This window comes from Struthio camelus, chromosome 17 (assembly GCF_040807025.1).
Source record: "Struthio camelus isolate bStrCam1 chromosome 17, bStrCam1.hap1, whole genome shotgun sequence".
Lineage (NCBI taxonomy): Eukaryota > Metazoa > Chordata > Aves > Struthioniformes > Struthionidae > Struthio > Struthio camelus.
This window is the reverse complement of record NC_090958.1, coordinates 7,061,528-7,167,276: the sequence shown is the minus strand read 5'-3', so window position 1 is coordinate 7,167,276 and position 105,749 is coordinate 7,061,528. Positions and strand designations below refer to the sequence as shown.

Below are 105,749 nucleotides of genomic sequence, written 5' to 3'. Positions count from 1 at the left end.
CAGGGCAAGAGCACGGCCCACGCGGAAGGGGCAGATCTGATGCTCCTGCAGGCACGGGCAGGACCTCAGCGGTCTCTCCCTCGGTGGGAGGCTGCGTGGCCTGTTGTGGCTTCTGCGTTCCTCTGCCCAGATAATCTTAGCAGAGGGGAGGTGGCGATGGGCAGGCCAGAGACCTCGGGACAGAGCCGAGCTCGCAGGCAGGCCCAAGGCCGCACCTGCGGCCCCGCACCTTGGAGGGCGTTGCCCGGCAGGAACACACCCCAGGGCTTGTTCCCTGCTCTGTTCACTTTCTAAATAATAAACATAATATAAAGTGCATATGGGGTAAGCATGACATAGGGCTGCAATTCTTGAGTACACAAACTGTGCAAGGCCTGGCTGTTAAAATGGGCTGTGGCTGAGATGTGGCAACATCACCAGAGAGGGAGAAGCCGGGCATTGGCAGAGCGCTCGCAGACTCCTTAAAGAGGCACTGCTGTTCTCGCTGTGGCGTTGGCCCTGCAATGAAGTAGCTTGTGCCTGACGGCAGTGAGCTACTCCAGGGAAGAATACACGTCCTGGGGATGAGAGGCACATCCTTTCTCCTCCTCCCAGGAGAGCCAATCTTCCCTGTTCTGTTTTGCCATGTTCTCATTTTGAAAAGGGGAACAGATTGAGCCAAGCAGTTATCTCTGCAACCAGAGGAGGTTATTCTGAAATGGGTAGAAAGCACAAGCTGCCTCTGAGCCTCAGACCATTTCCTCACAGCCTGGCCTGCAGAAAGAGCGTTGATTGTCAAAGGAGACCAAATGGAGCAAAGCTGGGGGGACCTGGACTGCCCGGAGCCCGCCCAGTGCGGATCCTGGCTCAGTCCAATGCTTCAGCTCTAAGTAACTTCTTCTGAGGCTGGCGGGAGGTGATGGAAAGTAATACTACATCCCGGCTGCGCTGTTCTTGGTGATGTCACGAAGGGAGGCTCTGGGTCCACTGAGCAAAAGGGAAGGGTCTGTGCATTCGTTTGGGTTTGAAAACCACAATTCAGTCCCCACTGAGTCCCACTGCTTGCACACACACCATGATAGTGTGTTCCAGGCCAAAAGATGGCTGCGGTGGGAGACCGGAGGGTCTGTCAGCAGCTTGTGCCTTGGGAGACTGGCCTGGATTCATTTTGGGGCAACGTGAGGGAAGTTGGGGCCGGGGGTACAGACAGTGCAAACGCTGAAGCATTGCTACTCCCATCTCCACTGTGACCATGGGCTGCTCTGGAACACTTCCAGGGCTTGGCTTTCGCTTCCACTGACTGCTGAGGTCTTTGTGCTGGGACAGAAAGCTTTGTCCCCCACTGGAGGGCCAGGGGAGCTTCCTTCTTTGCACGCAGGGCCCAAGTGCACGTTTCCATCTGGAAGCATGTGCACCTCTTGCCAGCCTCTTGTTTGGTTTGGCAGCACAGAGCCCCTGCGTTCAAGGTCCATGGCCTCCGTGCTGCAAATCCTTTCTACCCCCACAGCCAGGGGTCCTCTAACGTGGCACCAGCTCCTCTGCAGGTAAGCAGCAGCGGGGTCAGTTTGCTACCTGTGCGTAGCTAGCCAATCTCTTACGTGACCACATGCACCACCTGCCTTTGGCCTGCTGGGCATAACCAAGCTATTATCTGAGCCTCTTTCTTCTCCCCTCATTTGCTTTGTTAATTAAGTGACCTACTAAGAATCTCCATACCCATTTGTCTCTGCAGGGATGAGAAGGAGGAGGTCGTTGCTAAGGACGTTCTCAGTGTGCCCCAGATACCTAGCTTTTGGGTTGGGAGGTGCCCTGTTCTGCAGGACAGCAGAGGAGGAACTGCCCCCGCTGCCTCCCTGGGGAGTGAGGCCGCTGAGCTGAGGCGGTGCAGCCTTGAGGGCTCACCATAAATACCTGTGCTGTGGGAAGGGCAAATGTGGATCTCTGCTGCTGACAAATTCTCCCAAGCAGCTCTCAGTTCCTGCAGTGGAGTTTTAGCCCTTCTGCCCTTAAGATCTGGAGCCACAGAAGCTGAGAAACAGACTGATGCTTCCTCCTTCAGTAAGGAGGATGTTAGAGGCAGGGTCCTCATGCTGCAGTGAGATTGCAGCCCATGTAATTTAGTAACTACTGGTCTGGAGGCCAGAGCACATGCATTGCTTGCCCATCCATGGCCCTGGGTATGTACCAGGCGGCAGATCACGGAGCGGCTGCCTTCTCTATATTCACTTCAACATGCAAAGAGCATAACCCAGCTGCTGCGGAAAGTGATGGGAGCAGGGCTGAGCCCTGTTCCTCACATAACGGCACAGAGCAGGGCTGAGACCTCAGCCAGCCACAGTCTTCTCCCTCAGTTTGCATTTTTTGCCCCCGTGATTCCCCGAGGGAGGAATGGGCTCTGCTCCATGCATTCCTCAGCCCCCTGTGTTATGGCAGTTGGAGACCTGGTCGTGCTGTGCCTTCCCCAAAGAAGAACCTTCTTTCTGGAAGAACCCAAGGATATCTATATGCTTTACAACCCTAGTTGTGGGATTACTCAAAGAATTAATCTACACATCACTACATACAACAAAACAGCCTGGAAATTTCTTTCTGTGATGGTGGAAAATGAAGAACCATTAAGTGCATGTGGTATTAGTCGGCAAAAAGATGGGACAGTTTCTAATATGTCTGCTACTGAAATTTAACAGCAACACGAGCTGTGCTTTGTTACCGACTCACCACAAAATCCAGAGGACAACTTTAAAGAAGCTGAAACCATTCATACCTGCCTCTGTCCTTATTCCCAGGGGGGTTTGTTCTCTATCAGCTCTCTCCAGTTGGACAGTTCTCTTACCCTTTCCATCTGCTGCCTCTTTCCCGTCCCTGTTGGTCTGTGCTGCTGTCTGCTGTGTTATTTATTTTTTTGCCACACCCACGAATCATGATTTTGGTATACTTAAAAGTTGTTTGTTGCTGTTCTTCCAGCCCCGCTCCTTTTGGGATGTTTCTTTGGCAGCTGGATTTCAGAAGGTGCTAAAGGATCCAGGCCCTGGGTGAGGGGTTTCACTCTCTAGCCTCGCTTAGGGGCTCTGTTTTGCCCGCTGGAGGCACCAGCCTCTCTACACTGACGATTCCCAGTATTGGTCCTTGGACTGCACCTAAGATTGGTGCGTGACCCCCCTACGGGTGAAATATTGGCTCCAAAGTCACTGGCCCAACTCACTTTGACTTTGCGTGGGCTGTTTCTGCCTGTGATCATGATGGCGGGCTTTCAACTCCAGTGGAAAGCAACAGTTCTGTCCAGAGAGCAACCACTGTAAACACGAGACGATCTTCAGCCCTCGGATAAATTGGTGCAATGCAAGTAGAAGCCACTGCAGATGCACCTGCTTTCACCAAATATGAATTTGGCACTGTTAGCGTTACGCCGAGCTGTGCGTTGGTGTAATTTCCACAGCTTCTTTCCTCTTGTTTCACAGGTACCTTGACAAGCGGTGCAGCGAGTCGAGTCCTGCTGTAGCGGCACGTTCCTTCCGTCTCCTCCTCTTCCACCAGCGAGTCCTGCTGTCAGCCCTGGCCAGGACACCTCCTGTCAGCGCTAAGTGCAGAGCCCTCTGTTTAAAAACCCCAAGGGCCACGACAAAGCAGACTTTTTTTCACTGCAGCTGTTTACTGCTGCTGTTTGCTCCTGCTCAGGGCCCTCCACGAAGCCGAATCCGCTGGGGATGGGTCTGTTGCGCTGACGCTCTGGAGAAGCGGCACTCTTAGAACAACGCACCACATCGGCCGAGATGTAACGGAGAGAAAAGTCCGTGGCAGGGCAGGGGGTTCTCGCGGCACGGAGCAGCCAGGGATGGCCGCAAGCTCTTGGGAGCAATCGCCCCCGTCCCAGGAGGCTGGGGCCGTGTCAGCGACAAGGCTGGGAGCCCACCGGGGCTCCCCGAGAGGGGGAAAGCAGGGGGTGGCTGTGAGGCGGGGGGGGGGGGTCCATCGGGGCCGTGCCGGCGAGCTGCGTGGCGGAGCACCCTGCTGAGGGGGCCGCCAACATGGCGGGAGGGGGCCGGTGGGCGGCCAAAATGGCAGGAGGGGGCCGGTGGGCAGCCAACATGGCGGGAGGGGGCCGGTGGGCGGCCAAAATGGCAGGAGGGGGCCGGTGGGCAGCCAACATGGCGGGAGGGGGCCGGTGGGCGGCCAAAATGGCAGGAGGGGGCCGGTGGGCAGCCAACATGGCGGGAGGGGGCAGGTGGGCGGCCAAAATGGCAGGAGGGGGCCGGTGGGCGGCCAACATGGCGGGAGGGGGCCGGTGGGCGGCCAAAATGGCGGCAGGGGGCAGGTGGGCGGCCAACATGGCGGGAGGGGGCAGGTGGGGCAGCCAACATGGCGGGCGGCGAGGGCCGAGGCACGACCCCTTCAGGGCCTCCGCGCCGCCAGCAGGGCGGGCGGACTCGCTGTCAAGGGGCCGGGGCCGGGGCCGGGGCCGGGGCCGGGGCGGAGGGCGGGCAGGCGGCACCGCCTCCCGGGCGGGCCGGAGCGCGGCAGCCGCGGGAGGCGTCGGCCGCGCAGCGCGGCGATGCGGCTGCCCGGCGGGACGCCGCCGGCCCGGCTCTTCCTCGCCCTCTGCGTCTGGAGGCTGGTGCCGCGCCGGGACGCCGCAGGTACCGGGCGGCGGGAGGTGCGGGGGGAAGCGGACCGTTGGGGCGGCCGTTGGGGCGCCCCCCCCCCCAGCCCGCGCTCTGTCCCCGCGGCGGGATGGGGCGTTTGGCGTCGTGCCCGGAGCTCCTCCTGCTCGAGCCGGGGAGTAACAGCCCGTTTCTTAACAAGAAGCGACTTTAAAAGAATCCCCTTTTAGCTAAAAGCAGCCGGCGCCCCAGGATGCCGGGGCTGAGGCGCGGCGAGGGTCCGAGGAGCGGGCGTCGCCGCCGGTCTGAGGCGGGTTCGGGGCGCCCGAGCGCCTTGCGGGGCCGAGGACTGCTCGTCCCCAACCCGGTTGGCGCAGGTGTGGAAACGTCCCCGTCCCGGTGGCGTTTGCCCGCCGAGGAGCTGACTGCAGCGTTCTGGTGTGGCCTGGGCACCCTGTCCAGAGTCCCTGCGCTGGTGCGCTGGGCGCTGTACAAATAGGCACGACAGTCGCCCTCTGAAAAATAGGGGTTGCAAACGAGCAGGACGAAGACTGAGGGGTCTGGAGGGTGCCGGCCGAAGGGGGAGCCTCCCAGCGCGCTGGCGTGGGCTTGACCCGCTTTGGGAGCCAGCCAGCCGCCACTGGTGTCCGGCCCCGGGCGGGCAGCGGCGGCGATGCCGGGAGTCGTATCCCGTTCGCCTGGCGCCCTGCTCTCCGGGCTGAGCCTGCCGGATCGCCAGAGGAGGAACGGAGTCATGATTCATGGCTCTCGGGCCGCCCCTCCCCGCTTGCCGCGTCCCGGCAGAAGGAGCTCCGGCCGGCGCTGCCGGGCGTCAGCCGTGGCGAGACAGCCGCGGGAGCGGGGGTCCTGCGAGCGGAGCAAGCGCGGGAGCGGTTCTGCTGGCCCACCCTTCTCAGCCCCTCCGCTGCGCTGGCGCTTGCGTGGTGAGATACGTGATCAGGCCTTCTGATATAGCAGAAATGGAGGAGCTTTTTGTTGTTTTTTGTGGGTTTTTTTTGGCCAAATTGGCTGTTGCTCCCTTTCCCTCCAAACCCCCATCCGCCTTTTTATTTCTCTAAACAGGGAGCAGTGTGCTACAGTGATTGACACCTGAGTGGGTTTAGACAGCAGGTCTGATTTCTGCCCTTTGACTTGGCTGAGACTGTTTTTGCTCTAGGGTTCAAGTACAACTTGGCAGGGGAAGCAGGTACTAGGGGTCGGTGCCTAGAAAGGGCGGAAGGGGGATTTCAAGAGTTCTGTCACTGTCCTATGGCTACCGGTATTAGAGTCGTGGGAGGGGGTCTTTTCTTTTTGGATACTGTTTGCTTCCCTGAGCAGGGGAGGAATGAGGCTGCTTGGGAGAGAGGAGCTCATGTTCAGCTCCCTCACGTGAGTTGTGTCTTGCCTATCTCTCTCTCTTAGGCAGGAACAGCCTGGCATTGCTTTCCTGTTTCGCCTTTTAAGCCATGTGCCTCTTTCTGATCGTGTGTCTGCACTCAATATTTAGTTGCCAGATGCGTCCCAGAGCCCTTTGTGCTGATACTTGACAAGAGGCCCCATAACAGCAACTTTAAAGGATTCTGGAGTCAATGCCAAAGGCATCCGTCCCGAGGCCACCTGAGCAGAAATGGGTAGGGAAATCAGGAAGGGAAACTGGAGGAATAGAAGGCTCGCAGGCAAAGGCAAGGCTTAGGCATGGTAATGAGGCACCTCAGCAGGTCCCCCCAAACAGCTTTGCTCTTACACCACATCATGGAGGAGATGGATCCTCCTCTGATAGAGGCTGTTAGCCTGATATTGTTGAAAATTTCCTGTTCAAATGTCTGAGTCTCTTACTGTAAAGTTTGTTGACAGAAGGAGGCTTTGGAAGTTCCCTAGATCTCTAACAATGTTTCTCTCCTGTTTTGCAGGAACAGAGGAAGTGGTCTATGGGGAGGTTGGAGGAAGCATCCTTCTTTTGTGCCGAAATGTCTCCAAAGAAGCAACTGAAGTGGTTTGGTTCCAAGGGGATCCCCAGTCTGTCCCCCCGCTCTTCTCCTCAAAGGTCGAGTTCCCCCAGGACGTCCGTTTCTCCCTGGTTGACAACAGCTCCCTGCACATCACAGAACTGCGTCTGCAGGATGAAGGGAACTACACTTGCAAGGAAGTGCTGAACAAGACAGACCATGAACATAGAATCCAGCTCCTGGTCGCCAGTAAGTCTGTCCTGGGTCTGATTTTTTTCTCCCCCTGATTCTCACAGGTCCCCAGGTTCAGAGGGCATCTGGTGTTGGTAGAAAAAGAGTCTGTGGAAGGGGAAGGTGGTACAAAACCTGTGAGCAAACTGATTTTACTCAGCTGTACTCCCACGCTCACAAGCACTAAGACATATGTGTCCGAGTAACCTGGCAAGAATCACTTGTGTGCGACGCAGAGGACAGAGAAAGCCAGCCACTAAGTCCTCACTACATCTCTTCAGTTCCTTCTTGACTGGTGACAATACATTAGTTTTTGGACAGATCTTTTGTATCCTGTAGCTGTCCCAGGGTGGCCTTTTGCCTCAGAATTCAGCTGATATCAGCCTTCATAAATGTTAGACAGTGGGCAGCAGCTTGGCCTGTTTTCCCTCATTTGGAATATATGGCTGAAGTAGGTGTCTAGAGTCTTTTCTCCTGTTTGACTAATAGGAAAAGGAATGGAATACGTGCTATGCTGCAATCTTGTCACCGTCCTCCTCGTGTGAGGATGGAAGGTCTTTTGCTGACCAGCTGCCTGTGCTGTGTCTTACAGAGTGCAGCCTTCTATCTTGACAGAAACGCCATATTCCTCAGATTTACTGCTAGGAGTGCTATCTTGGGAGCAGTATTCTGGCAATGTGTCTGTTACTATCAGCACAGGCCGTTTTTTAACCTTGTATTCTGTTGTTTCTTCTGGTGCTTACACACTTTTCCATTTCTATTTAATTCATTCTCTTACAAATCTTTACAGTGTGGGTGGATGATCAGGTTTGAGAGCACTACTGTGCAACGCTTGGCACATCGCTGGCACAGTCCTTCCCGCTCCTGCCAAGGAATCATTATCTTGCCAAGATGCCTCATCTCTTCTTTGGGAACAGCTCCCTCCAGATTATTAGGGAACGTAGGTTCTAGGTTGATATTCTTCTTGGCCCCTTCAGCAAGTCTAGTCAGATGGGATTAGACTCTGGCCCCTCAGACCTGGACTGTGACCTGCTGTCCTTTATGCTAGCCCAGTCCATATTCTGGGAATCAGAAGAGGGAAAGGCTACTGCTGGTTTCCCTGTATCAGTGATACTCTGTGCTCCACTGGCTCTTTCCTTTCTTGCTGGTCTTTCTGTCAACACCTTCAGTGTGCCAGATCCTAGCTTCATTTTCTGTTTGCGTTCAGGGTGTTCCTTCTAAGGGTGTGTGTTGTAAAACAGTTGCACCTGTTCAGTACAGGTTAAATCTCTGAAAATTCAAAGAGGTAAAAATTCCCCTCCTGGGGCAAGGAATCCGCAGATGGGGTTGGAAAGGGTCACAGAAGACTGGAATGGAGGAGTCAAACCCTGGGCTGCTTCAGAGAATGTGTAAGCGTGGGGCATAGGAGCAGGAAGCCCTAAATCTTGAGGAATGATATAAAATAATCATGAGCAAGACATATGAGCAGCAATGTCACTGCTACTCACTGCTTGTGGGTGTCATTCAAAATCTTTGAGCTTTTTCCTCACTGAATGGAGTACAGATAATGGTGTATAGGTGCCTTCGGTGAGATGACATTTTTTGAAAAGCTGTGGACCTGCCAAGTGTTGGTACTGCAGTCTGAACTTCATTTGTTCATGAAGAACTTCTCAATTGATTTCTGAAGGTTACAAAGGTGATATGGGCCGCTGGGGTATCTTTAACATGGGGGAAAGAGAGATTTTTTTGGTAGTGCTTTAGGTCAGCAGAAGTGTCAGCAAAGGCCAGAAGTTGAAGCCAAGCAGTTCAGGCTAGAAGCATGTGCCTGTTTTTCCTCCTTTCTCCCCTTCTCCTGCCCCCCCTCGCCCCCCCATCATTAGCCATTGGAGCGACTTATTTTGCGCTGGAGTGACTCTTTCAGAGATAGTATGAAAAAGCCATCCAGGATCTGTAGGTTTCATGTGGGAGTTACCAGTTGACAGCCTTCATTCCATCTCATGCTGGATGTTCCCGAAAGTTTTATTTTTGCCTTAAACTGTATTTATATATTAAAAAAAGTAGCAGCAGAAACCTTCTAGCAACATGACAGAGACACAGCTGAGGCTCTGAGCCATCATCCTGTGTTTGCATTGGATAGGAAGCACATGGCATGAAGGAAACATGTAATTGCACACCTCTAAGTGATTTCCTGGTCCGGCTGCATGCAAAGTGAAGGAAACATGTAATTGCATACCCCTAAGTGATTTCCTCGTCCGGCTGCACGCAGAGGGCCCTTGTTCCTGGGTGTTTTTTTGGTATTTTTCATTTGTTTGTTTGTTTTTACATTTGGGAACAGATCTCTTGTTAGCTCTTAGACAAAAAGTCTATCATATAAGATCATATAAGATGCATGTGTAGTTCCCGGAAAGTCAAGCCCTAGGAAAGAACGGGGACTTCTGCAACCAGATCCTTTTCTCCGGACATTTGTTGAGGGTGACTGAGTCATAGGAAGTTAATTTTGCATTTAAGCATATACAGGCAAGGTTTAGTTGAGCCCATTCAGTTGTATGTAATCAGTTGCGTACTGGAGACTGCATTCTTCTCTTGTTTCCACTGCTGCTCTCGTGTCTGACTGAGAGCTAGCTGGTTGGTTTCTGTGCATCAATTTTTTCTTGTGCCCCAGGAAACCTAGTCATCCCTCTTGCAGGACTTTCTCCAGTGGTCATTACTGGGGAAGGGGAATCATCTTCCTTCCATACATAATTGTTGTTTATGAGCAAGAGAAGTCTTTTCTCAAATACTGCCCGTTGCTTGGGCTATGCTGGTTGGAAACCGGTGGAGCACAGAGGTAGGAGTAGGTGGGCCAGGAGTGGGAGTGGGGAGGATGCTGCTTTGTGCCTTATATCCTCTCTTCTCCTAATACCCCAGGTGTAAAGCAGTCACTGTTCCCTTCTTCTCCCTCTCTGGGTGGTACCTGGGACTTTGCTACCTGAACTGCACACACTGAGGAGGTGAGGTCTCTGTCCAGCTCCAGGCTGGGCAGCTGTGAATGAGAGTGGCCAGAGGGGAGAAGAGCTGGTTTTATTGCAAGTACAGGGCTGTGCTAACAGCCTTTTAACCCCATCTGGCTTGGAGCAGGCAGCCATTTGGGGTTGCTCTTCTCTCTGACCAGCCTCTGGGTAAGAACTCCAGGTTCTCTGCCCAGAAGGAACAGACACGCCTTAGTTAGAAGCTGCTTTTTGCTTTTATTATTCCTGGGACATTGGGTTTTTGCTGTGATTTTTGTTTTCCTACTCTAAATTCTGTCACCTCTCAGGTCTCTTGAATAAACACCCTGCAAAATCAACATCAGACATCCCTCTGACAGCTCTTGTTTGGGACTGTTTGGCAGCGTCTGATCTCTCAATGGGGTCTTGTTCAGCATAGGATCAGGCAAGCCAGTCGCAGGGGCGCAATGTATTAATTTCTGCCTGGGTCAGAGTCCAGAATCCCTATGGCTGTTAAATGAACACGTGCGTGCGTGTGTGTGCATGCGTATATGTGTTACAGTTTCAGCACCAAAACTATACTCTTGGGCAGAGTCCGGAATGTAAAGAAACCAGCTGATGGGAGAGAGGCAGGAACTCAAATGCTGCATGAAATGTGAGCCAGTGTCCTGCCCTAGCTCCACCCAAAGGGATCACTTTTGGGTTTCTGTTGATTTCTGACCTCCTGCCATCATTCAGTTGTTTCCATATGTTATTTAAATAACAAACACAGTCTTGGTTATGACGCAGTGATTGGTCCTGGCATGAAGCCAGCAATGACTTTGCCTACCTGCTGTCTTTGTTGGAGTTTGTCCCCGTTGCTGTAGCGCAGTGTGGACACAGATTGCAGTAAGTGGCTGAGTTAGCCAGTCTGGCCTCATGCGGCACCAACAGTGGTGCAGGAAAGGGGCAGGGCAGGTTTGTGTTGGCTTCAGTGGCACATGTCTGAAGGCCTGACTCTGTGAGCTGGAGTCACCGGGGCTCCCTGCAGGCACACTTCTTGCACACTAGGAGCAACCTCCTTCATCGGTGTTGTGCTGGGCTTGCTGGGGAAGCGGTTCAGCTATGAACTGGTGTCTGTTAGCAGCTGGTTACTTGCCCCGTCACACTGGAAACTACTGGTGGAAGGTGCCAAGTGAAGGTGGTATCTCATAGAGATGGTTGATGTGGGGATCCTACCAGTCTTGCCAACCTACTCACCTGTAGGGAATGCTGAGACTACTTTGACAGGCCTCTCTGGGGCTCAGGGATTAACCCTAATTCTAGCTTTATCTATTAAGGATGCATGTCTGCCTGCCTCTTCTTCCAGGAGGTCCCAATGGAGTGACTGTCAGCATCTCCCCTTTTGCAGCTGCCTCCTGGCACCGTCATTGTGGAGGGGTGAGGAGGTGTCAGCCTGGGCAAGAGTCCTGAGGCTTTCCATGTTCCCTCGGAGAAACTGGAGTGCCTCTTTCAGTGATTTGGGATGAGGGGGGAGGCAGAACCTTGTTCTCATGTGGTGTGAATCTGTGTCGTTCTGTTGTAGCTGGGCGTGAGGATCTGTGCTGTGATGGATTGCCAAGGGCAGCACAGCAATTTTGTTCTCCGGCTGCGCTTGTAGATGCTTATTATGTCTCTGTCAGACAAAACTGTGGCAATAGTTTGTTTCCCTCCTCTCCATTCTAGTCCCTCAAGGCTTGGCTGTGGTTGCTGTGGTGCCTTTCACAGGACAGCTTTCTGGTTGGTCTCTGTGGGCTGTTGTTCAGAGTTGTGTTGCCCTGGAGGTGTGGGACACAGGTCAGGAAGCAAGATAAGTGGAGATACCAGAGAGTCTTTCAAGGGGAGTGAAGGCAAAAACAAGCACATCCTGAGATGCCAAGAGCTGTGACTTGGAAGTGTTTCTAACCACATGCTGTTCTTGCTGACAGATCCACCACGGTCGTCCCCAAAGTGCTGGGCTGGAACCTCCTCCTTGGGACAGATGCTACAGCTGTTTTGCAGCTGGCCTGGGGGGTATCCCCACCCCACTCTGCACTGGAGAGAAGAGGGGGGCGATCTGGAAAACACGAGCTGGATCATCAGCTCTACGAGCTCCGCTGACACCCACGTAGAAACGCTGAACAGCTCCCGGCTTTCCCACCGCAAAGTGTTCAAGTGTGTCGGGAGCCATGTAGTTAAGCAGGAGGAACCCGTGTGCACTGTGGAGATAAGTGAGTTGGTTTGCCTGCTTTATCAGCTATTAATGAGCCTGTTAATGACAGGGCAGGCAGGTGCTCAGTCATTCTCTGCCCTCCAAAGCACTAAAGTGGTTGTCAGGCAAGCCAGGCTTGTGGGCACTCACTGCAGGGGGAGATCCTGACAGGGCAGCGTGGTGGGGTTTGGCTTGGGCAGAGGCGAGCGCACAAGGCACGGAAGTCCTGCAGCCCAGATCCAGCATGGCACAGTTGCAGGTGAGTCATGTTTTGGGTACATTTTCAGGGGCTGACAAGTCTGCTCCTTGCACCAAGCTTCTTGCCTATGCAAGCGCTTGTGCCTGTGGCTGAATGGAGAAAGTGACAGGTGGTTTTAGTGACTTGCACAGCTTCAGATGAAGTTCAGCAGGGCTGCCTTTATAGCAGGAGAGTTGTCCATACTCTCTCAGACCCCTTCAGGTGTCTAAGGAGGGGTGACTAAAGTGGCTTCTGAAAACCTGAGCTATGTTTGTCCTCCAAGGGTTGCCAGGGATAAACAAGAGTCTGCTGATCGAACGGAAAATCCCTGGGCTGCCTTTTCTCTTCTCTGCCACCTTCCCATCCAGGGCCGCTGACCGTCCTCCGAACATCGATCTTTGGGGATATAAAGTCAGGTGTCAAAGCAAGTACTAAGCAGTGCAAAAGGAGCTCAGAGCTCAGACTGCTCGTTGGGAGGCTACTGAAGAGTCCTGTGGGTCAGCTGAATGCTAAACTTGCAGCGCTCAAGTTCCAGCCTCCTGCTTGACTTCTTCCTGTTAATGATTATTAATCAGTCAGATGGCTGATAACTTGCTGCATTAAGCTCCCCCATCCCCTCCTTAACTCTCTTTCCCCCGTGCTATTCAGAGGTCCCTTCACTGGAGTCAGAGCCCCTGAAGACCTGCTTTGTGGGTGACGATGTGACCCTGACATGCCGCGTGACTGAGAGCACCCCCCCAGCAAGGCTCACCTGGCTGCAGGGCATCACCCAGCCGGAGGTGGAAATCAGACCTGGAGGGAGGTACCTCATCACCCAGGAGGGCAACGTGTCCCAGCTCACCATCCGGAACTGTTCCCAGGGCGCTGATGGGGGCTGTTACGTCTGCAAGGCGCAGAACCCTGTGGGGCTGAGGGAGGTGTTCGTCTGCCTGACCGTGAAGCGTGAGTGGGGGCGCCCGGGGTCACTGTGGCAGGGAGTGAGGAGGAGGCAAGGACACAGCTAACAGCAGCCACTGGAGAGCCCCCAAGGGGCTCTGTTTGCCACTAGGAGCCCTCTTTGCCCATTGGCATTTCCCATGCTTGTAGGATGCAGCAGCACACATAGGTGTGGGACTGGGTCCCCTCACCCCACAGGGCAAGAAGTCCTGATTCCCCTTGCTTCAGTGTAAGGAGCCTGGGAAAGGAGTGCAGCTGCATCCTGGGTTCCTCCTGGAGGTTGTGGGGACAGAGATGCATCTCTGCAGGCCAAGCTGTTCAAGGCCCGACAGGCAGGGATTGGTTTGCTTTCACTTAACGCATGTAACACACAAGTGAAGGGTCTTGCCATGGTGTGTTTGACCTCAGTGAAGCATGAGCGCCCAATTGTCACACCCGTTGTGCTGGTGGGACAGTTGCAATGATGAGAAATCCGAGTGGAGACCGCATTGGGACTATATTGCTTGTACTGAGCGCATCCATGTTCCGGTGACAAGCTGACCTCCCGTGTCTCCTCTGTCTGCAGAGCCAGTGAATATAGTTGGGGTCGTGGGTGCAGTGGTGGTCCTGTCCCTGCTGGCTATTCTCGTTGTCTCTGGCGTCATCTTGTACTACCATCCCCTCCTGTGCCTAAGAGGTAGGAGCGCTCCTCGATGCAAGCCAGGGAAGGGACTTATTCCTTGCTGGGGTGTCCTGGTTTTATCCCTTACCTGCAATTTTAGGGAGCTGCTTGTGTCTTCTGGCCTGTTGGAGTCAGCCACTGACTCGTGCTGCATGCCACTCCTGGCTAAAAATCCTGTCAGCCCTGGGGGCAGATGGGTTGGAAACACAAGACCCTTCTCCAGCTGGGTGCTTCAGATTCTTTCCCTTTCCTTCTCCCCCAGAGACCTGTACTGTGCTGGGGCAACCTTGTCTTCCCCTTTCCTGGTGACATCTCTAATGCATCTGACGTGGGCAGGCTGACTGCTTTCCCCTTCCAGCAGGGTAGAGGACCCTTTCCATCCATACTGCCGCATGTGACCGCCAGAAGCCATCCTACTGCGGGCAGAATAGGAAGAGGTTGTACAGTAAAACCAGGGGTGCTTTGCCTGAGGAACTGCTCGTGGCTTCTAACATTGTCTTTTCTGTTTTCTTGTCTCCTGTTCAGGCACTGCGTTCAGGTGAGTGTTGGCTTTCCCCAGCCCAGCGCTGGTCGAACGCACTCTTCCGCGTCATGGCAGGCGTGCCCTACCTGTAGGGTAGGGAATCCACAGCCTGAGGCAAGAGCTATCCCCAGAGCAAAGCTGCGCTTACGTGGGAGCTGTGCAGAGACTGTGCGTCCCACAGAAGGGGGTCAATGCGCCTGGGTGAGACTTGGCGCACTTGGGGGAGCAGAAGGATGATGGTGGAGGAAAGCAGTTGGCATTAGAGGAGAGATGGCATTGCCAGTAGGTGCACAGGGATCATGCTGGCAAGGCACCTGTCAGTGTAGGAGAAGGCTATGCGGAAGAGGTCCTTGATACAGGTGAGGTAGGATGGCTCTGTTCTGAGTGTCTCCAGCTCCCCATCTATGCAAGAGGGGAAAGTAACTCTGCTCCATGTGCAGTTTAGCACATGACTATTTGTGACATGGTTGGAGGTCTTTGGAAGAGAAATGGGAAGCAGTACAGGTTGCTGGTGGTGGTGTGGCTGCCAGCAGGGTCCAAGACCAGCTATTCCTCAAATACAGTGCGGGATCGCAATAATCCACCAAAATCGGTCATGTTGGTATACAGAATTAGCAAAGCCTGGAGGGATGGAGTAAGGACAAGCTGTTCTCAGCTGTCAAACCCACCTCTGCTCGCTCTGCGGTTCACAGAAATCAAGACTCAAGTGATGTCTTAGTGCTGGTGGACTCGGAAGAGGATGATGAGGGGAAGGGGGAAGAGGACACAATCGGCATCTCCAGCAAGCACGAGGTGATGGCGCTGGTCAATGGGAGCAGCATCCAGGCTGCTTACCTCAGCCACCTCACAGAAGGTGAGCCCTAGCACCTGCTTGCTGGCTGAGTTTTGGGGCTGGGGTTTGCCTGCTCTCTTGCTAAGCTGCAGGTCTTCTGCTGCTAAGCAGCATCTGCCAGGGGAGAGAGGAATTCCTGTTCTCTGACTTGTTGGCTCTTGTGATGCTGCTGCTCTGTGCCCTGTGTAGGTGATGATGGTGAACAGCACGGCAGGGTCTCGTCACGGGAAACAAGGAGTGAAGACACGCCAGTCACGTAGTTTCCATCCCTTCTTGTGAAAATGCAGAGAGCTCCAGCTGGAAGCCCAACTTCAAACGCATCCTCGTTACCATGTGGCTGAACCCAGGCTGTTAGGGTCATGCAGCAGGGTGGTTTGGTCAGAACATCCCCGCTTCCTTCTCCACTCGCCCCTTCCCCAGTTTTTACTCTGTCCTCCCCCCAGCTTTGTTTCTCCTTTTCTTCTCTCTTTTCATGTTCCTCTTTGTCTCAGATATCCTTTTTAACTAGGTGGCATCCCAAGGCAGGCAGAGCTCAGGAAATGGGTCCCAGTAGCCCACTCACCTTGATGCCTGTCACAGACTTGAATACCAGTATGGGATTCTGGTCAGCCACCATGAGTAATGCCAGGGTTGCAGAGAGTGCGATGGAGAAAGTCACCTCAAGGTCCCAGGACAGCAGAAGGAACTACTTGTGTGTGGGCAGGACTTGAGTGATGCAGACTCTCCAGGGAGGCTTGATGGCTTTTATTATAAATATTTTTTGTTCTCCAATTCCATCTGAAATGTTGCTCTGTACCTAAGTCAGAGGAATTCATCTGTACTATGCAGCATGGCTTTGATGAGGATGCCGGGCCACAATGGAAAGCACAGAGCGGGGTGGAACTGCTCCACGCTCTCATGGAGGGGAGCAGAGGGATCTGAGCATGCACCGGGGGAAACGGCAGGGCTCAGAGCACGTAAGGGGCACACTGGGTGAGGAATTGGGATGCACAGGGAGGAACGGAGGCAAACGGCATACACTGAGGGGGAGTGGGGAGAGTTGCAGCATGCACGTGGGTCAGGAGGGATCCAAGTATGTACATGGTGGGATGGAGGGGATTAGGGTGCGAAAGGAGGGAAAGGGAGCTGGTCTGAACGTGTGTGGTGGGTAATATAGAGGGGGTCAGAGGGGACGGACCAAATCTGAGCGCTCTGCAGGGGTAACGGAATGAAAACACACCAGGGGAAACGGAAAGGACAGTGTGTTTGCAGGTAGGACTGGGGAGGGGATCTGAGTGCACACAGAAAGGGAGAGGATCAGCATGCATGGACGGGAGTGGTGCACAGGCAGGACTGGGGTGGAGAGGAGGTTGCAGAGGGGTCTGAGGATGCCCGGAGGGAACTAGGATCAGGGCACATGGGAACTGACTGCATAAAGTGGGGAGTCGTGTGGAAAAGAGCACCTAGAGGGCGATGGAGATGTGAGCCCGTTCAGAGGGAACTGGGGAGGATCTGAGCGCGTGGAGGGTGAAGGAAGGGGTTTAAGGACAGGGGGAACGGAGGGGAGCTGGAGGCACGTGGAGGGAAACGGAGGCATTCAGAAGGCACCCAGGGGGGTGGAAGGAAGCTACGTACCCACCGTGGGTGAAGCAGAGGGGTCTGAGCCCGCACGAGGAGAGCGGAGAGGAACGAGTGCAACGGAGGCGAGCTGAGCAGGTACGGAGGGGACGGGAGCGCTTACGCGGCAGCTCGGAAGGGGCCCGGAGCGCAGTCCGGGGGCTGCGGACGGGACGGGCGCGAACGCAGCTCCCCAAGAGCGAGCTGGAGGACGAAAGGGAGGACTGGGGAGGGGAAGAGGCAGTTGGAGGCCTACGAACGGGGCCGTCGTGCAGACTCCGTGCTGAGGAGCATCCCAGGGCGCGAAGGGTGAGCCGTGCGGCGGCACGGAGCAGGAGGGCAGGGGACCGGTGGGGACCAAAGAGTGACCCCGGGGCTTTGGAGGCAACCGGAGCAGGAGAAGGGTGGCGTGGGGCAGGGGGACCAGCGTGAAGGGAGGGGGCTGGGGGCAGCACAGGCGGAGCGCCCCACGCCACCCTCGCGTCCCCGAGCGGGGCTGCGCCGGGACAGCGGGGGGCACGTCCTGGGGGGGCAGCCCCACTGCTTCCCGGGGGGCCGGGCCTCCGGCTCTGAAGAGCCCCATGGCGGACAGGGTGCTCCGGCCGGGAGGTGACGGCGGATGCTCGGAGCCGGAGCGCCGAAACCTCCCCGGGGCCGGGGCGCCCATGGCAACGGTGTTGTGCTGCCCGTCGCCTTGGCTGCCTGCTTCCCACGCTGCTCCGCGCCCGGCCGGCGGCTCGGAGGCACCGGAAAACCCTTCCCAGCATGGCCCTCCACCTGGAGGAACGTTTGCGGACAGCTTTCCGGGACAAGCTGCGGCTCCAGTAAGATCCTCCCGCCCCCCCCGGGCTGCCCGGCGGGACGGGGAGCCGCTGGCACCGTGCGGGTGCTGGGCAGGAGGGGGACCCTGGGGTGTCCGGGCTGGGAGGCCGCGTCGGGAGCGAAGCAGCCCCCAGCCCGCGCCCTGCGAGGGGGGCGGCCAGGGGGCTCTCGATGCAGGGGGGGGCTGGTTTGGGGGGGGGGTGCCTCCACCCCGATGGCGTTTGCAAAACGTCCGCCGTCCCCGCAGGAAGGTGCCGGCGTGGGACGCGGCGCCGCTGCTGCCCTCCACGCGCCTGCTGCTGAAGCGGCGCCAGCTGGCCGAGGTGGAGCGGGCGCTGCGGGCGCAGCGGGAGGTGAGGGCCGCGGCGCCCCTTCCCCGCGCGCCGCCCTCGGCCCTTTACGCATCAGCGACCCTCCGCGTCGGCCCCGAAATCGCGGCGGGCCGGGTCGCCGGCGGGCTGACGGCCGCGCGTCCCCGCAGGCGTTCGGGCGCGGGATGCGGCGCCTGGAGCAGCGCTGGCGGGAGCTGGGCCGGAAGGAGCAGCGGCTCCGGGAGGAGGTCTGCAAGTTCGACGCCTTCCTCGAGGTGAGGGGCGCCGGGCAGGGCGGGGGGCTGCGGCGGGGGGGGGCCGTGGTGACACCCCCCCCCCCCCAAAACCGCGTGCCGCCCGGCAGGTCTCGGCGGCCAGGCGGGAGCGGGCGCTGCGCCGGGCGAGCCTGGAGCGCGAGCGGGCGGCGCGGCAGGGCGCCGAGGCCGCCGGCCTGCGCCGGGAGCTGGCGGGGCTGCTGCGGCGCAGGCAGCGCCTGGCCCGGCGCCTGCGGAGCCACCGCCTCTTCGGCGACTACCTGCGGAGCGTGCTGGCGCGCACGGCGCAGGTGAGCGGGGCCGGCCGGGCCCAGCACCGGGATCCACCCCGAGCCCCTTGCTGGGACCCCTGCGCGGGAGCAGGGCACCCACGGCACCACCCGGGGGCGTTCGGGAGAAGCTGGGATGGGGATGCGGGATGGATGCGGGTACCCCCTCCGGGATGCGGGTGCCCTCTGCGGATGTGACAGATGCGGGCACCCCTCAGGGATGCGAGTGCCCCCCGGGGATGCGGGATGGATGCGGGTGCCCCCCCTGGGATGTGGGTGCCCCCCGGGGATGCAAGACGGATGTGGGTGCCCCCCGGGGATGCAAGATGGATCTAGGTGTCTCCCAGGGATGCAGGTGTTCCCCGGGAATGTAGGTGCCCCCGGGGATGCGAGACGGCTGCAGGTGCCCCCCTGGGATGCCAGTGCCCCCCAGGGATGTGAGATGCATGAGGTGCCCTCCTGGGATGTGGGTGCCCCCCGGGGATGTCAGATGAATGTAGGTGCCCCCCGGGGATGCGAGACGGATGCAGGTGCCCCCAGGGATGCCGGTGCCCCCCCGGGGATGTGAGATGGATGCAGGTGCCCCCCTGGGATGCTGCTGCCCCGCAGGGATGTGAGACGGATGTGGGTGCCCCCTGGGATATGAGGCAGATGCAGGTGCCCCCCGGGGATGTGGGCACCCCCCGGGGATGTGAGATGGATGTGGGCACCCCTTGGGGATGCAGGTGCCCCCTGGGGATGCGAGATGGATGTTGGCACCCCCCCCCCCGGGATGCAGGCACCCCCCTGGGATGCAGGTGCCCCCCAGGGATGCGAGACAGATGTGGGCACACCTCCCCGGGATGCAGGTGCCCCTGGGGATGCGGGTGGTCCAGCACGCATCCCTGAGCCGCAGGTGCCCCAGCGGGACAGGGGTCCGCGGGGACCCTGGCTCCTGCGGCGCCTCCCTCCCCGCCACCCAGTTCCAGGACGTGCCGGCCATGCTGGCCCATTTCCGGGCGCTGGCGGGGGCCCGGGCGGCCCTGGTGCGCCAGGCAGAGGCCGGGCAGGAGCAGCTGGCGGCGGAGCGGGCCCGGCTCCAGCGCTGCCGCGAGGAGGCTGACAGCGAGCTGCTGCGCAGGAGCAACGGGCTGGCCCAGCTGCGGGCCCGCCTGGAGGCCGCCCGCCGCGAGGTGCACCAGGAGGTAAGGAGGGGGCAGCACCCACGTTGTGGCCCCAAGGGTGGCCCCTCTGTGGTGGGGAGCCGGGAGCTCGGCAGCAGCCGAGCGGGGGTGCTGCTGCCCCGTGTGCCTGGGGGACAGAGGAGGGCACAGGGTCCCCAACCTAGCCTGGAGCTGGGGGACAGGCCAAGGTCCCCCCAGGGCAGTGGCCACGGTGGTCCCCGGAGCTCCCTCCTGCTCTGCACCAGGAGTCCCGCTGGACCCACATCCAGACCACGGCCGCCCAGAAGACCCTGCTGCTTGCGCAGATCCGGATGGCAGTGCTCAACCTCTTCCAGCTGGCCACCAAGCAGCTCAAGGTCCCGGCAGATGTGGCCCTGGAGGACACGGAGGCCCAACTGGACACGGTCAGCACAGCCTCTTCCCCCAGGTGGCTGGGGTGGGATCAGGGACACGTGTCCCTGGCCAGCGTGGCGCTAAGGCCCCCCCCCTCTCTGCCAGGTGCTGCTCTGCATGCAGGACCTGGCTGCCATCCGTGCTGAGCTGTGCCCCAGGGAGCCTGCTGCCGCCAGCGAGCACCCACCACTGCCTCCGAGCCAGGAACAACCCCCTGCTCGGAGAGCAGCCGCCCGCACCGGGGCAGGGGAGAAGCTGCCTTGGCTCATCCGGGCCAGGACTCCTAGGGAACGAACAGCCAGGGACGGAGGTGGCTCCCCGTCTCCAACGCATCTGGGAACCCCTCGATGCTGACAGGTGATGCAGATGGCAGTGGGACAGGCAGCTATGGAGCACCGCGATGGCACCCATTGGAGTCAGGGCCTGGGAGGAAGAGAGCGCCCCAGGGCCAATCCTGGGATGGCTGCACGGAGGCAGCAGGACCTGGGGCCGAGAGGAGGAAGGGGGAAGCTGTCACTCACGTTCATGCTGTTGGTATCGGCTAAAGCTGTCTCCTGTCAAAATATAGCCCAGCTGCTGGGCCTAGAGTGCCCGGTTGTTTTAGGATTGCGCCGGGGGATAGCCCAAAGCGGGAGGAATTCCCCAAGCACCAAGAGCAGCAGGGCAGGATTTGCCGCGGCCACGGCGGAAGAGCGGCTTTGGTGCCAGCGTGTCCCTGCACCAAGAAGTGTGTGTGCAGGGGGAACGGGTGCCAGCCCATGCCAGCAGGACAGAGCTGGGAGGAAGAGGAGGCAGGAGGTGCAGGAACTGGTGCAGACAGAGGGCAGGTGGTGGAAAGGGGCCTGGCAGTGCTTGAAGGGTTGGGGGAGTGAGAGGGAAGGTACCAAAAGCCGTGGCAGGACTGGTGCTAGAGTCTGGCACGTGATTTCCCCCTCCAGCATGGCCCCCAGGAGCCAGCACGCAAGTCTCTTATTCCTCAGCAAGATGCCTGTGACAAGGCCAAAGCGGAGGCAGGATCCAAAACCAGCCAGATATTTAATGTCTCCTTCCCTGATGCCAAGTCCAGGCTTGGGGGAAGCCCAGCCCTTCCCTTTGGTGCAAGGCATGGCCCCATCTCCTACATCCTCTTCCGGAGCTTGCCCTTCTTGGTGGTGCCTGCCCGGCGCCCAAAAGCCATCTGCCGCAGCTCCTGCACCCGCTGCCGGTTCCTGGCCTTCAGGCGCTTGAGGCCACCGCGTTGCAGGAAGCGCTGCTTGGCCGCAGCTTTGCGCTGCTTCAAGATTTGCTGCTTGTTCTTCAGCTCTGAGCGCACCTTGCCCTGGGCTGGGGGAGGCCGGTTCCCTGCAGGACGGATGAAGAGCCGAGTTCAGAGATAAATCAATGCTCGGGAGGCCAGGGTGAGGTATCCAGGTGACAGAGGGGATTATGCGGGGCTCCATCACTTGTTCAGGTACTCACTGTGCCCTCGTTTGTGCTTCCCTCTGATCTGCTCGCCCCCTCTTTCTTCTTCCTCTTCCTCGTCCCGCTCATCAACCTTATATTTCTGCTTCCACTTTTCATAGCTGGGCCGGGGAGTTAAGGGAACATGTGGCGACTCCCCCTCACTTGACCCCCAATGGTGTTTAAAACCAGCCTCCCTCCCAGGGCCACGGCAGGAGGGAGCACGTGGGGCAGGGGGGCGCTCTGCCCCCAGCCTGGCAGCAGACACGGCCCTGGGTGCAGGACACGAGGCTGAGCGGCTGCCGGCAGGTTCAGCCCGGGTGCAGCCCTGTGCCCCCCTGGCCCGCTGGTGCTCACCCTCAGCCCCAGGCCTCCCGCTGCAGCGCAGGCAGGCACCCGCAGGCAGGATACAGGTTGTTCTTGTAGGAGCTGCTGATGTAGCGCCCGCTCTCTGTCCGCACTTTCTTCTTGTCCTCCTGGCCCGTTTGCCCCACGAACCGCTTCTTCTTGCGGTCCCTGCGAAGGAGGGGAGGGGGGTGGGACTGGGGAGAGACTGGGAGCCTCTTGAATATAGGGCTACTGAGCACCCCCTGCCCCATCCTCCTCCCTGGGCATCTCAGCTCTAGCTGCTCCGAGGAGATACCCAGAAAGAGAAGCTCTCTTGAGGGTGAGGGCAATACCCACCCACCCGCAGTTCATCCTCCAGCCCCCCGACGCCTAGATCGCCCCCTTCCCCGGACAGACCCCGCTCACCACTTCAGCAGTTGCTTGCTCTTGTTGAGGTTGTGGTTTTCATCACCCATGAGATCCAGGACGGCTCCGGCTGCCTGCTGCTCGAAGGCGCTGCCCTCGCCGCCCACGCTCAGCCTGCACGGGGAGGGGGAGAGGCATGAGAGCAGCTCCATGTGCCTCCCACCAGCTGGGGCAGGAGAGCTGTGGGAGCCCTTCCTTGACTCACCCCCTCTCGCTCTCAAAGTCCTTGGGCCGATAGGGGATGTAGAAATCCTCGTCCCGCTGTGCCGGCTGCTGCAGCTTTTTCCTAGCACCATCTTCTCCCTTCTCGCCCCGTTTCCGCTTCCCGCCCACCACGGTGGGGAACACGTCCTGAAATGGGATGACAGAGGGGTTGAGAGAGCATGTGACAGGGGCCACATCCCCCTGCTAGCCAGACCCTGGTGCCTGGCTCTCCTGGAAGTCACCTTGCCAGCCCTAAATCCACAGCCCAACCCCGTGGCCAGTCAGCACCCAGCTGATGCTGGCCAGGCAGAAGCTTCCACAGCACGTCCCCTTTCCCTGCCCCATTACCTGGAGGTCTTCCTCCTCTCCTGCCTTCTCCTCGGATGCAGCAAGGGCTGAGCACAGCCCCTGCCCTTTGAGAGTTGCTGCCCGCTTCTCCTGCTGCCCACGCTGGTACTTCTCGATAAGGGCATGGTCACGGCGCCGCTTCGACCGCATCACGGTGCTGGCCAATGTCCGGGCCGTTGCGTTGATCTCGAAGATGGTCTGCTCCCAGGGTGGGGAGAGAAAGCAAGAGAGTGAACCCCTGGGAGCTGCAGGGGACAGGGAGAGCAGCTGGATGGATGGACCTTCCCACCCGGTTCCTTCTCCCTCTGGTTCCCATCCTAACCCTGGGAGCTGGGGCAGCAGGGCCTGGGACCATGGCAATGACCCCCCATGTATGGGTTGTGCCCACAGTGGTGCCAGTGACCTGCACCCCACCACAAGGCCCGGCTTAGTGCCCCTTCCTCCTGCTGCCCATGAGGGCAGTGGCTAGGCTGGCGCTGGGCAGAGAACGGCATCAACTCACCGCCTTCGACTTGTAGGTTTTAATGCTATCCACGAACTTCAGCCTCTCCAGTTCGGTGTCTTCGAAGCGAGCACCTGGGTGCCGTGGGCGCAGAGAGGGGCACAGGTTAGCTCCTTCGCAAAGATGGCGGGACGCCCCCTCCCTTGGCAACCCCAAGGCACTCACTGAAGAGTGGGTAGATGCCCAGCTGGGACACGTCCAGGTCCTTTGCCCTCTTGATGGACTCGGGTGAGGGACCAGGCCGGGACCGCACGTACTGTTTGTGGGCGTTGTCGGCGACACGGCGCAGGCTCCGCAGGTCCAGGGAGCCCTCGTGGTCCGTGAGCAGCAGGCACTCCTCGTCGTCCACCAGGCTCTGGGGGACGCGGCCCAAGACCCCACCGGCTTCTGCAGCCCGAGAATGCTGTGTCGTCTCTCTCCCACCCACCCTAGGATTGCTGTAGCGTGTGTGGCAGCAACCCAGGATCAAACGGAGCAGAGGTAACAGGCGCAGTCCCCATCCCACAGAGCGTATCAGAGCCCCAGGCACCCTGTATTCCCCAGCTACACCCCGTATCAAGAGGAGATCTGCCTTGTAAGAGACAGCACAGAGCAGAAGCAATACCAACCACAAGACCATGAGCTCCAATGCCGGCCAAGGTTAAACCCCAGCGACCACAGGGTCGCTGAGTACAGAGTACGCTGGTCACAGAGTACAGCATCCCTGTACTCTGGCGTGGCTGCGACAAGCTGCGCCCCCTAAGCCACCGATGCCTACGATGGACACGGCAGTGCCTGGTTTGCCTTACCAGCGGGCAGCTCCTGAGCACCAGCGAGGACGAGTGGGCGTCCCAGGAAGAGGTGCAGGTCAAAGACGTACGGCATCTCATCGGGAGCCACCAGTGAGTAGGCAGTGCCGCTCCGGCCAGCTCGGGCCACGCGACCTGGCAGGGGGAGGAGGAGAGTGGGAAACCAGACCTGGTGCCAGCTCAACCTGCCAGGGACCCGCTGGTGTCCTGGGGTGCCAGAGCCATAGGCTGGCCTGTGGTGTTTACTGGGTGGGCACAGCTGGCAAAGGGCAGTAGGTTACTGGGAAAGGGGGCAAAGAAGAGCCCATCGCGGTGCCATCGCCCTGCAGCTGCCCCAAGCCAGTCCCTGTGGGTAGGGGAGCCCATGGTGCATGTGCCATGAAGGGAAGGCTCCTGCCCTGCCCCGAGGAGTCCCCATAGTTAGAGCCCAGGTAACAAGGACATTACTGCCCCCCCATTTGTCCCCAGTCTGTCCCCTAACATCCCAAAATGGCATCCTCTTTCCCCAAAGATACCGCCACCAAGCCAGGGGGACCAACAGCTGCTCCAGGACGTTCCCAGGGGGACGTTCCCAGGGGAAGATGCCTTAAAAATATGAGACAAGGAACAGCCCCTCTGCACCCCTCCGTGTCCCCATCCTCCTGAGGGGATGCCTAGGCTGCAAGGGGCGCTGACACCCACCAACGCGATGCAGGAACAGTTTAGCCTTGGCAGGGAAGCTGTAGTTGATGACATTGTCCAGCATGGGGATGTCAAGCCCACGGGCGGCCACGTCTGTAACCAGCAGCACCAGGCACTTGCCCTGGGAGAACTTGGCGATGTTGATCTTGCGGGCGGTTTGGTCCAGTGAGCTGTAGATGTGTGTGCAGTGGATGCCCTGGGCCGTCAGCAACTGGAGAGAGAGGAAGAGAGATCAGATCCCACCCTGGCAAGCACCCTCAGGCATGGGATAGGGTCTCCCAGGACTCTGAGACCCTGACCTTCCAAACCCACCGGGTACCTCCAAACGCTACTTGCCTCCTTGAGATACTCTGTGTGGTGCTTGGTGGCCACAAAGACAACCGTCTGGTCCTGGGGCTTCACCACGCTCCTGAGCAGGTGGAGCAGCACGGCCGGTTTGTTGTCCCCACGTACGTGGAAGAAAGCCAGCTGCAAACAAGAGGGCAAGGCAGCCAGCTCCTGACCTGCTGGGACCCCATGCTCTTGAGGACCTCCCCAGCTACCTCATCCTCTCACCAGGTCCTTCACCCACTCACTGCTTTAACTACATTCACGCAACACCAAGTACAAGGAGTCATGCCACTAGGGGTGGGGTCTTCTCAGCCCCGTGGGTTTACAGCTATGACATCCTAGCCCCAGTGTGTTAAATTTTCTGACCCATCTTTTATGTTTAACCTCCGTAGGTCTATACCCTACATGAGGAGTCGGGGAGTCCTCACATGCCACCCTAGCCGCTTGCCAGCCCACAGCACTTTGGGGTGGGAAGGACACACAGCCATGCCCAGCTGCCAGCAGGGTGGACTCCACACCAGACATCATCATCCCGTCCCAGCAAGCCTACTTGTCACCATATTGCCTTCGCTAGCCCTGGCTTGCAGGGAGCGTAGGGTATCCTAATGCCAGAGAGAGAGATGTACGAGGCGAGCCCCTGTATCTCGAGCTCCCCAGGCCCTCTCACCTTGAGCTGCTCGCTGAGCTTGGACTCCACATCCAGGCGGATCAGCATCGGCTCCGTGAGCCCTGTAGGACATGGGTCACACATGGCACGTGGTCACACACTGCGATGTGCTGCTGGGACCAGCCCTATCCCTTGGCTTGGGGATACCCACCTGGCCCAGCTTCGACCCAACTCGGGTTCCCCAGTCCTCAATCTGTGGATGGACTCATGTGCGTCACGTCCCTGTCCCCAACCTCCCAGTGGGGAACTGCCAGCTGGGTAGGGCCACTGATTCTAACAGCTAATTTTAACCTGGCTGCCCCCAGCCCCTCCAGTCACTGTCCTCCCCATGGTCCTCACCAGCTCGAGCAAACTCCACGAGCAGCTTAGGCAGTGTGGCCGAGAAGAGGACCGTCTGATGGCTCTCAGGGAGCCGAGCGATGATCTCCTGGAGCTGCTCTGCAAAGCCCATCTCGAACAGCCTGCAGGACAGGGAACGCGGGACATCAGAGCGCTGGCATCTCCTGCCATGCCCAGCCCTGCCTCCTGGCACCTGCCAGCACCACCCAGCCAAGGCACCTCATTCCTTCCGCACACCTCCTGCCCTCCGCGTCTCCCACCCCCTGCAAGGGCTCGTTGCTCACTCCAAACATGGGGCACACAGCTCCCCCGAGTCCACAGTCCAGCCACTTTCATCCCAGCGAGCACGTTACTGGAAAGGCAGTGCCCAGCAGGCCCCGCTCTGCCCCGGCACTGGCCCTCGCTGACCTGTCGGCCTCGTCGAACACCACGTACTCCACACTCTGCAGCTTCAGATTCATTTCCACCGCCACGTGCATCAGGCGCCCCGGGGTGGCGATGATTCTGCAAGGAACAGAGACCGCAATGCTCGGCCGGTCCGTACCTCAGCCATGAGACGAGCGTGGGGAAGCAGGATGGGACACCTCCCTCCCAGGTGCCAGAGCACAAGTCTGGCTCAAAGACAACCAGACAGAAACTCCCTGGTTCCATGCAAGGAACACAGGAAGACACTCTGAAGAAAGCCTAGGACATGGCCATGGGATGTGATTGTAAACGCCAGAGACATCTCTAGTGACCTCCTTCATGATGCCAATCCCCGGGTGGCACAGCCAGAAGGGCAGAATTCAGCCTGTGTTTGGATGGCACCAGGAGCAGGGCCAGCTAGCTCGCAGGGCTCGAGTCAGGACCGCTGGGGCCACACCAGGCCATCAGCAGCAGGGTAGTGGGTAACCCAAGGGACATCATGGGGGTCCCAGGGAGGCAGCACCCTTTCCAGGTCCAGCAGCTGGTCCCAGGATCACCCCAACACGGTGCGCGTCCAGCGTTTGTCAGCACACGTTTCCTCGCCACATCAGCAGGGAAGCGCAGACCCTTCCAGATACCCCAGAGACTCACATGTCGGGGTTCTCGTGCAGCGCAGCAAACTGGTCCTCCATCCTGCGAGAGGGGAGAGAGCCTGAGACGGGGCCAGGCGGCAGAGGGGCAGCTCAGCCCGCCTGCCTTCGCAAGGCCTCCCCGGGCAAGCCACTGGGGACTGCAGAGCTGGGGGCCAGCCCAGGGCATGGGGCGAAGGCCAGATCCTTCCAGGCCACACTTTGCATGCTCGAGGCTGCGGAGAGGGACCCACTGCACAGGAGAGCTCCTCAGCCCTGAGATCTCACGCGTGAGCAAGTGAGTAGCTCTTTTGATGGCCAGCTGAAACTTCAGACCATCTAGCCCAGGAACCCTGCTCCAGATGCCACTGTGATGCCCAGTCCCAACATCTGGCAGATTTTTGCAGCCCTCAGCACATTTTAGGGAAGCTGGGACAGGCCAAGTGCCTGCAGAAAGCCTCGGGAGGGCTGCCTGGGCTTTAGGGGAAGGGCAGAAACACTGGTAGGGGCACTGGGGATGACTTACTTGTCTCCTCCCAGGACAAGGGCTGTCTTCAAGCCTGTGAACTTGCCCAACTGCAGGGTAAGGGAGAAACACGGGAGAATTACAAGCAGATTCGGCCTCAAAACAAATCCCTAGGCTGTTCCCTTCCAATGCCAGCAAACAGCCCTGCTGCCAAGGCTGGGGACGCAGCAGAGCAGGCAGGTGATGAGGGCACCAACGCAACGTGTTTTCCTTCTGCCTGCTCTTCCCTCCTCCCTTCGTGGATTAGCTTGAACCTCTAAGAAAGGGGTTGGCCATGCACGGCAGCCACAAGTCATATCCCGGCACTGCACAGATCCCCCCGGCAAAGGACAGCGCTTGATCATCATCAGCAGCACTAAGAGATAAAGATGTCCTTCACCCTTTGGTGATAATTCAACATCATCTGCTGCAGCATGGAGCCCCACAGGTTAATGGTACCGCTCGAGCTCTTGCCTCCCCTGCCCTCCATCCCTCCATCCCAGCTCAGCCAGCACCACCTCCGTCCCGGTACCTCCTTGGTGAACTTCATGGTCTGCAGGGCCAGCTCGCGGGTGGGCGAGAGGACAAGGGCTCGGGCCCCCGTCTGGGCACTGTGGGCCTTCAGCTTCTCAAACATGGGGATGAGGAAACAGGCCGTCTTCCCGCTGCCCGTCCGTGCCATCGCCACCACGTCCTTGCCGTTGAGGATCACCGGGATGGTCTGCAAGACACAGCCCAGCGGCGCTGCCCTCACCACCCAGCACCGCCGCCTGGAGCGGGCACCCCACGTGGGCAGCACCCATCGCCCCGGAGGCCCTCGGTCCAGTGCCCCGTGCCCCGAGGGGGCTCACCTTCCTCTGGATGGGTGTGGGCACCTTGTAGCCCTTCTTCATGATCCCCTTGAAGACAGGGTAGCTCAGGCCTGGAGAAGACAGGGGTTAGCAGGTGACGGAGCAACACAAGCAGGACAGGGCCCCGTGGAGCAGACTCGGCACGGCCCCGTTTCCAAGGGTCCCCCACCCCCAGCCCCCAACACGTACCCATGGACTGGAAGCCTCCGGATTTCTTCTTCTTCTTGTTCTGGGCCCGTACCATGGCCTGGGTGTCCAGCTCAGCAGTGGCCTCCTCGGCAGCGGGGAAGGCCGGCAGCGCGCACCCGGGGGCCTGCGGAGGGAACGGCACCGTGGGGAGGGGCGCGGGCGGCCAGGCGCCCCAACAGCATGGGGGGACAGCAGCTCTGGGGACGCTGGCGCTGGGGATGCTGGCACTGGGGACAGCAGGTATACTGGGCACCAGGGACCCCGGGGACACGGGGTCACCGAGGACATAGGGGACTGGGGATATGGGCAACTGGGGTCACTGGGCACATGGGGGACTGGTGACATGGGGGAGTGGGGTCACTGGGCACACAGGGGATTGGGGACACTGGGCACACGGGAGACTAGGGACATGGGGGATTGGGGTCACCGGGGACATGGGGCACACAGGGGACTGGGCACACAGGGCATATGAGGGATTGGGGACACGGTGGACTGGGGACATGGGGGATTGGGGTCACCGGGGACACGGGGGGCTGGGGACATGGGGGACTGGGGACATGGGGGACTGGGGACACCGAGGACATGGGGGAGTGGGGACATGGGGGAGTGGGGTCACCGGGGACACGGGGGACTGGGGACATGGGGGACTGGGGTCACTGAGGACATGGGGGACTGGGGACACGGGGGACTGGGGACACGGGGGGCTGGGGACATGGGGGGCTGGGGTCACTGGGCACAGAGGGAACTGGGGATATGGGGGACTGGGGTCACCGAGGACACGGGGGACTGGGGACATGGGGGATTGGGGACATGGGGCACGGGGCACATGGGGGATTGGGGACATGGGGCACTGGGCACACGTGGCACATGGGGGATTGGGGACATGGGGGATTGGGGACATGGGGCACATGGGGGATTGGGGACATGGGGGAGTGGGGACATGGGGCACGGGGCACATGGGGGAGTGGGGACATGGGGCACTGGGCACACGGGGCACATGGGGGATTGGGGACATGGGGGAGTGGGGACATGGGGCACGGGGCACACGTGGCACATGGGGGATTGGGGACATGGGGGATTGGGGACATGGGGCACATGGGGGATTGGGGACATGGGGGAGTGGGGACATGGGGCACGGGGCACATGGGGGAGTGGGGACATGGGGCACTGGGCACACGGGGCACATGGGGGATTGGGGACATGGGGGAGTGGGGACATGGGGCACTGGGCACACGTGGCACATGGGGGATTGGGGACATGGGGGAGTGGGGACATGGGGCACTGAGGTCACTGGACACACGGGAGACTGGAGAGATGGGGGACTGGGGTCACCGAGGACACGGGGGACTGGGCACATGGGGGAGTGGGGACATGGGGCACTGGGGTCACTGGACACAGGGGGGACTGGGGAGATGGGGGACCCTGGGGACCCTGGGGACATGGGGGACTGGGGTCACTGAGCACACGGGACCCCGGGCAGACGGGGCACCGGGGACCGCAGGCCCCCTGGGACCAGGCGCACCGACCCCCCCCGTCCCCCTACCGGCGGCGCCCGGCGCTGCTCCCCGGGGCCGGGCCGCTCCCGCTGGCGGCGGGCGCGCGGCGGCGCCATGTCGACGGCGGCGGCGGCGGCGGAAGCACGCGGCGAGGCCCCGCCCCGGCGGCAGCACGTGGGCGGCGGGGGCGGGGCGGAAGGGGCGGGGCTCGCGCGGCCCCGCGCCCGGGCCAGGTGGGGGCGGGGGGGTCCGGGGAGGGGCAGAGGGATTGAGGGGGATGTGGGGGGGGAGTGTGGGGGGCCAGGGGGTGGGGGGATGCGGGGGGCAGTTTGGGGGGGCAGGGGGATTTGGGGGATGTGGGGTGGGCAGAGGGTTGGAGGGGGCTATGGGGGCAGTTTAGGGGGCAAGGGAGATTTGGGGGGATGTGGGGGGACAGTTTGGGGTGGGCAGGGGGATTTGGGGCATGTAGGGTGGCAGTTTGGGATGGGCAGGGGGTTTGGGGGGATGTGATGTGGCACTTTGAGATGGTGGGGGGATGTGGGGATGTGGGGTGGCAGTTTGGGGGGCAGGGGAGATTTGGGGGGATGTGGGGCGACAATATGAGGTGATCAGGGGGATTTGGGGGATGTGGGGTGACAGTTTTGGGGGGGCAGGGGAGATTTGGGGGGATGTAGGGTGACAATATGAGGTGATCGGGGGATTTGGGGGATGTGGGGTGGCAGTTTGGGGGGAATAGGGGATTTGGGGGATGTGGGGCGACAATATGAGGTGATCAGGGGGATTTGGGGGATGTGGGCTGGCAGTTTGGGGGGAATAGGGGATTTGGGAGATGTGGGGTGACAATATGAGGTGATCAGGGGGATTTGGGGGATGTGGGGTGGCAGTTTTGGGGGGGATAGGGGATTTGGGAGATGTGGGGTGACAATATGAGGTGATCAGGGGGATTTGGGGGATGTGGGGTGGCAGTTTGGGGGGCAGGGGAGATTTGGGGGGATGTGGGGTGGCAGTTTGGGGGGCAGGGGGGATTTGGGGGATGTGAGGTGGCATTTTGGGGAGCGGGGGGCAGTGACGGGGGCGAGTGGGGGCAGGGCTGATGCGGGGCAGGGCTGCAGCGAGCTGGTGGCAGGGGCAGCCGGGGCCGAGGGCCGGGCCGGCGCGGGCAGGGCCCCGATGCCCCCCCGCCAGCGAGGCCCTTCTCGGCAGCCCCCGGGGATCTCCTTTCCCTCATCCCTCTAATCCGCTGTCTTGCCCCGATGGCCTGCAGTCGCGTGACCGCTCGCCGATGCCCTCAGCCGGACGCCGCCCCGCCGGCCATGAACGCGGCCGTCGCCAGCAGCCCGGCTCCTCGGCTGCAGCCCCGGAGCCGCTGCAGGGGGAAGGCCCGGCCGTCCTTCGTGGACGAGACGCTGTTCGGCAGCCCCGGCAGGGCTCGGCCGGCGCCGCCGGACTTCGCGCCTCCCTGGGCGGACGAGGCCGGCCCCGCCAGGCCCTTGGTGTGGAGCCCGCCCGCGGCCGGGGCCAGGTGGAAAGCGGAGGCCGCCGCACCCGCCGCCTGCACGCCGCAGGGCACCCCCAGGAAAAGGAACAAGTACAGGTGAGTGGCCTCTTTCCTCTCCCGCTGGAAACCCTGCGGCACCTACGGCTGGGACTGGCGGGGGTGAGGGAGCCCGTCCGCGTCCCTGCGCCGGCCTTCAGAGCGGCTCCCGGGAACGCGGGGCAGGAGATGGTCCGGCTGTGTACCCTGACTCGCTATCTCCGTGTATGTCGAGTACTGCTGCAGTTTTCCCCTCTGCAAGCTGTCCGGAGAGCCTCTGATGCCCAGGCATCCCAGATTTTCCCTTTTTCCCTGATGTTTCCTCCTATATAGAGGAGTTTTCCCCAGAGGAGGGGATTTTCTGAAGTGTTTTAGGCATCAGTAGACTCGTGTTGCTGAGATGCAGTCCCAGAGAGCCCGCTGGGCTAGTAAACCTGGTGCCCCTTTCTGTAACCAGCAGCTCAGGAAAAGCAATACAGCAAACCCTATCTGTCCGCTTTTCTCCAGTCCAAATGATCAGGAGCCTGTTTACAGCCCAGCTGGCCCTAAGCGGCCCTTGGGAGGGGCTGGAGTGGGGTTTAGCCTCAGCAGCTGATCCAGAGCAAGGAGCAAAGATTTGCCCCCTTTGGATTCCACGTGGCAGTTAGGCCTCTGCTGCTGTCTTTTCCCACCTTAATATGAACATGCTTTTCTCTGCTTTTTTCCCTGCAAAGGTTGAAAAGTCACACTCCATCCTATTGCGATGAGTCCCTGTTTGGCACCAAGCCTGAGGATCCGTCCTGGGCAGCTTCTTGGATGAAGAGAGAAGATGTAGCCAAACTTCGTCCACTGCTCTGGAGCCCGTCATCCGCCCCCCGAAACCAGTCAAGCCTTTCCTCCCGCTCCAAGGAGACGCCCTTGAGGGCTGTCCACCCACGAGCCTCAGCATCGCCAGCGCTAGCAAACCTTGGCACAGATCATAAGGGCGAGTCTTACATCTGGAAACGGCCTGAGAGCAATTCGGACTCTGAAGGCCGGAGTGCTCCCAACAGAGGACGTTCTCAGTCTCTCACTCGGCTGAACGCCTCTCCGGATAGCCTCCGACTGGCTTCAGGCAACCCCAAGACAGAAAAGCATAAAAATCAGTGCCCCTCAACAGCCCCTGCAACACCCCGAGGTCCTCTGATGAGGGTTCGGTCTAAGAGCGTGTCTGCACCTTGTTTTGCCAGGAACTCCAAGGCAGTGGGTATCTGCAAACCCAGGCCTCCCTGGAAGTAAAATGAACGTCCCTTTGTATGTAAATGCACCCCTAACCTACCCACGACAGGGGTCTGACACCCATTGAGCAAACAAGGGAAGGAGCTGTCAGGGAGCAGCGAGAAGGGGACTGCTCCACGAGGGAGGACGAGCCAGGAGCTGAGAGTGACCACAGCATCAACGCGGCAGTGAGTGACCTCCCTGAGCGGGGTACAGTCCCATGGCACCCAAGCAGGACAGCCGTGGCAGTAATAACAGCTTTCATTGCCTGTCCAGGGATCATCAGATGAGGTGAGGTAATGAGTCAGGTTGCTTCCGTCCAGGACGTCCAGTCAGGACAGCCAGGAGACAGGACTACCGACAGCATAGGTGCAGGGCCCAGCCAGGAGACAGGACCGGACACAGGTACACCTACAGTGTAGCCCAGAGTAAGATGGGGGGCTGGGACCGAGCGCAAATGGGGCTCCTGGACCGTGGAGCAGAGGGTGCCTGGGTAGAGGTCCCAGGTGAGGCTGGCCAGGGCAGGTAAGGTCTGTTGGTGCGCTCAGAGCCCTGACAGGAACCTCCACTGTCCACTTCTGGGGAGAGAGGAGTTTGGCTTCATCCTGCCTGTCACATGCAGTCACAGCCTCATTCGGGTTGGACGGCACCGCAGGAGGTCTCTAATCTGAACTGCTCGGGGCAGGGTCAGCTCTGGGGTCGGACCAGGTTGCTCAGGGCTTTATCCAGTTGGGTCTTGGAGACCGCCAAGGACTGAGACTGCATGATGTTTCCGGCACCCTGTTCCAATGCTTCAGTGTCCTTGCAATGAAAAAATTTTCCCTTGTAACCAGCCAGAGCCTTTCTTGCCTCAATTTTGGTCTATTCTCTCACTCTCCTGCCAAACACCTTAGCAAAGAACCTGGCACTATCTTCTTGGTAACCTCTTTGTGGGTGCTGCTGTGAGATCCCCCGCGAAACTTTCATTCTCCAGGTTGAACAAGATGGTTTTACTTGCAGCCTCTGATCATGGGGCACGTGCTCCAGTCCCTGACCATCTTGGTGGCTCTCTGCTGGACTCGCTCCAGTTTATCAACGTTTTAGTGATACCCTTTGGCCAAGGAAGGAGACGGGAGAGCGAGCAGAGAGGTGAGGAATGGCATCGCCCTATGTCCTTCTCGCAGTGGGATGCTCTTAGAGTGGATGGGTTTGCGTGGCAGAGCAAGGATCTGCCTCGGTGATTTCAGCAGTTGCTTGGGATTGGGCCTTGCTGACTGGACACAAAAATCCTGTGATTGATACTGAACGCTGTGAGGTGCTGTCACAGCGATGCTACGCTTGCATACAAATAAATGATCAAAGGCAAATCTGCTGGGGCCTTGTGTGTGGTGCGTGGAGCCCTGCTATGTGATCTTGGCCTCATGGTGAGTTCAGGCCTTGGGCACAGCTAATATCCTCAAAGACTGTCTTAGCAAAACGGATCCTCGATTTCCATTTCTTAGGTGAGAAAGAACAACTCAGTCCTGTTTCTTTAGGTGCCCCTTTATGAACAGAGGTAGGGAGACAGATGAACGACTCAGGCCGGGTGACTTGGGATATGCAGCTGGGGTTGCTGCTCTCTTATGGGAAAGGAGGCTGCAGTGCTGAGCCACTGAAGCCGGAAAATGTAGAGGAATCACTGGGAATCAGGCCTAAAAAAGGCTGCTTGCCTCTGGCCTTGCTTAACGCAAAGAATATGTGAGAGGAGGTGCCTGGGCCATGTTGGCCCTTGTGGTAACACATAACACAGCCTGGTTTCCCAAGAAAATGAAACATGTATGACACCGTACTCTGTATGTGTGAATCGATGTCTGATTTCAGCCCTATCTGGGAGAGGAATAAAGGGCTCCATGATATCAAAGTGTTACAAGGTTAAGAAAACAAAATACTTTAGTTGCTCCCTGGCTTAGGGAGTGATTTGTAGGACTGGGAGCAGAGTCCAAGCTGGGCTGTGCCACATCCCACCCTTCCCACTGCCCTGACTGCAAACTGTCAGGATGGCGCCCAGTCAGGGTTTGGCTGGGGACTGGGGAGAGGAAGGGGTCCCGGTCAGGGTCCTTGCGGAGCGGGTGCTGTGGTGCTCTGTTTGCTTGGAACCACGTCAGGGGAACAGGATATCCCAGCCTCTTCCTCACTGAAAAGCAATGAAGTCCTGCAGCTTCCTCCCGTGCCAAGGAAGAAGTTCTCTCAAATACACCCAAGGAGAAACCGAGTCAGATTAAGGGTATCATCCTGTCCCAGGAATTATTTTATTGCAACCTTTAGTAACAGCAGGACTGGGCCTTGACTCACACAAGCACATTAAGGACACGGGGACTGAAGCGAGGGAGACCTGCCAGGAATCTGCACTCCTGGTCCTTTGGCAAGAGATGCCCTCTTCTGAGTGGCAATGGGCTCGACCTGAAACAGTGAGACATATTGCACCGCTGCTCTGACATACCCTCTACCTGAGAGCCAGCCCTGGCTCCAGGAGCCTTGAGCCTTAGTGCAAAAGCTCTCTCAGCTAATAATGCTTGTAATCTGGGGGAGCTGAGCCCCAGGGGAGCCAGTGGACTTGCTGGGAGGAGAGAAGAGAGGAGAGAGAATGGGTTTCATGCTTATTTCTTGTCCTTGCCCTCTGCCGTCTTTGCCTTCAACTTGAGGAGTGTCTGGACCGAGCAGCGTTTCTGGATGCAGATGGCAATACTGATCATCATGGCCATCTCCCTCACGTCCCACTTGTTCTTCTCCTGCTGTATCCTGTGCTACTCCTCAGTCTGGGAATACTAGGTAAGTGCAGCATATTTCTTCTTCAGGGCCAGCTGGGCCTTCTCCTTTGTGTAGATGGCAGGAAGTGTCTCTCACTCAGCCTGGCAAGACAGCAGACACCAGTTACTGCAAGCCTGAGGGCCTTCCACAGGTCCTCCCTGTAAATCCTTGGGGAGGGATCTTTTTCACCTATCCCAGATCCAAGTAGAACTACCACTGGCTACTAATCTGAGCCTTTCTAAAGGGACCAAAAAAGGAAACCTGCCTGGATAGGAATTTCAAGACATGCCAGATCCTAATATTTTCATGCTCCTTTGAAAAATCCCTCCTTAGCTTTTCCTGCTTTGCAAACAGCATCCATCCTCAGATGAGGACCCTGAGCAGGTAACACACATGCAGGTCAGAGCCTGCTTTGCCAGCGCTTGGAATAGAAAGCTGCATCTCTGCAGTTAGGAGGGGGGTGAGCATGAGCTAGCAGCTTTGCTAAGAAGCAGGTTATATCAGAGCAGCACTGAAGGCCAGCTAACACATAAACGGTGGGGAGTGTGGGAAGAGCCAGGCCATGGCAGCCTGCAGAAGGCCAAAGATAGGTAGTTTTGGTGGCACTCATCAGTAGTTTATTCCTTTCCTAATACACTGAAGTGAGCCATGTGGAGGGGAACCAGCAGTGTGGATATGTGCCTGCTTTAACAAGTTCTGCCCTGACCCCGCTGGTGCTCGGTGCTCCAGCCGTCCTGGCAGATAGGAAGCCAAAAACCTCTGATGTTATTAAAAACCTGACAAGGTGAGGATCTTTACTTACAATTAGCTGCAAACTTTCAGGACCCTCCTACATTTTGCTTTGCTGGTAATCCAGCAGCTTTTCTTCATCTGGTTAAAAACTGTAGGGACATGAAAGCAATTAGAGCCTTCTCAGAGGAGGCGTTAGGGGTGATGACGTGAGTCTAAGCCCTTTAAGCTTAATTTGGATGTCAGGACAGTGACATGCAAGCTGTTAAATCTGCAGGTCTCTCAAGTGAGCAGGGAGAGAAACAGAAGCGTTGTTTGGACACTAGATGGAGACAGCAGGGTTGAGGATTGACACAAAGTGAGAGCCCTGTTCCCTAACAGCAGGTGGATGCGTCTGACCAAACGAGGTAGCTCATCAGCTCCCAGTGACTGGGATTTAGCAACTGATGTAACCTTCCATAAAGCAAAAACAGCAGAGAACCACCTGACGCACAGGCAGGACAAAGAGACAAAGATACCTTCCCTTGCAAAACCTGTACTTCTGGGTGGGGGTTGCCCCTCACTGCCATGTCCTCCTGTATGTGAGCTGCAGGTCTGTTTGGACAGGGATCTATTTGGGTTCACCATCTTGTAGGAGCTGGCTCTAAGCCCAAGCAGCCCAGTCCCTGAAATGGGGGATTTTGTTTGAGGCCCTGAATCTGGTTTTAAAAAGCATTTCTGCAACTTCCTCTTTAGGATCTGCAAAAAAGTGTATTTTTTAGTTTACCAGAATTTTTCTCCAGTGACTCTTTCTTCGACTGGCAAACATATTCCCACAGTATCCTGTGCCTTCACCTTGAGCCTGGGTTGTGGCTGCCTGTAAAGTTGTGATCGTTTTGGTGTTTTCTCAGTCCCTCTGAGGGAGATTTCTTCCACCAGCTAAATCTTTTCTTACCCCTGAACTCCCCAAAGGCTTTCATAACACTTCAGCTGATGAACCTCTGGCCCAGGCTTCACCTTCCCCCCGACAAAGTGCAAGGTTGGCCCGCAAGAGTCTCAGGAGATCCCTGGCAGAACTTTTCAGGCCTTGCTCCAGCAAGCGAGGGTGCTCCCTTTGCTCCCTCGCTGGCAGGGCGCCCTCTTTTTCTTTTTTTTTTGCATTACGAGATTTTTTTTTTCCTGTTCTTGAAGCACAGCAAGGAGGCGTTTGGCAGCTCCTGGTGCTCGCTCGGGGCGCTTGTGACCCCGGGTGCCTGCGTATCCGCAAACCTGCCCAGCGCCCCTCCGACCGGAGAAACCCTGCCCTGCCCCGGGAGGGCTGCAGCTGCCCTGGCCTCAAGAGTTACCACGTTTTGACCGGGGCGGGGGGAACTAAAGGCGCCTCTTCCGGGGCTGGCTGCCCTTCGCCAGCGGCTTCCTGCTTTGCTTCGGGCCGGAAGGGGCAGGAAATGCCCATCCGGGGACCAGAGGGAGCGTCCCCGCGGCCGGGCCCGGCGCTGTGCGGCCCTCCCCGGCTCCGGGCCCGGCGTCCCGCCGTTGCTAGGTGACCGCCCCGCTCACCTCTGACCCCGGCCGCCAAGGGGCGGGGCCGCTCCCCGCAGCCAATGGCGCCCCGAGCTCCTCTTCCCCGCCTCCCCCGAAGAGCCCGCCGCTTCCTCATTGAGGCGGGGCCGGCTCCGCCATGTCACTCCCCCCCCCCGGCCGCCTCGAACCAATCAGCGCCCGCACCCTCTCAGACAGGCGGCGCCGCTACCCAACAGCGAGGCCAACGGCGGAGGAGGCGGGGATAATCCGGATGCTTTTCCCGGGGGCGGTGGGCCGTCGGTGGGCGGGGACTAGGGGGGAGCCGGGCGCGGATTGGCGGGCCGCCGGGAGGCTCGGCCTCTGCGGGAGAGGCCGCGCCGGCGGCAGCCAATGGGGCGCGGCGGGAGGGGCGGGGCCTGGCTGCGCCGGGCGCTGGGGCGAGCGGCGGCGGCGGGGGCCGGTTCGGTGGCGGCGGCGCCCGGCAAGGGGCGGGGGGCGGCGCGCAGGCCGGGGAGAGGGGGGCGCCGCCGCGGGCAGCCCTCCCTGCCCGCCTCCCTGCCGGGCCCGGCGGCGGGGTCGTGCCGGGGGATGCGCCCCGGCCTGGGCGCGGGCCGGCGCTCGGCGGCGGCGGTTCGCTGCTGCGGGGGGGGGGCCCGGTGCCCGCGGCGCCTCGCTCCGGGCGCGCAGCAGCAGGAGGGGAGCGAAACCCGCCTGGCGGCCCCGGCTGCGAGCGGTCCTGTAGCCCCGCCTAGGACTGCTTTTAAAAAAATATATATATCATTATTTATTCCCCCTCCCCCGCCCACTTTTTGAAGAAATTTGTGACTCTGTGACGTTAACCAGTAGCAAAGTCCCCGGGAGCTTCATGTACGCGAGCTGCGCCCGGCCTCTCCCCGTGCCTCCGCCCCCGCCGGGGCCCGGAGCCACGCGTGACCGGGACGCCTCGCGCCGCGCCAGCCCCCGGGCGCCAGGTGGGTCCCGCCGCCGCCCCCGGGAACCGGGGGGTCGGGTCCGGCCCGGCCCGGCCCGGCCGACGCCGCCGCCGTTGGGCCCGGCGCCCCGCCGCGCTCGCCGAAAGCGGGTGAGCGGCCCCTTCTCCGAGCCGTGGCCTCCGGCGATGGGTACACGTGTCTTTGTCCGCTTCTGTCTAGAAGACACCCCTGATGGAAGACTTCCCGGAGGGAGATTTTGACCAAGCCGTGCTACGCGTGGGACTGCAGAAGGCGTTATCTGAAGCCCTTGGAGCGGGAGCCGCCGAGGGGCCGGCATGGCGGTGAGCATGGACGATGACGTGCCCCTCATCCTCACCTTGGACGACAGCGGCAGCGGCGCCTCGGCCCCCCTCGACGACCTGGAGCCCGAGGAGCTGCCTAACGAAAGTAAGACGGCTCTGCCGTTGTTTCCTGTCCGCTGCCATGGCCTCGCTGGTTTCTGAGTTTGCAGGAGCTGTTGTGTCTTGTGCTTGCCAGAGCCTGAAACTCTCGCAGCCGTCATTTGCCTTCCCAGCAGAACGGCGTTAGGAAGTTGTTAATTTTGCTGCTTGTTTACTCCTAACGCCTGTGTTGCGCCACGCGAGCCGGAGAGCACTGGATGAACTGGTCCTGCAGATGCCTTTTTTAACGCGTGTTCTTTGTGGCTTTCACGTAATCGTCTGTGACCTCACTGTCCTTAAGCTCTACGCTTCTTCCCTGTGCGCTGGCCCAGAGCGGCTCCTTTTCTTGGCGCTGACCTGCTGTGCTGTACCATTGACCCAAGCCGTCAGGGGCAGCAGCTGTAGTTATGTCACTTAATATTTTCCTAGATAAAGCACCTGTCCTTTGCAACTGTTGTTTTGCCTATTTTTAGTTTTCATTCTGTCCTTTTGCAATGAGGAAAAGGATATGTGTTGATAAATCTTTTAAATTCTTTACTGTATCCTTATCAAAGAACCTGGAATACCTTTAAACCCTATTATTTGTATCCCTGTTAACCCCAGGTATTCAGTGGGGTTAACCCAGTTTATGTTTATTGGGAGAGGGAAAACAAGCTTCTATCTCTTGGAAGCATTGCTCTCCTCCATATATCTTTATTAAAGCCCTCATTAGGTGAGGTGGGAACAGGAGATGTATTTAGTCATGTTAAAAATTTTTTTTTGTGTTATCCCTTACAAAGTGTATTTTAGCCACTTTGTTCGTCACTTCTCTTTGACTTCCAGTTGACATTGCAGGTGAACGCAGAAGTCTTGTGATGCCTCTACAAGCCCTTGGTGCCACAAGCTGAAAACTTCTAGTAAATTAGAGTTCCCTGGCTAGTATTCCTCTTTCCAGTGTTGAACCTCCATTTGATTTCTCTCTTGCAGCTGTATGGGTTCCCTTACTTTTTTCCTTCTCTAACTTCCTGAGCTAGTAGCTAGTTTCTGAATATTGAGATACTTTTCTGTTTCCCGTCCCTGCAAAACACATGCCTGGCTAAATCACTCAGCTGATTCCTTTAAGCCCTGCTGCAGCACTGCTCCATCGTGTCTGCTTTATCACATCTGTTTGTCTTTTAAAAGTTTAGCTTTCCATTTTTAAGTTAAATAGAAAAGAGAATCCTTCCTCTCTCCAGAGATGCCTTTATAGGCCTTCTTGTGACTAACTGCAGTCACTCTGCTCTCCTCTTTTTCTTCCGCCCATCTCCCATCGCTTTAGAGAAGAAGCTGTATGGGTTTTATCATTTGGCTAAAGCCAATATGATTGTGTTAAAGCATAACTATAAGAATGAACGTATTAATAAGTGAAAATATTCTGCAATCTGCTTTCCTTGAAATACAGAAAGCTTGCTTAAAGACAGAAATTTTTTGGTTCTTAAAAGATGGCTATATGATCTTTGAGACCTCATTTCCTGGAGTTCTTTGAACTAAGTGACTTTTGGTATTGAAGAGCAGTCATTTTGCAGTATATTTTAATCAGTGTTAAAGTTGAATGCGCTGGAAAAAATTTAAAGCCTGTTCGTAGAAGTGATTCTGCATCATACAGAGCTTTCTGAAGTCAGTGGGTTACTGCAAGTGTGGAATCGACGATTAAAACAGGAAGGCTAATATAAACAACTTGAAAGGCATGTTTATCTCTGACAAGTGGGAAGCTTAAATTAGTGAGTGAGAAGGCTAACACCATCACTTGAAAAATTAAGCTTATTTAAGAAAAAAACATATATTCTAGCTTTCCTCTTTGCCCGTAAAGAAAATCTACTGTGAAATATAAAAAGTTTCACCTCATGCAGGTTGTGATGAATTCAAATGTTTCCCCTCTGCCTTGTCTTTGTTTTCCCAGTGAGGAGTGGAATGACTTTAACGAAACTAAATAATTTTATGTTTTTATTTGAAAGCCTGTTTTTGTCAGGGGAAAAAAAAGAGGGAAGATCAGGAGGCTGCTTCCCTCTCCTGTTTTTATCTTCCTTCTGCCTAAATCCTAATAGGATTGTGCCTAACCTGAGAATTTGTTGGCAGGTTAAATACAATGCTTTTATTTAAAAGTTTGTCCCGATACCAACTGTGACTGTCTGTAATGAGATACCCTTTATTCTCTTCCCAGGTGACACTATGGGAAAGACAAGGAGGGTATGAACCCCCTTGATGCTAAATCATGAACCAGAGATTGAGAATAAAGTTACATTCTTGTTCTGTGTTGCTATACGGATGAACTTCTCCAAATTTTAATCTCTGTTCCAAATTGTCACAAGCACCCTTCACTTAGGACCCTAAACGTATGCGTCTCACTCACTAAATGTGTGTGTGGTTTCGCTATATCAGCTTTCACTTTTTTTTTTTTTTTTGTAATGAACTTGTCCCTTTGTTTTACTTGATCCCTGATGTAGCTTTGTTAAAAATGGGTCCTTGGACAAATGAATTTTTAGTTTTGGGCTCCTGGTGTTGACTATCTGGAAATACATAAATTACTTGGTTGCAATACGTAGTCACAGAGTCTTCTGAAATGATGCTTATTGCTACTTTAGTCTTCAAAAAAAAAAAAAAAAGGGGAAAAAAAAAGAGAGTGCAAGAATATACTCCTTTCAGAGTTTGGCGGAAGAGACCTCTCCTGGGTACAGTGCGGTCTATGAGATTAGAGTGCAGAAAACTAAAGGAGAAAACTGCGTGGAAAATTACATTCTTAAAGAAAATATCCAGCTGCAAAAATTAATCTCCCCAGTCATAGAGCTCTTAAGCACTTAACAGGGAAAAATACTTGCATGGGGAGGAATATTAAAACTCTGCCTTCCTCGTCTTGCGTTGGGATACGTGTCTTCTAGGAAGCTTTCATTTTCTGCCACGCCAAAAGGTCAGAATCCTGAAAAGTTGTCTGGAATTCAGATCGCATCCAGAAAAGCGTGGCGCCTGTGGTGCGGCCAGTACTCTGAACACAACATGAAGGATTGTGGTGCTGGGTAATTTTTCTTTCAAGCTTCAACAGCTGAAGGAGACAGAGAAGCGCTGTTGTCACTTGAATCCGTGGCTTACGCTACTTAATATGATGCTGCCCTTTCCTCGTACGTCTTATCTGAGAATCTCCGAGTGCGGTCGCACTCTAATTAAGCTTCCCAACACCTATCTGAGGTGAATGACTAATATTAACTGAATTTTATAGAAGGGGAAACCTGGGATGCGTTTGTTGCGTGACCTTGCCCAAAGTCGCATAGTGAGCCCCTGCAAAGGGGGAGAATCAGCCAGGGTTTAGTGATTTCTAGTCCCTCACCCTAACTACTATGAAGCGTTCCAGCTGGGTTCTTAAAATATCTCAAAGTGCGAGTTATGTTTTCCGTATACAAAGACAGCGTGGATAGCCTTGAAACTCTAGGACAGTGTCTCTCCTTGAGCTGATGGGAGCTATAAGCAATAAATGAGTGTACATTGATTTATCCTGTATTAGATCAGATACAAGATTCTCCTTTGCCTCCTGTGTGGAAATTGCTGTAGCCTCAAGTGGAGTTTCAGTGTGTTCAGAGCAGAAAGTACAGCTCAAAGTGTTGTACAGGGAACAATATGGTATTGTGTGTTTGTTTCTCCCACACAATGGATTATGGCAAGTGGAAGAAGTCATCCTTAAACTCTGGGTTTTTACAAGAAAGCGACTGCATCTGCTATTGAGGTAAAAATGAGTTATCATGTATCTGTAGGGAAGTGGGGGGAGCAGCAGCAGCAAAGTGCGGTGTCTTCTAGCAGGATTGTTGGAAAATGGGAAGTTATAACTTTGAATGTTAATGTTTCAGCTGAGCCTTGCAAACTTGGTTCCTGCAGCTTGAGGAGTAAGTTTTCGGGCAAGCTAGAGCCAGCCTGGCCTTTAGGGTAGAAAGTGCAGAGCTGTTGATGAATGTGCCTGTGCAATGCTGCGAAGGAAAAGGCAGCCTGAAGTGCGTAAAGAAAATGCCATCTGCTGTCGGTGAATTTGGAGGGGCTGTTCGTGTCAGGCTCGCTGAGGAGTCTGAGTTAGACTAAGGAAAGCGTGCTGCGTGGCAGTGACTATTCTCTTGCCATTCATTGCTGTCTCCGCAATAGAGCGTGTGATATGCTGCTCCCTGGAGCAGCTAGACTAGGATGTCTTTACGTGGCTTCCTTCTTCTCTCGTACCTAGTTCCTTGATGGAATAAATGAAGAGGCTTTTCAAGCTGTACTTTTTGCGGTGGGCTGATGAAAACTCTTTTGAAGGTTTTGAACGCGGAGAGTCTAATTATGACGTTAGTGGAAATTGTTTACAACATACTGGTCTTTTTTGAATACGCCGTCTACTAATGCACGGGCAGACACGTGCCCTCAGACTGGGACAGAAATGGGGACAATTAATGTTGGTCTTTTGAGATATAGGAGCAGCCTGGCTTTTAATGTTTTCAGTAATCAACGTGAAACCTGGAGTGATATGCTTCTCTTCTGTGTTGCATCTGGCTCCAGAACATGTTTGGATCTGCAGTGAAAGAAAAGAGTTTTGTCCTCACAGTCCACAGCTCCAGCTTATCTGCTCAGTGAGTCCCTGCCTTAAAACAGCTCTGCTGCCTTCTTCCTACTGTCATTTCCTTTAGTGCAGTGAGCAAACAAAAGAGATTTCCAGATGTAAAACAAGCCGACGTTCTCTGAGTGTACAGCAGAGCATAACTGTTTGGCTTTTGGGGAAATAACGCAGCCACACACAAACTCTGAGTAGCTGTGCTTCTTGAGGAGCCGTTTAATTGCTGAGAAAGCATTCTGACTTTGCTGCCTCTGAAGAAAACAGAGTGTTTTAAATGTCGGCTAGCTAGTGGATTTAATAAATCCATCAGGAACTGTAGTTTTGATCCTTGTGTGAAAGTGAGAAGATGGTTATTTGGACTTGGACAGTAGTTATGAAGTGGTGTAGCTAACTGGTGCGAGGAAAGGGGCGGAGGGGAGAGAACAAGCAGGATGCTTGCAATTGACCTGGCAAATCCTAAGATCTGTGACAGCCAGGCTTTTAAACAGTCTCTTGGATTATCTGGTGACTTTCCTGAATATGCAGGATATTTTCTTGCATGATGGCTTCTAGTTCTACTGATTTACCTTTAATTAGTTCCAGTAGCAGGGCTTCTGCTACCGCATTTAGAGGCGAAGCATGGCCAGAGTACAGGACTGGCATCTCATTTTCAGGAGCAGTCTAGTTCTGCTGTTGATTCTGTTGCCTCTTGTATCTAGGGTAAGTCAGTTAATGTCGCTGTGGTTCACATGTCTCATCTGTAAAGTGTAGATTATATCTTTCTGGCAAATAGAGAGGTAGGCTTAATTACTTTCTTATGAAGAGCTTCTGTTTGGTAGTGCTGTGCATGATTTGTTTTTCCTAGTATCTGCCTGCTCGGAGTTTGTATACAGAGGAATTTTACTGATGCACAAGTGGTGGTTCAGTACTGAATTGTTTATGCCTCTGAAAGTCTTTCTCCAACCTAACAACCTTCTGTTTCGCAACTTCTGCGAGTGCCTCTGTAATCCTTTCCTGGCCTAGATGATTTATAATGACTGTTTCAAGCAAGCGAAGCGAAGCAAAACTGCCTCTGAGATGAGTGAGGGGTGAAGAACTTGGAAAGGGAAATGAGCACCCAAAACATAAGGAGATTATTGGTTTCACCTTCAGCACAATTCGTTTCCCTGGGTGATGAGCTCTGTAAACTCAGAGGAAGGAGGTACACGCTACTTTTTAGGAGGTGCTGGGTATCTTTGAAATGACATTAGAAATAGTGGAAAAAGTGGTTCCGCTATTATGTTCCAAATGCATCGTCTCCTGGAAGCTCATTTATACTGAGGATTGGGGTTTTAAGACAGGATTGCCTTGGCTGTGCTTAAATGCTTTGCTATAATGAGAGGATAGAGCTGGTATCTTTGATTCAAGAGAAGCAGAATTCTGTGTTGTCCAGGGCTCACAAAAGCATTTGTATCAAGAGGTTCTTAACGTGGCTCTGAAATGTGGTACCTATAGAACAGAAATCACAAGCCAAGTAAAGTACCAGGAGGTATTGTGGGTTGCAGTTTTCTTGGATATTTTTTCTGAGCCTGCCTTGTTTTCTTAGCCCTGCAGGAGATCGGTTTGCACAATACACACATTGTGTGTTTCACAGTCGGATGCTTTGTCCAGCAGAATCCCTGCCCTGTCGACGCTTTCACACAGTAAGGAATCATAGTGATTTCATCCTGAATGGCCCATGCTGTTCAAATCTGAACTAGTAAAAGCTTGTACAAGGTAAAGAAGATTCGGGTTAGTGTTCCATTATCCTGAAGTCAAACGGTTCTTTCTCCTCTGACGTTTCCCAGACTACTAGAGATGGATACCAGCTTTCACTGTAAATTTTTGAGGACGCTGCGGGAGTGAGGCTGAGGAATCTGGAAGCCTCTTCTCGCCCCTTTTTGTGAAGTCAGGAGGGATGACCTTGATGCTTTGAGGGAGACAGTCCGTTCCTTTCGTGCCCCTCTTCTCTAATATACTGCTCGCATCTTTTTGCTCTGAGAGCAGAGCAACGAGCTAGGCTAAATGTTTTCTCCTCAAGCTGATGGCTTTCGTTGAATGACGTGTAGAGAAGGAGGTGCCTCATGGCATCGGAGGGCTCTGCTTTTTGAGCAGGTGGTCCTGGAATTATAAAAGATATTAAGGAGTTTGAAAGTGTTCGAGCTGCAATTTTGAGCCAACAACTTTCCAGCTCCAACCGGTCACTCCTCAGCCGCTGCAGCTGACTTGGGAACATTTGGCTCAGGAAGCGGAACAACAGTTGGAAACAAATAGCGATTAGTTTTTTCATGGCTTCCCAGGGAGCGCATCAGTTTGTTCGGTTTTTTTTTTTTTTTTCCCCTTCTCTCATTTTGGTGGTTCCTGTGGATTTTTAAGGCACTGTAGATGCAGGATGTTCAGTATAGCCAAGCTAGCTTACTGGCAGATTAAAATGAGCAAAGGCTGAGCACGCTGAGTTCACTCATCATAACCAATGCGATGCTTTTCAGAACTTCCTTTGCCCTTGGTATCTTCACCGAGGAATCCTGCCTGCTGCCGTCAGCCCCCCTGCATTGAAATCCCATTTTGCCCATCTGAATGCTGTAAGAAGTGCTGTATAAACTAAACAGGAGCATCTGTGAAGTGGTTAGAGTTGTTGTTGATTGCCTTTTCCTTATTGCCTTCAAGGGATTTAAGCTCGAATTTGCTGGGAGTAGAATTTATGAGCCAGAACACTCCATTTCTGATCCTTAAGCTGGGAAAAGTGCAGTGAATTTGATAGGTCTTTCTCTTGCCTTCAATGTCCCTGGCTTTTGATCTGGACTGTGCAGGGCTCTCCCTGTGTCTTTAGCATAATTGCTTTTTGCGTGTTGGGAAGATGTCTGATTTTACATGACTGCTTCCTTTATAGTCGACTGTAGGATTTCATCCATCTGCTCCTAGTGAGCAGTTTGGTGGAGAGCTCATGCGCCTGTACTGCTGGTCCTTTCGCCTGGGAGAGAGGATGGCAAAAAAGGAGTGTTTGCGGTGATCCTCTGTAGCATTGTATCGTTGATGACTGATCCCGAGGACGACCACAAAAGACTGCTATGATCTGAGTCATAGTGTGGGGATTTGAAACGTTTATCCAGTGCTTTGTTTGTGTTGTTGTTTTCTTAATCATAATCTGGTGATGTGTGTTTGCAATAAAAGGCTTTTCTTTTCCTGCTTACATGGGGGAATAAAATTTAGGAGGTATCTCCATGCGCTGCTGTATAAAACCCTCTGATACCCTGGGGCTGGGCACATTAGCCGCTGCCTTATGTGTCCTGTGCAGTTGCCTAGTGCAAGTGTATGCATATTTTGTCACCTGGGAATGCGTGATCATCTATATTTTGCTCCAGCTATATGCTTTTCAGAACACTTTTGCTATTCTCAACAGATTTGGGAAAGCTTATTGCACAGAAGTGATGTAGCCCACTAAAGGATCTTGCTAGAATACACAAATATGATCCTGCACTTGGTTAACTAAATGAAGAAATGCTTGCAAAATTATGACAAAGTGATCAGTCCTACAAGGAGGAGCACTGAAAAGTCCACAGGGTCAAACAGTACTAGCGAGTTGGCTATGCCGTTCACAGTATAATCAGAGCTGAGAGGAGGAAGAGAGATGCTGTCCTCTGTGGCCTGGCAAGCACTAGCTTTAGCTACGGGGCTCCGAAGGAAGAGCGTAAGGGCAGAACTTTGCACTAGTGCAATATTTCCACAGTCAGTCTCCTCCTTCCTGTGGTTTGGTTGCCCTGGGTTGGGGGGATCAGCGCCCGGTCAGGGGCACGCACACTAGCCTCTAATGTATCTTTAAAATTCACTTTTCCTGCAATACCGAAGAGCCGCGTCCAGCGGGTCGTTCAGGTAGCTTCGTAGCGGCGAGTCACTGCAGGAATAGGAAAGCACTATCTTTTGTTGCACAGTTGCTTGTTTTCCGTGGTGCAGGAGGGAACGTTGTTTCTGCTGGGTGCTGAGCAGACCTGGAGACCTGGAAATGTAGTTGAGCAGAATAACGCCCACTGGGAGCGGTGTTCTGTAACGCTGCAGCTTTACTTGCTGGCTTGGCTTTATCTGCAACAAGTTCTGCTTTTCCTGAACTGCTGGCAGTGCGCAAACAAGCGACCGCGTAGCTTCCGCTGTAAACGCGTGTGAGCGACTTACTAAGCAGCACATCGTTGTGTGATCGAGCTCTCCACCAAACTGCTCACTAGAAGCAGATGGATGAAATCCTATGGATGACTGTAAAGGAAGCAGTTGTGTAAGAGCAGACATTGACCTGACCGAGCGCAAGCCCTTTCCTTTTACATACGAGACTGGTGGCAGGACCTTGTCTCTAGCGGTTGCCGAGGGGGTGACTTTGAAATGTTGAAAATGAGGCAAATACTTGGAGAGCGAACGCAATGTAGAAAAATGAGAACGCTGATGGAAACTGTTTGTAACTGCTGGAGAGGCAGTAAAAAGTTGCAGTGCAAACACGGATCTATACTGGCTAACGTGAAAGCAGCTACACAGCTATATAGCAAGTGAAAAAATAGAAACGGGAAATGGTGGAAAATAATGGAGAGAGCTGCTGTCAGCAGAGTTAAAGGTGCTCTAAAGGACTTGAGAAATAAAAAGGAACCTTAAGTGATACTGTCCTGATACACAGCCGAAGCTGAGCGCTGGTCAATAACGCTACAGGGATGCTCAAGAAATACTACATTCTATATTTGTAGACGAGCTGGATGATCTAGGCATCATGTAATCTGCTCTTCCATCCCAGCGGTAAATAACGAGAAGTCACATAGCTGATTCTAAATTTAGACGTTTAAAACTCAGCAGATGACCTGCCCCAAAAGGTCTCTTCTACCGTGAGAGTGACTGCAGGCCAGTCAGCTAAACAAGGTTTCCGGACAAAGTAATGGAAAACCAGCAAAAGCCCTTTTTAAATCTGGAATTAAGGGAGAGCTTTTAATGCAAGCCAGTGCGGGTTTATGAAAAAGTGACGATGTCATATGAACTTGAAGACATTCATTTACTAATTTGTGAGGCTGCGAGATAGACTGACAGTGTTTTGGGAAGGTATTTGTTCTGGCACCCGTGTCGCGTTTTGATTGAGGAAGTAAACGATAAAACAATACAGACCAACGCGGTGTAGCAAGCGGTTCTGTGAAGTGGCTGACTGACAGGTCTGGAAACGCAACTGTTCACTGGGAGGCGTTACTGAATAGGTGTGTCATTAGCAGCCTGTCACAGGGATTAGATTTTGTCCCTGTGCCAGCTGCAACCTTTCTCCCTGATCTGGAAGGAAATAAGAGTAATTGCTGATCAAATTAGCGAATAACATAGGCTGAGGGCTTAGTGAGAAAGAAGAAGGGGTTTTAGTGGCGGGCAGTGATTGGGACGACTTAGTAAGATGGATGTTGGCAAACCATACGTATGGTAGCGTGACCAGTGTGGGGTCCCGTGCCTCAAAGCGAGGAGACTGCTAACCTGGGAGGCCGTGAGTTGGGAGTGGACTGGGACAACAGAGCTGAACCTGAGCACGTGGGAGAGATACAAGAAAGCAAGTGTATTCCTTGACAGTTTAAAAAAGAATATTGCTTAGGGTGGTAGATGGTTGTTCCCATCCGTGCTGGCTCTAGAGCAGCCACTGCGTCCCTGCTTGGCCTGCTTCTAGTGCCCGTGCTCCCGCTCATCTGAGGTCTGATCTGTCTTCCCTCTGCAGCGCCCCTGAAAGAAGGCTACAGTAACCAGGTAACAACAAGAAACGTCTGTTTGGCTGAAGCTAGAGAAATTCAGGCTAAGAATAAGGCACGTGTTTGACAGTGAGATTAGCATTTGAAACCACTTCATAAAAGTCAGGGAGGATTCTGCAGTGCTGGAAAGTTTTGATGGCAAAATTAGCCACTTTTCTAAAGATGCGGTTTTGTATCAGGTAGAACTGTAGGGCTCGAAGGAAGAACTAATTAAGGGGAAGCCCCCCGGCATCTGTTTTGCAGATGTTAAACTAATAGGTTTAATTCTTCCCTTCCTCTCCAGCCTGTGACTCGAACAATTACATGTAACCTCTTCCGTTCCTGCTAGCCACAGTTTCCACCAAATATGCAAAGATCTGTGTTTTTGGTGGAGAGCAGTTATGCAGCACTAGACTGGCGTTCTTCCTATTCCTTTTAATGCATCTTCTTCAGATATTGGCAGCTTCTCTTTCCTGGCTGAAGCGCAATGAGGAGGAGACGTGACAATGTTACATTTCAGAAGAGCTGGTATGTCAGAATCTTATTCTAACACCACAAAACATCATTGCATACCTCTCACTACTGTACGATAAGACGCTAGAATTTTGCCATGAAATTGTAATTTAATTTAATTTAGCCCATTTTCTTGCTATCCCCCTCTCCTTGGAGCAGAAAGGTCAGCGTGGCACATACCTTATTGCTGCTGGTTTTTGCTTACGCCGTTCTGGTCCGCTCCAGCGCTGGCACCAGCAAGCGGGTATGTTGTGGGGTTGTAAAGATCAACAGAGGCGGTGGATCAGCAGCAGCACTGGTAGGCGTTCACCCAGGCAATTAGCATGGTTTCACTAGCTGAGAGAGCCTTTGATCAGCGCGCTTCCCCTTCCTGTGCAAGGGAACCGAGCGAAGTTTAACTAGGCTTCACTCTACGTAATATTGCTTAGAAGTGGTTGTGCCAAAGCTCAAATTGGCATCGTGCTCTGCAGAGGCCGGTTGGTTTCAAAAGGAACTCGAGCTGATGATGGATAAGTGAGCAATCACCTTGCGAGAGATTTGTAGCTCAGGCTAATACTGGTTTCTCACAGAAGTGAAACGCTTCCTCTTTGCTTCCTGAGGCTGTCTTTGCTACTTCCCCAGAGAACAGCTGCTGATTGTAACTGGAAATCAAACTTGGCAGCACGGTGCTTTTGTTAAAAAGGCCAGATTGCATCTTAATCAAACATCTTTCCAGACTGCATCAGGAAAATCCAAAGGCTCTGCTTTGCAGAATTAAAACGAAGAACATGCTCTTAAAATGCAAACACTGTGTTGTTCCTGATGCTAAAGCAGATCTTTAAAACCGTGTTAAAACCATGAGGCGTTAATTTCCCTTTTTGGAGCAAAAAGAGGAAATTCCTTCATATAACAGGATGTGTTAAAGATATGCTATATCTGAGGGATTCTGGTATTGTCCCTTTCCCTTTTTGTTACGTCCTTAAAAGTTATGGATTATAAATATATGTCTGTGTGTATATGTATATGTACTTGATGTCTGGCTTCTCTCATGAGCATATAGCCTTAGGCAGAGTTTGTCTTTTTTCCATTGGATTCAAGGTAAACTTTAGCATATCCGGTGGTGGTGCTTGTTTTTTTTTTTTTTCTTTCAAGATAAATTTTGTTGTTTCATGAACCCCTCATTGGCTCAGATATTTAATTCCAGTTACAAAATAATCTTAGCTCTGTATCTACAAAGCCTTTGTTGCTGTAATGTGATCGGACTGACAAGATTACATAGCATATTCATTGCTAAAAGGATGGGTAACGTAAGGTTGTAGATGATCCTTGTGCTGTGGCTTTGACTCCTCCTTTTTGTGGTATGGAGGTTCGTTTGTTAAGGTCAGAAATAAAGGATATGAAACTGGCAGCAACTGGGCTTAATACACAAGCTAGATTCCTAATTCTTAATGGTATTTTCCTGATATTTCCTAATACAACCTTTCCTTTTGTATAAGTTTTGCTGGATTGAAGATACTTTGGGTTTGACTTTGCAGCTGCAACTGTGTTAAGAGAAACAGGCGTTCCTTTCTTGTGCGTTCTCAGGTTGTGCAAGTGTCTGACTCTGGCTCTGCTTATGATAGTTTCCTGGGCTTTCTCATGAAGGAGGACTTCTCACCCATCTGTCAGAAAGCAGTTTTGTGGAAGAGGGGTAAGGCTTTGGTTGGCATGAGGTTCTGGAAAAGCAATACCGTTGAACAAGAACTAGTGGCAACTGTAGGAAGCAGTTCTTACAGGATGCAGCTGTGCGAATTGGGGAATGAGCCTGCTCCATTGCATTATTGCGCTGTGCTGTCTGGCATATTAGTGAGCCATGGAAGGCTCTTAAATGGTCAAAAAGAAATGGCTTTTATCATGGTGACAAAGGATCAGTTAGTCTTAAGTGGCTGACGCCTCTGACTAATCTAACAGTCGTTGATCCCAGTCTTGATCTTTGATCTCCAACAGCTGTGAGGATTCTCAAACTTCCCTGCAGGATGTGTGTCTTGCTATCTCTATCAGTCTAGAAGAAGTAACAATTTTCCTGTGATCAAACATTTTTGTGATCAAAACCTCACACACAGAATTGCAAGAGAAACAAATCCAATCGCAGAATGACTCAGGCTTGAGAGCAAGTGCCCGGAAGAGATGAGGCAGTAAACCGCACAGATGAGGGTCTCCAACCAACCAATCTTGGCCCTTGTAGGGAGGCAAAATTATTCCTATCCTAGCTTTCTTAGAAGCCTTTTCCTTCTTTTATTTTTATTTTTATTTTTCCTTTAAAATGTTTCTTTTTGTCCCAAAAGGATGGTACAGGAAATAAATTTCCTTGCGAATCAGCTTAGCTTGCTCTCCTTTTGCAATGAGTAGCGAGCCACTGCACAAACTGTTAACTAAATACTGGCTCTCTTGCACTTAGAGCAAGACTTAGCTGGAGACACTGCTTCTGCTGAGATGAAACAATTTCTTAGGATGCTTTAGCTCCTGTATCAGTGTGTTTAGCTCCTGTATCAGTGTGTTTAAGTGTGTGCAGTGCAGACGTTAGCAAGGATGCAGTGGTCCTCTATTCAAACAATGCAGGGTTTAGGTTGAATTTAACATAAGAAGATAGGCAGCACCATTGATAAAAGGCAATAATATTTAAAAAGTGGCTTACCATGCTGAGGGACGTCTGCTCGTCCTTCATATGGATTCAGCTCCTGTAGCGTGGTGGGTAATAACTTGAAGTGAGCTCATGTTTACACTGTGGAAGAACTTGGCTTATCGACTGAAAGCTCGGCCAGAAGACTTCAATTGCCGTATACCACTAACGGGAAGTGGCAACACACACGTTTTGGAAAAACTTTTCTATGTTAAATAGAAGCTGAAGTGACTTTACTCGTTGAGATTTACAGCAAGCGACCTCTATGAGAATATAGCAAGGCAAGGAGCTTGGAGGTCTTTGCGTATGTTTCTGCTGCGGACAGTTGTGCAGTTATCTTTAAGGAAGAGAATGACTCAGTTATGCTGACTTTAAATATTTAGAAGTATATTGTTTCTCTTGCAACGGAAGGGCTTGGCACCGCACTCTGTTGGAGATGCTCTGTTTGTCCTAGGCAACAAACTGATAGTAAATTGTTTAGACTTCCTCATGGCTGTTGAATTTCTTCCCCCAACCATTCCCTGAAAACAGGATGGGCACGAGTATGTTTTGAGTTTAAAAGATCAGTCCTGTGATGTTTAAACTGGCACGGAGCTGCACTGGCAGTCAAGTAGTAAAGGCAGTGATTTCATTGTCTCCATCTCCCTCACCTCCAAGACGTGTGGCTGAGGGCCAAACCAGCTGTGCTTTCCAGGCAGCTTCCAGCTTTTCTCTCCTGGGTAGGTGAGTCTGGCCTTGGAGAGGCAGATCCATGTGTGTTCATGCCTCAGCAGTTGAAAAGCAAGAAGGCACGTGCCATCTTCCTTCTGCAGCCACGGTTGTCCTCACTGCAACCTTGGGGCTTAGTCACTGAGGGAGCCAGCAGCTGTGACCGGTATCCGCACCTTGTCTGCGGCCACATGGGACACTGAGATGATCCCGACTGTCCTATATGTGATGTCAAAAGCTCCAGGAACCCCAGGGGCAGCTTGGACGCCCCTGGGATCTGCTTTCCTAGAGAGACGCGTGTGCGGTGTTGCTGGGTGCCTGGTTATGTTCCTTTCAAACAGAAAGGATCGGGTCTGTGACTAGCTGCGTTTGGCCAACTGGGTGTCGATGCAGTCCAAGACTGATGGTATGAGAAACGGAGGCGGTGGGGCAGTGAACAGCGCGGAGCCTGGGAAGAAGCGGCTCCAATTTAAATGGCTAAGTGCAGTCACGATGATGAGAAACTGTAACCGAGTGAATCATAGACTGTTTTGTGCTCTTTTTGCTGCTTGCAGAGGGATTAGGGTGTGCTGGGGAGACGCTCGTGCTGTTGAGCTCGGGTTGCGTGTCTGTGCTGACTCTGGCTGCAAACTTGTAAAATGTTTGCTCAGCTCCAGGAAGTCTTGTTGGCCGCGGACAGCAGGCGCTCCTGTAAGCGCCTTCAGCTCCAATAGAAGAAGACGCTGCTCCCATGGGAAAAGGTGGCTGGCAAATGTTTCCTCACCAAGTTCATGCCTCTTTCCAAAGAAGAAATAATGACTACAAAGCCTAGCTCGTTTCATTCTGGATTATGGTAAATGGAAGGAAGGAAGGAGGCAGAGAAAAAGATGAAGTTGGTACCAGGTTACATTTAATTAAGACAGAACCTGATGGTTAACTGACAATTTGGTCGTCTTTTTCCCTGTCCTCCTCCTCTTCCTCCTCTGTGGCTGGGGTACTGTGGAGTGTTTTATCAGCGGGCACATCTCCAGTTGTCCAGGAGGGTTACTGGAGCTGCCCAGAACGCGTGCTCTGGACAGCTTGACCTTTCCCTACTTCAGGAGGTGATGCTTTCTTTGCTTTTCTCTTAACTATTGCTGGTCCGTTTGGTGCGTCCGCTTGCAAGGACCTCATAAGGCAACGTGAAACAGAAATGTGTCCTGTCTCCTTAATTGCATGCCCTCTGCATTTCTTTATTCATGTATCAGGAAAAATACACAGGCATACGCAACTCATTAGGCTCATGACTTTCATTTTATTGTATTGCATTAAGTCTCCATATGATATGTAACTAGAATGAATGCCAGATGAGAGCATGTTTGCTGAATTAGGTTGGTTGCCCTGCTTTCACCCAGCTTGGGAAGTTCTGTCCTTGCAAGTATATATATTACAATAACATTATTTGGACAGGACGGCAACTAGCAGCTCCATCAAGCTCTTTCTCAGCCTTTATTGGAGAAAGCTTGGTAAAGGCACGTGGCTTTGGAGCGTTTGTTAACTCCCAGCCAAGGCAGGAGTCGGTGGAGGAGCTAATTAGAGGCATCTAAGGCTGTTTCAATTTAACACCATAAAAAGTGTGTACCATCTAGAAAGCAGAACATCTGGGAAACAGGCTAATGAGAGCCAGATTGGGGGAGCTCTGAGGCGAATGTAAGAGCTACCCTGTAGAGTTTGTTTATAACTCTTTGTATTTGTAGTAGGTTACTAATTTGTTGGATTTTTTTTTTTTAATTAAAACAAAGGCAGACACCAAAGATCAGAAAAATGAGACGGCATCCATTTCCAAATTGACTACAGTTGGGCATAAAATAGCCTAACTGGGAAGGCTAAATTTTTCTTGGTTCCCATGGATGTTTTTCTGTCCCTTTTTTCCTTCCTGGCTCTGTCTTCTAGGTCGGCGGTGGGAGCAGCCCACCTCTCCTCCGAACGAGAGGAGTGGGTTTGCTCTCTCAGCCCGCTGAGAGTTTTGCCTTCGTTCAGGCGGGGAACTTGTTTTGCAGAGGGGGATGTTTGGGCTCTGGAAAGTTTATGCTCCTCCTTTTTTCTTTTTCTTCTTTTGTTGTTGTTGTTGTTTTTTATTGTAATGATGACATATGGAAACTATTTACACAGGAGCATGCTCTGCTGCACTGAATGGAAGTGTTGGAGTCCCGGCAGTATCGTTCCGGATGCCTTGTGTAAGCAGCCAGCTGGTTTTGCTTTTCCTTTATTTTTTATATATATTTTTTCTTCCTTCTCTCTCTTTTCAGGGAGCGTCTGGGATAAGTTAGCCGAGCGTGGAAGGAAGCTTTGCCATCTGCGAGCAGCTCGGCTCGTTTACTTCATCGCGCCCTTTGTACCATGAACTTCACAAATATCTATTTTATTTCTTTGTCGAGGGAGGTGGAGGAGACTTCTTGGTATGACTAGTCAGCACTTGGCCTCCTTTCCCGTTAGCCGTTCATGTCGAGCGATTCCTGCATACGCCAAAATAAGAGAGCGTGGCAAAGTGAAACCCGTGTTTTACAACCATGCTCGTTCTTAAAAGCGCTTTGTCCAGCAACTAAGCCTTCGAATAACTCCAACTTAGAAATACCCTGCCTCTAAGAAAGCGATAGGGAAACAATTTAACTGAAGTCTGAGCTACCTTCCTCAGAGGGGAGGGGAAAACACGGTTAGTTCTGCAGAGAGCGGAGGAAAACCTTTTGTGCGCGATTTTCGCTCGAGTAAGCTGCGGCGTGGAGGATCAGCTTGCAGAGGGGAGGGAGAGAGGAACTTCGCTTCTGACTTGCCTCCCTCTCCCCGGCTCCGCGCGCGCGGCGTGTCCGGCTCCGCTTCCCGGCGCCCAGGCTGCCATGCGGGGGGCAGAGCCGCCTGCCATCTACTTGGAGGATCGCGGGAGCCCCGTGGAGAGATCCTCCTATCTCATTGAGCTAGATACTAATGGTAAATGCCGCTGGGGAAGTTCTGCAGCGCGAGCCGACCGGAGCTGAGGTTGCATTAGTCTGTGTCATCGTTATCATGGGAGCAGCTGAGGAAATTAGCTAGCTGGAGGGCTGCCAAACAAACAGCGAGTTGCTTTTCAGATTTGTTATTATTTTTATTATTATTTATTACCCAGATGATGCTGTTGCCTCAAGGATGCTAGATCAACCTTCTGGTACCTGATGGGGAGGGAGTTGATCCACAAAATGCAACTCTGCAAGGAAACGCTTCGCCAATACGTTTTCTGTTCTGTCGGTGCCTAGGAAGATGATGCCTGGCTTAGGCAGGAGGAAAACATCTTGGTTTCTAGGGTTAATCTTTGCTTCTGAGTTGCTTCTTTGAGAGCTGTTTTGTATTTGCACACTTGATGTCACTGGGACATCTCTTCTGTGTAGCAGTGAGTGTCCTGTGTAGGAAAAGTAGAGAGATGGCTTTTTTTTTTTTTTTCCCTCCCCCCTCTTCAATTGTGGTGTGTCGTTTCCTAGTGTTCATCTGATCCCTTTCAAAGATGAATTTGTCTTTGTAAAAGAATTGCTTCGGAGTTAAAGGAAGTTTTGGCTTTTTTTGGTAGGACAAAGTGTTTTTTGTTTAAGGCTACAAACCTTTGATTTCTCCAGAATATGTTCTGCTGCCCTTAAATTTTGTAAGTATTGCAAAGGTCCACTAACATGGTAATATTTTAAGTAACCTAGTAAATATGTCCCTCTTCCCCAAAACAGCTAACGTATCCAGGAGGCTTGAGGCTACCTTGTGCTCCGCCTCTGCTCTGAGCCTGCTCAAAGTCCTGCGGAGATCAAGGCAGGCAGAGCGGGGCTGCAGGGTGTTTTATCTGGTAGCAAACAGCCTGTTAGGGTGGGAATGAGGATTCAAAAATATGCATTTTTGGGGCAGTAAAGATCATTAACAGGGAGATTGGTGGATTCGGATGAAGCTGTGTTCCTTCTGCGGCTCTGTTAAGCATTAAATGCAAAAAGGGTTGTGTTGTCAGGCTGCAATTTGAGGGAGTTTGTCTCTTTGAAACATATGCAGTAAGAGCTTTGTAAATAACTTTAAAAAAAAAATCAAAGTGCTCACAATGTAAGGAGTCTGATTTTTACCTACTATTGTCATCTTCTAGTTAAAAGGGAAACAAACCCAAAAGACTGCCATTCCAGTTCTGTGGCTAAATAAAAAGCTCCGACATTCAGTTTTCTCAAGAACTGTGCTCGTTCAAGGCTTAGATGGAGCGGGGGAAGGAACTGGCCTCACTCAAACATTCGTCCAGATGTTGAGTGATGTTGTAAAGGGCTGGGGAAGGCCAGGAGGAGAAAGAGCCTTGCTGCTGCAGCACGCTCAGCAATCTAGGTATGCAATCTAGGAAGTCTTTGCAAATCTCAGATGCTAAGTGTTGTCTTAATTTGCTTATGGGTGCAAAAGGCAGCTGTGGCTCTGCATTGGTCGAGGGATTTTTGATCCCTTCCCGTGGCTCTTTGAAGGTACGTGCAGTAACATTTCTTTTGATAGGTGCAGGATTTTTGGTGTGGATTCTCTCACCGCTCCTGAAGGTGTGCTGGCAAAACTGGGCCAGCCATTCAGTGAGAATTATTTTGTCACAGCAAAACGCCTCAGCAAATCTGCCACATGCTATCGGTGTGCGGAGAAGAGTCTCACTGTACAATTTTCCCACTCTCAGATAACTTCTCACAACTCAGGGAAAGCAAAGTGCTGCACCGCAGCTTCCGTGTTCCTAAAAAGAAGGAAATCAACACTTTGAGGTTGGCAAAAACCAATTTTACACGTACCCTCTTTGGGAACACGGGGCACTGGAGGGAGGAAGTCTCAGCCTGAGAGTGAGAATAACCGGGTGGTTTGGGTACTGACTGAAACTCCGGAGAGGTGGGTGCTTGGCCGGCTCCGCCACGGGTGTCGTGCGTGGCCCTGAGCAGGTCTCACTTCTGAGAACCGCTCAGTAGCGGATCCTGTAGGCAGTGTTGTACTAATAATTTCTGTGAGGTCTCTGTTTAGTGTTTTTTTTCTCCCATCAGAGATGCAAATTAAAAAATGCCATTCCAGAATAAGAAACCAAATGACAATCCCTCTATTTCTTTTTGAACAATAATATTTTTCATGTGTTCGATGTGTCTTCTATTGCACTGAAGCTGTAGAATAAAAAACCTAGTTTATATACATGTTCTACGTACCTTTCCCATGGGGAAGGGCATTATGTTTGTGTAACTATGTTTGGGAGAGTTTTTTTCTTTTTTCCGCAGTGCAAACTGGATGTTCTTTTAAACGGGGTTCTTAGTTATGAAATCTTGTACCTATGTTCAATAAAGCATTTTTACTGAGATGAAAAAAAGACACGCTATGTTCTTAGAAGTTTCAAAATAAACCTGTGGGATTTGGCAGAGAATTAATCTTGCTGTTTATTTTCATCAGAGGAATATTAGTAGTTACCTGTACCAAAAAAAGTTCTGCAAAGATGCAGTTTAATGACTGGAGAGGTCTGAAAAATCACACTTTCTACTGAAAATACTGTACTTCTACTACTAATACTCTACAGCTTCTGTACTTAAACGGATTCCCCTTACCTGTTGGTTGGAGGCTATACTCTGTTCTTCCATGCTGTCCTCTACCATTCAATGCAAAAAGGTGATGTTTTTTGGCAACCTCACTTTTATTTTGTGGGTTGGATGCCCTTGGAGACGTTCGACTGTTAGCTGCCTGTTTGTAGTTTGTCTGCGGAGAGTACGCTGTGAATGTGACAGCACAGAGCTCCTGAGTCAGGAGACCTGCTTATTTTATTAAATGGGATTCTGGCTCTTTTGATGATATTCTGGGAGCGTTCCTGCGTCAAAGTGCTTGGTTTGAGGGTGTCTCTGAAAAGCTTCTACGTGTGCAGAGATAGTTAGTCTGTGCACAAACTGTTGGTTTCTTGGGTGCTCTGCCACCTCTTGATGCTTGTCTCTGGTCCTCCTGTCTGGCTCATTTGCGTACTCCCTGATCAGTCTCAGTTTGCTTAATTGTAAATCAAATTTTCTCTTCTTGTACCGATGCAGATGGAGGTAGCTACGACGTCGTTAATGATGCATCCAGCCCTGCTGCAGGGGACTGCTGTGCGCAGCAAAGCTCTGCCCAGCACAACTGGGAAATGAACTACCAAGAGGCAGCAATCTACCTCCAGGTGAGCCTGGGTGTTTGGTGTATTATGTGAAAACGAACTGAAATTGTGTTCTTGAATATGAAAAACAAAGAGCTACGGTTCTGAGGTTGGAAAAGTGGTACTTTGCAAAGGAATCCTCTCAAAGAGCAGGGAGATGCTGGAAGTGCCTCCAGATGAGCTCTGGCAAGTCATTTGCGGGGAGTAATAGAAAAGGCTGGTGCTACCAGTCGTTCACCCTTCCTCCCCCCATCTCTGCCAGTGCCGGGACTGTACTGGTTGAGGGATTCCGGACATGTTCAGTTCTGCCACTCTGCCATGAGGATCTGCATAAACTGTCATTGATTTTTTCATTTCACCTCCTCAGTTGCTCTGGGGTGCAGGGTCAGGGCTCTGGGAGGCGTGTTGTGCTCCAGAAGTGCGGGTTCTAATCCTGTCTTGGCCGCAGATTTGGTGCGTGGCCCTGGGACGTTCGTTTAGCTTCAGTCAAGCCTTCTAGGCCGTGCAAGAAATGTAAGAGAAGTTGGAGCTTCTGATTTCTAGAGGAAGAGTGCATGCCATGATTAGACCTGAGCAGCTCAGAAGTGGAACGTAGCTGTCTTCTGTTTAAAAACAAACAAAACCAACCAACCAAAAAAAAAAACTCTATGTACGTACATCAGTAAAGTTTTATAACATTTTTGCGAAGATTGCTGAACAACTTTGGTGCGATGAATTAGCTACCAAAACTGAGCTTCTCCTAGAGCTGGCTGTCTGAAATTGTTGCTGGTTCCCTGACTGTCGTTCCTCCTTCTCTTTATTCCCTTTCAAAGGCTCTGCGGTGCAGCATGAGGTGAGCTGGACCCAGTCAGGGTTGTTGTCTAAGCCGCTGCAAGGTGATTGAAACCGTTCTTTCCTCCCTTCCCCTACCCCACAAGACTGATGCTCCTCTGACATTTTAAACCCTGGTAGGCTTGGACCTTGGTAATAACTTCAGCTCTCTTAGTTGTGTGCTAGAGCAGCACTGACGGTATAATGGTGACCCCAGCCCCTCCTGGGCTTTTGTTTAAACTCCTGATTATTGGAGATGCTCTGTAAAGGTTCATTGAGTTGCTGCAGTGTGTGGTAATGTACTCAGCAGGCTTGGCCCTTCAGATGCAGATTAGTCTTGCTGCTGCCTTGACCAGTGGTCGTAATGACAATGTCCTTGAAATAAAGTAGACATAACTTAAAGAGCATGCAGATTGTTTATTTGAACCAGTAGCTGCAGGCAAGAGCATCTTATCTAAATAAGAGGACTTTGCTGTCCAGCCACGTTTTGAATTGCTTGGTTACCAAGAGGCAGAATTTAAACTATTTTTCATTCTGCAAACGTGTTTTGTCAGGCGTGAATAAGAATGCCCTGCTGATCGAAGCTAGCTCTCTGTTTGAGTAGGGGGGCTTGTATTTTATGGAGCTCGCTGCTGGGTTTTGTCCTGCTTGCAGTCTGGCTCACTGTCCGGACAGTGCTTATGTTTGTTTTTAAACAGAATGTGAGCTTGCCTCTGAGATGACTTAAATGAGAAACATTTGAAACTCTCTTCTGTGTTAGTCTTGAGACTTCTTCACTTCTTAATGGGGATCCTGTTTCCTGATCTTGCTGTCCATTTGCAATCACAATTTTTCCTCTTTTATAGTAATAGTTTACTGTCCCTACAGTGGTTGCTTGCCTGGAAAGATGTTAATAAAAAAGCATTTGATGTGCATCTGAATGTCTCAGCTGGGGAAAAATGATCTCTTATGACAGCTTCCAAGAACCAACACGTTTTCTGTGAGTGACAAAAGCTACCTTGCTTAAGCTATCGGAGCAAGAAAGAGAAGAAGCTGTTGGATGGTTCTGCATGAAAAATCTTGTTTAAATTCTCACATAAGCTTCTCAACCTTGTTTAAATTCTCATGCAAGCTTTTAAACCGAACTAAGCTTTGTCCTAGAGGTAAAAATAGTAATGATGCAGCTGTTTTAAAATCAGTTGTAAGCAAACGGTTGAGCTGGAGTATCTGACCTTTTAATATTAATTAAGCTTTCTAGTTAAGGGGGAATGACTAATCAGCATGGACACTTGATAATTTTTCACGCAGTCCATTTTCTCACGTTCTTTCATTGTGCGTGTGCTCCAGAGCAGGTTCTCTCCCAGACGTTTTGCAAGGCCAAGATAAGGGGGAGCAACTGTCAGCCAGGTGCCTTAGAGCTTATCTGTGTGTTTTCAAGTTCTGTCCTAGAGCAGTTTAACCAAGGATGTCTATAAACACGTGGAAGTGACTGGAACTAAATGAAGCGCTGTGTTTGTGTTGAGGTGTTAACTGAAGTTTCTTTGCGTCCCTTTGTACACTCTTTCAGCACTCTCCCTTGTTTTGAAAAGACTCAAGGGTTTCTGAAGCTGGAGGCTGTAGATATTAATGAGATGCATTACTGAAATGCACTTACTTATGAACAGAAGGGGATATCCCACGTGTGTAGAATTCTTCAATGAACAGATCACCGTCAGGCTGTAAAGCAGGAATAGTCTGCTGGGAATTGTATCCAATCCTATAGGAGCCTGCGTGATGTTCAGGTGGAAAGCTCTGTTAGACTACCAAGAGTGAGTAATGCTGTTCTCTTCTTCTTTCTTCCTGCCGCCCTAGGAAGGAGAAAACAATGATAAGTTCTTCACTCACCCCAAGAATGCCAAAGCACTTGCTGCCTACCTCTTTGCACATAATCACCTTTTCTACCTAATGGAACTGAGCACAGCACTGCTTCTCCTGTTGCTGTCTCTCTGCGAGGCGCCAGCTGTTCCTATGCTCCGTCTTGGCATCTATGTAAGTGCTTGGGGCGAAATGAAGAAGTCTGCCTGTTTTTCAGGGGTGGGTGAGGGGAAAAAGAAGGCTAAGCATAGAGAAAGAGGGTAAGCAGTATTAGGAAGAACCATCTGGCTTGAGAGCAAGATATGTTACTTGGCTAGCCAGCAAAACGTCCTTTCTTTTTCATCTGATGTGCATGTAGACCAACAGTGAAAGTGACATTTACTTTGTTTTACCAAATGTGTGTAGTTCTTAAGTTTCTTCAGTGTTTGAGAAGAGTGTTTGGTTTTGCTTTTGCTTGAGATAACTCGGCAATCCATGTGCTTTGAAGGAGTGGTTTTAAAGTCATTGTCACAGCTGGTGCTGTTACCCCAGCACCACCACTGGTTCCCAGAATGCAAACAGTTTGCTGCTTGGCTTTTCGGCCAAGTTGCTAAACCTTCTTGTGTCCTCTGCTCAGAATGACACAGGGTTGTGAGGAATTCCTTTAATGTATGTGTGTGTTAAAGTAACTTGAAATTTCATGTCTAATCTTTACAAAATGCAGATTTAGAGAAGGGGCACCCAAACTGTAATACACATATCAGTCCGCTCCCATTTCATAATGTGCCACTGTCAGATACGGAGCTGTTGTTGCTGGTGGGAGAATCTATATCGGCTCTGGGAGCTGTTAATGGTACCCTAAGACGCGGCCAGGGGCTGTAGAAGAGTTGTACATCCTTGGGGTCAAGTGTTCCTCAAAATGAGTCAGGGCTGAATAACTGAATTTAAGCTTTGAGCTGTGGCTAAAGCTGAAGTTGAAAGGAAATACTCTGTCCTCCTCTTTGTGAGGCATTTGGCGTGTTCCAACAGAGAAGGGGTCTTTTCCAGCACCCCCAAAAGCTGTATTCTGTTCCTGGGCTTGATCAGGAGGCTGTCTTTAGTGTCCAGGACTTTTATTTCAAGAGAAGGCTCTTCTATACTTAAAACCTCTCTGCCCGGTAACTCTCGTTTTTGCAATTGACTAAAAAATTGCAGTCTTAAACTTTTAAAATATGTCTATTTGAGTTGCTGATCTCTTGTCTCTTTGATACATTCAAAACAACATAATAAAAAGTACATTTTTTTGATATGTTATTCAAGTTCAAAAGGTAACATGGATTTCTGGGAAATTCTGGACAGATACTGAACAGAGAAAAATGTTGTAGGCTTTAATAAAAGCACAAAGCAATAAATGCAGAAACTTTGAAAAACTGAGAGTGCCCTGCTAGCCTTAAGGGTAGCCTTGGGTTTCCTGGATGCTGCGGAGCGATACTCATATTGTTGTTAAACCCACGTGCCTCTTGGAGAAGGAAGGGTGGAAATCTGATGTGCTTGTGTTTGTAATCGGAAAGGCCAGCTTAAGCTTTGCTGTGTTGTAACAGGTCCATGCAACCCTGGAGCTGTTTGCATTAATTGTAGTGGTCTTTGAGCTCTCAATGAAGATGAGGTGGCTGGGCTTCCAAACTTTTATCAGACACAAAAGGACCATGGTGAAGGTAAGTTGCCTGATCGTCAGTGTTTCTCCTTCAGCGTCTTCAGGAATCAAAGACCGGAGTAACTACTGGGCTGTACAGTAATGGGGATAATTTAGGTGTGTGTCCCCACTGCCAAGCTATTTATGGGAGGTCTCTGAGCTCTGGGAGTAACCTCCTATTCTTAAAACACCCAAATAGGTGAGCGCTCAGTGAGAGCCTTGTCTTTCCCAAATGGAGACTTTAGACCTTCCCACCCCTTTTATTTATTTATTTATTTGCAGGCTAGCGTGCTGTTTGTACAGTTCATAGAGGCTATTGTGGTGTTGGTGCGCCAAACCTCACACGTCCGGATAACGAGAGCCCTGCGCTGTATCTTCTTGGTGGACTGCCGTTACTGTGGTGCAGTCAGAAGGTGAGTGGTTGGCTGGCTGGGTTTTCTGCAATCGTGCCTGAGAGGAGAGTGAAGGAAAAGCACTCTGGTTCTGCAGGCAGCTAGGGAAAATAAGTATTTTTCCTGTGCATTTCAGATGTCAGAAGTTTTGTGATTGGGACTGAAGCATACCCAGCATCTTGCCTATGTAGGGAAGTTTCATAAGTAGTAGCTTTGGATGTGCCACAGTACTCAGTACTTGTGTGGTACTGTCCTCAGCAGCGTAAGCTACCTCAGGGAGCACAACCCGTGAACGTGGCTGCATTGTTTCTGGCTCTGAAGTTACCTCTGTGATCCACTGCAATTTATAGACTAATGTCTTGAGTCTGGAGAAGGAAAGTGATGGGGTGACATCAGTATTGTTTGCTGTACCTGAGAGGTGATTGCAAAGGGAAGATAATAGCTTGAAAAGGATCTTAATTTACTTGGGGCCATGAAGCACTGTGGTGAGGATCAAGGCTCTGCAGAATGCATTTGACCCCGTTGATTTTAGGACTAGTGGCATTTGGATTTTTAGACATAGAATTTTGCTGCCCTAGTTACGGAGGCTAAAGCTTAATCAGTCGATCCACCTTCATTGTTAAGGTGGGATAAAAAGGCATATGAGAGGCTGGGATAGAAATAAAACCCGTGGGATAGGAACTGCGTTGCCGCAGTTTCCCCGAGGAGAAGGGAGAGAAGTCTCTCCACCTTCATCTTGCAGACAGGCTTCATCCTTCTTGCAGCAGCAGGAAGGATGGTGTGGTACAATGCCTGAGTTTTCTCCATATAAACACTGGAAGTAGGGGGAAGAAAGTCCTTCTCAAATCTGTTTTGTATGTCTTTGTTTTTATTTCCTCCATTTGGAGGGGAAGGCTTCATTCCTCTATGAAAGCACACGCAAGCCCTTGTTTAAGAATGTTTTTTTCTTTTTCAGAAACCTGCGACAGATCTTCCAGTCCCTTCCCCCGTTTATTGACATTCTCCTCCTCCTGCTTTTCTTCATGGTGATCTTTGCCATCCTGGGTGAGTTGTACTTGTGGAAGTTGAAGCTGTGATACTCCCAACCAGTTATTGTCTAAGAGCAACAAGAAAGAACCTGGATGAACGTAAAGTTGATCAGATTGAGTCCTGCCAGATTCTTCCACTTATCTCTCAGACAATTGTGGAAGAAGTCAGATACAGTTAAAGAAAGAACTAAACATTCTAGGAGCTGGAATTTGGTTTTGTGACAAAGGTCCCTTTGATTTTTGTGAAAGGATAGTTTGTGGTGTTTATAGATGTGGTTTCCAAGTTCTGTTTCCATGAACCATTCCTCAATTCAGTAAGTTCAGTCTGAACTCCTACGCACTCAAGTGTCTGTAGTGTACCTGCTATGGGCGCATCCTCAGACTATTCGCAAAAAGTTTATTTTCTGAAGGGATCAGTCAAATGCCAATGACAAGTATTAGCGAATCTGTATGGAGAGGGCCTTCCGCATACCCTCCCTCCTCATGGTATCAGAGGGGGCTTCATGGTTCTTTGTACAACCTGCTCTTTGGGAACTGAGACTTATCACTTTGTTATTTGAAATTAAATGCCTTTTTAACTTGTGTTCCTTTCCCCCTTTCTTTTCTTTTCTCTTCTCTGCCTCCTCCTCCTCCTCTTTTGCTTCTCTAGGTTTTTATTTGTTTTCTCCTAACCACTCGGATCCTGTAAGTAATTCTTTGAACTGAAACTCCAGTCCCATTTTGATCAGTTTAAGAATCAAATGTTTCTGTGTAGACATAGGTTGCTCCGATAGGAAGGTCAAGGAGGCTGGATTCTAACTGGTGCCAGCAATGAAAAGGGGCAGGGGCCATGACCGAGGAGGCCTCTTGACAGTGTTACCCTGGGTTAACACCTGCTGGGAAGGAAGACAGTAAATGAGACTTCCTCAAAGACAGGAACACCCAAAGGGTACATCAGTGTAGCTGTTCTTTGCTTTTAATGTCTTAATTCAGTCAAACATGCCACCCACAGCTGTCCCCAGGGGAAGTAGGTATCCGGATGAAAGCTTGGCCTTCTCAGGCTGTGACTCCCATGAAGTCGAGTAAGTGCTAGTTCCTACTGTTGTTGAGTCTGTCTATTGCTTACTGGGAGTAACTACTACAGAAATGTGCAGAGGAGCTTTTAATCGTTTTAACTCTTCACATGCCATATCTCTTAGGCCTCTAAAAAGGACCAGTGCCAAGTTATCCTTTCTCTAGCAGACATCAGGGAGTTGTAGAAGGGCCTGTGTTCTAGTGGGCTTCTTTTGCACAAAATAACTATGAAAGGCAGCTTGCATTTTTGTGGGTGTTTCTTTTCTTTCAGTACTTCAGTACCTTAGAGAACAGCCTCGTGAATCTCTTCGTGCTTTTGACCACTTCAAAGTAAGTTCATGCTTGTTCTAGCTTGGTCTTTCCCTTTCCCCCCAAAAGAAGTGTAGCAGGATCAAGGGTTTATTTGCAGCAGTGTTGGATCTCCAGATGTGGCCTCTTTTCTCTGCATGAGAGAGAGATTGCCTGGGTTAGCCTGCATGGGAAGAACTGGTACTTCATTTAATTTTAGGACACTGACCTCGGATGCAGAGTTCTCTCTAAGCTGCTCAGAGCGCTTCATCGCTATGCTGGCAATAAGAGGCGAGATGACTTTATTAGGCCTGGGCCCGAGCAGGGGAAGTTTCTGTTTGTGCTTCTTTGTCAGCGATAGTTTGCTGTTGTGAAGTAACTTCCGACTCCTCTGCTTCACTTTTCCTATCTAGAAAAAGTTGATAACACCACTAAGTAAATATTGGTTAGCTGTCAGAGAGAGCTCTGAGGGTTAGGAAATTGGAAAAATTAACCAAGAGTAACTCTTTGGTTGTCATTCTGTAATTCTCTTACCCCGAAGGACTGATGTAATTGTATTGCTACTGTGATGTATTGCTGTTATTGAAGCACAACCCTTAGCCATGTTGCAAATTCCCTTTGCCCATTTGGATTTCAGGATGTGCAAGGAACCTCCTTATTCATTTTTATTTTTTCGTCATGCTTCCACGTTCTGTCTGCTCACTGCTAGGCTCAGACTTCTGTGTCATAAGCAACTACATGTTTTGGAGAAACGTGCAGACCCACTAATGTGGGTGCACGCACACCTGGGACCTGTCTCTTGCTCTTGCCCACGTTTATAGAGTATAGCATGAGCTCTTTGGGTGCTTAAACTTGTGTCTTTTTGGGATACAGTTTCCCTGATGTGATGATGCCATCCTATGCCCGGAACCCCTGGTCCTGTGTCTTCTTCATAGTGTATCTCTCCATTGAGCTGTACTTCATTATGAACTTGGTGAGTCCCATATTAAAACACTTGACTTTTCTCTGCCTCCCTTTGGATTTCCTTGCCCGTCGGAGTCTTCCCCATCCCCAAGGGGGCTGTGTAACAGTCTGAGAACCTTTGGCAGAATACTAGAAATGGCAGCTTCGCTACAGATAGAAGCCTTTTAATGTTCATCCTGAGGACATGAACTAAATCACAGAAAACAGAATGATGCAAATGATCTTTTGATTTCTCTTGCATTAATATGCTGCTTGGAGTGACACACCCTGTTGCATGAAATTTATTGTCCTTCCCTATCTTAATTATTTATCATGAAATGGCATTTTATTATCTGAGCTTGCCTGAAATCCTTTGCAAATCAGTTTGAAAGGGATGGAATTGCTAAGCGTGACAGGAGTTGAATTGCAATAGCCCTGGCATTAACTCTGTGGTATGTCTCCACTTCCCTTGCCAGAGCTTGCAAATAGGACACTCTCCTTTTGTCTTTGCTTTATGTGGATGTCTGTGTATTAAACAACACAAAATTGGCAGTACAGCTGCCACCCTGCAAAGCTTAATGGTTCAGGTGCCCAGTGGGGTGTGCAAGGAGGTTTTGGAGTAATTGCAGTAGCGTTGCCCTGAACGTCATGGCCTCGGAGAGGCCGCAGCAGTCCTCTGTGAGCACGTGGCTGCTGTGCTGGCTCTGCTTCTTGACCTGCAGCCTCCTGGGCAGGGCCAAAACCGGCTCAGGTGGGATGTGGGTTGTGAAAGAGGGGTTCTCAAAAGAGCTGGGGAGTTCTGCAGGCCAAGAGGAGTGATTTCATGCTTCTAATGAGTTGGGATTTCAGTGCTGCTGTCCTAGATGGAGGCTTAGTTTTGATGTGTTTAGAGGTGGAAAGCTTCTCTGGAAGGATGACTCCAGAGAGTAGCCCTTAAAGCCTGCTTTCTAGGAAGAGATTGGAGCATTTTAACGAACCTTTTCATGCTGTATTTTGTTGGCATGTGTGCAGCTTAGCCTTAGCTCTTAAAGCTACTAATGAGTGTTAGGAGGTCAGATATATCTGGACCTCTTCAAAAAACTGAATCTGTGTGGGTGGGTGGTTGGTAATCCCTTTGTGCCCTTAGGGCCGATGGACCCTCATTAACGCCTTTCTGCTGCACATTAGTGTAGCACTTGGTAACATTCCTCCTTCAGGCGATGCCTCTCCTTGCTTCTCCAGACTAGATATTCCTGCCTGCTTGAGCAGCATTGGCTCAAGTGGCCACACAGTGTAAGGATCAAAGCTTGACTTTCTCTCCTGTCTTCTCTCTGCAGCTTCTGGCTGTTGTGTTCGACACTTTCAATGACATCGAAAAGAGGAAGTTTAAGTCCTTGCTGCTGCACAAGCGCACGGCCATACAGCACGCCTACCGCTTGCTTATTACCAAACAGGTACAGGCCCTGCAGGGAGGCTGAGATCAGCCTGGGGTGCGCAGCAGGAGGGGAGGCCTGCAATGCTGTAAGAACCCCAGTAGTCTGGAGTGTCCAGAGAGCATATCCTCCAAAAGATGATTTGTGACAGTCTGACTGCAATCATAATCACCAAGGGCTACTGTTTTTTCATTTGTGTGACTTGCTTTTATTTATTTCTGGAGAAAAACAAAGTAGTCCAAGTTTTAGCCCCATGTGAGGCTATGGAAGTGCTCTGATTAAAGGAAGGAAGCTTATCCTGCAGTGCATGCGATCCTGGATTTCTCTCTGCTTCAGCTTGGGTCACTTGAGGACTCACATCTCAAACACCAGTACTTAGAGGAGGTGTGGCTTATACATGTGAAGGTACAGTCACTAGGTACTGCATGAGCAGAAGGTGCAGAGGCAGAAGTAATTCACCTACAGACACGTTTTTTTTATGGGGCAGAGCACTGGGAAAGAGGGTTGGTTTCTTATTTAACTTCTGGAGTAGGAAGAGAAATAAGGCCTGAGAATAACTAACCTTCTTCCAGTAAATGAACTCGTGTTTAGGGCGCATTCATTATGAACTGTTCCTGGGGAATAGTTGATGGTCTGAAAGAAGTGCCAGTAATGGAGTCTGTTAGGCTGCCTACTAATTTCCCAAGGAGAGTGGCTGAACTGTGTTGCTTGGGGTGTCTGGTTGGACAGCTGTCTCAGGATAGCAAAACAGGGAGCAATCCTGCATTCGTTGGAGGGACCTTCTGCCAGGAAAGCTTTCTGATGTCTGTGCTCTGGGATAAACTCAATATGTTAAAGTAATAGCTTAGGGTACTTTTGGGGCTTAGTTATAATGGCATCTTAGGGTGATGTAGAAATCCTGCTTAAAACAAATTCGGAGTGAGAATTAAATACTCTAGCCTATATGTGCTTCTGCCTCATGTCACTGCTTATGGCATCATTCCCTTGTTTCTAGAGGCCGTCTGGAATTTCCTTCAAGCACTTTGAAGGGCTGTTGCGGTTTTACAAGCCTCGGATGTGTGCCAGAGAGCGGTATCTCACTTTCAAAGCACTGAATCAAAGCAATACTACTTTAGTCAGGTAGGATGGTCTTGCTGCTGCACCCAGAGCAGGGATGCTGCTTCACTCTCTGAAGCGGAGCTGTACCTTGGAGAGGATGGCTGGGTTTATGGAAGGAATCTCGTCTGGAATGGGAGTAGAGTTTTGTGCTTGAAAGGCTTTGTGCTGGGGAAGCAAGGAGCTTTGTGGTGGGGGTGACCTGAGAATTGAGCTTGTTCTGCGGAAGTGATGGAGTTCCTGCGTGCCCTCTTGTGGATACAAGGCTCTGCTGGCAGCCGCCAGGCAGCCTCGGTTTCCCACCTCTCCTGTCAGAAGAGAGGAGCAGGAAATTGAGGAAGAGCGTTAGAGCCTGCAAGGAGCATTTCTTCACACAGTGCAGCCTCGCAGCTTAACAAGTTCTTGTTTCTCCAGCAGCTGGCTGTGTCCCCCAGGGTTTTGTTAATTAAAATCTGGTTCTGCTGGTGCTTTCAAGACTGTCATCCTCTGTGTTATGAGGCAGAGAAGTACCATTCTGGTGGGTGGGTGAGGCTAGCTCCAGCCAGCATGGGAAGCAGAGGGAATTGGAGCAAGAGGCCTGCTCTTCCCTCTCCTTTGTTCTGGCCACAGACAGGCTTGGAGTGAATGTCTCCGACGAAACTGGGGCCAGTGCTGCTGCTTAAAGTCAAGTGCCATGGAGCAATGGTGAACGTGGCGTAAGGAGAAAGACTGAGTTCTTAAATTTAGGTACCTAATGACACCAGTCCCGGTCTGAGAATTTCAGCCTTCTCATTTTCAGACACCTAAAACCTGGTACAGGCCTGACCCCAAGCACCTAGATACAGTCACTCATGTTTTATGAGCATGCGGGATTCTTTGCTTTCATGTCCTCCTTCAAAATTCATTTTTACCTTTAAAAGCAAACGTGCAAAGATGGTAGAAAAGGACCATATGAGTGATTAAGACAGTCCAAGACTTCTTTATGGAGAATTGTATGGTCTCTGTCCTTTGGAGGCTGCTATCTAAGCCTGAGGTCTTTCCTTGTTGTGGTAAAACTCTGGAGTTCAGTGGAGTCAGCATTTCGTCTGGAGGCAGAGGGGTAACGATCTCTGTTAGGTCCTGTTAGAGAAAGACAGTGGCCTCTGTACTCTATTCAGGACATTGCCAGCCAGTAACCTTTGTCCAGGCCAGGAAGAGCTCGGTGCTGAGTTTTCCACTGTGGTCGCAGTTCTGAAAAGGAGTTAACAATTTCCAGGGACTCTCAGCTGATTGTACTTGACAAGGACAATTAAGGATATAATCAACTTTAAGGTTCTAATCAGATGCTTCTTTCTATTTTGCAGCCTAAAGGATTTTTACAATTTCTATGAAGTTGTTGGCTTAAAATGGAAGGTAAGTATTTGTTGGGTGGGGAAGAGGGGAAGTGTGTGTGGGAGGGGAGGGAAAGCAAAGGAGGCCGGTGATTAGTGAGAAAGGGGTTGAGAAACAAAGGCAATCTAAAAGACATGCATGTATGCATGTAGCGCTGACTTCCTCTGATCGAGGCTGTTCCGTTTCCAGGCAAAACGAAATCGTGAGCACTGGTTTGATGACCTTCCCCGGACAGCGTTCCTTATTTTTAAAGGTAACGTGCTGTGTTTTAATGACAGCATGTACTCAACCAGTCTGAAAAGCATTTCTTCACAAAGACAAGGCCTTCTGAAGGGACTTTTTCTTTGTATGTCCCTGTGCCCAAATGTCCCTGGTAAACAGTGAGAAAGGCCTACTGACCAACTCGCTTTGTACTCAGAGCTTCCAAGGCTCTGAGTCTCCAAGGGAGATTTGTCATGTAAATACTCCCTGTGCTCTGACCCAAAAAACAACTTTCATAAAGTAAGAGACCTCTTGGCAGATACTCTGCAATGAACCAGATTCAGAGGTCACGGAGGGCTGTATTCCTTGTTCGGCACAGAGGTTAGCTGGGGTTATGTGCTTGCTGAATCTGGCAGAGTTTATAGGTTTGTTTCTCTGTACCCCAGGCGGCAACTCACAGCAGTGACTGTGCAGTGGATTTGTGTTTTCACAGAAGCTGCTAGGCTTCCTAGTCCCAGGATGTGATTGCAGCGCTCATACAGGTCAAGTGCAGCTGCTAAGGAGAGGGAAAGAGATCAGAAATATCCATCAGGGTAATCTGTCTTGCAAATGTGACTTATCTCCCATGTCGCAAGTTTCCTGACTGAACATAAACATTCAGAAAAATAAGAACTTATCTGCAATTTCTTTTTCAATCTTTTATGCTGGTGGGGGACAGTTAATACTATCTTGATCCCAGTATAATGCTATTGTAGGAGTCCTACATAGCTATGCTAATGCGCTCAGCCCTCCTTTACAGCAGAGCCATTGTCCCAGACGTGGACAGTGCCTCATCAGCTGTATTTATCTGTGTAGTATTTTTTGTGATGTGGACAGAGAAAAGGCATCTGGGGGGATAAGGAGAGCTAGTTCATTCCCACTGGAGTTCTAGGGGAAGATTTGAACTTGCTCCCAAGAGGTAAAAGTTAATAATCCTCTAAACTACTTAGTTTTTGTGCAGAGAATTGCTATTAAAAAAGTCTCTAGGGAGAAGATAGAGGAAGCTGTGCGTGAAGTATAAAGGACTTGGTAAACATTTGTTTCGCTGTGTTTTCCTTCCCACAGGCATCAACATCCTTGTGAAGTCGCGAGTATTCCAGTACACCATGTGTAAGTAGGAGAAACGAACCGTCTTCTGCCAAGCTCCCTTCATCACATGGGTCAGGGATGTTATGTCTGTGCTAGGCAAGAACCACCTGCACAAGAACTCGGTGTGGTGGGACCTGGTCTTTGGTCTGAGCCATGGCCCACATACAAATTTGAGGGGGTTTGCTGGAGAGGGAGGAAACCCTTGGTACCAACTACTGCTGCAGTTTGAATTCTCAGTTCTTGCCATGGTTGAATCTTCTGGAGAGGCTCATTGGTTCAGTGCTTCACGACACACTTGTGGATCTGATTCTTTAGGAATCAGCTTGGTGCAGTGAATAGGGTGGTTAGCTTTCACGAGCCTTGAGGTTTTTCATCTTGCAACTGAAGGGTGCTGGGTAAGGAACTGCCTTGCCAGTCAACCTTTTTGTGCTGTCTGCACTTGAGAAGGTGCAAGCATCTTCGTTACTGGAGGGATTGCTTGGCAACTGTACTGCCTATGAGAATGATTCTGTGCTTCTCTTCTCCAGAGGAGAAAGAGTGGTTACTTGTGCTAGTTGCTGTGTTCTAAGGGAACTCTTCCTACTCAGTAATTTGGTTTTCTTTGAATGCTGAAGGAGAGGTTTTCTGTAAATTAGGATGATAAATTAAAGTGAATGAAGGGATTGAAAAGACCTGGGTGAAAAGAGCGGTCCTGCATATTTGATTCTCTGGATATGAATATGGGGGAGCAGTGGGAGATCGAAGCTGATATGAGTTTTATCTTGCACTTTAGGGAGCCTGCTTCATTTGTTTTACGCTGTTGGGGACCTAGTGGCTCTCAAGAGCCTGCTCCAGAACTAGGAAGAAGCTGAAATACATGTGTAATAACATGGCAGAGTATAAGATGATTATTGGTTTAAAAGAGAAAAGAAAAAAAAAAAAAAAGGTGGTGGTTTTGCGTCCATCTCCTCCCTCCCCACACGATTCTGGAGACAAAGGTCCGTATCTCTTTCACAGGCTGGGAAAATTCAGAAGTTTAGAGGGTCTCCCAAATTATGAGTTCAAGCCTTTAGACGAATTGGAAGTACGTTCCAAATGCTGACTTTGTTACTTGCCCTATGTTGTACTCTATTTGGTAGGTTAGGAAAACAATGTCCTCTGATCTAGGAGTGTGTTTGCTATGGGTTTTTACTTCATTTTCCAGATACTGTGGTGGCTGTGAATGGAATTTGGATTCTTGTTGAAACCTTCATGCTGCAAGGTAGGAAACATTGCAGCTAGTTTCTTGACTATGTGGTGGGTTGATTGAAGAGAAGGCTAGAAAAAGTTGTTCTTGTGTCTTGCAGGAGGGAATTTCTTCTCCAGAAACGTTCCATGGAGCTACATAGTCTTCCTCACAAGTAAGCTGATGCCTCCTAACAGAGTGGCGTTGTTTCATAACAAGTTGGGAGGGGAGTACAGACAGCTCTGTTCCCAGGTAGTTTTTCAGTTTGAAGTTACAAACTGAGTCACAGGTGCACAAACTCAATCTAGAACGATGCTGTGCCTGGCGGGGATTGTCAGCCTATACGCAGACCCGTGTGAACGCTGCTGTGCTGTCCTGAGCTGCAGCAGTCAGGGGAGCCTCTTACCTCTACTGCAGCTCTCTGCAAAGGCTGATACATTGCTTCTAAAGCTGGCTCAGCCCTGAAAGCAGAATAGCCTCGTTCGTTAGGCACAGCGTGCAAAGTAATTAGCTCCTCCAGACCCGTGATGGCTCTGCGTGGAGTTGCTCACGTTGCTCTGCGCTGGGCTCGCTTTTCCAGGAGGCATTACCAGCTCTGATCTGATTGCAGCTGTGAGCTGGCTCTGTGCCACACAAAGTGAGGCAGCCCTGTTGGAGCACAGGGTGCAGGGCCATGCTGAGGAGGAGTCTGAAAGGACTAGCTGAACTAGCTGATGAGTTACATTTTCTAGTTGAATGTCATTCCCCCATAAACATGTATCTTAGTCTTTCCTTTTCAGCCCAAACGCAAACACTAGACCTTTATGTGCTGGTTCATAGCGCTGCCATGTAGTTCTTTACGTGAATTCGCTTCTCTTCTCCTGCCAGTGTCTCTTGCTCAAGAGGAGAAGCAAGGAATAATTTCATTGACTCAAAATAGTGTGCAAAACTGCAGTGAGGGTTACTTTGGAGAATCTAAGAAAGGTTACTAATCTCTTATTTGACTGCTGGGTAGCTCTGGTGCTTCCCTGCTCATTAATCTTCAAAACACTCATTATGGGAGTTTGAAGGCAAAGAGACTCCACAGCGCTTCCTTTTACGAGGATGTTGTCATCCGGACTCTTCACTTCTCTCCTAACCCCCTTCCTTGGAAGCTGCAGAGGAAGATTCTGGGGTGCCCAAAACAAGGTGTGATCATGCCATTGCTTTGTTAACTACAAGCCCACAAGGTGCTGCCAGGACAGAGAATGAAGTAGATGGCTCCTTTTTGAAAGGATCTCCTTCCAGGTTTAAGGTTAGGCTATGGGATGTTTAATATGTTCTGCTGGGATAGAGGACAGTTAAGTGGATAGGACTGAATTCCCTACACGAGCTTATGCCTCAGCATTTATAGTATGTTAGCTAAGTGATTGCTCTGAAGAGAAATCACCATGAATGCACACAAATGTGTTGATTTGGAGGGAAAATGGTATCTCTTTGGCACCTCAGTGAGAATAAAGAGGATGGGCTAGAGTCTTTTAAACCTATATTCAGCAATCCTGTACATTCCTAAAGTGCTGTGCATATTTGAGGACAAGCCTTTGCACAAGCCCTCTTTGTGGTGCTGCTTATTTCTGTCCATATCTGTCACTGTGTTTTACAGTCTATGGCGTGGAGCTGCTCCTGAAAACCACTGGACTGGGGCCTGTCGAGTACCTATCCTCTGGGTGGAATGTGTAAGTGTGCACTGATGTTTTGAGAGAGGCAGTAAAAATTGCTGGGTTAGAAAGACTGACTTTTGAGAGGAGCTTTTAGGGCTGTGGATGAGGCCATCTGCAGGCCGTTATAATTCTTCTGTGCTTGGCCTTCTGCAGCTTGTCAGGCTGAAGCGACACCAAGTACCACTTCTCTGCTGAAATCCAATGACATGTCGTTGCTCTTATTTTTTTTTTTTCCAGCTTTGACTTTGCAGTGACTCTCTTTGCATTTCTGGGGCTCCTGGCACTGGCGTTTAACATGGAGCCATTCTACTTCATTGTGGTCTTGCGACCTCTTCAGTTGCTGAGGTGAGATGGGGAGGCTATGTGGGGGGTACGGAAAATAGATGGGGAAGAAAACAGCCAGATTCGTTTTCATTCAATCCCATTGGGGACTGAGCTCCTTAGCAGAGGAGGGCAAGGATTGCTCTGTGGGTACATGACCATGGCAAGCAGGAATTTGTGGGGTAATGAGATTAGCTGGAGTTATCAAAATGACTGATAACAAAAACTTGGGATGGGATATGAAACCCCGTGCTTTGCAGCTTAAGCTGATCTCTAATAGAGATCAAGGGATTTACCAGGGGCAGATTATCCTGTGTCTGCCTTCGTGGGGTTCTTACGCCTCCTCTAAATTGTCTGATGCTGCTCAGAGAAAAGCTCTTCTGCCAGGGTGAGACAGTCTGAGCCAGTTTAATAATTTCCATTGAATTACCAGAAATTACAGTTTTCAAAGGATACTGCTTTCTAGGGTGAAGTACAACCCTACTCTAACTCCATCTCACACCATAAGCAAGACTGAGGCCTGTAACCTCTCTGCAGCTCAGTAAGATGGGTATAATTAACCCTCCTGTACTAAGGCTGTTATGGAGGTACAGTGATCTGCACAGAATGCTTTGACAGCCATAGATGGAAGGCATTTTAGAGAGGCAAAATATTGTTTTATTAAAGAAAAGCTGGTGTAGCGTAGCCCTTCAGTGAGGATTTAAAGAACACAATGATAGCTTGGAAGAAAAAAACACCCACGTTTTCTCCATTGCTCCCCTACCATAGCGTTTGGCAGCTGTGCTTCTCTCTGAAGGTCAGTGGAATTGCAAGTTTGAAATTAGCAGGCAGAATGTGTTTTTCTTTCATTGCTTATTTTACTGAGTCATGGGGGAAGCACAGAAAAGCTTGTGTCTGGGGAAAGGAGTAATGAAAGCAGCTCTGTGGGAATTCTGGTGGACAACAAGTTGACCATGAGCCAGCAGTGTGCCTGTGTGGCCAAGAAGGCCAATGGGATCCTGGGCTGCATTAGGCAGAGTGTTGCCAGCAGGTGGAGGGAGGTGATCCTGCCCCTCTCCTCAGCCCTGGTGAGGCCCCCCCATGGAGTACTGTGTCCAGTTCTGGGCTCCCCAGCACAAGAGAGACATGCACTACTGGAGCGAGTCCAGTGAAAGGCTACTAAGATGTTGAAGGGACAGGAAAGGCTGAGAGAGGTGGAACTCTTTAGCCTGGAGAAGAGAAGACTGAGAGGAGAGCTGATCAATGCGTACAAGTATCTGAAGGGAGAGTGTCAAGAGAGTGGGGCCAGACTATTTTCAGTGATGCCCAGCGACAGGACAAGAGGCAACGGGCACAAACTGAAACACGGGAAGTTCCGTCTGAACATGAGGAAAAACTACTTTCCTGGGAGGGTGACTGAGCACTGGCACAGGTTGCCCAGAGAGGTTGTGGAGTCTCCCTCCCTGGAGATATTCAAAAGCTGTCTGGACGCAATCCTATGCAATATGCTCTAGGTGACCCTGCTTGAGCAGGGGGGTTGGACTAGATGATCTCCAGAGATCCCTTCCAACCTCAACAATTCTGTGAATCCTGACCCTGTACGCAGGACTGGTTTAGGTGCTTGTGGTTTCAAAAATGTAGCAATTTATGCTTCATGCTGTATAACAAGATGTGAACCTTTCCTTGAGGGCACCTTAACCCTGCAGACACTTACTTGGATGTGTCATAAGCATTCAGATGGGATAGAGACACCTGCTCAGATGAGCAGAGGCTATTTGAGCGAGGACAGATTCTGCGAGTTTGGTGTCAGGAAGCCGTAGCTGTTCGTTGACTTGTGTGGTAGGGATCTGTGATACTCTTCTAACTGTTCCCAGCGATCATGAGAACTCCAGGAAAATCACGGTGCATAGGTAACCATGGGCTTCTCTCTTCAGGCTCTTTAAATTGAAGAAACGTTACAGAAACGTCCTGGACACTATGTTTGAGTTGTTCCCCCGGATGGCCAGGTATTGACTGACTGTCTTTGGGTTGGGGAGAGAGGGGCTGAAGGGCCCGGGGCCTGGGGCTAGGGTCAGGATAGAGACCTGTCCAACCTGCCAAGGGTATTCATGGTCTGTTCTGTCAACTGATTGATGCTGGTTCTTTGCAGCGTGCTGCAGTGTGGTGTTAATCTTCAGGCTTCTTGGAGCAGTGTATGATAAGAAACTCCCTAGCACCTTGGGCCTCCTCTTGCCCTTGTGTGATAGGGAGATAACTAAGAGTTTGTTTATTTGATTTTTCTCCCTTGCCACAGATTTTGATGAGAGGCAAGGCTCATTTGGGAGGCATCTTTGGCATGAATATACTCTGCCCCAGATGTTTTCCTTGTCCTCAATGCAGCCGCTCTAGAGCGTGACTGTGAAACAGCTGAAGGAGCTGCTGTTTGAGTGGGACATCCTCGGACCTTATTCCCTTGGAGCAGATCTGAGCAGAGCATGTTAGCTAGTGAGCCTTGTTTTTGGCACTCTCCAAAAAGGTGGAGAGGGCAGAACCAGTGTCTTGTTCTTTAAAATAACTGTGGAGACAGGTTTGTTTACCAGAAAAAGATAGATCAAGAATAGTTTTTAGCTTCTTGGAACTTCCTTCTCTCTTTAGTGAGTGACAAACTCCTTGTCCCAGGACTTCTTCAATGAGAGTAGAAAAACACTGCAGGGCAGCAAGGGCCTGGAGGATAGTCTGAGGTTTTCAGTGCTGTTTCCCATCCGTAACTTCCAGAACTACCGGTCTGTAACTTTTGTTTTTTCTGTGTCAGCAACTGTTCAGTAACACAGTACTTTTCATGCTTATGTCCTCCAGCCTGGGTTTAACCCTGCTGATCTTCTATTACTGCTTTGCCATTGTTGGCATGGAATTCTTCGCTGGTGTGGTCTACCCAAACTGCTGCAAGTGAGTACCGCAAATCCATCCTCCTCTACAGTGGGTTTGGTGCCAAGCCAGTAGCTGTGCCTCTCGTATCTCTTATCTCCCTGTGAAGAAGGGGCCAGAGGATGAGTCTGAATGGCCCTTGGCAGCTAAGGCAATGTTCTTGGAAAATCTAGGGGAGATGCTTCTCCTCTCTGGCTAGGATGAAATGACTTTTGCATTGCATTTAGAAGGGGAGAGGATTCTGTGGGGCAGATGTCTGCTTTTAGTGAGCTCTGTAACTGGCCTCAGGTAGCTGCATTGGGATGACTTCTCCTTCATGGTGTCATAGCTGGGAACTCCTGTAACATCTGTGAGGCTATGCTATGGAACAAAGATGAGGGTTTTTTTTTTTTTTCCCCTCTTGGTGATGCCAGAGTCTCTCTGCCAGAAGTGTTGCATACTTTCAGGCCTCACTTTCTACAGATAAATTCACCTGATCTTGGAAGCTAAGTTGTCCTGGGCCCTTCTTATCTTAAATGATGGCAGACCACCTGAAAATGCCAAGCTTTAAGTGTGTGAGCCAAGGACTCTACCTCAAAAGCTCAGTTTCTCTGGTCTAATATTTGCTGAATGGCTAGAAAGACTTGATGTGGTCCCCGGGCTTCTGCTGAACTGTGAGGGCGGAGGAGAAAGGCTTTCTTTTAGAGAGAGGCAGATGATGGCCAAGAGATAGAAACTGCCATCCTGCTCACAACCTCCTAAGCATCTGTAGCCCTTGAGATTTTCCTTGCTTTTTCCGCTCTCTTCTCATTCTTTGTCCTGGTTTCTCTGATCAGCACAAGCACAGTCGCAGATTCCTACCGCTGGGTGAACCATACCGTTGGTAACAAGACAGTTGTGGAAGAAGGCTATTACTATCTCAACAACTTTGACAACATTTTGAACAGCTTTGGTAAGAGCGGTTTGGTCCATAGCAAAGACTACTCCTTAGTGCATCTGTGTTCCTGCGGAGTTGAATGATAAGATTGCAGTGCTTATGTAGGCCTGGGATTCTCCCAGGGATGATTCCTACTAATGCACCTCAAACACTCAGCGTCCTGCTGCTCTTGTCTGGATAATTCCAGCTGAGAAATTTTGTCATGAATTTTTTGCAAAGTGAGCAGGCATCTCTTAAAAGTCAGTGTGAAGCCAGCAGGCTTGTTCTGGCAGGTGATCAGACCAGACTTCCAGAGATGTTTAGGGAGGGGTTTGAGTCACTACCCCGATAAAGATCTAACAGTGATGCTACTACATTTCTTTAAACCTGTTGATGAAGAACAGTTTGACTATCTTTCTCCATGATTTTCTCCAAGGATGCTTATTTTCTCTTGGAGGCTTCAGAGGTCTCCCTGCTCTCATGTGGAAAGGGTCAGGTTTGTTTCTGATGCTTTTTAAGAAACACAGATCAAGCTGGGAAGATGCTAAACTAATTGCGGTGATGAGGGCCAGCATTCTGCCTCTGGATTTGCTGGCTCTATTGAAACTTGGTGGGCTGTATTAAAACTTGGTGTCTTATAAAGTCTTTGACAGGGACAGCTGAGGTCTAAGAATCATTCTGAAGCTGATCCAGTTGGATAAAGCAATTGTCTTTGTTTTTCTTCCACTCTCATACAGTCACGCTGTTTGAGTTGATGGTTGTCAATGACTGGTATATCATCATGGTAAGTAAACCTCAGCTACCTTGTGTGTACAGACATTGCTGATGCTTGACAGTGCACTGCTGAGCTAGATCTTCCCCACCACCACTCCTTTCTTCCCCCAGTAATTGGAGGTGGGCAGGGTTATGCCCAGCGCTGTCACTTGCTGTTGCCAGATATTTGTTGCTCTTGATTTTTTTGGGGTGATATTTAACCTTTGTGAAGTGCTGCTGGGTGTGTTTCTCATGAATCTTGATCAACCTTCAGGCCAGGTTTCAGGATCTGGAAGAGTGAAGTCACACTCTACCCCGTTTTGTCACCCTGCACTCCAAGCTGTGTTCTCATAGCAGCAATGGCTCATGTGCCCACAGGGTTTAAATGATCTGTGTGTTTGCTTATAGGAACCTCTCTTTACCTTTAGAGGCAGATTAGCTACAGGGACCGGTTGGAGTACTGAGCACTGTGCAGACAGTCCCTGGGGCTAGCCGTGAAGCCATGGATATGAGATAGTGTTTGTGCTGCTTTTTGTGTGATGACACTTAACAGGAGGTTCTCCCTTCTTTATGCACTGCTGACTTTTTCCCTCCCCTCCCTAGGAAGGGGTGACCTCACAAACCACTCACTGGAGCCGTCTTTACTTCATGATCTTCTATATCGTGACCATGGTAGGTTTCTGGAGATGCCTTGTGCATCAAATAATGGGGATGGGGAGGGAAGACAACTTTCACCATGTTCTAGTGGGAGCCTCCATCCCTAAATGAGGAGAGCTCTGCTCCTGTACGTAATGTCTTCCAGAAACAAGTGTGCTTCCGCATCACGTAAAGCAAGTCGAATCTACAAGATTTGCAGGTGTTGGCAAAGCTGATGCTGTGGAAATCTGGGCAAGGACTAAGGCAGCACAAAGGTTTTGTTCTGTCCCCTTTGTGGTTGACTGTCAGTAGTTTACTCGTACTCACAGGTAGATGTGTGATTTGGGACGTGCCCGTCCCCTCTGCCAAGGAGGAGCTGGGGAACGTCAGGAGGTGAAGCCAAGACTAAATGCTGAGCTTTCTGTTGCTGGTCTGGAAGAATTCCCCAGCAGCAGCCTCCTGATCTCTTCTGTCCGTGTCCTCTCCCAGGTGGTGATGACGATCATAGTGGCATTTATTCTGGAGGCTTTCGTCTTCCGCATGAACTACACACGGAAGAACCAAGATTCAGAAGGTCAGGACTGAGAAGTGGCCAACCCACCATTTTGTGTCTTCTCTCACTGGTGTCTTACATCTATAGGAGAGAGGGATTGACCAGCAAGGACCAGATTCTTTTTAGCCTGGTTTCCTAAACTACTCCTTATGCATTTGTGAGAGATATCTATCTGACCTTTCTGCTCCAACCCCATTTACCCCAAAACCCATCCCAGCCCTATGCCCGAAAGAGCATGTGTATGTAAAAATATATACATATCTATATCTATATACATATGTATATAAATATGTACTTGAACCATTTCAACCAAATTAGTCAAACATAGGAAGTCCGCACAGGTTTCCTAGAAGGAATCTAGGAAACGTTGTTGCAACGGTATAGCAAAGCTCCACAAGAGACCTTGTGAGAGGGAAAGGTGATTTTTATTTTGAAATCAATTGCGCTCCTTCATACTAGTGTGTTAATACTAGCACCAAGACATACATGTCCAAGTGGCTTGTGCAGCATTCAGGCCCCAAGACCCTGGATCCAAGAGGTTTGCCAGCATTCCTTGCCCTGACATGGGGGACGAGGGATGCTGCCTGTCTGGTCCTCTTCATGTGCTGGGTTCTTTCTAGGTTAGTGACCGCATACTGGTTTCGGACATGCCGTTTTGTACCTTTTAGGAACTGACAGTGCCTATTCTCTCCATCCTGTCACACCTCTGTGACTCATCAGCATTTGCTCACTGTCCTTTGTCTCCTGAGCTGGGTGTCTGAAGCTGCATGTGATTTCATGACCTGCTAATTTAGGCACCATAAACGCATGCATCTCCTGCAGCCCTTCTGCTATTCCCTCTGGTCCTCTACACCCAGACTTTTCTATTTGTTCTCCTTTCAGACTAATCTTAATAATTCTTTTCAGTTTTCTGTGGGAAAAGAAAGATGCAGCTAGTTCACTTGCATATGTTTAATACCAGAGACTCTTCCCTGCAGAAACATGTGATGACAGCCACAGGAGCAGCTTTGATCAGCACGTCATCTTTCTTACGTCCAAATGTGAGGCACAGGCCCATAGGAACCAGGCATTGTCACCTACAGACCCACTTTTCATCATGGTCCTTCCTGCACGCAGGTTTAAGAGTGTGGGGAAAGAAATTTGCTAGTACCTTACTCTCAAGCTGTGTTGGGCAGTTGAAGGTCAAAAGGCAGCAATTACTGTGTGATTATTTCCTTTTTTAATTTGCAGGCAAACAAAAAAACACAAGATTTTCTTAAGATATTGAGGAGCCTGGTGCTTTAAAAGTTAAGAGATGCCTGCTGGCCATACCCACTAGTTGTTTCCTCCCTGCCGTGTTGGGGGGCGAGGGCATACGTGTTCCAGTCGCAGAAGTAGGCACAGACTGTCATTGTGCTTGGTCGTGTGTGCAGATAAGCTTTGCCCTCCAGGATTATTGTAGCGGCTGATGAAAGCAATGTTTGTCTCGGTGACTTTTTTCTGTTTCTTTCCCTTGCCACCCAGAAGACAACGGCATTGTGCTGGAGAAGGAGATCTCCAAGGAGGAAGTGATTGGGATAATAGAGCTGTACAAACGGAGTTCAGCTGGCACTGAAACGTCTCAGCTGCAGAAGATCGTTTTGCAGATGGACAAATATGGGGTAAGAGGAGACCCTTACTGCCGGTTCCCTGCTGCGGGACGGGGGGAAATTTGGTAGGCCACAAGTGCATTTTTACTGTGTTCTAGAGAGAAGCCATATGTGATTTTTATAATAGTCAGAACTGTACTACTGAAGGGACCTTGTAGCACTGGCACAAAGTTTTGCTGCTCTAGAAAAATAGCAGCTCAGTTTCCCCTGCACTCTGAAAAGCCTTGACACAAACTTATTGCTATAGCTTGCAAACTTGGCTTAGAGCTGTCCTCACCCAGCACTGACTGGAAAAAGCATATTTCTTCTCCAAGGAAGCCACCTTCTTGTAATTTTCCTGCCTCTTTCTGTGGCATAATTCACTTAGGCTCAGACAGTCCTGGAACTTTATGCAGCAATATGACAGTATCGGTTCCAAACACCAGGCTTCCTTTCTCTATGGCACTGTTTACATTTTCATTCCAAATAAGGATGTTGACAATTGGAGAACTGAGCTGCCCTGGATAACTATTCTTTCTTCTGAGAGCTATTGTATCATGCATCTGAGGGGAGTTTAAGTGTATATTTTAATAATTGCTGCTATCGTCTCATGTCACTACTGCGAAGAGCAGGTGCTACAGTCACTTAGGTGACCCTTATTTGCTTTGGTGGGCTTGGTAGTTAAAGCTTGAGCTTTGTTCACAAAGGTAAAGTTCAGAATACTGATGATACTAATCAGAAACGGTTTTCAAGGCAATAAACCAAAGAAAGACGCAGTCCTCAGCCTTGCAATGGCATATAGAATGGTGATGTTAAACCTATGACTTTTAATGGGGTTTCTTTGCTTTTCAGTACTGTTCAGATAACTCATATGACCAGAGAGTAATTCAGGCTTTGGCTCTCTGCCTACGTGATTTAAGAAGTCCAGGCCCATGGAGTAAATGGTGTGGTCTAGACATATGGGACCTGAACTCATGCTAAGATGAGATCTCTCTTGGAAGCTTGGGTTTGAACCTTGTTCCAGATGCTGATGTCACGTTCATCTGACTAAGGAAGCGCCTCACAGAGGTGTGTCCAGCTGAGCTGGTCTCTTACAGCTCACTTTGTAGTCTTTTGGGATCTACTCAGTGTGATTCATCAAAGCCTGCAATGGATGCCTGTATTTGGTCAGGCGATGTGTACCCAAAAAATACTCCCGATGAAGGAGCCCAGGGTATCCTGAGCTCGTCTATGGGTGATGGATGTCAGCATGAAGGATGCCTGAAGTTCCAGGGGCTGATCCTATGAGCTGCGCAGTGATTATTGAATTTTTTTTTGGTCTTTTTTCCTCTCCTCCTTTCTCCCCCATTTTTAGCAAATGTCGACGCTGTTTCTGGGGCGCAGATCAAGGACCAAGAGTGATTTAAGTATGAAGATGTACGAGGAGGAGATACAGGTATGTAGACCTGAATTGGAAGTACCACCCAGCCTCTGGGGTGAGCAGAACACTTTTCATTGCCCGGAATAACAAACCATCCTTTTAAACATAGGAGACCTGCTGCCTCTAAGATCCAGGCAGCTGTGTGCTCTGTGGAAAGAGTTGGTGGTGGATGGAATTCCCCCCTCCCCTTCATCAGTTCTGGCATTTGGAGACTTTCTTAAATCCCTGAGTGCTTCAGAGCCTCCTCAGTGGGTTCAGGTGCCTGGCTGCGCTGGTGTGTGCCAGCCGATTTGCAGTAACTGAGCACTCAGTGTATGCGTATGCACTCCAACTTGGCTGAGCTACCCAAGCTCACCAAGGTGGACGTGTTTGCCGGGGGCTAAGAGCACATGCGTACTGTGCTGCTGGGGTTTGGCTGCTGAACGCTAATTTGTTAAGCCGCAGGAATGTGATTGTGTTTGAGCTTGGGTGTGTCTGCGTCTGACACAGAAACCAAGTGTTCTCCAGGACAGAATGCTGTTTTTTGGTGCTAGCAATGCTGCCTGGTTTTCCTCCAGGATAGCAGGTGAAAAAAGATGAGAGATATTCACTCTCTGGATCGTTTAAGACGTTCCTACTAATGTCCTTCAAGCTTAGGAACTCTGTGCCATGAATTTGGTCACTTTAGTGCATGCCAGACTTACCCTGTAGGTTGAAGGTCATTGGCTAATATAGTGATTAGGACTCAAAGAATTAATCTCGTAACCATTTAAATCTGTCCTTTGTCCCTTGGGCAGCTAGCTTGGGGATGAGTCTTCGGTCCACCTGACAAATAAACATGTTATTTGCCATGGAGCTGGCTGGAAATCTGCAGAGAAGCTCTCTGTGTATCCTGCTTGACCTCTAATTCAGGAGTGGTAAATGCTGTAACATCAATGCTAGAGTCCTGGGTGTTAATAGAGTCCTGAGCGTTAGGGAGGGGCATCCCAAGAGAGCGATGCTTCCTTGCTCAGGTTTGTCAGCCCTGCCAGCCAGCCCTGCTAGCCAGCCAACCATAGCTGAGCCATAGCTGGCACTTATTACTTTGAACGTGGGCACTGAGGTCCCGGTGCGTCTGTCGCAGCCACGCTGTAGTTAACCAGGTCATTCCAGGAGATCAGGTTATATCCAGGACTTGGAGCTACAGGAAAATGGGAGCCCAGAAAGAGCTCCTGTATGCCTGAGCAAGCGCTGTGCCCTTGAGAGGCAGAGCAGCTGGGGGCTCTGCCTTTTGGGGTCCTACCGGGGGGTAGTGAGACACCCAGGGGTGGGAGAGAGCCTGATCTTGGTGTGGTTTGACCTCCCGTTGCAGGAGTGGTATGAGGAACACTCCAGAAAAGAAGAATCTCAGACACCGTTGCAAGAATCTGCACCTGCGTCCAACAACTCTCTGAAGCCCTTGAGCCTCCGGCAACGCTCCCAGACTGTCATTTAGGCCTAGCTAACGCAAGCTGCCCTCTATGCAATAACCTAGACTATTACTTCACAGCGTATATATTGGAATGGTGTATATAGATCTGTTCAATGTACCGGTTGGCTTTAGGGTTTAAATCTCTTCCCCTAGGCAGTGAATTGTTGAAAAAACAGAGGCCTTGTGGGGCTCTGCATAAGACTGGTAGAACCGGGTTGAGCATGATGCCCAGGCTCGGCATGGAGTGAGCATCTCAGGCAAAACAGAGTTGTCCTCCCTCTGACCTGCTTCCCAGGCTCAGACCTGTTGCTTGTCTTACCACTAACAGACCCCGGCAGAAGGGATATGTAGTCCATTAACAGCAGGAAAGGTGCTGAAGCCACCTGCTTAATAGTATTAAAAATTTTGCCCTTTGGAAGATCCACTTTTTTCAAAGGGTGCCATTAAGCTAGGTACAAAAGATCAGGGAATGAGTTTTTTTTTTTTTTTCTTCTTCTCCCCTCCTTGTGCAAAGCAAGGGGAGGTGGTGTGAAATTTCAGCACTTTTGGAGGAGCGGTCTGCTTTCCCCTCCTTTCTGACATACCTAGATGCACTCCTGTAGCAGTTCTAGCTCTCATTATTGAGTTTAGCTGTCTTTGAGCTGTCCTGTGGCAGCTGGAGCCAGAATGAGGGAGCTCACTGCATTCAGACTATAGGTGGGACAAGAGACAACTCTCTCTGCTGGTCAGTTCTGCCCATGGCACTGCCCAGAATTGGGAGTGACTCTGTAAGCCCCAAAGCTCTTATCTCCGTTTGGTGAGATGAGTGATTCCCCGGGTTGGCAGGGGCTGTTGACCTCTGCCACTTGGCCACCTGCTTTGTAAATGGCAGATTTTTGCCTGCTCCTTAGTTCAGATAGAGAATTAGGAGGACGAAGGGAGGGTTTTGCAGCTCCAAGTCTATGACATAGTTCTGCCTGCGTCTGGGTTAAGAAGAGCTTATGGGCAGAGAGCCCATAAAACACCACTGCTGGTTAATCCTCAGCCAGGTCGTGGCTTTGTTTATGCAGGTGAACGAGTCCTAATGCAGCAGTGTTGCTCCTCCCTTGTTCTCAGCCTTGCAGAAAGGCTCTCCAGGCTGGCGAATGCTGACTGAGAGAGATCTTGGGAAGGCCGTCTATTGAAGAGCTTTACTGTTCCCCTGAATTCTGGATGGAGGAGGAACGTGGAAGATGATGATTCTGCTCCCCCATCTGCTTTTCTGCATCTAGCAAGGAGGCTGCCAGACCTGGGAGATGGGAAAGAAGGGGAAAAGGGGATCCTGCCCCAGCTCTACCACATTTACTTTGCGACTGTGGCAGGTTGCTTCATCGCTCATGTTTCATTGCCCACAAAGTGGTGAGAACCCTTGTCGCTGTAAATGCCTTTTTTTTTTTTCCTGTCACCACAGGAAGTTTTGAGGGTTAAAAAGTATCTGTGTCAGCTGGGAGGTTCCCCTCACCTCTTGCTTTTTGATCTTTTCTCAGGTTCAGATTAAGAGCAGATCTAGCTGGGGAGGGGAGGTTTCTCCTTCCTCCAGATAGATGGGGCAGTGGGAGATCTGTGTGGCCGTTCCCTTTGTCCTGTGCGCCTGATTTCTTACAGGTAGCCTCAAAACACGTGGCACGAGGAGAGAGGGAGAGGAACTGAGTATTTCTTGTTGATCCTACCTGGGCAGCTAGGGAGCGTTTCCTGGGAAAGGATGACTGAGACTTTTCAAAAGCATGCCAGACAGGTACTTCTGAAAATTTCTCCCCGCGTAGAGCAGTGGTAGTATTTGGACCAGCCGATGGAAAGAGGGTGAGCAGTCAGCATGCATACACCAGTGCGCTCTTCACCCCTGCGTTGCCAAACTCCCTGGGTGCCTCAGGGCAACTTGCAGTTTCTTTTCTGGGTGCTGCAGGAGCTTTGGTATGAAACTATTTCTGAACTGAACCGTGAAGGACCATCAAGGGCTGTTTTCCAAAACATACATCTGACCACAAATTAATGAGCAGTGCAGTGCTGCTCTTGCAGTTGCTCTGCATGGAGTTGTAGCCTGGGGGATTTATCCAGATTAGTCGTGGTGCTAGAGGAGATGTTTCTTCTGATTTAGGTTGTGGGCAGGATGAACAAGGATTGTGAAGATTAGAAAAAAATTGTAGCTGTGTTTTTTCAACTCTTCCTTCCCCTCCGGCCCATGCAAGGCACTTGGTGACTTTTTCAGGTGTTTCCTGGGTAGGAAAGAGCTGCAGCTTTAAGCTATATTTTGGGGGGCGAGGGGGGAGGCACTAACCTGCTTAACATGCAATAACAGGGCTCTCGTGTCACAGAGAAGGTGTGGGAACGCTTGAGCTGTGGGTCAGAGCTCAGGTGCTGCTTTCTGTGGTTGCTTGCCGAGATGTTGATCTGCCCTCACATGCGCACTGTATTAATTATTTTTTTAAACCAAGGAGGGTCACAGAAGTTTACTTCTTCCGCATGACTTTGTCTTGAAGGAAAAGAAGTTTTGAGTACGGGGCATCCCCTTCTATTTGTCCTCCTCTTCCCCACCTTACACACAGACTAACCACACAGACAATCATTTTGTAGGGAACAAGGGAGGAAGCACTGCAGGATTTTGTATGCTGGCGTTTTGTTTATAAAATGATTTTATGGACATGTCTGTAAAACGTTCTCTAGATTTTTCAATCACACTAATAAAAAGCATCCTCAGCTTTGTAAAGGCAGCGGCTTCCCTTCCTCCTTCCAGCGCTGAATTCGGAAGCGGGGCTCGGTGGCCGTTGGAGGATTGCCACGTCATCTGAAGGAGAGCCGTGCCTGCCCTCCCTCTCCAGCGGCAACTACTTGCAGGGACATGTTTTACGTGCGTGGCACAAAGATCTGCCCTAAATTCTTGTTCTTGGAGGCTGCCACCATAAAACCCAGCTCCCTGGCCTGGCACTTTCCCCCTCAGTGCTGAGATAATGCTTTTAAACTTGTATTTTTAAGTCTCCTCCAGTGCTACATCAAAGGTTGGAAAAGGGCTGTAGGCTCCTAAAGTAGTTTTGACCCCTTAGCGCCGTGCTTAGATGGTGGCTGCTGTTTGGGTTGTTGCAGCCCCGCTTTGCGTAAGGAAGTGGGGCTTGGGTGCAAATACCTCCAGAAGCTGGTGGTGGCTCCTGAGCAGCTTCAGGGCAGAGCCGCCAGCCGCAGGCACAGAGCTTTAATTTTTGTGGCAACGCTCATCTGGGTAGAAAAAGGAGAAATGTCCCAGGCCCAGAAGGGAAGAGAGGAGCAGGAGCCTGCTGCTAAGCTCAGCCCAGAGCTTAAAAGCGGGAAGAAACCAGCTCTGGCAGTTGTGCCCTTGCAAAACCGCCTCTCTGTCCCCAAGGAGCAGCAGGGCGGCTGGCCCTAAGTGCAACTTGCTTTCTCGTCTGCACCCTGCGACCTGGCCCGAGGCGGAGGGGAAGCGCCTGCCCCCTCGCTCGCCTTCCTCCGGGGCCGCGGGTCGCCCACCGGCCGCCTGCTCGAAGCCCCGAGGCAGCCGTGCCGCCGCGGTTCCCGCACGCGGGAGCGAGAGACGCTGCAACGGGCCGCTGTCGGGCGCCTGTGCCCGCGCTTGAGAAACCGGCTGCTGGTAAACCAAGAGAAAAACGCTTCCCTGAGCCTCTGGGGCAGTGCCGGCCACGGGCGGCTCTCGGCCCACTGCTGGCTCAGCTCCTGCCAAGCCGGTGGTTTTCCTTCTCCCGCTTCAGTTTAGCGAAGAGCCGCGTTACCGACTGCTGTTTGCATTACGCTGGCTCGGAGCAGGAAGTGGCGAGGCAAGCTGCTGCGCAAAGTGCCCTGCCAGCAAACAGCACGCAAGTTGCTAAGTAAGCTTGATTTTTTTTTTGAGTAGGGTTTGGTGGTTGTTTTTTTTTTTTCCATACAGTGTCTAAACCTAGCTTTGCCCAGAGGCTAACAGTTTGTATGGGGGAAACCTCGGAGGACCAAGTCATTTGCTACAGATCTGTCTGCTCTAAGAGGAGAAGAAAAGCATGTTCTTCAGTTCAGGTTGAAAAAAACCGTAGCTTAAAAAGGCAGGAGAAACCAGGCTCCCTTGATTTCCTTCCCCCTGCCCCTTGGCTTACACTAAAGCCCTGGAGCTTTTCCTCATGGCCAACCCACCTCGTGTCGCCTCAGCTGCTCTTTCAACGCATGGTCTGGACGCTTACTGTCCTTTGCGGTGAGACAGTGTCCCAAAATCGCCCTCAGCCCTCCCAGCGTTGCCCCACTGCAGCGTGACTTCAGGCAGCCGTCCAGTCCCGGAGGAACGCGGGCGAAGACGCAGCGGGGCAAGTACGGGGTCGGAAAGGCCAGAGCGTCCGCCGGGGCTGGTCCTGGGCTGGAGCTCCCTTCGCCACCTTGACGCAAGGAAGCGGAGGTCTTAACTTCGCTCAACGGCCTGGAAGACGGGGGAAGAGGACGCAGCTAGTGACCGACAAATCCTTTTCTTCTCTCCAGCCAAAAACGAGCCCCTGGGCCCTGGTGCTGCCGGGGTGGCTGAGGGCTGGCCGGGCGCGTGCCGCCTTTGCCGCTGCAGGGTCAGGTCTCCTCTGCTCGCGCTGGAGGCTGCGCCAACCCGGCGGCACCGTTTCCCGGCCGGAGCGGAAAGGCCGTGGGGGGCAGCGCGGTCGGGGCCGAGGTCCCGGCGGGCACCGCGCCGGGCGCCGGCGAGCGGGCGACGCGGGGAGCCGAGGTCCGCGGCGGAGCAGAGGTCCCCTCCTTCGCGCCCGCTCAGAGGGCGGCCAGCCGGATCACCTTGAACTCGGTCAGCAGGGCCACGCACAGGAAGGCCAGGTAGTAGAGGAGGAGGCAGACGCCGTACGCCTTGCCCAGCTGGAAGCACTGCGCCGGCACCGCCACGAAGGAGAAGACCAAGCTCAAGCCCAGGGCCCCGGCCAGGATCCAGACCAGGAGGCTGTCGGGCTCCAGCTGCCGGAGGGAAGGGGACGTGGCGGAGCGGCAGCGGGGGTCCTGCTGCCGAGCCCACCCCCCCGGCTCGCTGCACCCCGAGGCGCGGGGCCTTCCTGGGGCCCTTGGCAAGCGCTGGCTGGGAGAAAACCACGTGTGCTCGCTGCGCACCAGCCTCGTCCCGCCTGCGCCAGCTCGGGGCTGCTCGCGTCCCCCGCCAGCCTCACCTTCACCACCATCTGGCTGCTGGTCATCTGCAGCAGGCAGCCGAGTCCCACTCCGACCAGGATGTCTGGGGCGAGCTCAGGATGGAGAACGGGCGCAGGAGACCCCGGAGGGGAGCGATGGAGCTGGCCGGATGCCTCCAGCCCTGGGGAGGGGACAGCGCTGCCAGGGCCGGGGACGTGGCTCCCTGCTAGCGCTGGGAGGCTGCAAAGGGGCAGCAGTTTGCAAGGGTGGTGCCGGTCCGGGAGCTGCCGCCCTCCCTGGGGCTTTGGGATGGATCCTGCCTGGCTCCTTCCCAGGGAGCTCCTAGAAGCAGGGGCTCTCCCTGGGGTGCAGGTAGGGAAACTGAGGCAGCCCTGCCCCACGCACCACCCCACTCGCCCCCCCCCAGACCCCACAGCCCTGGCGGCGCGTGCCCAAAGGATACTGAAGATGATGCCGCCGAAGCAGGCGGAGAAGGCCATGCGGGGATAGCCCTGCCGCGCCATGGTCAGGTCGGAGAAAGTGTCTGCAAAGGCAGAAGAAGGGGGAGATGTGGGGGGTGCCAGGGAGATGGGGGCCAGCCATAGGTGCTGGGGGGGGTCAGAGGGGGGGATCCCTTCCCCCAACCCCGGCAGCAGGGCTGGGACCGGCCGCTACAGCCGCTCTCGGACCCCCGTCGGCCAGGCAGCGGCGTCCCCCGGCCGCGCCGGGCTGGGGCAGCGTGGCCCCCTCACCGCCGATGCTGTTGCCCCAGGCCAGCAGCGTCAGGCCCAGCACGGTGTTGCTCAGCTGGAAGATGACGCCCAGGGTGCGGAGGATGTTCACCAGCTCCGTGGCCGCCGCGTTGATCCACATGGCGCTGGCCAAAAACCCCAGGAAGGCAAATACCTGCCGGGAAGGGAGCGAGCCGGTCCCTGGGGCAGCCCCAGGACAGTCCCCGGTGCGGGGGACGTGGTGGGGGGACCAAGGCGGAGCGTGCAGCTCCTGCTCCCCCCAGGACTGTCAGCCCCAGCCTTACGCAGTGGTACTTGGGGGGCTCCTCGTTGCTCGTGGTGCTGAAGACCAGAACGGCCACGACGGTGCCGACCAGCATGACCAGCGCCCAGACGGGGAAGACGCCCTGGATCTGGTACAGCCCGTCTACGCGCGGCGGGCAGAGAGCGGGCGTCAGCACAGCAGGGTCCCACCGGTCTCAGGGCGCGAGGTAAAGCTTTGGGCCCCCCCCCAAGCCACCTCTCCCCAAAGCCTCCGTGGTGGCCGAGAGCTGAGCCCCCTGCGGGCCTCCGTGTCCCCAGGCAGGCCATGGCAGCCAGGGCGGCCTCGTTTTTGCCCTCAGGCACTTGGACGTTGGGGGCAGTTTTGGCCGTGTCCCCTCCCTGGGCAAGAGGGAAGCGTTTTGGGGGCAGGCAGCAGCCCCGGGGAGGGTCTTACAGGTGCCCGACTTGAGGGTGAGGATGCAGAGCAGGGGGCTGGTGACCACGTGCAGGCAGTTGAGGGGCCTCTTCCAGTTCAGGTCGTCCTTGTCGGGGTCCACGACGGGCACCGTGAGCAGCAGCACCAGCTCCACGGGGACCTGGGAGGAGGGCTATGAGCGGGGCCCGTTGGGGGGCTCCTTGTGCCCCGTGCAGGCTGCACCCGGCTCTCGCTTACCTTGAGCACCCTGAAGAGCCGCCAGTACCAAGGCTTCCTCCTCCACTTGCGGTAGTCCACGGGGCTGAGGGCCGCCGCCAGGATGCGCAGCGAGGTCTCCTGGTAGGGGAGCAGGGGCCGATACTCCTCGCCTGCGCAAGGCCGAGGTGGTGAGCAGGGTGCGGGGACGCCGTCCCACCTGCTCGCGCACCTCTCGCTCCTACCAGCCCTCCCAGGATGGGATGGTGGCCACGGCCACCACCTGCACAGCCCAGGCCTCTCTGCTGCCCGTGAGCCCACAGGAGGGACGTCTCTTAGGAGGGAGGTGCTACCCTGGGGCTCGGGCACACATGGTAACCTGGGGGTCCCCGGGACGTCTGGGGTTCCCGACCTCCTCGCCGCAGGAGCTGGCCCTACTGGTGCCCCCGTGACACTTCCTACCGTAATCGCCGCTGTTGGTGCCCAAGGACTCTCCATCTTCAGTGTCCGTCAGCAGCTCTGGGGGGAGAGGAGAGGAAGGCAGCGGTGGGCAGAGGCCCCAGGGTCCTGCCAGCACGGTGAGGCCGTCTCCTACCTGGCTCCCAGGGCCCGGGAGGGGCCAGCCCATCCCCGCGCTGCCGCCGGTGGATCCAGGTGCAGAGCACCACGGTGAAGACATAGAAGATGTAGAGTCCCAGGTAACCTGCATAGGAGGGAGGGAGACATTTCCGGCCCCCCCTGGCCACCCCCTTCATCCCAGCCCCTTCCCCTGCCATCACCCCCGGCCAGGCGACTCACCCAGGGCCTCTCCGAGCGTGATCCTGCCGAAGTAGAGTACCATGAAGGTGAGGAAGACGGCCACCATGTAGAAGATGACATCTCTGAGGAAGGGCCTGGAGGCGGCTGTGAAGGGCTTGACCAGGGCAATGCCACCAGCCACCACCGTGGTCACAAACACGCCAGCGCCTGCCAATGCAACAGGCATTGCTCAGGGGAGGCCTCCTGCTGTGGTGGCCTGGGGCCGCCGGTCCGGCTGCCCCATCCCCCCGTCCATGACCCTGAGCCAGGCAGTCCCGCAGCTCTCCCTGGGCCAGGAGGAGTCGGCTAGGGGGTCCCTACCAAAGACGGCGCCGATGGCCAGCCCCGCTGTTCGTGGGTTGGAGAAGGCCACCACGGCACTGAAGACATCCGGAGCCCCGTTGCCAAACGCCAGGAAGGTGACACCATGGAGAGGAGATGTCAAGGAAAAGGCCAAGCTGGCAGCTCCCTGCGGGGTGAGCTGGGGGCACACAGGCTCCACGCCTACTCGTTCACCAAGGCCAGGGGATGCTCTCCCGGTGCCGGCACAGCGCAACGCACAGAATCAGGGAACAGTCGAGGTTGGAGGGCACCTCTGGAGATCATCTAGTCCAACCCCCCTGCTTGAGCAGGGGCACCTACAACATGTTGCCCAGGACCCTGTCCAGATGGCTTCTGAACATCTCCAAGGATGGAGACTCCAGAACCTCTCTGGGCAACCTCTTCCAGTGCCCCACGGTCCTCTCCAGCTCAGGCCCTGAAGCGGTTTCCCCCAGCTTGGTGCCGAGGAGGTCCAGAAGTCACCCTGGCACAGCTGTGCCTTCCCTCCAGTCCTCTCCCATCTCCCCTTCCTGGATGAGGGTCCCCCTGCACCCTGCCAAGGATACTGCCACGTTGTGAGACAGCTTCAGGTTGGTGGAGATGGCCGACAAGTTGGGGCAGAAGCTGGATGGGCAGAGAAGAAGGCAGAGAGTGTTCACGGGGGCCGTGCCGAGACCTCCGCTCTGCCCTTCGGGGCTCCCTGCTGGGGGACACGGCCAACAGGACCACACCAGGCTACTCACAACTTCTCCGCCGTCACGCCGAGGATGATGAAGAGGTACAAGAGCCAGCAAGCCTGTGGGGCCGAGGAAGGGTTAGTGCCGGGAGCGGGGTGCAGAGCACCCCAACCATCCCTCGTCACCCCTCTCGCCCAGCCCGCGCGCCCGTCCTTACGTAGAGGGTGACGGCCAGCGGCAGCAGGCGCGCGGGGAAGACGCAGAAGACGCCGTTGAGGTAGTCGAGGAAGCCGCCCTCCAGCTGGCAGTCGGGGTTGGTCTGGACAAAGCGGCACCACTCGGAGCTGTTGTGTTTCCGCACCTCCCAGCACTGCGCGGGCGAGAGGTGCGGAGAGGTGAGCGCCCGCCCCAGCACCCACAGCGGCCGGCGCTGGGCAAGGGGACCTCAACGCTCCCCTTCTGCTGCGCAGCTTTCGGGCAGTCCTCTTCCTCCCCCTGCCTCAGTTTCCCCATCGCTCAGCTCTGTATCATACACACAAGCTTGGACTCAGGGCCGTGCTAGAGGCCAGCACGAGCAGGATTAGCCTGCTGCGCCCATCACCGCGGCGTCTGACCCCGCGTGCCACAAGCGCAGGGCTGACCGCGAGTTCACAGCCTCGCCACCAGCGCTGCCCTCTCCCAGCGCCCCAAAGGCCTCGAAGGAGGCGGCTGCGAGCGGGCAGGGGTCCGGCACCGACCCAGGGGTGGAGGTGTCGGACCCTCACGGAGCAGAACGCTGCTCAGCCCCCCAAAACCGAGGCCAGGTGCTGCCGCGCAGCTCCAGCCTCCCCTTCTCCCCTGGGCTCCCCGGGAAACGCCGGGAGCCTCCCTGCTGGCGGCAGGCCACGTCCCCGCGGACGGTAAGGCCATGTCCCCGCGTTCAACCCCAGCTCGCTCGGCGGGAACGCTCCCGCCCCGGCTGGCTTTTAAAGGGAAAAACAGCGGCCAAGGAAATCCTGGTGAGCTCCGAGGTGGGATTGTTGCCTGGCTGGGGGACACAGGAAGAGTGACGGGGACGGCAGGGAACAGGCTGAGGGACCGAGTCCTGCTTCGTCATCGGGTCAGCATATCCCACGCCTCCCGGCCCCGATCCCCAGCCAGCAGCACCCAACGCGGTCGGGGGTCCCCAGACCCTCCCGGCTGTTCCCAGGTGGGAGCAACGGCCGCAGAACAGCTCCGACCACCCTGTGCTGGAGCTTCCCCGCCGCAGACGCCACCCGCTCGCCACGCGAGTGAGCCGGCACGCGCGGGAACAGGTTTCCCCCCTGCCCGCAGCCGGGCACCCATCAGGGACGGGGGAAAAATGAATTAAATGTATAAGCGCTCCCTTCCTATGTAGCTGAGCACTGTTATTTCATCACACCTCAGCCCCCTCTTCCTTCAGCCGAACCACCCGCTGCTCTGTCTCCTGGCTTTGGCTTTTCGACCCCGAACGCTCCCGCGACGCCTGTGTCCCCCCACCGACTCGGAGCGATGCCCACCCAGAGCCGGGCCAAGGCAGGCGTCCCCCGAAACACGCCGCCGAGGCTCCCGCGCCCCCGACCGCCCCGCCGGCACTCACATCCACGGCCTTCCCGTGGCCCAGGGCGTCCGCCAGGCCGCGGGCCCGGCTCCCCGCGTCCAGCAGCGCCGGGCTGCCGGCTCGCCACGGCCCGCCGTCGCCTCCGAGGGCCGCGACGCCCCGGCTCAGCGCCCAGGCCACGCTCAGCGCCCACGCCGGCCCCATGGCACCCACGGCGCTCCGGCACCTACAGCATCGCAGCCGCAGGCGGTTGCCACCGCCTCGCGCTCCCCTAGACCTTTAGGTCCGATTTCGCAAGCGGAGAGGTTTCGGCCGTTGATGGAAATACAGAAGTTGTCCTCGGGGTGATCTAACGCTTGCAAAAGCCGCTGCAGAGGGAAAACCGGCGCTTCCTCGGGCTGCTTCTCCCCATGTTGCTCTCTTTAGGGACGGAAGGAGAAGGCAGGGTGGAAAAGGGGCAGGTCGCCGAGTCGCCGGGGCAAAATCCAGGTCCCAACAGGTCGGAAGGGGGCAGTGCAAAAAAAAAAAATAAAAAAAAAAATCCCCAAACAAACAAAAAACAACAGCAACCTCCCGCCCGCCCGCCCCCGCCCCGCGGCTCGGTCCGCCCCGTCCGCCGCGCCGCGCCGCGCCGGGGCTCAGGGGGCGGCGGGCGGCACCGCCGGGCCGGGGGCAGCTGCTGCTGCTGCTGCTGCTGCTGCTGCTGCTGCTGCTGCTGCTGCTGCTGCTGCTGCGGGAGGAGCGCGGCTACAGCCGGCCGCGGAGCCGCCGCCGCCGCCGCGAGCGAACGGGGGGGGGGCGCGGGGGGCCGGGCCGGGGGCGCCGCGCACACCCACCGCTGCGGCCGACGGCGCGGCCCGGCCCGGCGCGGCTGGTACGTGCGGGCAGCTGATCCCCCCCCCCTCCCCCCCCCGTCGGGGCTGGCTCTTAAAGGGACCGCCACCCTTTGCTCTTAAAAGCACAGCGTCTCATTTCCAGCGCTGGCGGCGGGGCGGTGTCCCCCCCCCCCCCCGGGGAAGGGCCCCCCCGGGCCGCGCTGCGGCGGCTGGTGGAGCGATTAAGGAAGGGGGCTGCATGGCCGGCGAGGGTCCCGCAGTGGCCTCTCGGCTCCGCGCCGGCCGGGCCACGGCCCCCCGGGGTGGGCTGGGATGCGGGGGCAGCAAACACCCCGGACCGACCGTCCCCGCTTACCCCCGCCGGGCTGGGAGCCCCTTGCTGCGCTGTATCCCTGCTTTGTGCGGTCCGCCCCCCCGGGGGCTGCAGGTTCCCCCCGGGTGGTCATAGCTGGGGGCAGCTCGGCAGCAGCTCTCGCGGCCTCCCCCCTGGTCCCCCCCGCCGCCCACCCGGCGCCCTGGCTCGGACGCTGCGCCCCGCGCGGCCCCTGGACAGCTTCCTCCGGGAGGCCAATTTCGGGTGACCCTCTGAGACCGCGCGAGCTCATCACACGCCCGGCTCAGGATTTTGTCCTGCTCTGCCGGCGGGGGCAGGCCGCGCTTCGGGGCGCGCTGGCGCAGGATGGGGCTGGCTCCCATCGCAGGAACGGAAGCAGCTCGTTTCCCGCGGTGCAGGAGCTCGGCTCGGCGCCGTGAAAGGGTCCCTTTCCCACCCGGGCTGAGTTCTGGCCCAAATCACGTCCTTGGGGACGGCCGGGGGCAGTGAAAGGGAAGAGAAAGAAAAACAAAGACCCAACGGGGTTGCGGTTCGCAGGCTCTGGCCCTGCCCTGGGGGCTCTGCCTCCGGCCGGCTCAGGGCCCGGAGGGGGGACGGGGGCTCGGCTGCTCCGGGGGGGCCTGAGCTGCCCAGAAGAGCCGGCGGCGCCTGGGCCCGAGAGCTCGGCCACCTTTTCCGGCTCTGCCGGGTGATCCAATGAAAGGTTTTACGTCGCCCTGCTCCGGCCCGGCCAACGCGCCCCTCCGAAGGGCACCGGGGGCGGGCGCCGGCGAAGCCACCCGCGGGTGGCCCTGACCCGGCCACCCTGGTGCCCACGGCTCTCTGGCCGCGGCAGTGAAACCAGGGCTCTCGAGTTTTTTGGGGGGCGGGGGGGGGGTTTAACAGCTCCTTCCCTCCTCAGCTGGCCTTCCGTGCGTGGCGTGTCACGAGTGCGCCCGGCCTCAGGCATCGCGTACAGGGCTGGGTACGGTGGGCTGGCGGCAAACCGCCTCCGGGAGGACTTTGCCCAGCTGGGAAGGGCGGGAGGCGCGGGGTGGGGGGGGGGGCTGTAAATGGGGATTGCACAAGGCCGGGGGGGCTGCGCGGGGCAGCGGGGCGCCCGCAGCGGCAGCTCCCCGTTTTTCGGCACGGCCACCGAGACGCCCTCACACGCCTGCACCGCGCCGGGGGCTCCTGCGCACTGCTGGGCACGGGGCGGGGGGAGCTGCCCCGGGTTGGGGGTCCCCACGGGCAGGCGCTGGGGGGGGTCGGTGGTGTGTTTGGGGATGGGGGGTGCGGGGCAGGGGCTGTAGTAGGGTGGAGGGCATGATGGGTTTGGGGGGGGCTAGGGTGTGATGGGTGCAGGGGGGGGTCGTATGGATGTGGGGCAGGGGGTGGGGGGCAGGGGGGTGTGTGGGGTGGGGGGTGGGGGAGCAGGGTTTGGTGGGGTTGGGGGGTGTGGGGGGCAGGGTGGGGGGGCAGGGGGGTGTGTGGGGTGGGGGGGCAGGGGGGACAGGGTGGGGTGTGTGGGGTAGGGGGTGGGGGGGCAGGGTTTGGTGGGGTTGGGGGGTGTGGGGGGCAGGGTGGGGGGGCAGGGGGGTGTGTGGGGTGGGGGGGCAGGGGGGACAGGGTAGGGTGTGTGGGGTAGGGGGTGGGGGAGCAGGGTTTGGTGGGGTTGGGGGGTGTGGGGGGCAGGGTGGGGGGCAGGGGGTGGGGGGGGTGAACGGTGGGGGGGCAGGGTGGGGGGGCAGCTGGGGGGTGTGGGGGGCAGGGTGGGGGGCAGGGGGGGGTGTGTGGGGTAGGGGGTGGGGGAGCAGGGTTTGGTGGGGTTGGGGGGTGTGGGGGGCAGGGTGGGGTGGGTGAACGGTGGGGGGCAGGGTGGGGGGGCAGCTGGGGGGTGGGGGGGGCAGGGGCAGCCCCAGGGCTGCGCCCCGCCGCGTCCCGCCCCGCAGCGCAGAGCAGGCGCTGCCCCGGAGGGGGCGTGGCCCTCACCTAGCCCCGCCCCTGCCCACGCTCGCCCCGCCCCTGCCCGGCATGGCGGCGCTGCGGGCGCTGCTCGGGGCGGCTCTGGCCGCCGCGCTGGCCCCGGCCGCCCCCTCCCCGCCGCCGCCGCCGCGCAGCGCCTCGGTGCTGCTGGAGCCGGGCTCCGGGCGGCTGCGCGTGGTGCCGGGCCGGCAGCCCGCCGCCGTCGCCTGGGCCAACCTCACCGACCACGTCCAGGCCGTGGGGTAGGCGGCGGGGCGGGGACGCGCACACCGCTGTCATGAGCGCGCGGGGGCTCAGCCCGGCCCGAGGGCCTTCGGCCGGCCCCGGGCCGCGTCGGCCGGCGGTGGCGGGGGCCGGGGAGCGCGGGTCGTTCACCGTGTCCTCTCTGTCCGAGCCAGCTGGGCCTTCCTGGAGGTGGCCACCAACGCCGAGTACAACGACAGCCTGCAGGCCTACGCCGCCGGGCTGGCGGAGGCCGCCGTGTCCGAGCAGGTACCGGGCGGGCCGCGGCGGGGCCCCTCCAGCCTTGGCGCTGCCGTACCTGCTCTCCCCCCTCAGCCTTCGGGGCCGGCCTTCCCTGCGCGCCCCTCACGCCTCCTCTGCTGCCCCCCTTGCCTGCTCCCAGCTCCCCGGCCAGGGGGGCAGGTGCTGGTGGCCTCCCGTGGCTGGGGGCGGCGGGAGCCCCGCGCCGACGCGTCCCCCCCCTCCCCAGCTCATCTACATGCACTGGATGAACACCATGGTGGGCTACTGCGGCCCCTTCAAGTACGAGACCGACTACTGCGAGAAGCTCAGGAGCTACCTCGAGGCCAACCTGGCCTGGATGGAGGAGCAGATGGAGAAGGGGGAGAACCCCGCGTACTGGCACCAGGTGAGCCGCGGCTGCCCGTCCCCTCCTGGGCCGGGCCGGGCGGCCCCCAGCCTGCTGCCGCCGGGCGATTTCCCCCCGCCGTCTCCTCTCTCTGGACAAATTGGGGCTTCTAAGCACCGAGAGGACGCGGAGACGTCCCCCCGCGGCCTGGCCGCGCTCCAGGCACGATGACTTGGGTCTGGCCTTTGGCAGCCCTCCTCGAGCGCGGAGGAGGAGAAGTGACTCAGGGCTTTCTGGCCGCGAGAGCCTCACGTGCTGCGGGGTTGGGGGGCAGCTCGTCCCCCGGCGGGGCCGCGCTGGCGGGCGCCAGCCTTCCCCAGCGCGCCTGACCTCGGCCGTGCGGCGGCTCCCGTGCTTCCCGCCGGAGCCGGCCGCTTCCCCTCGCTCCGACCCGGCGCGTGCCGAGCCCGGTTGCCTTCGAGTCCCCGGCCCGTGTTACCCGCTGGGGAAACGAGGCGCGGGAGCCGGCCCCCCTCGTCTGGCGCGAGGCGCTGGCCTCAGGCCTGTCCCCCTGTCCCCCCCACCCCCAGGTGCGCTTGGCCCTCCTGCAGCTCAAGGGCCTGGAGGACAGCTACAACCGGCGCGTGGCTTTCCCCGGCGGCAGGTTCTCCGTCGCGCCCTTCGGTTTCCTGTACGCTCCTTTTCCGAGGGCTCTGTGGGGCCAGGGAGGAGGTGTGGGCATGGGGAGAGGGTCCCCGGGGGGGTTTGTCCTCGCTGGGGGTCGGGGTGCTGCTGCAGAGAGTCCTTGCGCTGGTTTGTCCTCCAGGCCAGGACATGAACCAAAGCAGCTTCTCTTCCTTCTCCGGTATCGTGGACTGGGTTTGGATGGTGGGTCACCTCCCAAGCCTGCCGGTGCCCCCTGCCTCAGTTTCCCCATTGCCGTAGTCACCCGTCCCTCTCTGCTGGGGTGCGATGGAGAGACAACCTCCTGCCCGGGCAGACGGGTGGACACACGGACAGCACTGAGCCGGCTCAGCCCCTGGCCGCTGCGGGGAAAACAGAGGGCTCCCGGTGCACCCTCGCGGCCGGGCTGCGGGGTCCCACCTCCCCGCTGCAGCCTCCCCAGCTCTGCTTCCTCCCCAGCTCTGCTTCCTCCCCTCGCCCAGGTTGCTGCAGTTGGGGGGTGACCTGGAGGACCTGGAATCTGCCTTCAACAAGTCGGCCGCGCGGCCCGTCCTGGGCTCGGGCTCCTGCTCTGCCCTCCTCAAGCTGCTCCCGGGCAATCGGGACCTGCTGGTTGCCCACGACACCTGGACCTCCTACCAGTCCATGCTGCGCGTCATCAAGAAGTACACGCTGCCCTTCCGCACCTTGGCCCGCGGTACGTGGGGGCGGCACTCCCTGCCGGCGCCGCGGGGTGCGTCGGGGCGGTGATCGCCAGCCAGCGGCGCCGCCAGGACCTCTGGGATCTCGGCCGTGGAGAGCGGGGCCGCGCTGCTCGGAGGGCTGGGGTTGGCAGCTGTGTTGGGGTGTGGTGGTTTTGGTCCCCCCCCCCCCCCCCGATGCTCTCCCATTTTTGCAATCCCTCCCAGGTAACGCTGAGATTGCAGGAAGCGTCCAGGTGTTTTCCTCCTACCCTGGCACCATCTTCTCCGGAGATGACTTCTACATCCTGAGCAGCGGCTTGGTGAGTAGGAGCTGGTCTTACGGGGCTCCTTCCTCGCCTGTGCCCGGGCGCCTGGAGCCGAGAGCCTGGTCCCGCTCACCTCCCCGCCGCTGCAGGTAACGCTGGAGACCACCATTGGGAACAACAACCCCGCGCTGTGGAAATACATCCGCCCGCAGGGCAGCGTCCTGGAGTGGCTGAGAAACATCGTGGCCAACCGGCTCGCCCGGAGCGGCCCGGAGTGGGCTGCCGTCTTCCGGCAGTTCAACAGCGGCACGTGAGTCGGGGGGGAACCGGCGCTGTGACCCCCCCGGGCCGGCCCGTTCCTGCCTGGGTATCGCGGTGGGATCTGGCGATCCGTCCCTGAACAGCAGCGTTGTCCGTGGTGAGGAGTCCGGGTGGGCGGCCGCTGGAAGGCCGTTGTCCCCCTCTCTCGACCAGGTACAACAATCAGTGGATGGTGGTGGACTACAAGGCCTTCTCGCCCGGGAGAGGCGGCCTCCGGCAAGGCGTGCTGACGGTGCTGGAGCAGATCCCGTGAGTGCCTTTTACCCTCCCCAAGAGCCAACCCTGGCTCAGAGTCATTGCAAAACCGTTTCCTCTCACAGCTTTGTCCTCAGCGATTCTGGAAAGCCGTAAATCCCGGCTGCCGTGTCTGCTCCAGCCCTCGCGCTCCCCCGGCTCAGCTGAGGTTGGAGTTTTTAAGTTAAGAGGGTGTGAACGCCGGGCAGGCTGGGCTTAGCTAGACTGGCCGCCGCCGCCTCTGGTGGCGGTTGCCCTTCTGCTGCCGCTGGGAAGGTGCTCGTGCTCGGCTGCGCTGGAGGTTTGCAGGGTTGAAGGCTCTCGAGGGGTGCTTGTACGTGGGTGACGGGCCACCAGGACCCCTGGCGTGGGCGCTAACTTAGCTGTGCCTGTGTGGTGGGTACCGCGAGGCCGGTGTAGCCCCTTCCCAGCGCGTCTCCCCCAGCTCTGCTCCGGTTTGTCTTCTGATCTGCTCCGCGCTCGTCTTGTTGCAGGGGCCTGGTGGTCGTGGCTGATAAGACAGCGCTGCTTTACCAGCAGGGATACTGGGCCAGTTACAACGTGCCGTAAGCGTCAAGCGGCTTTGTCTCCCCGCTCAAGTCCATCGTTTCCATCCCAGCCTCCCCTGACCCGGCGTGCTCTGGCCCACCAGGGCCGGGCACCCTCGATCCTGCGGAGGCCGTGCGAGGCGAGGGCGGCTGAGGCTGGCCTGCCTTGGGCCCCCGTTGCGGGCTGATCCCAGCCTGACTCGCCGGCCTTCTCGCCTCCCCCAGGTACTTCGAGGAGGTTTTTAACGCCAGCGGGAACCTGGAGCTGGTGAAGAAATACGGCGACTGGTTCACCTACGACAGGAACCCCCGCGCCCGGATCTTCCGGCGCAACCAGACGCTGGTGCGCGACGTGGACTCCATGGTCCGTCTGATGAGGTGGGTGCTGGGGCCGCGGCGCCGGAGCTTGGGGTGGATGAGGTGCCCCAGCACCGCTCCCCGGGTATCTCCAACTCTCCGGCTATGTTCTTTCTTTGGGGTAACTTATTTCTCCCCCTCTCCTTCGCTACGAGTCGTCTATGCCGCCCTCCTTCTCCAGGTTCAACAACTACCTGCGGGACCCGCTGTCGCGATGCCAGGGCTGCGACCCGCCCCAGAACGCCGAAAACGCCATCTCTGCCCGCTCGGACCTGAACCCGGCCAACGGGACGTACCCCTTCCCGGCGCTGCGCCAGCGCTGCCACGGCGGCACGGACATGAAGGTGGGGGTGCGGGGGGGAGGCTGAGCCCCAGGGGTGGCACCCTCCCCGGCGCCAGGCTGCCGAGCAGGAGGCGCTGCGTGTCCCATGGGCTGTTCCCCCAAAACCGAGGTCCCCCGGTTCAAGGCTGCGTCCCCACGTCTCCGCCGCACCCTGATCCCATCTGCGCGTCCAGGCGGGGGGCTGTCAGCTCCCTCCCTTCCCCTTTTTCACTTGCATTTCTCTTTTTTTTTTTTCTTTTTCTTCATTCCCCCTGCCCCAGATCACGTCCTTCGGCATGGCCCCGACCTACAGGCTCGTCGCGGCCAGCGGCCCCACGTGGGACGACGTGCCCCCCTTCCAGTGGAGCACGTCCCCCTACAGCAACCTGCTGCACATGGGCCACCCCGACCTCTGGAAGTTCCCGCCGGTCCGGGTCCGCTGGGACTGAGCTGGGACCGCGGCGCCCCTTCCCCGTCTCCTCCGTCCCGAGGCAAGGGATGAGGGTCCGGCGACGCGCGCCCCGCCGGACCCCCGTAGCGGGGGGCCAGGCTCCCGGTAGCAGCTCACCAGCGTCAGCCGCTGCTTGCGGCGATACCAGTTTGCTGATGGGTTTTGCTGCAGTGCTAAAGCTGGGCTTGGCTGGCCGAAATGGGGGTGCAGGGAGGGTCCCGTCTGCCCCTCGCCCGTCCCGCCGCCGCCTCCCCCCCCATTTTTCTGGCCTCCGCTGTTTTTCTGCCGATTCTTTTCCCTCTGCCTCGTCGCCCGGGCTGGCGTGGGTGCCCGTCGCCGCGCGAGGAGCCGTGCCTGCATCCGCACCGAGACGGCCCGGCCCCACAGGGACGCGGGACGGAGCCCGAGGGCGCCCCCGCCGCCGCTCTGCTCCCCGCTCCGGCCCCGGGAGCGAGCGCTGCCCCCCGCACAGGCCTTTCCCCCGGCGGCTCCTGCGCTTGGGGGGCTCTTCCCCGCGCAGACCCCGGCGCTTGTCCGTCGGCTCTCTCCCGAGCTGACCACCTCTCCCTCCTCCCTCCTGCCCAAAACGGGGGTCCCTGGGAGGTTGGGGCTCGCTCCGGGCTGTCCGTGCGGCTGCTGGGACGGTGCCGTCCCGCGAAGAGGCAACTCGTTTGGTTCGGACAAATAAAAGGAGGTGCGAGCTGCGGAGGCGATGGGTGCCTGCGCGCGTGCGCTGCGTTTGGATTCTCCGGCGGCTTGTGTAAGGGTTGCGCTCCCGCCGCAACCTTTCCCCCAGGAGGTGGTAACGGGGCCCTTGCCGGAGCTCTGCCCCGTCTCGGCTGTCTCCTGGCCCCGGGCGGAGGTAGGAGTGTTTGCCCCCAGGCTCTTTCGGGGTGCAAAGGCGGGTAAGGTTCTGCATCACCCTCTTCCCGCAGCTGGGGGGTCCCTCTGCGTTACTCTTGGCAGTCGGTGGTGGTAACTCCTTTCTCCACCGTGTTTTGAGAGCTCCAGAAATGCGGAGACGCTTCCAGCAGCGGGCGAGTTGGCTCGTGGCGGGGCGCAGAGCGTTCGGGGGGCGCTGGCTGGCGTGGCCGCAGGAGGGATCCCACGGCTCAGACCTCCGCAGCAGCGGCACCATCCGTGTCCCTTTTGTTCCCCTTCTCCGCCACCCGCGTCCCGGCCCCGAAATGCCTGTCGCAACAATCCTCTTACCGCAGCGCCCTTGATCTGCTGCGCCACGGTGCTGCTCGTTAGGAATAACGAGGTTATTAGCGGAGGATTAATGAACGGGTGGTCGGCGAGCGCTTTGAAGGCGTGAGGTTCCCACCGGGGCCGGGCTGGCCGCGTCCCCGGCGCCCTCCGCGAGGCCCGGGCCGGGCCGTTCCCACGCTGGGGCGCATCGCGGGGCGCCCAGGGCAGGATGCCGGGGCGTCTTGGGGCGCGCGGGGGCTCGGGGGTGGCTCGCAGCGGGCGATGGGGCCGTCGCGGGGCTGGGAGGCCAGCGAGGGGCTGCACATCCCCTGCCTCAGTTTCCCCAGGGCTGGAGGAGGGTCCCGCGGCTGCGCCAAGGGGCCGCACGAGCGTTTCGGGGCCGGCGCAGAGGACGCGGAGCGTTAGGAATACAGCAGAGGCTGCTTTTCTCTCGTCCCTTTTTTTTTTTTGAAGTGGAAAACCAAACAAAGCTGGTTAAACTTCCCGCAGGCGGAGGGAGCTGGTTCGCTGGCGCTGCGCGAACGGTGCGTGGTCGGACTCGCACCGCGGGAGCCCCGGGCTGCTCGGCCCCGCTCCGGCCTC

General features: G+C 54.2%; 7 protein-coding genes across 9 annotated transcripts; 5 read left to right on the top strand and 2 right to left on the bottom strand.

Annotated features, from left to right (window-relative positions):
• Positions 1-4,482: 4,482 nt before the first annotated feature.
• Positions 4,483-15,877, top strand: VSIG10 (V-set and immunoglobulin domain containing 10). The gene is made up of 8 exons (XM_068911486.1): positions 4,483-4,613; positions 6,488-6,772; positions 11,646-11,927; positions 12,795-13,088; positions 13,648-13,758; positions 14,269-14,281; positions 14,959-15,119; positions 15,288-15,877. Exons 1-8 carry the CDS (start codon positions 4,529-4,531, stop codon positions 15,356-15,358), a joined length of 1,302 nt encoding a protein of 433 aa, XP_068767587.1. The 5' UTR covers positions 4,483-4,528; the 3' UTR covers positions 15,359-15,877.
• A 1,453-nt stretch (positions 15,878-17,330) lies between these two features.
• Positions 17,331-20,511, top strand: CFAP73 (cilia and flagella associated protein 73). Its single transcript, XM_068911488.1, has 7 exons — positions 17,331-17,518; positions 17,764-17,869; positions 17,998-18,102; positions 18,192-18,392; positions 19,334-19,555; positions 19,780-19,938; positions 20,033-20,511. The coding sequence occupies exons 1-7, from the start codon at positions 17,460-17,462 to the stop codon at positions 20,279-20,281; spliced, it is 1,101 nt and encodes a 366-aa protein (XP_068767589.1). The 5' UTR covers positions 17,331-17,459; the 3' UTR covers positions 20,282-20,511.
• Positions 20,512-20,943: 432 nt separating this feature from the next.
• Positions 20,944-30,179, bottom strand: DDX54 (DEAD-box helicase 54). Its single transcript, XM_068911478.1, has 20 exons — positions 30,102-30,179; positions 28,559-28,682; positions 28,370-28,440; positions 28,051-28,239; positions 27,540-27,589; positions 27,036-27,077; positions 26,388-26,483; positions 25,980-26,101; positions 25,641-25,702; positions 24,980-25,111; positions 24,644-24,854; positions 23,963-24,097; positions 23,340-23,561; positions 23,175-23,248; positions 22,673-22,870; positions 22,326-22,471; positions 22,121-22,234; positions 21,779-21,883; positions 21,386-21,489; positions 20,944-21,268 (listed from the first exon to the last, which is right to left on the bottom strand). Exons 1-20 carry the CDS (start codon positions 30,168-30,170, stop codon positions 21,045-21,047), a joined length of 2,490 nt encoding a protein of 829 aa, XP_068767579.1. The 5' UTR covers positions 30,171-30,179; the 3' UTR covers positions 20,944-21,044.
• A 61-nt stretch (positions 30,180-30,240) lies between these two features.
• RITA1 (RBPJ interacting and tubulin associated 1) lies at positions 30,241-34,175 on the top strand. Its single transcript, XM_068911491.1, has 3 exons — positions 30,241-30,287; positions 31,319-31,648; positions 32,302-34,175. The coding sequence occupies exons 2-3, from the start codon at positions 31,368-31,370 to the stop codon at positions 32,843-32,845; spliced, it is 825 nt and encodes a 274-aa protein (XP_068767592.1). The 5' UTR covers positions 30,241-30,287; positions 31,319-31,367; the 3' UTR covers positions 32,846-34,175.
• Positions 34,176-38,464: 4,289 nt separating this feature from the next.
• Positions 38,465-88,765, top strand: TPCN1 (two pore segment channel 1). Of its 3 annotated transcripts, none has more exons than XM_068911477.1 (28): positions 38,465-38,793; positions 38,974-39,201; positions 59,376-59,500; positions 62,117-62,293; positions 63,679-63,792; positions 64,053-64,183; positions 65,118-65,206; positions 65,840-65,874; positions 66,515-66,573; positions 67,405-67,504; positions 68,790-68,906; positions 69,880-70,004; positions 71,303-71,351; positions 71,520-71,583; positions 72,636-72,680; positions 73,843-73,899; positions 73,985-74,038; positions 75,485-75,557; positions 75,780-75,887; positions 77,777-77,848; positions 78,678-78,767; positions 79,562-79,677; positions 80,379-80,425; positions 80,998-81,066; positions 81,520-81,604; positions 83,090-83,223; positions 84,545-84,625; positions 85,941-88,765. In XM_068911477.1, exons 2-28 carry the CDS (start codon positions 39,090-39,092, stop codon positions 86,061-86,063), a joined length of 2,451 nt encoding a protein of 816 aa, XP_068767578.1. In that variant the 5' UTR covers positions 38,465-38,793; positions 38,974-39,089; the 3' UTR covers positions 86,064-88,765. The 3 variants fall into 3 exon arrangements, with proteins under 3 accessions (XP_068767578.1, XP_068767577.1, XP_068767576.1); XM_068911476.1 differs by having other exon boundaries at positions 83,087-83,223; XM_068911475.1 differs by lacking the exons at positions 38,465-38,793; positions 38,974-39,201 and adding an exon at positions 55,475-55,550 and having other exon boundaries at positions 83,087-83,223.
• A 1,891-nt stretch (positions 88,766-90,656) lies between these two features.
• On the bottom strand, positions 90,657-96,496 carry SLC8B1 (solute carrier family 8 member B1). Its single transcript, XM_068911498.1, has 15 exons — positions 96,183-96,496; positions 94,800-94,952; positions 94,649-94,701; positions 94,473-94,529; positions 93,906-94,012; positions 93,585-93,752; positions 93,382-93,489; positions 93,249-93,305; positions 92,829-92,959; positions 92,610-92,751; positions 92,197-92,318; positions 91,913-92,066; positions 91,624-91,704; positions 91,199-91,263; positions 90,657-90,992 (listed from the first exon to the last, which is right to left on the bottom strand). The coding sequence occupies exons 1-15, from the start codon at positions 96,345-96,347 to the stop codon at positions 90,795-90,797; spliced, it is 1,761 nt and encodes a 586-aa protein (XP_068767599.1). The 5' UTR covers positions 96,348-96,496; the 3' UTR covers positions 90,657-90,794.
• Positions 96,497-99,326: 2,830 nt separating this feature from the next.
• PLBD2 (phospholipase B domain containing 2) lies at positions 99,327-104,663 on the top strand. Its single transcript, XM_068911485.1, has 12 exons — positions 99,327-99,520; positions 99,677-99,770; positions 99,991-100,149; positions 100,680-100,780; positions 101,256-101,470; positions 101,682-101,776; positions 101,872-102,032; positions 102,197-102,292; positions 102,772-102,843; positions 103,051-103,203; positions 103,364-103,526; positions 103,786-104,663. Exons 1-12 carry the CDS (start codon positions 99,327-99,329, stop codon positions 103,951-103,953), a joined length of 1,671 nt encoding a protein of 556 aa, XP_068767586.1. The 3' UTR covers positions 103,954-104,663.
• The last annotated feature ends 1,086 nt before the right edge of the window (positions 104,664-105,749 follow it).

Coding starts and splice junctions, on each gene's coding strand:
- DDX54 (XM_068911478.1), bottom strand. CDS start 30,170: ATGGCGCCGCCGCGCGCCCGCCGCCAGCGGGAGCGGCCCGGCCCCGGG. Junction 25,112..25,640: donor AGCTCAGCGAGCAGCTCAAG/GTGAGAGGGCCT, acceptor TCTTGTTTGCAG/CTGGCTTTCTTCCACGTACG. Junction 22,871..23,174: donor AAACCTACAAGTCGAAGGCG/GTGAGTTGATGC, acceptor CCCTGGGAGCAG/ACCATCTTCGAGATCAACGC.
- SLC8B1 (XM_068911498.1), bottom strand. CDS start 96,347: ATGGGGCCGGCGTGGGCGCTGAGCGTGGCCTGGGCGCTGAGCCGGGGC. Junction 92,319..92,609: donor CACCCTCAAGTCGGGCACCT/GTAAGACCCTCC, acceptor CGCCGCGCGTAG/ACGGGCTGTACCAGATCCAG. Junction 91,705..91,912: donor CTGGGGCAACAGCATCGGCG/GTGAGGGGGCCA, acceptor CTGCCTTTGCAG/ACACTTTCTCCGACCTGACC.
- TPCN1 (XM_068911476.1), top strand. CDS start 39,090: ATGGCGGTGAGCATGGACGATGACGTGCCCCTCATCCTCACCTTGGAC. Junction 64,184..65,117: donor TACTGTGGTGCAGTCAGAAG/GTGAGTGGTTGG, acceptor TTTCTTTTTCAG/AAACCTGCGACAGATCTTCC. Junction 66,574..67,404: donor GTGCTTTTGACCACTTCAAA/GTAAGTTCATGC, acceptor TTTGGGATACAG/TTTCCCTGATGTGATGATGC.
- VSIG10 (XM_068911486.1), top strand. CDS start 4,529: ATGCGGCTGCCCGGCGGGACGCCGCCGGCCCGGCTCTTCCTCGCCCTC. Junction 11,928..12,794: donor CGTGTGCACTGTGGAGATAA/GTGAGTTGGTTT, acceptor CGTGCTATTCAG/AGGTCCCTTCACTGGAGTCA. Junction 15,120..15,287: donor CCTCAGCCACCTCACAGAAG/GTGAGCCCTAGC, acceptor TGCCCTGTGTAG/GTGATGATGGTGAACAGCAC.
- PLBD2 (XM_068911485.1), top strand. CDS start 99,327: ATGGCGGCGCTGCGGGCGCTGCTCGGGGCGGCTCTGGCCGCCGCGCTG. Junction 99,521..99,676: donor GACCACGTCCAGGCCGTGGG/GTAGGCGGCGGG, acceptor TGTCCGAGCCAG/CTGGGCCTTCCTGGAGGTGG. Junction 101,471..101,681: donor CTTCCGCACCTTGGCCCGCG/GTACGTGGGGGC, acceptor AATCCCTCCCAG/GTAACGCTGAGATTGCAGGA.
- RITA1 (XM_068911491.1), top strand. CDS start 31,368: ATGAACGCGGCCGTCGCCAGCAGCCCGGCTCCTCGGCTGCAGCCCCGG. Junction 31,649..32,301: donor AGGAAAAGGAACAAGTACAG/GTGAGTGGCCTC, acceptor TTCCCTGCAAAG/GTTGAAAAGTCACACTCCAT.
- CFAP73 (XM_068911488.1), top strand. CDS start 17,460: ATGGCCCTCCACCTGGAGGAACGTTTGCGGACAGCTTTCCGGGACAAG. Junction 19,556..19,779: donor GCCGCGAGGTGCACCAGGAG/GTAAGGAGGGGG, acceptor GCTCTGCACCAG/GAGTCCCGCTGGACCCACAT. Junction 19,939..20,032: donor CGGAGGCCCAACTGGACACG/GTCAGCACAGCC, acceptor CCTCTCTGCCAG/GTGCTGCTCTGCATGCAGGA.